General features: G+C 32.6%; 12 protein-coding genes, 2 long non-coding RNA genes and 2 pseudogenes across 49 annotated transcripts; 8 read left to right on the forward strand and 8 right to left on the reverse strand.

Moving 5' to 3' along the window:
* Nucleotides 1-2907: 2907 nt before the first annotated feature.
* Nucleotides 2908-7801, forward strand: LOC149515128 (uncharacterized). 4 transcript variants are annotated; one of them, XR_016327707.1, is made up of 7 exons: nucleotides 2908-3255; nucleotides 3358-3411; nucleotides 3963-4050; nucleotides 4166-5045; nucleotides 5138-5710; nucleotides 5783-7359; nucleotides 7451-7801. It is a non-coding gene; the product is annotated as an uncharacterized LOC149515128 (long non-coding RNA). The 4 variants fall into 4 exon arrangements; XR_016327704.1 differs by having other exon boundaries at nucleotides 3974-4050; XR_016327706.1 differs by having other exon boundaries at nucleotides 3974-4050; nucleotides 5138-5269.
* Nucleotides 7802-15856: 8055 nt separating this feature from the next.
* On the forward strand, nucleotides 15857-16968 carry LOC111294059 (dehydration-responsive element-binding protein 2F-like). Its single transcript, XM_022887227.2, has one exon. The coding sequence runs from the start codon at nucleotides 15969-15971 to the stop codon at nucleotides 16818-16820; it is 852 nt and encodes a 283-aa protein (XP_022742962.2). The 5' UTR covers nucleotides 15857-15968; the 3' UTR covers nucleotides 16821-16968.
* A 771-nt stretch (nucleotides 16969-17739) lies between these two features.
* On the reverse strand, nucleotides 17740-25291 carry LOC111294057 (DNA-binding protein). Of its 2 annotated transcripts, none has more exons than XM_022887223.2 (15): nucleotides 25071-25291; nucleotides 24624-24728; nucleotides 24357-24425; nucleotides 23602-23691; nucleotides 23390-23473; nucleotides 22815-22979; nucleotides 22327-22514; nucleotides 21097-21169; nucleotides 20489-20542; nucleotides 19861-20118; nucleotides 19283-19489; nucleotides 19074-19177; nucleotides 18623-18767; nucleotides 18341-18475; nucleotides 17740-18227 (listed from the first exon to the last, which is right to left on the reverse strand). In XM_022887223.2, exons 1-15 carry the CDS (start codon nucleotides 25155-25157, stop codon nucleotides 18051-18053), a joined length of 1941 nt encoding a protein of 646 aa, XP_022742958.2. In that variant the 5' UTR covers nucleotides 25158-25291; the 3' UTR covers nucleotides 17740-18050. The 2 variants fall into 2 exon arrangements, with proteins under 2 accessions (XP_022742958.2, XP_022742960.2); XM_022887225.2 differs by having other exon boundaries at nucleotides 24357-24421; nucleotides 25071-25285.
* Nucleotides 25292-26056: 765 nt separating this feature from the next.
* LOC111294495 (adenylosuccinate synthetase 2, chloroplastic-like) lies at nucleotides 26057-29792 on the reverse strand. Its single transcript, XM_022887813.2, has 4 exons — nucleotides 29450-29792; nucleotides 27360-28052; nucleotides 26857-27168; nucleotides 26057-26465 (listed from the first exon to the last, which is right to left on the reverse strand). The coding sequence occupies exons 1-4, from the start codon at nucleotides 29741-29743 to the stop codon at nucleotides 26295-26297; spliced, it is 1470 nt and encodes a 489-aa protein (XP_022743548.2). The 5' UTR covers nucleotides 29744-29792; the 3' UTR covers nucleotides 26057-26294.
* Nucleotides 29793-30197: 405 nt separating this feature from the next.
* Nucleotides 30198-32960, reverse strand: LOC111294494 (cation/H(+) antiporter 19-like). The gene is made up of 3 exons (XM_022887812.1): nucleotides 32677-32960; nucleotides 31489-32490; nucleotides 30198-31398 (listed from the first exon to the last, which is right to left on the reverse strand). The coding sequence occupies exons 1-3, from the start codon at nucleotides 32878-32880 to the stop codon at nucleotides 30214-30216; spliced, it is 2391 nt and encodes a 796-aa protein (XP_022743547.1). The 5' UTR covers nucleotides 32881-32960; the 3' UTR covers nucleotides 30198-30213.
* Nucleotides 32961-36700: 3740 nt separating this feature from the next.
* LOC111294992 (1-acyl-sn-glycerol-3-phosphate acyltransferase 2-like) lies at nucleotides 36701-42556 on the forward strand. 2 transcript variants are annotated; one of them, XM_022888313.2, is made up of 11 exons: nucleotides 36701-37138; nucleotides 37694-37816; nucleotides 38530-38569; nucleotides 38695-38768; nucleotides 38946-39005; nucleotides 39863-39940; nucleotides 40120-40278; nucleotides 40736-40861; nucleotides 41459-41551; nucleotides 41773-41859; nucleotides 41997-42556. In XM_022888313.2, exons 1-11 carry the CDS (start codon nucleotides 37058-37060, stop codon nucleotides 42237-42239), a joined length of 1164 nt encoding a protein of 387 aa, XP_022744048.2. In that variant the 5' UTR covers nucleotides 36701-37057; the 3' UTR covers nucleotides 42240-42556. The 2 variants fall into 2 exon arrangements, with proteins under 2 accessions (XP_022744048.2, XP_022744050.2); XM_022888315.2 differs by lacking the exon at nucleotides 38946-39005 and having other exon boundaries at nucleotides 36746-37138.
* Nucleotides 42557-43988: 1432 nt separating this feature from the next.
* On the forward strand, nucleotides 43989-66953 carry LOC111294158 (DNA-directed RNA polymerase I subunit 1-like). The gene is made up of 21 exons (XM_022887352.2): nucleotides 43989-44180; nucleotides 44333-44502; nucleotides 44866-45025; nucleotides 45108-45407; nucleotides 46212-46484; nucleotides 46592-46762; nucleotides 47712-47877; nucleotides 49406-49593; nucleotides 54992-55255; nucleotides 56292-56380; nucleotides 56623-56770; nucleotides 56884-57102; nucleotides 57686-58021; nucleotides 58115-58259; nucleotides 59578-59786; nucleotides 60497-60699; nucleotides 61798-61996; nucleotides 62078-62325; nucleotides 63593-63733; nucleotides 64958-65747; nucleotides 66157-66953. Exons 1-21 carry the CDS (start codon nucleotides 44163-44165, stop codon nucleotides 66745-66747), a joined length of 5028 nt encoding a protein of 1675 aa, XP_022743087.2. The 5' UTR covers nucleotides 43989-44162; the 3' UTR covers nucleotides 66748-66953.
* Nucleotides 66954-67119: 166 nt separating this feature from the next.
* On the reverse strand, nucleotides 67120-70854 carry LOC111294159 (target of rapamycin complex subunit LST8-like). Of its 18 annotated transcripts, none has more exons than XM_089743817.1 (7): nucleotides 70276-70854; nucleotides 69388-69439; nucleotides 68675-68826; nucleotides 67929-68013; nucleotides 67791-67853; nucleotides 67491-67661; nucleotides 67120-67415 (listed from the first exon to the last, which is right to left on the reverse strand). In XM_089743817.1, exons 3-7 carry the CDS (start codon nucleotides 68795-68797, stop codon nucleotides 67150-67152), a joined length of 708 nt encoding a protein of 235 aa, XP_089599943.1. In that variant the 5' UTR covers nucleotides 68798-68826; nucleotides 69388-69439; nucleotides 70276-70854; the 3' UTR covers nucleotides 67120-67149. The 18 variants fall into 18 exon arrangements, with proteins under 18 accessions (XP_089599943.1, XP_089599938.1, XP_089599947.1 ...); XM_089743812.1 differs by adding an exon at nucleotides 68917-68955 and having other exon boundaries at nucleotides 67491-67853; XM_089743821.1 differs by adding an exon at nucleotides 68878-68955 and having other exon boundaries at nucleotides 67491-67853; nucleotides 68675-68754.
* Nucleotides 70855-76578: 5724 nt separating this feature from the next.
* LOC111294512 (uncharacterized) lies at nucleotides 76579-80815 on the forward strand. 2 transcript variants are annotated; one of them, XM_089743829.1, is made up of 3 exons: nucleotides 76579-77402; nucleotides 78372-78836; nucleotides 79142-80815. In XM_089743829.1, the coding sequence occupies exons 1-2, from the start codon at nucleotides 76626-76628 to the stop codon at nucleotides 78807-78809; spliced, it is 1215 nt and encodes a 404-aa protein (XP_089599955.1). In that variant the 5' UTR covers nucleotides 76579-76625; the 3' UTR covers nucleotides 78810-78836; nucleotides 79142-80815. The 2 variants fall into 2 exon arrangements, with proteins under 2 accessions (XP_089599955.1, XP_022743597.1); XM_022887862.2 differs by lacking the exon at nucleotides 79142-80815 and having other exon boundaries at nucleotides 76580-77402; nucleotides 78372-79126.
* A 14341-nt stretch (nucleotides 80816-95156) lies between these two features.
* Nucleotides 95157-96203, reverse strand: LOC149515129 (uncharacterized). Its single transcript, XR_016327249.1, has 2 exons — nucleotides 95969-96203; nucleotides 95157-95530 (listed from the first exon to the last, which is right to left on the reverse strand). It is a non-coding gene; the product is annotated as an uncharacterized LOC149515129 (long non-coding RNA).
* A 2024-nt stretch (nucleotides 96204-98227) lies between these two features.
* Nucleotides 98228-99149, forward strand: LOC111294138 (arabinogalactan protein 23 pseudogene; annotated as a pseudogene).
* Nucleotides 99150-99194: 45 nt separating this feature from the next.
* LOC111294137 (serine/threonine-protein kinase Nek6-like) lies at nucleotides 99195-105286 on the reverse strand (annotated as a pseudogene). The gene is made up of 14 exons (XR_016327708.1): nucleotides 104020-105286; nucleotides 103709-103833; nucleotides 103279-103345; nucleotides 102781-102844; nucleotides 102610-102658; nucleotides 102021-102066; nucleotides 101853-101933; nucleotides 101728-101770; nucleotides 101570-101619; nucleotides 101340-101421; nucleotides 101210-101259; nucleotides 101013-101104; nucleotides 100792-100844; nucleotides 99195-100709 (listed from the first exon to the last, which is right to left on the reverse strand). The product of XR_016327708.1 is annotated as a serine/threonine-protein kinase Nek6-like (transcript).
* A 131-nt stretch (nucleotides 105287-105417) lies between these two features.
* Nucleotides 105418-108305, reverse strand: LOC111295442 (chaperone protein dnaJ 6-like). Of its 3 annotated transcripts, none has more exons than XM_022888936.2 (8): nucleotides 107818-108305; nucleotides 107340-107438; nucleotides 107088-107189; nucleotides 106828-106887; nucleotides 106630-106736; nucleotides 106476-106558; nucleotides 105845-105935; nucleotides 105418-105746 (listed from the first exon to the last, which is right to left on the reverse strand). In XM_022888936.2, the coding sequence occupies exons 1-8, from the start codon at nucleotides 107926-107928 to the stop codon at nucleotides 105542-105544; spliced, it is 858 nt and encodes a 285-aa protein (XP_022744671.2). In that variant the 5' UTR covers nucleotides 107929-108305; the 3' UTR covers nucleotides 105418-105541. The 3 variants fall into 3 exon arrangements, with proteins under 3 accessions (XP_022744671.2, XP_022744670.2, XP_022744672.1); XM_022888935.2 differs by having other exon boundaries at nucleotides 105418-105749; nucleotides 107818-108239; XM_022888937.2 differs by lacking the exon at nucleotides 107340-107438 and having other exon boundaries at nucleotides 105418-105749; nucleotides 107818-108242.
* A 2990-nt stretch (nucleotides 108306-111295) lies between these two features.
* On the forward strand, nucleotides 111296-113697 carry LOC111295028 (zinc finger A20 and AN1 domain-containing stress-associated protein 8-like). 4 transcript variants are annotated; one of them, XM_089743831.1, is made up of 3 exons: nucleotides 111296-111436; nucleotides 111642-111698; nucleotides 112842-113697. In XM_089743831.1, the coding sequence occupies exon 3, from the start codon at nucleotides 112855-112857 to the stop codon at nucleotides 113371-113373; it is 519 nt and encodes a 172-aa protein (XP_089599957.1). In that variant the 5' UTR covers nucleotides 111296-111436; nucleotides 111642-111698; nucleotides 112842-112854; the 3' UTR covers nucleotides 113374-113697. The 4 variants fall into 4 exon arrangements, with proteins under 4 accessions (XP_089599957.1, XP_022744109.2, XP_022744110.2 ...); XM_022888374.2 differs by having other exon boundaries at nucleotides 111642-111681; XM_022888375.2 differs by lacking the exon at nucleotides 111642-111698 and having other exon boundaries at nucleotides 111298-111436.
* Nucleotides 113698-119763: 6066 nt separating this feature from the next.
* Nucleotides 119764-123484, forward strand: LOC111294271 (probably inactive leucine-rich repeat receptor-like protein kinase At5g06940). Its single transcript, XM_022887527.2, has 2 exons — nucleotides 119764-122698; nucleotides 122940-123484. The coding sequence occupies exons 1-2, from the start codon at nucleotides 120265-120267 to the stop codon at nucleotides 123308-123310; spliced, it is 2805 nt and encodes a 934-aa protein (XP_022743262.1). The 5' UTR covers nucleotides 119764-120264; the 3' UTR covers nucleotides 123311-123484.
* Nucleotides 123485-124040: 556 nt separating this feature from the next.
* Nucleotides 124041-130139, reverse strand: LOC111293779 (uncharacterized). Of its 7 annotated transcripts, none has more exons than XM_089743833.1 (9): nucleotides 129983-130139; nucleotides 128156-128229; nucleotides 126970-128042; nucleotides 126588-126879; nucleotides 126233-126442; nucleotides 125977-126150; nucleotides 125082-125282; nucleotides 124856-124969; nucleotides 124041-124629 (listed from the first exon to the last, which is right to left on the reverse strand). In XM_089743833.1, exons 3-9 carry the CDS (start codon nucleotides 128016-128018, stop codon nucleotides 124285-124287), a joined length of 2385 nt encoding a protein of 794 aa, XP_089599959.1. In that variant the 5' UTR covers nucleotides 128019-128042; nucleotides 128156-128229; nucleotides 129983-130139; the 3' UTR covers nucleotides 124041-124284. The 7 variants fall into 7 exon arrangements, with proteins under 7 accessions (XP_089599959.1, XP_089599961.1, XP_089599960.1 ...); XM_089743835.1 differs by lacking the exon at nucleotides 129983-130139 and adding an exon at nucleotides 129744-129810; XM_089743834.1 differs by lacking the exon at nucleotides 129983-130139 and adding an exon at nucleotides 129626-129810.
* Nucleotides 130140-131113: the final 974 nt, after the last annotated feature.

Genomic DNA, 131113 nt, shown 5'->3' on the forward strand with positions numbered 1-131113 from the left:
AAATCCCAGTTGTGGAATCTGAGAATTTTTGTGGTGAAAAAAAAAAGCATTTATAATTGATTCTGAAATCTTAACAGGGAAGATCTGATGCTAGATTTTTACATTTTTATTGCTCAAGGGATGTGGATTCTGCCAAGCTGATCAAACTTTTTAGCAAGGACATTATTCATCAATTCATACAACAAAATTTCATTTAGTTTCATATGGGTGATATTTAGATGCTAACTGTGAAGCTAAACCTCATATGGGTGATGAACTGATGATTTTGTCTTAAAGAGTTATATGTATATATATAATATATTGAAGCAGAGTGGTTTGGGATTAAGAAGTGTACAAAAGTATTAACTATAGTTGTAAGCCTATAAATTAGTTGTTTGAGAAATCATTACAAATTGATGACATTCATTCTCATCTTGTCTGGCTTCTTTATAAGAACTATAAAGTTAAAAGTGAAGTAAAGAGAAAAAAAGTATGGTGAAAATTCTCTTTGCACTCTTTTATTTATTTTACCACTCTGCTTTCTTGAAATAATAGAAAAGTGAAGAAAAATATGAGTGGAGGTGGAGCTTTGCCATCCCTCTTCAACTTTCGGTGCCTTGGTTGCTACATTTTTCTTTAAAAGTTTTCACTAATCAAATTAAACTCCATTTATAATAGAACCAAGTATACAAAAAATGTATCTATAAAGATATAGAAGTAAAGATAAGATAAAATAAAATAATAATTGAGCAAGCAATTAGCAAACAAAGTGGCCAAAATGCTCTTACAATGGGAATTTTACTTTGTAAAATTCTTACATCAAAACTCTTATTTTGGTTTTCTTTAGGGTGGTGTGGAATTAGTGGTTGAGTTGGGTAGGCATTGTGGGGTTTAGTTTAATATAGTAAATGAAAAAATGGTGTCAAAAACTGCCAAATTGGGTAATATAATAAATGTCCTTTATATATATATAAATTATTAATTTGAGATTTGAGATGTATAATATTTAGATAATAATAAATTATTTTAATTTCACAAATGGAATTAAAATAATGACATATGTTTTATTTTTAATTAATTTTTTAAAATATATAAGAGACGTGTCATCATCTTAATTTCGTTTGTGAAGTTAAAAAATTTTACTGTTAATATATTTAATAAATTTTTTAATATTTATATGAATAAAATATTAAATCAAACACTAAGTTTAATAAAATATGAGTTGGAGGTAAAAAAAAAAAATCAGCTGGTGTAACTATTTAAAATTCTTTTATATATAAATATATGCCATATATAGATGTTATTAAGGGGTGTGATATTACATTGGACTGACCCTTTATAAGATTCAGAAAATAAGTTTTGGTGACCAAATAACTATGCTGCGGAGGACAATGTTCATTAGCACAAAATTTCTGAAGGAACCAATGAATTGAAGTACTGGACATCCCCGGGCAGATGAGTGGACGTTCTAAAGGCTAAAGCTGTTACGGTTACTAAAATCAAGAGTACCAATTTTGTAAATTTTGTGTTTTATCAATATAATAATTTTAAATGTTATGAGGTTAATTAATTGTGATTTTCCAAAGATTTTAAATTCAAGACTTTGGAAAATTTTGTTAGGGCAATGGTTCTCTTCAACAGAAACTGGGGAGGAAAAATTTTTTTTTTTTTTGGGTTCCTTTAACGGGTGATTAATCTATTTCAGGAGGGAAGGAAGGCTTTCCCTATTTCCTCAATTTAGATAGAGCAGTTTAGGTTGGTAGCATTTTCAAGGAAGTGATGCTTGTAGTAAAAGACAGTACATAAATTATTAATGACCCATATATATATATCCATAAAATCCCAAGCTTACGAATCTAATTTTGTTTGTATATACTTGTGGGTTGCACTCATTCTATGTTTGATCCATATCTAGGAATTCTATTCTAGGCGTTGCTTGTTTGAAATATGGGATCACCGAATCAGTGAGTTGGGCCAATAGGTAGATCGACTGTGTTCAACTTGAACAGTGCAACGATTTATAGAGACCTAGCTAACGAAAAGTTGGATTAATGCTTTTTTTTGGACCCAAAATCCCAATTGAAGTTTCTGCCAACAAAACAGAAGAAATTCCTGGACGGCCTGTCTCTTGACTCTTTACGAATGGTTTACTTCGCTAACCTATCAACAAAGCCTATAGCCTATTATTATCACTGAACAGTCCAATCTTTCTAGATTTCGAGTAGTGAAACAGAGGAAAGAGTTAGACGAAATTTTTTATGTAAAGTTTATGAAGTTTTTAATTAAAATTTAAAATAGATATATTAAAAAATTTTATTATATAGATTAAATATATAAATTTTAAAAAAATTTAAAAATATATATTTATAAATATTTTTAATAAAAATATTTATAAAATTTTGTTGTTAAATAAATATGATTTAAATTATAAATAATATTTTTAATAAATTTTTATATATTATTATTTTTCATATTAAATTTTATTAATATATTAATTAAAATTTTATTAAATAATATTTAAAATAAATTTTTTCATAAAAATATTGATAAAATTTTTATAATCAAATAAATACAAATCAAATTTAATAAATTTATATATATATTTTATAAATATTTTTAATAAAAATATTGATAAAATTTTTTTGTTAAATAAAAATGATTTAAATTATAAATAATATTTTTAATAAAATTTTTATATATTATTGTTTTTCATATTAAATTTTATTAATATATTAATTTAAATTTTTATTAAATAATTTTTAAAATAATTTTTTTCATAAAAATATTGATAAAATTTTTATAATCAAATAAAATTAAATTTTATTAATCTATCTATTTAAATTTTTTATTAATATTTTTATTAAATGATTTTAAAAAAAAAGAATTTTACAAAACTCCACTCAAACTTCACATAAATTTTCTACAGAAACCAACCGCAAACATCTCCAACAAGTCACGTCCCCAATCTCGTCCCGAGTCATCACCGCCATTCCCAAAAAGTTTCAGTTCTTGCCTCTCTCCTCCAACAAGTCACCGCCTTTCGTATCTCGTCGACCACCCTCCTCATTGCCAGTCCTAAAAAGTTTCACCATTTCAGTTGTCGCATGTCCCCTGACTTCTTCAACAAGCCTCCTCAGTTCCCATCCCAAAACGCTTCATCACTCCAGCTCTCCCCTCCTGATTTCTTTAACGAGTCACCTTTGAATCCCTTGGACCACTCCCGTCTCAAAAACCTTTAGCACTTCAGTTCGCTTCTCCAACAAACGTCGTCCGACAGTAAACCTTCTCAAACGCCTTACTGAATTTAAATTGCTATTCCTCATCATTCTACATTATTTCGAATAAAAACTTGATATTATTTTAATGTTAAATTTGCAGCTTATTCTGGTTTCTTCACAAGTATGTCAAAGATGGGGCTTAGGCCATGAACATGTAACCTAACTTATGTGTAATTTATGCTTCTTATTTCTGTTTTCTTTTTGCCATTTTGGTTTTTGTTTCCTTTCAAACAAAAACATGTTTGAAATAATTATGAGTAAAGATGAACGATATATAGCTTTTGGTTGGTGTACTCGTGCGAGAGCTCGTGGAGTACGTGACGTGAGTACCATGGGTCAGTTTTTGGTTAATGCCAAAAGGACAAATTCTGTATTCTATTTCTCTATGAGTTGCCCTGTGGTGTAGATAATGTATCTATGTTTATGTTTTAGGTGTTTTATTTAGATTAGAGTCATGGTGTTCAAAAAACTTATGCAATCCTTCGCTTGTTGCTTTTACTTTTTTATTTTATTTTTATTTTAACTTCAAAAAAGCCAAAAGTGCGTTTGATTCTAAAACAAACACTTGAGAAATATAATTGTTTTAATAAGAAAATGCATGGTTTTACTATTATGTGGAACCCTTATGTTAGAATCGGTGTTACATTTTATCGATTTGTTTATTTTTAATTAATTGTGAGTTTTCTTACTACCATTTGCTTTTAGCTCTTTATTAGCAACTATTCAGGAATCAAAAAGAAAGTAGCAAAAGGATCAGCCAGACACAGCCTCATAGACGGCATTTTTTGACTCGGTAGAATTGATTTCCTTACCAAAATTTCAATTTGTGACTCAGTCTTGATATTTATTATTTGTATTAGCATTAATTTTTCTTTGTTTCAATGAAATTGTTGAATTCCTTATCCCAGAAAAGAATAAAAATGCAGTACTACACAAATAACTACGATCATCTGAGAGCAAGGATGGTGGTATAGAGATCAGAAAATTTTTCCTCAATTTTTTATGCCTTCTGCTGGGGCATTTTGATTGGAAAATTTTCGAAGGCATAGTGTCAGAATATGGAAAGCAGATATCACATGTTCTTTTATCACTGGTAAGTATGCATGAGGTTCTTGAGGTAATGTTCTTTACTTAAACAAGAGCTGCATATGTCTATTGCACTTTATTGGAAATAAGTGGACTGATTGTACTCAATCTTAGCATTCCATGATTCTCTGGACTTGAGTACTTTTTATGCAATGTTATTATCATTCTGTCTAACATACAATGTCTTAGTTACAATTAGGGATTGTGTCTTAATGTCGACATACTCATACTGTTGTCTGCTATTGGTGCATTTTGGCAAGCTTCACTGCACTGTTGAAGACGTAATAGATGGGGTTGTCTGCATAATCAAGGCCGTTATTTTAAGCCAAATAATCATCTGGAAACAGTCTTACTAACACTAAACAAATGGACGCTGTGGTATCACTGCTGGTTCACCTTCTTCATGAGCAAGATGCTGCAACTAGAGCGATAGTTATGCTCATAGCAGATTACTGTTCCATAAACCTGTAATTTTTCATTCAGTAATTTTTTGGCAGAACCAGTAATTTAATGTCCTCTCTTTGGGGTTGACACCTGACCTAGTTTAATGGTCCGCCAGAAGTGGTTATGGTCATTGTCTTGAAGAAATTCTTAAATGCCTAGCTTCTAGTAATGCTATTCAGAGAAGGAATGGTTTTAATGTAATATCAGAACTGTATCACGTATAACAGATTCATCTCATAAAGCTTATCACTAAAACTGGTATGAGATTGATTTAGCTGCTATACTTTTGTGATTTCTTGAGTTTTTATCGTTTAGTCTCTTCATTGATCTTCTCCCTATTATTATTGCAGGCAAGTTATAGCAAATCACTTACTAGTGTGCCTTGAAGATGAAGAAACTGCAATTGGAGAACAAACACCCAATTTGGTTCCAATGATTGTTTAGTTTTAACCTGATTATAAGGTGATAAGTGTTAAGATGGTGTAAGTATTTTATTGTGTGTGACTTTTATAATTGTAACAATTAGGCAAAAGGTATATGGATTTTCATTCCTTTATTGCAATTCATGGAAACTAGAAGTTCCTGGAAACCATATTATTAAATTCTTTTCTAATGCCATATTTATGTTCTACAAATGGTTTGGGTATAAGCTGCATGTGAAGTCTTGTGGAATTTTTCTTGTGATTAATCATATGCCTTAGTATCTTGAAAAAATGTTCTTTTATTCTTACTTCTATTGAAGATTGATGATTTGAACACAGCTTGCTGTATAACTGAATTATTTCTTTGCCAACGCATAATTTGTGTTGTCTGCATTAGTTCATCTTGTTAGCTGGTCAGATGAAACGATTTGACCAGCAGCTAGTGAAGCCTTCATTGGAATGCTCTAACATCATAACCAGAAAATTGAGGTTTTATACATGGTGCTTGACAGTCTTCGGTATCTTGCTTTCTTTTTTTAACTTTTACCCCAAAAATTCCTCAACTCCTTGCAGCAACCTCAGACAGGGCCTAGCTGATGCAGAAGCTGGAGCATGTATAAGGGAAGGTGTGCTCTTGCTGTTTCCCTTCCTTTCCTTGATATTTAATTTGTTCCCATTCCATTGTTTTAGAACCAAAGTGCTTTGAATGTGGTTTATGGATTGTTTTAACAGTCATTAATCGCTGAAATTAAGTCATTAAGGATGCAATATAAGAGCTGTGAATCTAGTTGTCTAATATTTGTGTGGGTGTCTGTGTATCATGGATTTTGTTGTATTTCTATTTTTAATACTCTGACTGGCAGCTTTGTATTATTTACAACTTCGAGGAAGTGGACTTTGCCATTTTATATGTGCTTATTTTTTATACTTTTTTGTTCGGATTCTGAATGCACAGGGACGTGCGATGTCTCCCTTCTGTTGTTTTTTTTCCCCACTTGTTCTTTGTTTGTTTTTCTGTTAAACTCCTTGTTGATTAAGCGTCATTTATTGAAACTTGTGCATTCTATTTCTTTGCAAGCTTCATTTGTTTCTTTGGACTATGATACTATCTTGGATTCATGATATCTCTTTATACTGTTGTGGTGGGATCAAGTTTAGACTGTGGCAGAGGCTCAGGCTGATCCTAGAATGGTCTAAAACTGTAAGAACTGAGAATGATAATGCTACCCTAAATTAGATGTCTGTTTTGCTATTGTATTTCCCTTTTTGTGATTCATTGAGATAATGTGGTCCATTGAGGAGAAACAGAGACTGGATATGTGAAGTGCTACACTTTAAGGCTATAGGTTTTCTCTAGAAATTATGATTTGAAATTTCAATGAAATATTAACAAATGCATACATAAATTCGTATTTCCTGTTGTACATACATGCATAAATTCATATTTCCTATCTATTATTTACTACTATTACTACCTATATAGATAAAAACATAGTAAATTCTTGTTTCCCAAACAACAAAACGGAAAAAGGAAAGAGGAGATAAAGGGTGAGACAAAAGGAACAATCTTGTTTTCCGAACAATAAAATGGGAAAAACGAAAGAATGGGATACATGCCGACTTCTTTCTTATTTCCCGGTTATCTATTGGAAACCCCCCTTGACTTCTTTCTGATTTCGAAGTATCTGTCGTGTATTCTTCAACATATTTGTGTGCATTCTATTGAATATTGTATCTAAAGGCGTTAAAGTGTTTGTACATCAAGGCTGTGCTGGCGTTTCTTGCGCCATATTAGCAAATGTCTCTTTGTTGTCGTTGTTTTGGCAGAATGTCTGTACAATGAAAAAATTGGTCTTTTAATGCCACTAACATTTTGTTTTCTTTCTCATCTTTACCCTTTTTCTTCCTGACATCATTACTTACTACAATTTTAATTGGAATTGTCGAAACAATTTTCTGGCATAGTTACTTCTTGTAACATATATTATGTCATTATAACATTGAATGTGAAGAGGATGGTATGATGGTATGAAGTCCTAAATTTTGAGGGTCCTATCTCTCTCCCTCTCTCTCTCTTTCTCTCTCTCTCTGACACACACGGACAAGCAACGGACACAAATGCAACCAAAGGTTTATGCGCATGATGATAAGTAAGCTGATATTAGCCCTTAATTAAGAAAGGCTCAAGTTTTGGATGATTAAAATTCCTTTTGACTCTAAAATAGCTTTTCTGCCTTGCAGGTTGTAGAAGATACAGCCATGTACTGGCTGAGTGGAAGAAAACGACGTGTATAATTGACCCAACTTGTTTGAAATGATATCTGATTTGGGTTGGTTGAGCTAGGCTTCATTTGGTTTTAAACGGAGCTCCAGTGCGGCGCAGTTGAGGCACCTTTTTGCCCAATCGTGCGGTAGTTGGTTATTCGGCAAACATTATCAAAGTCCAGTAGTAAGCTTTTGCTTGCATTGAACCTCCGGTGAGAAACTGGAGTATGGAGGGTGCAGTGGCTTACTGGGATGTAAATTGAACAATAATATCCAAACTATTTATTTTTATTTTCTTTTTAACCCTTAAATTTATAACGATAAGACTTAAACATCCCTAATAGATAAAAATATTACATTTTTAATTTATCCAAATAATATTTACAATTATTATAAGTATTATTTCTTCAAATATTAAATATTTTAAAATATTTTTTATAATTTTTAATACTTAAAATCTTAATTGTTATTTGTAATATAAAATAATATGTATTAATAGATCGAATAAAAAATTTAAAATACTAACTAATAGTAAATTTTATAATAAATTAATGTTTTTAATGATTACATATATTTTTTGGTCTTAATACAATCACTGTATTTATATCAAAATAGATATTTTCATTATTAATTTTAATTTCATCGTTATAAAATTTAATTTAATTATTATAATAACTAATTTTATTTCTATCAATATTTTTAATTTTCCCCAAATTTATTTCATTACCTATTGAAACGTATCCCTAGTCAGATTGTTAACACAAATGTGATAGTCAATTACGTTATTCTTCGTTGGTTTGTACCGTAGACAACTTCCATATGATTACTCCCAAAAAAGCCCTTCGAAGTTGATACATTCGTTCCTCATCATATGCATGTATCAATTTGATCTGTTTCTAGTATTTGAATGTTTTAACCTTCTCGTTCTTCTGACATATTTTAGGGTCAAGACTGGAACACATTAACCGGTTCCCTGATTGGCAACATGTTTGCAGAGCCATCAAATACTACTATTCTCAGGTTTGAGTGGCATAAATATTTTACTTTGTTAGTTTGTATTTTTTTTTTTTTTTTGCGGGGGTATTTTGTTTAAAAATATCAAAAATAAAACTAGCTCTTTATTCCCTCATATAATCTAAGTGAAGACAAAAAAAAAAAAATTGAATTGTATTTGGGAGAAAATATGAATGAAAATTTTCCTTTTTTCTTTCTTACTTGTTTAGATTAGAGGCAATCAAAAAGTGTAAGAATAGGAGAAACCTTTCACATGAAAATTATTTTTCCAAACATGTATAGTGGTCCAATGGACAAAGACAGCCAGCCAGCAAAATTGACTCCGTTGAATGTCTATCACTCAAAAAACTTTAATGAGTTTTATAGAATGACTAGGATGTATGCCACGCATTGCCATGGTCGGGTTGAACCTGCGGGTTCTGAATTCGATCTTGGGCTAACGCGTGAATTTTATTTTATTTTTCAATTCAATATAAAAAACTTTTTTTCATTTTTTTTTTCGTTTTAAGTTCTCATTCTAAAAACTCATTCTCTCACTCTAAATTCCCTCAAAACCAATTTATGATGTCAAACCATCATCCTCGTCGCCATCGGCCGTTGGCCATCAATGTTAAAAATCTCTAAAAAATTACCAAAATCTTCTTTTTGAACTCTTCTTTTTACTTCCATAGAATTAGCTTTTACAAATGGGGTGTTTTAAATATATCACCAAAATTCTTTTATACCCTCCAATTTTTTTTTTCAAAAATACCTATATTCCAAATGCTAATTTTAACATTTAGTAAATGACAAAAATATTTTTAATAACTTGTACACTTAAAAATCATCTTGTATTTTTTAGAAATGAATTTTTGAGAGTTATATTGTGTCTTCAAAAAATTTTTTCAGAAAAAATAATATAATTCTTGAAAATAGATTATTGAGAATACAAATTAACTTTCAAAAATCTATTTTTGAGAATATATACAAAAATTTTAAAATATATATTGAATTACAAACTTTTAATAATGAAAATATCGAAGTCTCTAATCTTTGGGATACTAAAAAATATTATTAATAAATTGATAATTCTGATAGTAAGAACTGGTGGTTGAAAAATTAGATATTATTGGATTTGTCAACCTATTGATGATATTGTCAACATCAATGTTTTATAGGGTGTTCAAGTTTAGACTAGCATGCATACACGCATGAGTTATTGATATACCCATTCTTGATCATATGTGCTAAGAGAAAAAATATATTAGTTCTCAAGCATGCATAAGCATAAAAATGGCTTTTGTTCTAAGCCTAGAAAACTATGAACTCCATTTTGCCCATTCAAAACCAGAAAAAATGGTGTTCTCAGTGTTCTAAATGCGTAAGAGAAAGAACAAGTTTATGTTGTGCATGTTGAGAACATTGATTTTAGTTCCATTTGCATACATATTCAAGTAAATATGTTCATAATTACATGATTAAGATTTTTCAGTGATCAAAAGTAAAAATTGAGCTTCTCAAAAATAAATATTCGAAAAATCTCAAATACTCTGTAATATCTATTTTCGAGCATAATTAAGGTTTTTTGGAAATGGATATTCAAGAAATTTTGAGGCTTGTAAGATATTCATTTTCAAAAAGTTTGATTTCATAAAGTGAGGAAAGAAGAAGAGAGGAAGAATAAGAATGGAAAATTAAAAGTAAGGGATGTGATGTATTTAATAGAAATAAGAAATTGAATTTTGAATTTTAGATGTGTATAATATTAAATGGGGTATACATAGAATTCTCTTTAACAAAAAACCCTAAAAATTCAAATTTAGCTTCAAACCCAAAATTGAAAACTTCTTATTTAGGGTCGTTGCAATTGTGGTTGGTAACCAAACTTTCATCATAACCTTGTCTACTATTTTCCTGGGTTTTCATCTTAGATTCTTCTAAATTCAACAAAAAATAAATCTTATATTGAATCTTTAGGAGAGATAAAATCTCTTTTTTTTTTTGTGTAATTTGCTTGATATGTGATTTTTTGTGTATTTTTTATTTAAGTTGATTTATGTGTTTGGTTAAGTATTTTAGGTTCTGATATTATTTAGTATTATTTTTTGTTGTTTGGTCAATTGTGCTTTTAGTCATTTTTTTAATGTTTTTTTTTTGTTGATTTTTAATATTGTGAGCTTTGTCTTGGCCGTTTGTTGTCGGCATTAACTTCACCGATGGCAACCATAGATTTCGGTGAGAAAAAAAAAAATCCTTGTTTTTAATTATAATTTGTATTTTGTTTTTTTATTTCAACTAAAGGGCAAGTATTATTTTTGTAACTTAAACATGTGTAAAAAAAAAAAGAACTCTCTTAAGAGATAATTTAATGCATAGTTATTGATTTTTGATTTTTGATTTTTTTTGTGGCTTAGTTCAGATGACAATGACAAATACAAATTCTAACATAGCACGTTTATTCTCATACCTTGACAAAACACTATCAAGTATAGCAATTTCAGCTAAACCTTTTCTTTTATCGAGTGTAATTTTGGGAAAAAAATTTCACTTTTTCTATTGAAAATATAGAGTAAAATGTTTTAAGTACTTCTTTTTGTTATTCAAAACACATGAAAGATAGACAAATCGAAAGTATATACTGCAAAAAAAAAATTAATCTCAACGCTCAACTTTATTAGAGTTGTAAATGAAATGAATATGAATGGATAAATATAAGTTTTTGATTTATTTATTTTATTTTTAAAGGTGTTTAGATTTGATTTGCGTTTGATAAAATAATTATTCTACTCATTCTAGCTAGATTTGTTTAAATTATAAGATATTTGTGTTCGAGTTGTATTCAATTCGATTAAGTTAAATAAATTTTTTCGTGAGTATTAAACGAATATTTTAATGAATATTAATAAATAAATATATTAATAAATAATAAATAAATTATAATAAAATAAATTTGAACAAACTCTAAACGAATATAAACTAATATTAAAATTAGATTAATGTAAAAGATAAAAATATAAATTTGTTATTATTATTATAAATAAACAATAAATGAAAGAATTTTAAAAAAATCATAAACTAGTTTGTTTGTAAAAATAAATGAATTAAATATATTTCTATTGATATTTAATTCGTTTAATAAATATATATAAAAATATTATTTAAAAAGATTTTTATTTTGAAGATTTAATTTTGATAATATGCATATAGCAATCATCAAACAAAATAAAAGAAGAAACACTTATTTTTTGACGGACAAAAAAAAAAAAAAAACATCGAAACAACAGCTTGCACCACTTTATGTGTTGTGGTATGGTAATTTTAAACTATCATTTATTGGATAAAAGAGTAAGGGATCTATTTAGAAATTTTTGTTTTGGAAGGTAACATAAATAATAAACCGAAACATTTAATACTATCATGATATTTTGGGTATTCTACCCAAAAAACAGAAAAAAAAGGTACACCTCAAATCCAATACAAAGGAGAATTAATGAAGGCAAAAAAAATGTAGGAATTGTTTTCTTTAATAAATACATTGACTTATAAAATTAAATATTTAATTCCATGGCACCCAATAAAATAATAAATAGAAATATAATTAAGAATTCATCTCCCAAATTATTAAAAGGAAAACAGTTGCTATCCATAAATTCCACATACAACTACTGTGTCTCTCTAGATTCATCTTTTTTACTTTAAAGTAGAAACAAAACGAAAGAAAATTTTGAAAGACAAAAAAACCAATCAAGAAAGAGCAAAGCAAAGCAAATGCTGCAACTGTTGTTCGCGCTGGCTTTCTCGTCGGTGCCATTGATTCTTTACGTGCCGCCGATTCGGAACCTGAATCTATTCGTGGAGAAAATCGAGGATATTCTCCGACAGACAACCTTTTACTCACTTAGGGCTTATTCTCGTATCCGCCTCGGTTTTTCTAGGATCTTTCACTCCTTTTTTCACTTGTCTAGGTAGATTTTTTCAAAAAGAAATTCCTTTTTTTTTTTCTTCTTGTTATGAATTTGGGATGTTTTTAGAGATGGGGATGATAGAGGTTTGGTATACATGACTATATGTAAATAACCTTTGATTATTTACCATTTGTAATTTGGGTTTCTCTTAAAACTCAAAATTTTCTGATAAATTTGTTATCTTTTTTTCTTGGGTTTTGTATTTTTGTTTGTTTCTTATGTTGTTGATCCATGAATGAAACAACTCATTTTATTTTGGGTTAATTTAATTACAATTATATTTTATCATGAATTTTGATTATATTTTTGTAAGTAATTATTGCATTAGTTATGGTTTATGAAAGGCAGAAACATTTTCCAATTAATCTGATATTGTTTCTTATTGTTGGAAAAAAATTATGCCATTGCTGCATTTGCTATTGTTGTTCAGAAAATTCCTTCTTTTTTTTTTTTTCCTGCTTTTGGCTTTTTCAATGGATTTGCCAGAGAAATTCAAGGTTTATTGGTGATTATTGTACAAAAAGTGAAGGTTTATTGGTGATTGGCCTTGTCTTTTATCTAACTTCGAGTAAATTAAAAAAACCTCATTGTGTGGATAAGAAGTCTAATTAAGGACAAAATAAACATTCCATATGGTTTAAAAAGTGATATTGATTGAGCTTCTTTTCACTAAAAAAGTCTTTGATTCATGAAATTTTAGATTCATGAAGGTAAAATTATTTACTTTGCCTCTCGACACCGGCCTACGTGGCCGGCCGACCCCTCCCCTCCCTCGCTATGACTCCCTCCCTTTCCTTTTCTGTGATCGTCGCCTGGCATTTAAAGGCTCTTTTTTCTCCAAAATGTTCATTTATGCCGTATCATTAATCCACTGTATATTATTTTATGTGCTGTCATATCATGCAGGATGTCAATTGTACGGTTGTATTTCAGTTTTTTTTTTTTTTTTTCTAATTTACCTTTTTTTTCTTTGTGGCATCGAGTAATTGGTTTTTGTGACAAGGAACTTGTTAGTTATTAATATCCAAACAGTTAAACTGAATCAAACAATTTCGACCCCAATTGAGTGTTGACTCAGAATCGTAATAAACATAGTTTCGATGAAATTAAAAATAATAACGATAGTGAGGTTAATTATTATAATTAAAATTTTAAATATTATAATAATGATATAAAAATTAATGATAAAATGTATATTTAAATGTAAATGTAATGATATTAGTAAAATTAAATATAATAAAAAATAATTATTTAAAATATTAAATTTAAAATTATATATAATAAAATTTATATTATATATTACATATTATAAAATTAATAAATTATTAAAAATTATTAAAATTAATTATATATATTAAATAATATTTTTAAAAATAAATATTAATAAATAATTAAAAATTATTATTTTAGCACTAATTGTTTTTACACAAAGCAAGTGCACAGACCAATATTGATTAATTATTTATTTGGATTTCATCGTACTTTTGGTATAATACAATTAAATTTATTGTATCACCAGTTGAATCTAAATGTTAATTCAAATGAGATTCATTTAACACAAATTTTTCATTGAATTTTTTTAATCATAGCTACAATAATTATTATTATTATTTTTAATTTTATCATCTAGGGTATTTATTCGGTCGGTCTGGTTAATTTCAAACCGAATTATCCTAAATTAAATTAATCGAGTTATATTATTTTATTTTCGTTAATCGAACTAAATTTATGAATTTAAAAAATTAAGCGATTGAATTTAATTTTGTCAGTTTGGTTAATTTTTTGGTTAACCAAATAATAAATGTATTTAAGTTAAATTATATTTTAAACTCTTAATTTCTCATATTTTAAATAAACTAACTAAAATTATTCAATAAAATATTCAAATATTAAAGTATTATGTTAAAAATTCTAACAAATTATAAAATTAAGCAATTCATTTCTTGTATTTTTTATTTTATATTTGGATTAGATTATATTTCTGTTAAAATTTTAGTTAATTTAATTTTCAAACAAAATTAACCGAAAATCGAAATTTTTCTAAAATCATTTTTGTTAGCCAATCGAAATTAATTTGATGATCGATTGATTAATCAAATTAAACTAGTTTGATCTATTAATTTGATTAAAATCGAATTATGAACACCCCTATTACCATCTATCCAAGCTATACACCCTTTTAATAGATGTGTCAAATGGTTTAAATATTAATTCATGTATTTAACATATTATTTTGGCATGGTTTGTGAAAGTTAAAAGTATGATTCAACAAAATACATGACCCAAAATCTTTATAGATCATGTCATGCTTAGTAGAGTATTATTCTTTGTATCTAATTGGATTAAAAACGGTCAATTAATAATTTTTCAAAATTTTAGGATTAGTTTAGCTTTAAAAGTTTAACCCTTTCTCAGTTTCTCTTCCTTAAAAAAAAAAAACCCTTGATACATTTACAACAAGTGGTTGAGTATTACTAAACTTATATATGGTTGAAATATATTTATGAACAAAGTGATACTAACAGAATTCCAATGGATTAAAAATTAGGGTTTGAAATTTGCATATGAAAGCTGGATGTTAATTGGGTAAAGCAGACACTTTGTTTCTTCAACAGCTTAATATTCATCCTGGCTCTTGAGCTTGTAGTTAGCACAAGAGTTAGTTCATGGTACCCCATTTTTGCAAATTAGAATAACATAACCAACTTTTGGTCTTTATTCTTAACTCCTTTCTTCTAAGTATGATCAAAAGATAAGCAATTTAGAATCTTTACTTAAATCTCATCCTACTCTTACCACTTATGTATTTTTTTTGTCTTGATTTCAAGAAAGTACTTGGAATTAAATACCAAATATATACTTATTAGTATTTTCAATGGGAATTATTTACATATGATTAACCATTAATCATTTAATAAGAGCAATGAATTAGTGGTCATGCTATTTCATCATCTACATGTGACATGGTTAAGGAATATGGAAATCTAAGGAGACAATAGAGGAGGGAGCAAGGCATGGGAAAAAAGTGAAGGGAGTCTCGGGAATCAGGTCGTGAATGGCAGGGCAGGACAACATGTGAAATAGTGGTGGCTCGTGAAAGTGAAAAATGTTGAGGTGGATTTCCTCTATGCAATGGTAAAATTCAGTTCATGTCAGAGCGGTACTAGAAAACAATCCTTGCAGAATCCGAGGGAGATTGTCAGGCCAAGAACAATCACTGCATTTTCTTACTCAAATCAGTAAAGCAGCATTCACTGCATTGTATTATAATACACTCACTCTGATCATTCCATGTTTTATATAATGTTAAAATTACTAAAAAGATATAAATCATTGCGTTCGAAAATTTATCTAACACTCGCCAACGGTCGAATGAAAGATTTTCATGAAACGTGAAAACATTTAAACCAAACTACATTTCCCTTCCCTACATATCCCGCGCCTTTCAACCCACTTCTCTTCACTCCCATAGTTCCAGCTTCACTCACTCTCCTCACTTCCCACTCAGCTACCTCTTTTCTCTTAGTGAAACTCCCATGGAAAGTTACAGAAGATCGCCATTGAAGCCATGGAAGAAAGGTCCAACTCGAGGCAAAGGCGGCCCCCAGAATGCTTCTTGTCAATACCGTGGAGTCAGGCAGAGAACATGGGGCAAATGGGTGGCTGAAATAAGAGAACCCAAGAAGAGAACAAGACTCTGGTTGGGTTCTTTTGCCACGGCGGAAGAAGCTGCCATGGCGTATGATGAGGCTGCGAGGAGATTGTATGGGCCGGATGCTTATCTTAATCTTCCACACCTTCAACCAATCTCCAATTCTCCAAACAAACCGCAAAAGTTCAAATGGATTCCTTCCAAGAACTTCATCTCTATGTTTCCTTCTTGTGGTTTGCTTAATATAAATGCCCAACCTAGTGTTCATGTTATTCATCAGAGGCTCCAAGAACTTAAGAAGAATGGGGTTTCAAGTCACATCGGTTCTTCTAGCTCTTCTTCGTGTGAATCAAAAGCCGAGATTCAGATTATTGATGATAAAACCCCTGCAGAAGACCCTCAAACGAGGGAGAAGGATTTTGACATTTCATCAGATAAAATGGCGGGAGCTTATGAGGATAAACCACAGATTGATTTGCATGAGTTCCTTCAGCAGCTGGGAATACTGAGAGAAGAAAAGCAGTCTGAAGGAGCTGATGCTGCAGAAATTTTAACAGCAACAGATTCTTCAATAAAAGATTATGATGAATTAGCTGTCTTTGAAGAGAATAGCTTCAATTGGGATGCTATGATTGAGATGCGTGGAGTTGCTGATTACCCAGGAGCAGAAGCCAACTTCCAAGTTCATGATCCTCAAGAAGAGCTAACTTTTTCAACTTCTATTTGGAACTTCTAAGAGTAGTGGTCAATCTTGGAAGAAAAGAGATGGCTTCGACTTTTCCTATAGGCTGTCAAACTTTTTCAGTTCGCATTTGAGCTAGGATATAAATTTGACGCTACTTCTAAACATGTTCTGAAGTTATAGATTGTAATGATGTAGAAAAGTAGCATTTCTATCCATTGCTGGCAGAAGCGAACATACAAGAAAATAGTTTGGACTTTGACAATCAAGAGAGGCTATAGTAGATTTTAGTGGCAAAAGAATTTTTGGGAGCCGAAGGTAGGTAAAAGTTATTTCCAACCAACCAATGTGTGTGATCGGAACAGATTAAATGTTAACTTGAGTCACTTTTACTTCATTGGAGTAGTTTGCATTTCTGCAATTTTCCATCTCAGTAGCTGATTCTCAGAGAGACGACAAGAGAATACCACCCTAGCGTAACATGATTAGTAGAAGAAAATTAAGTTGATCAAACAATCGTGTTGGAGGGGGCTCTTTTACAGGATCAAACCAAGTAAAAGAACTGCAAATCGGTGGTTAAAAGCAATACGAATAAATAATCCAAGACACGAAGAGAATACCTGAAAACAAGTTAGTACTCGTCTAACAAAACAGCAGCTAAAAAGTCTGCCAAATTATTACACTCAATAATAAGTAATGAATAAATAGCTCAGGAATATGCGATGCAGGTAAAACAGTGTTTTGAAAATGTGAAGCTTTATGATGATGAAGTTTGTGAGAGGCTTTAGACATTTCTGTCATCAATGATGAAAACCAACTTTTGTTTTTGTTTTTCTCCATGTATTAATGAGGAGGTTCAAGCGCCATCTATATAATCTTCTCTGGAATCCAAGTTGCTGGCTTGTCACACCATTTGATATTGCCATATACTTCCCGTGACAATATAGGTTTGTATATATATATCCACCCAATCTAGACCATTAAAATTAATTTGTTATAATCTATCAAAATTCTGATGTTCATATAACAGTCATGCAACCCAAACCTAAACGCTACTTGTTCAATACCAGCATGGGATAGAAACACGGATGATCAGGATCCGTCAGGTCACTTTCCATTTGCTTTTGCAAATATAACAAAAATAGACAAGATAAAATGTATAAAACATAAGGATATCAATTTTGCTCAGCTCCAAACACAAGAGGTCCAAGGAATACCCCAAAGCCAACAGATTAAAATACCTCATAATGTGATCAAGAATATTATCCTCTTTGGATCTTCACTTTATTCATTTCTGTACTCAGAGGCACTTAGATACTCACCATGCTCCTCAAAATACTCAACCAGCCGCTTTAAGAATCCATCGCTGGTAACTGTTTCAGTGTCACATACAAGACAACACTGTCTTCTTGCTCGTGTCACAGCCACATTCATTCGTCTATGGTCACTTAAAAACCCAACCTGAAATGATTTGAGAATGATACGAAGCCCAACAACATAATCTTAACGCTGAGATTTCTACCATATATTCTGTAGGAATCTAGTAACAATGGTGACAGAGATGCTTAGAATACCTCTTTCTTTGAGTTCGATCGAACCATTGAAATAATAATTGCTTCCTTCTCCCGACCTTGGAAACCATCAACGGTTGAGATTTCCATATCCTTTAGCTTATCTCCATTGCTTTTCAACATCTTCAGTAAGACCACCTGCAAAATCATCCATGGATTTATGAGTTTATGCATAGATATAGAGGGTATAGTTTCAGTAGTGTTTCAGTTTTTCAATGTTTTAATCAATTTGTAAAGCCCACACAAATGAGACAATTGACCACTTCACTGTGAACTCTTTTATACCTGTGCAGCATAAGGGGTAATAATTCCGATATCAGAAGCATGGACTCCATCCTGAACAAGTTTCTTGGCATGTGAAATAGCAACCTCAGCTTCACCCTCATTCAACGTGCTCTCTTCCTCATCCTTCTTCTCTTCCATATCACACCTGTAGCAAATTCAAGTCGAGTCACACAGGGCCTCCCATGACATTTATTGTGGTAGATTCAAATAGATTTCTCATTTTCACACATTTATCTTAAAATTCTACCAAATTTGGTCTTACTTTTGCTTTAAGAAACAAAATAGTCAATATATTTCACTACAAGCTAGGTTAAATAACAATCGAAATGAAAGGGAATGAATCCATTTTATGAGGTTTCCTAAACATGAAGAAGAAGAAGAAGAAGAAGAAGGGAAGGCCAAATGTAAAACATGCCTACTGCTGACCCAATTTCAGTAATAAACTGCTTACCCAGCTATGTCTATGAGAAGAAGTGTTGGTTCTGTTGAAGATGACCTCTTAACATTCTCAAGATCAAAGAGCATGTGTGCAGCAACACTTGGATGGGCTTTGATCTGCAGTAATTATGCAGCTTCCATCAACATAACAAACCAAAACCAAATTATTTTTTTAACCAACAACCTAAATATGAAGCAAGCATAAAGCTAGAATCATAGCACCTTGCTGTCGTAAAGCTCTTTGGATGACCAGTTCATAATAAGCTCATGCATGCGGTACTGGACAGTGAGCATGGACATGACTTCGTCTCCATAAAGATCTGCAAGGCGTTCAAAGAGGGTTCTTCCTAACCCTTTCCTCTCAGCTTCAACACTCTGGATAGTTGGAGGAAGCTGCAGATGGTCCCCAGCAAGTATACATCTTGAACCCTGAAATAATGATAGTGGATCCTTAGGTGGGATTGCACTTTGTTATTGCTCTACATGCTATCTTGAACTGTATTAGGTTGATACCCAGCCAATGAATCTTATTAGTAAAATATCAAATTTCATTTAGAAACATTAAAGAATAAGCATGCATCCTGGAGCCTGGAAGAAGGCATATTTTACAATCATAAATCTTCAAGAACCATATTTACTAGATGGGATGGCAGAATAACCATGTAAAATGGGGGGGGGGGGGGGGGGGGGGTTTCCAGTTTGTAAAAACATTTTTCAGTGTCTCTAAACTGTATAAAATGTTACTTCATATCTGTTTTCCTTTTTATATGAACACACTTTTATTTTCAACACATTATTACCTTTAGTAGAGCCATCCAGCAGGCTATTTCAAGTGCCTGAGCAGCTTCATCAATAATAACCAAATCAAATGTAGTGTTGTCTAGTTTGCGAGAAAATGCACCAGTCAAAGTTGTCAATATGACATCAGCATCCTTAATTACATCGGTCACTGCAAGCTGCTGCCTTTTACGCTCTTCTTTGGAAAGAGTCCTAAGCTCCTTCTGGATATCTCTCCTTGTATTTCTGTCTTTGGTTTTCAACAATTTCCCATTTAGTGCCTGAAGCAATGAACTACAGTAAGCTGAAGAACAGACTAAAAGTAAAATTCCTTTGTTTATGTAACAATGAAACAATCTCTTGCCTTCCATATCAAAAAGATAAGCTTGCAATGTCTAAAATGATTTCAGTATGCAAGTATTTTTTGTAAAAAAGAATGCAAATGTCAATACTCAGTCACTTATTCAAATATAATATATTACCATTAGAGACCATTTTAGGATGAAAAAACTTAATATCTAAACAAATTTCTGAAGTAGCATCATTCTTCAGTGGATTAGTTTTACCATTAGCAAACTGACACTTAAATCAATTTTTTCTTCTTTTGGGTACAGTACAACTGAGACTTCAAATTATAGCATAAACTTGTACCTTCATTTCTTTTCGAATGTCATTTGCAAGAGAGCTATTATCTCCTCGTAGAACCTAACAGCAAAAACAACCAAATATATAAGCGCACTCTATGATTTATACAAGAGATAACCTCAAACCTAATAAAACATGCAAAAAACAAAAGTTGCATCCACTTCAAAAGATAAAAGTTTTAGAGTACAAGAGAAATATTCATTCTCACGACCATATTCAGAAGCAGATGACATCAAAACAAAGTTTCATCACTTTGTGAATAGCCACTCAAATAAAGTGATGATACATGATCAGGATCCATTTCAGTAAATAGAAAATGGGCAGGATATTTCTTCCCCAGGAAAACGAAGAATAACAAAATGATAAAAGATAATTATCTTCATTTTTCCAGAAGCATTCATGACATCCTTTCAACGGATGAGCAAGAGCATAGAAACATAATAAAAAGATTATCATAAATATGTAAATCATTGGACTGCGATAACTTTCAAATATGTGCCTGAAGCTAAAACCAACTATAATTAAGACAAATTTTCTAGTCTTCTTATTTTAAAATATACATTCAAATTTCATCGTTCAGTTCTGTTTCTTTTCAGAAAAAACTAAAGGCTTACCTTTGCATCAAGTGCACTGTCCAAAACTTGAGGTAGTAAACGTGCAGGATGCCCCAATCTCACCAGCTTTACTCTGATGAAAGAAACAGAGATAAAAGTGAGTAATCACATTTCATGTCAAAAACATCTTACATATTAACTGTCAACAGTAATCACATGGAAAGAACAGGGAGAAAAACCTAGGAAGTGAATAACTGTTATATGGCCAAAAATAATAATAATTAACTGGTATATCAAACAGCAATTCGAATCCGAGAAGTTCATACAGCCACCCTTAAGAGGTGGCATCTAGCAGGTATGGAGTTCAAATCCCAGTATCTGCTATCCCTTCTCCTATCCCCAGGCTACAGTCTCCTATGTTAAAAAAAAAAATAGCAATTCAAGTCAAAATATCTCCATAAAATCTTACATGCTAATACAACAACCTAGCTACAATTCCCTGTGAAAGATAAAATCGTAACTGTTAACAGCTTGAGGGTCTAACAAAGACTAGTTCTAAGTTGAAAATATCCATGGTTATTATCATTTTAAATAAGAACCTTTATCAAACACTCTAACTGAAGATGCTTTGAACTAATTTAATTAAATAAACAGCCAATACAATTTGGGCATGTATATATATTTGACAATGCTTTATTAGATGGAGACTACCTCCCTGCAACGGATAAGTTAAACCACGTTTCAATGCTGACTACCTCTCTATTATATTCAGTACACTGACAAAATTTTATTCAACCATAGACAAATCAGAACAGAAATTTCCTCTTGTAAATTCTGCATTTCAGTTAAACAAATCCCACCAAGTGAAAATTTATGGAAAACGAAAGATGCTAAAAACCGCAAACTTCAACAGAACCACATATTGCATTGAAAAAAGGGTAGGTTAAAGCCTTTGGGTTTGTATCTGTTCAAAAAATCATTAGTCCTATTCCATGAATAAGGTCACTAGAACAAGGGGATAGTCCAGTTGGTAAGGGTAAGAGTTCCATTTCCTTATCAATCAAGGTTCAATCCCTATAAGGAGCACTTCAGGAGTAAAATCTTGAATGCACCAAGTCAATGTGGGAGAGTGTGCCCTTAGAATCGTCTGGGGAGGGCATTAGGCCCAAGCAAAGCTTAAAATAAAGAGGTCCCCAAAACAGAAAAAGATCCAAGCAAAAGTAAATCAGAAAAGACTTCTTTACTAGCTCAGCCAGAAGAATCACTTCCCAACATATTGGACCAGTGTACCTGTGAGGAGCAAGTCGCTCAACAATGTTGTCAACAGCAATATTTGAAGCAGCACAAGCAAGGATCTTTGATCCTCGCTTCACTTCTTGTAAGATAATTTCCACAACTGTTGTCGTTTTTCCAGTTCCAGGAGGCCCATGCAGCAGAAATATATCCTTTGATGACAGTGCCTTTAAGATGGCATCTTTCTTGATCCCAAAAAGAAGGTTAATAAATAAATTAGGGCACGGAGAAAGATCCTCAGTTTGTAGAGATGTAGCATGCATAAAGCCGATAAATTGGATATACTAAGACACTTATTGGATAAGAATGTGGGTCTATAAGCATGGTGATGACCACAATACCATATAGCAGTCCATTAAAATTTAACATAATATCATCACCATTCCCTTTCCAACTAGAAAGAGAGAAGAAAACAAAAGAAACACAATGAAGAGAAATAAAAAAACTATTTGAAAAGCCAAACACTATGAATCCATACAACGCACCTGAGAACGATCAAGGTTGGAGTTAAAGGGGGTGAATGTAATACCCTTCTTTGATACTGTTGGTGGTCTCTCTCCAAACAATACAGGAACTAGATCTACAGCTGGTCCCTTCAGCACACCTTTACTCAATTGTATCAAGGCATCCTTCATTCTTCGATATGTCACCTGCAAAGGAAAATAAATCTATGATGCTCTTTTTCTTATAAGCTTAAGCCTACAACACATTGACAGTATCAACTCTAGAATATCTTGTAAATTGCCATGTATTTGATACTATTTCCACAGTTTTCAATCTACTTTAGGCCTTGTATATATGATTAGACGTTAATGGTCAAATGAATACTACAACATTAAATTTGAACTTCTATATGATTTCCTAAGGTCAACCACAACAAACTTTTTGACAAACATAAAAAAACTGAAAAATACATAACTGAAAAGCAATTTGAAATGCAAAGGGGAAAGTTTGAGTCCACATAAATACTTATAAAAAAAGAAAACTATTGTCTAGGCAGTGTAACAGAAGAAGCCAATATAAAAAACCTGGAAGCAACTGAAAATTTTGAATAGCAAACCTCATTTGCCACTTTTTCTAGACGCAAGGGACTGTTTAAACCATCTTCTGGGATGTCATCAAAAGCAACAATGATTGAGGAATCCTGTTCAATGCGTACACCAATCAGTGGCACAAGAATTTAAGGGAAGGATCATACATGACATGAAACAACAAAACCAATAAAGAAATGACCCAACGCCAACGCTTTATTTCTAATAAAGTCACAATTACCTTCAACCGGTAAACTACACCTTGTCCAAGACCAGGAGAACCTAAATCAGCCTTGTTTGGTTTTAGAACAACTACATCATGGGTTCCAAACTGCATAGCAGGGAGGAGAAAAACATAAGCTCATATAAAGAAGGGAACATTCATTTCAAAATAAGATAAAAGTTGTCCCTTCATTGTCATTTGATGGACATTTATTACTACTCATTTTTCAATAGCAATAGCTTATGGATAATTTATGCAGGTTTCTCATAACTGGAACAAGGAAATAAGCTAGATTTCCTGACAGGTTTTACTTTTTGTTGGAAGTTTAATCAATTGTTAGTCAATGCAATTGAATCTATGTCATTTCTTATTTACATCAATTAGTTATTTCATTATTTCTAAGTAAATAAATTAGAACATTTGGACCCCAAGTCATGTTTTCAAGCAACATTACTCCAATAGTGAAGTAAGCCAAATTTTGGCCAAAAAATAAGTCAAATAACTATTGGAATCCAGCATTTGTAGTATCCAAAGAAAATAGAAACGTGTCATGCATATAATAGAAATGTTTTGAAAAAAAACATAACAGTTGTTGCAATTAAGCAAAGTACTAAGAAAATCTTACACTGAAAATCAAAGAATAATTAAATACAAAACATTCTTTCTTCATTACAATTTAAAATGTATTCTAGAGTACATCAGTATTAAGGACGAACAAATATAGCATCAAAAATCTCAAAATTTGCCAGCTCTACCACTTCAAGAATCCTCACCTTGTGAGCGGGGAGAACATCCCCTTTGGTGGATTGGAACTCAAGTAGTGTTTTCCCCATTAGCCCTGTCTATTTGCAAAATCAAAAGCAGAAGGAATAATAAGAAACCCAAGCCATTTCTATTACGTCATTTTTAGCATGTTCCCTTTAACAAACCCAAAAACATGGTTCCCTTTTTTTTCCTTGCCTTCTATTTTCTGAACTACCAAACGATGCAAATTAAAAGAAGCACAAAAACCACACAAAAAGCTAAGACAATAATACAACCTGAGCATCAACACACTTCAAATTTAGTATTGTGGAGCCCCTCTTTTGAGCAGTGTCCAAATTTCTCGATGCTCCTGAACTGATAGAAGCTGATATCTCCGCGTTCTGAGAAAAAAAGTTTTGTAAAAACAAACAACCAACCAATAGAAATATCCAAAAATATTATCTTTTACACCTAAAATCATCAATAAAGTTTCAGACTTCAAGAATTCTGGAAGAGCTGTCACATAAGAAAAATTTCTTCACTTTGGTGCTATTTGATGAATTGAAAAGTGATTTAGAGAAACACCCATTTCTGGGTTAGTAATAATAATGCCATACAATTGATATCAGATGCATTCAATACAAAAATCATTTTAGAATCAATGGAAGAATGCAAAGAAAATGATTATATGTGTATATATATATATATATATAAAAATACAGAGAAAGAATCAAAGAAAGAACCTTCTCCAAATCAATTAAAGGGGTCATAGTGGAGATGAATTGTTGGAGAGAGATTGGAGATGATTTCTTCTTCTTTTGTCCCTCCATTGCCGTTGCTACTTCTCAGATATAGCTACCGTTCAAGAGAACTGTGAAGTTTAGTAGAGAAACTGGACTTCGGACTACCGAGAGGTTTGCCGATTTTTTTTTGGTTTTTTTGTGGTAGGTTTGTTGTTGTTATCTTATTGGAATAAAAATTTATAGTAATTTAAAAGATAAATGTTATTTTATCCACAAACAACCTAAGTAAATTGGAAATTTATTTCTTTTTTTGTCAATTTTATATTTTAAATTGCACTTTCATTGTGTAAATAAATGAAATTACAAGTTTATTTTAAATACCCATTATTATACATACTACTTGATAAAAAGATTGGAGAGTTCTGCATACAGAAAGATTTAAATACGTAATATTTTTATAAATTAAATAAATAAAAATTAAATATTAAAAATGTATTAAAAATTAAAAAAATAATTATATTACATTTAGCGAAAAATTCTTTTGTAAATGTGACCTTGAATATGATTCCTAATTAATTAATTATGCATTTGCACACCTAACATATTTTTAATAAACTACTATAAGAATTTTCTTTTTTAAAAAGAAAAAGCTATTAAAAGATTTGGATTTTATTTTAAATAAAATCCATAACACATTTTTTTATTTCAATTCATTTTCGCTGGTTTATGAATAGAATAAAAGACTTTCATACATTCTCATTAAATATTTTCAAAATCTTTCTTTCACCAATATCAGACAACAATTTTATTATTATTATTATTATTATTATTATTATTATTATTATCTGAACATACCCAAATTTTACAAATGATCGAAACTACATTTTCAACTGATGAATTGAATAGAAGAGAAAATAGAGATCAAAGCTTTCATTATCAAAATATATTCAGAGAGACTTCTAAGCACAATATGCTGCTAAACCAAATTTCCTAAAGCAGATTGAAAACGTCCACATTCATTTATCCCCAATGCGAGTAACCAGAACAGGTGAAGATATTTGTTATTTTATGACAACAAATTTTATGTATTTCCCTACTTTCATCCCAAAAATTTCCCCATCATAAGGGGATTAACACTTTTCCATCACAAATAGTATTATTTATTTATTTTTGCGTTAGTGCAAGAAAATCAACTAGTAATAATATGATTGAAAACTGGTCAAATCATTTGAGAATGAGAGCATCACGGCTAGGTCCGACTCCAATATAATGGACAGGCACACCAACAAGCTCCTCTATCCTCTCAACATATTGTTGTGCAGCCTTTGGAAGATCTGAATAGTTTCTGATGGAAGAAATGTCACACTTCCATCCAGGCAAAACTTCATATTCAACCTAAAAATGAGTTAACAAGAGTGCTTTAACAACTGCTAGAATAATATCAAATGCGAACAACCTAGTATTTGCTAATGCATCAAATATCCATTGTTACCATTCTGAGGTGCGTAAAGTGCTCCCGCTATGCACAGGGTATGGGGAAAGGTCTATTATTTGCTTTCAACATTGCACACATTAAAGGAAAGCTCAAAGAAGAAAAAGCAATCAACATATGGTGTTCTCCTACATGGTGCCTATTTTTCAAAGGACTTCCAGTTGGGTCTTAATTTAAACTTAGAATGCAGTATCAATAAGACAACTGAATAAGTTAGATTTGTATAGTGAAAAGGGAAAAAAATAAAAATAAAAGATCTGATGAGTGTCAATTATGTTAGAAAAGTTGACTAACCTTCAACTGCTCAAGAAGACGAAGATCAGATGGGTATGATTGGACTGGTGTACCATCAACTTGTTTATAAGTAACACCCAATCTAATTTCAGGAAGATCCGACAAAACATCCAGTTTGGTGAGATTTAGAGAAGAAAAGCCATTAATCTGACAGCAGAACTTAAGAGCAACTATATCAAGCCAACCGCAACGACGAGGGCGGCCAGTAGTTGTGCCAAACTCTTGCCCAGCAAACCTAAGGATGTCACCCCTTTGACCCAGGATTTCAGTTGGGAAAGGACCAGAACCAACTCTTGTGGTATATGCTTTTACCTGCGGAGTATTTAAGAGAGAGGAAAATGATTGAAGTTAAACATATTTTATGCATTAAGAAAAACATCTACATTTATAACAGAACCATTTGATTTTGTATCGCTTCTCTAATTCATACCACCAACCATGCAACAAATCAATTATCTGATGAAGAAACCAAGAAAAGTAGACAAAACAAATCATTCACTTACAACTCCAATTAGATCACCCACAACTCTTGGAGCAATACCAAGCCCGGTGCAGATTCCACCAGCTGATGGACTTGAGGAAGTTACAAAGGGATAAGTACCGAAATCAATGTCTAGCATAGTAGCCTGGCCACCTTCAACCAATATCCTCTTGTTCTGTTCAATTGATTCATTCATCACATGCACAGTATCAGCAATGAAAGGCTCCAACCTCTCAGCAAATCTCTTGTAATTTTCAACCTCTTCCCTGAGTATTTCTGGGGTATAGTTAAAACCAGGAAACCTTGAAGCTGCATCTGATAATAAAATATCAAGCTTCTGAGGGAAAGTATCCATGTGCCTCAAGTCACTTACTCTAATGCCATTCCTGATCATCTTGTTTGAGTAACAAGGTCCAATTCCTCTTCTAGTTGTGCCAATCAATGACTTAGCAAGCTCAGCTTCCCTAAGTCCATCAACTACTTGATGAAAATCAAATAGCAAGTGAGCACGGTCAGATACCAATATCCTTCCTTTGCAGGAGACCCCATTAGCTTCCAACCCATCAATTTCTTTGAATAGGCCTGGCAAATGTACCACTACTCCATTTCCAATAACACATACAGTCTCCTCATTAAGGATGCCAGAAGGTACAAGGTGAAGGGCAAACTTCTTTCCCTCTGAATTATAGATGGTATGTCCAGCATTAGCTCCACCCTGAAATCATAAAATTTTCCAATACTAAGAAGGATGCTACTTGCAGTGACTAATTAGAAACCACAAATTCAAGCTGGCTAATTAAACTCTTATAACAACAAATTCAAGCTAGCTAATTAAACTCTTAAATTATCATTATAAAATGTAGTCGCACTCTGTCCAAATAAGACATTTCTGCATGTGCTTATATAGAACTAGCAGTGCACAATGAATAGTTTGTTATAACCATTCAACATTTTTTATTTCCCTTTTCCTTTTCAGAAAGAAGCAGTAGATAGACCCTATTATTATATGAACAACCAAACTCATATGCAAGGGCAAGTCATATCACGTTACTTATGATCTGTAAAAGTTCCTAAAATTACCTGTAGTATGAAGAAAAAGGGCCATTATACTGCAATAGATAACTTAAAGGTCCAGTCCGGGAGAAAAGTCTTTAAATAAGAATTAAGTTCCAAATGCAAATTGATTAAAGTTGTGGGTTAATCACATTTCCATGGTTAACATTCTGTCCACATGACATCACAAACACTCTCCCAGGCACAAATCACCAATCACAAAATCAATTATAAATAATTTAAAGTTAAAAGAAACTGTGAAATGAAAGGTTAAACCTTACTACTTGTACTTCTACTAAAGAACCATAGGTTGAAACTTGAAAGTCTAAGCCCTTGCTAATTCAGTTAAACAAACTTTCCTACCATGATTTCAGATTTAAGGTCTCTTAAATCCAAATATGATAAGAGGTGTAAAACTATCTATGCTACCTTTGGTTGTTAGTTTTGCTACATTTTTGTTAACTTCCTGAAAAGTTGCTAAGAAGCAAAAGCAAATACTATAGAACCCAGAGTTTAGCGTTGGTTCATGTAGCCATTCAGGTGGCATTCAGCACACAACCCCTTCCCTTGTTCCTAGGCTGCGGCCTTCTTTGCAACAAAAACAAATACTAGTAAAAAGAACACATTCAAACATAATTGTTAGACATAAACGTAAAATCATATATTTGTTCCTTAAAAATTTTTAATTTTTGATAATTCAAAAAAATCTGCTTTTGCATTCAAACGTACTTTAACACCAAAAAAAATTACACCTTAAGTCAATCAAGCTTGACTTTTAACCTCATTTTTCAAGCAATTTTCCTATGTATCAAATTGCAAAGAATCACACCAATAATTTCACATTTTTTAAAGAAGAGATCAATTTTAATCAATTGTAAGTCCAATTGAAAATAGATTAATCTAAGGCTCCGTTCGTCTCATCACTATTCATTTTATTTATTTTAAGAAATTTATCATTTGTTTTTATAGTATCCAAAAGAAGTACCTTTTGCTTATGAAACCAAAAAGAAACAGAAGAAAAAGAAAATACGTGTAAAAATAAGCGTATAAGAGTGGTACCTGGCAGCGAGCGACGATGTCGAAGTGCTCAGCCAAGATATCAACTAGCTTGCCTTTGCCTTCATCACCCCACTGAGACCCCAACACGCCAGATACCTGACTCAGCGACCTGATTCGACTCAGCGATTCACTGGTCGCCGACTCAGCCACACTCAAAGAAGAGGAGGCGGCGGGCTTCAAGGAGCAAACAACGAAGTTACAGCGGTGGTGTTGAAAGTGGCGACTGGGCCTCTGGTGGGCCCATCCTGAGGTTGCGACTGCGCTCGGGTCGAGAGCGAGAGATGATAAGTACATGGTCAAAAAAATAGAAGACAAAACAAAGAGGGAAGAAAACAGTCTAGACAAGGAGACCTGTTATAAAACGAGGGTTTTTGAAGGGAGTGAAGTGATCAAGTTATCAAAGAGAACTAGTGAAAGATTGACACGTGGATTTAAATTGGGTTTACGGGGGGGTTTTTACATCTTTTTTAATGAGGGACTCAACTCGTGTGGTCGTGTTATTTGAAAAAAAAAATGCATGGCTTTAATTCATATTCTTATTCTAAATTGAATTAATGAACTAATGTAAACTATTTTGACGTTTTGGAGATGAATATTTGATTATTGGAGCACAATCCCATATTTCATTGGACAAATGGAGAAGCTACAGTTCACTTATTACATTGTAATATCATCCAACATACAAAATGATCTCCTACATCTTATGCACCCATGCAATGCAAAGAAAAATAGCGTATATCTCTTCTCGTCTCTCTCTCTTTCCCTCACACACTACTTGGCTCTGCTGCATTTGAAACCCCATTGCTGTCATATAGGAGTTTTTCCATGGCATTTTTGGAAGGATCATATTGTTGGATCACCAAAACGGATGAAGTGGTGGAGAAGTCAGACGAGGCTAAATAGCTTCCAACAAGGCCTAGTTCAGGACAGTCAGTACCCCTTTCCGTCAATGGCATTGTTGGTGACATTCGTCCTACCAGAAACAGGCTAGCGTTGCTCATTGAGCTCAAAGCAGCAATTATGTCTTCTTTGCTGCTCATTGTTTTCTCTTCATGTATTACTGACTCGTTGTTCTTGCTTAAATTAATGGACTCGGACAAAATTTCATTGTCCATGTCTGATTCAGTTTCAACATCAGCTTTAGGATCTAGTGACATTCCAGTTTTGGGTGTAAACTTAAGGACCGTTAGCTTGATTCCAGGGTGCTCAGCCATCCTCATTCCATATGCAAGTGCTTCACGATCGTCTTGACCCCCAAAGAAAGGTACCACCATCGAGTAAGACACTTCACTAGCAACAACTTGGGTGGTGCCTCCCAGGCCACGGTCTACAAGAATTCCCACAGAGCAAGGGGCATGTCGGAGGACACGTTGGTTGACTAGATGGAATGAGTGTCCCAAAGACTCCATTGATCCATCTAGTCTTTGGTGCTTGTGGAATGGCATTAGAATTAGGGCAGCTCGCTTTCGATCAGCACTAGTGCAAATATCTTCATGGATACTATTCAAAGCTGAGATTGCAGTCATGGGGCGGACAGTGACGCTTCTTAGCTGCTGATATGCCTCAAATGCAATAACCATTTGGTCTTGATCCTCACGTTTCTTGTTCCAAAAGGGTAGACCATTTTTTCGGGCTTTGTGAATCATTGAAATGGCTGATGATCGTTCAGAGAGTTCCATAAGATGCATAGCATATACACAGAGGTGTCCCCTTTTCCGAATCCCCCGAGAGGCCTCTATCAGATTGATCAGGGTAGGAATGTTACGAGTACTATGGAAACAAGACAGGATTCGAAGCTCTGTATCAAGGTCTTTGCGCTGAATCCTTCGATGCTTGTAAGGCTTTCCCTTTCTGGTAGGCTTGTAAATAGCCATCACAATTGGGGTTGTGATGAAGGTAGTAAATAATGCCATTAGAACTAAGATAGCAAAAGATTGGTCGTTTAGCACCTGCAATGAACAGTGCTCACGGTTGGGTTGCATTTCAATTAAATACCAAGTTGTGCATTTCAAGAGATAGTAAATTAAAAAAATATATACCTTGCGGTCCTTGCCTATATTAAGGACGATGAGTTCCACCAGGCCTTTCGTGTTCATAAGGAACCCAAGTGTCAGAGCTTCCATGAAAGGCACCTTGAACAACATTGATAGACCAATTGTGCCAGCAATCTTCCCAAAACAAGCATTGAATATAACAAGCACTAGCAACCCCCACGATTGGGCCCCTTTGATACTTGCAACATTGGTTTTCAATCCACTAGATGCAAAGTAAAGCGGCAAGAAAAGCCCTGAAACTAGATCTTCTATCTTCTCTATCAACACGCCGGCGAAAGGACCGTCTTTGGGTACTAATATCCCCACCACAAAAGCCCCAAAGAGTGCATGAATGCCAATGGTATCCGTGACAAAACCTGCAGCCAGTACCAGTGATAGTGTAATACAAATATAGAGCTCCTTCACTGGCTCACCGTCAGGAGAACGCCTAGCCATGAATGCAAGTATTGGTTTCAATACCAAAATGGCAAATAAAATGAAAACTGCTCCACAAAGCAGCACCCACACAGAGACGAGAGGAGAATGGTTGGATCCAGTGAGTGCAATTGCGAGTGCGAGAAGTACCCAGGCAACAACATCGTTGACAGCTGCAGCAGACATTGCTATGCGGCCAACATCGGTTGTTAGGAGTTTTAGCTCAGCGAGAATACGAGCAAGGACAGGAAAGGCCGTTATAGAGAGAGCTACCCCCATGAAAACAAGGAAAGATATCTGATTAACTCCTTTGTTGATGGTAGAACGAAGAACAAGTGATGTACCAATGCCAAGAACAAATGGAAGACTGATCCCAGCAGCTGCTATTACTAAAGCCTTTTTGCCTGTGCGACGAATTGCTCGAATGTCGAGCTCAAGACCCACCAAAAACAAGAAGTAGAGCAGACCAATGTTGGCCAGGGTGTCCAACACAGTCATGCTTCTTTTTGGGAAAAATGTGTTCAACAACTTCTCGCTTCTTCCCAAGGCAGAAGGACCAAGCAAAATTCCTCCCTGGTTTAAAAAAAGGATCATATCATCACTGAGTGAAACAATTATATATAACATTTAAATTCAATTTGTCTAAATAAGAATTTACCCTTTTAATTGTTCTAGTTATATATATATAGTCAGACATTGTTCCTCCTTATCTTGTTAAAAGAAACAACAGGCTGAAATGAAGATAAAAGTAGAACTTACAATGATCTCTGCAATGACTCTAGGTTGCCTTAAAGGCCGAAGAATGATAGCGAGGATTCTGGTAAAAGAGACCACCAAAATTATCTGAACAATCAGCAATGGAAGAGCAAAATCGAGTGGATTTTCATTCTGGAAAGCTCCATTGGACGTAGCCTTCATTGGTGCAGGGCAAACAGGCGCAGAAATGCCATTGTTGGTAGCCATTTTTGGACCATGCAAAAAACAACTTGGCTAACAAAGACAAGGAGAAAGTAGTTAATCTTTAATCATATAATATCATTAACTTTGCATGCATGAAATTCAAGTTTGTTTGCCAACAAAATCGAACTGTAAAAGAAAACTGAAAAACAAAAAAAAAGTTAAGTTGCACTAAATTAAGACATGGGAAAACCAGATGAACCGGCAATGTAAAGGAGATTGTTAAGGAGATTAAACACTTTAACGAAGTTTTTGCCTGGGAAAAACGACTCCTTCGCCTACTTTTTTCCATACAAACTCAGATAAATATGGAAAAGAATTGCTACTTTGAACGGTGCTAATTACTATTTATAGTAGTATTATTTTTTCTCAGTCAAAGCCTGTAAACAATTTCCAGAGTTTCTTCTTAATTTTTCCTTCTTAATTGACCATGAAAAAATAAGCATCCCAATTTGTTTTATTTATTTATTTATTTAGTTTTGATAGCATGAAACTCACTAGGCTGCTTAGAGTTTGAATTTATGCAATAATATCAAACATTGCTAATTTTAGCTCCAATTTTTTAATTATGATAGTAGATGTGTTCCGTCCAAAATGGGAATGGACTACGGTTATGAATTTATAATCTAAATGATCAAATTGATTCCATGATTATAAGTTTATTCTATACCAAACCAGATCAAAATAGGGCTATATATATTTTCATTATGAGAAATGATTATTAAAGCATATCTGACCATTGATATGAATCCTTTCAAAATGAATTTCCAATTCTTAATTAATAAGATTCATACTCCACTCTAAATGATTGTTTTGCTGAATTTGAGCTGCTTATGGTTTCTCTTTGAGTAAACATCTTTGCAATGCATTCAACCCGTAAAACTGTTGCTTGTGTGGAAAGAAATCTAAAATTAATATAGAGAGTGCATCGTTTTTGAGAATGTAAGAAGAAAAGGGGAAAAGCCAAAGGACATGAAAACTGCTTTCAGTCAAATTTGTTGGCATTCTAATATATTAGACCACAATTCATAATGTTTGTGTGGACAAAAATTAACTTGATCTTACAAATAATACAAAAAAAGAAGAAAAAAAAGGTTTCAACTTCCACATCTCTTTTCTAAAATGCACTTGGTATGTTCCCTCCTCAGTTCCTCTAACAATTTTCCTTTTTTAATTATCTTCAACACTCTTTAAAAACTTGTATCAATCCATAACAAAATCCTGTAACCTGCATCTGCTTCTGTTTGGTTAAGAATCTTGCATCAATGGACATATCTTGGGATATCCGGCTTTGTTGTCGATATCCAGTTGGTCGGCTATTACACACTTCTCTGAAACTCAACTCTTTTCAAGGAGATAAAAATGTTGATTCATGTCCATTGGTTTTGGCCACTTTAGCTCTTCAACTGCAGCATGTTATTAGTTCATAGCTCTTCACTTGGCTCTTATCAAACATTCTGGTGGTAATCCATAGTCCTTTTCAAGGTGAGCAAGTTGCCGCCTCCAAGGGTCATTATGTAACTTTGTAGTCCAAAGTCTAGTTAAAACAATAAAAAGAGGTTAGCATGATGTTCATACATACAAAAAAAAAAAAAACACTAAACCAGAGGTCATGAAGTGCAAATTGAGAGCACATTCAACACATCAAAACATACATAAAAGAAATGCATCGTTGGTTCTCTGGTGGTCAAATTGAATATTCAAGCTTCAGAGAAAACAAAACACTGCAAAGAGGTAATTGGCATGCCCATGCAATGACACAAGATATCGTCTCTGAAGAGTTTCCCCACATATTTTGAACCCTAAACCCCCACCAAACACTTCAAATTCCACATTATACATAAGAAAAATTGGTTCTAGAATTCCAAATAAACAGATCTGATTATTATTGAACATTCCACAGGAATCCACAACCCTTCACAAACGAGAGAGAAGTTTATGCTGCTGTAAGACTTAAGTCTGAAGGATAATTTTGGTTGACCATGCAAACTTATGAGCGTCAAGGGGACGAAATACTACAAACTTGAAGAGGAAGAGAGAGAGCTTTTGCTCTTTTGAACTTTAATCGGAAAAAAGCTACAGAATTGTCTAATCTCTATTTGTTTAGATACACAGCAACTAGTTAGAAAGAAAATATAGCGGGTTTAAAATGCAGGGAAAATAACAGTGCCATCAGAGATATAAAATGAGAAGTTTAATATGTTATCAGATGAGTAAATTTTCAGTCGGCTTGTGACAATGACAACCCTTGTTAATAGATATTACTAAAAGCTTATATGAATTCTAAACTTCACTCACATCATAGCAGTTCATTTCTTAAAACAGCCAAAATAAATTTTGTACTTCCAAGTTATCTAGTGTCTGGATAAACCTTTTATAAATGGCTAAGAGCAACCTTTAGTGCTTAATATAAATAGTTAACCGCATTAATATAACCATTGATATAATTTTAATAAATTTTTATATAATTTTAATTTTGGTAATTTTTAATATAATTTAATAACATTTGATACAATTTGATAATTTTTTTTATATAATTTTTTTATATAATTTTGATAACTTTTGTTATAATTGATACTGAATATATTTGATATAACTTAATAATCATTGTTAGAAGTCTGATAATTTTTGGTATAATTTTAATAATCATTGATACAATTTTAGTAACTTTTGATAAATTTTAGCAATATATTGATATAATTTTGTTAATCAGTGATAGTTGGTAACCTTTGGTTTTTCATAATTTTTTATATAATTTTGGTAACATTTGGTATAATTTTCATAATTTTTATATAATTTAGTAATATTTGTTAAAAATTTGACAACTTTTGGTGACTTTGATATAATTTTAATAACTTATAATATAATTTTGATAATTTTTATACAATTTTAATAATCTTAATTATAATTTTAATTATGTAATATATATATTTTCATTTTATAAATTTTACTCTTCCCATCTTAAAATTAGAATTCAAAATTTAGTTATAGTCTTAAATTCTAATCAATAACATACTTTAAAATGAGTTATTATTAATTACATCTAATAATACCATTTTTTTATACAATTATAATACTAATTCCTATTTTCTTTGATGTTTGATAACACATGATGTTTAAGAAGAAAATAAAATCTTAATTTAGGGATTTAGGCATACCATCTTACCAAGGCTAAGTCATGATTTCTGATTAATAACAACAAATTACTCAAATCCCACACGCCATTGCCCATCATATGTTGGCTTCAAATCAAGTTTACTTGAGATAATTTGGGTTGAAAAGATTTGCTAAAAGGATTAAGCGTGAAGATATTGATCTCTGTTTTAAAGTTAAGAAAAAAAATTAGTGGTAAAAATTTTAATTTTGATTTGAAAGATTGGTGCATGTTTTTTTTATGATATATTAAGAAAATTAATTTTGTTGTATAAAATTACTCAATTAATCTATAATGCCACGTCTACATTTAATGCTACATTCGTGTCACAAGCATTAATGCAACATTAAAATAAATTTATTTAAATTTAATTTTAATATATTTAAAAATGTATTAAAATAAAATTTAATATTATTTTAAATAATAAATAGATCTAATTGGGCTCGAATGAATAGGCTTGGGCAAGCTGTAAGTGTCGAACCCATGGACACTTTTACCTTAATGTCAACAAAATTATTTGAGGAAAAGGCAAAATATTTTATTTAATATGATTTAATATGAAATATCATTTTATTAATAAAATATTTTATTTAATTAATTTAAATATTAATTTAAAATAATTTTTATATTTTGAACGATATTTTTAAAGGATTGAGCTTGGGCAAGCGAACCGAACTTAGCATTTAAAAACCCAACCCGCGAGACACTTGTCATAGTAAATGAATTACTATTAAAATCCCAATAAATGAGATATTGTTGCAGCGGTCCTCCAACGTCTCCATTCATAATAATTTTTCCCCTTAAAACGGGAAAACTGCTTTTAAAGCCTTTTCTATTTCCATCGTTTTTTTCGGAGTTTGTCATTTTCTGCGCTTCTATCTCGTCGCTCACTTGCACAACACAATTAATTCAAAATTTTTTTTTAATTCTCACAATATTGAATTAAAAAAAAAAGGGAAAAGGAAAGATTTACTATAATCTTCTCTTTTTAAAAATAAATCTAAAATCGCACTAGTGGTGGTGGTGTCAATGGTGATTGCAGCGGCAGCTGTCATCGTCCCATTGGGCCTTCTCTTCTTCATCTCCGGCCTCGTTGTTAATCTTATTCAGGTTCCTTTTTTTTTAGCTTTAATTTTATAGATTTGGTTTTGTTTTAACTTCTTAAGGGATTTGTTTTGTCTTTCGATTTGATTAAGTGGTTTTTTGTTTATTTTCTTCGGTAATTTTTGCTTGCTGGGATTCTATTTTTCTCTTGTGGATGCATTAAAAGTAAATGCTGATAGGTTTATTTTTATTTGTTTTTGAACTGATATTATTAATCAGCTTGCATGTACAGATGGGTTTTGAATCTGCTTTACGTCTGAGCTAAATAAAATTTAGGAAAAGAAAATTAAATTGGAATCTTTGGTTTGAGCATGATACAACCATCTGCTTTTGTTGCCATATTTGCTTTCATATTTAGCGATGCCATTTTCATGCTAAAAATGGGATTTAAGTCAGTATTTTTGTTCCTTTGTTTTTGTAGCAATCAGAATTTACTGTGTTAGACAAGTTGATTCAGTTTGATTCATTGGCTGTTGTTTTTCTCTATCTCTTTGTCAATCACCATTTTTCATGTTGTGGAATTGTATGCTTTTTTTTTTTTTTTTTTTTTTTTTTTTTCAGGCAGTTTGCTTTGTTCTCATTCGGCCACTGTCCAAGAACACTTATAGAAAGATCAATAGGGTGGTTGCAGAGTTGTTGTGGCTGGAACTCGTATGGCTTGTTGATTGGTGGGCGGGAGTTAAGGTGTTAATTGGTTCCTTTATTCCATTGTTTAAATTATATGTTTCGAATCACCAATTATTAACTTTTTTGGGAATTTTGAGGATAGTTTTCTCTAATGCTGAACCCTTCCTGAGATGGCAGTTTATGATGATCAAGTGCCTAAATGCTTTATACTTCCATTTCCAACTATAATTGTAAAAAGTTGGTGTCAAAAATAATCTTCACATGCTAAGCACCAAGATATAAAGCCCGCTCAAAGCTTTTCACTGCCTTCTTTGTGATTCTGAATGTGGAAATACTTTTGGTTAATGAACGTGAATGGAATTTTCGTAATCTTAACTGGAGATAGGATGTCACTGAGACAAAGGTATTGGAAAATGAGATTGTTGTGCAGTGTCAAAATTTACATGCTTCCAGTGACCAGCTATTACATTTGCTGGTAGGCTTTAGTTAGATGAAGGCTTTTTGTCCAACTAGTATTTTTGTGTCCATAGGCTTCAAGATTGGTGCATTGTCAATTCGTCTGCATAATTATGCAAATATGAGTTGAACTATTGTTTTGAAGTTTTCTATCATCTCTAAGAGCTGATGGATGTTATATGAATTAGGTGTTAATTATTGGCTGTTAGCAAGCCAACTTTGTTAATGTGGGAAAAGAACTGCTACCATGGATGCCATACCTTAAGTAGTCTCCTAAAAATTAGCTTTTGATCTTTGAGACATTTTATTTGCAGATTAAAGTGTTTGCAGATCATGAAAGCTTCAATTTAATGGGTAATGTCAATCTCCTATACTAAGAAACTTAGTTCTTGGTCTTAGAGTTACATGGATAATGGGTATTGTTCTATCCTAAATATTTTGAACGGTTTCTTGTCATTTGATATTGTAAAATTTTTCAGGTAAGGAACATGCCCTTGTTGTATCCAATCACAGAAGTGATATCGATTGGTTAGTTGGATGGGTTTTGGCTCAGGTATGTAATTAATGTATTCCAACTCAGAATTTTTTTGCATACTGTTTGCTTGACATGTGCAATCAAAAAAATATTTGGCACTAATTGGAAATTGGCTATTTAACAGTCTAACTTCATTTGTTTTCTCTCTTAAAATGTTTTCTGCGGCTAAGATACAATTAAATTTGCATCTGACAGCGATCAGGTTGTCTTGGGAGTACATTAGCAGTGATGAAGAAATCATCAAAATTCCTTCCAGTATGTGTTTGTGTTATTCATTTGAAGTTTCAACTTTCAATAGCGAGATTATGTTCATTTCCAATTCTTTTAGTTTCAGATGATATTTTATATTTTATTCTTCAATTTTGAATGATAATAGCTGATGATGATGCTGTTTACATGGTATTTTCATGCACATTTGCATATGCTCGAGTACACATGTTCATGTATGTAAACGTGTGAAATGTGATTAGCTCAGTAGGTAATTAATGAGATAAGTAAATGAGCAGCAAGTAAACTTAAATACTATTTTCCTTTTTGGAAAAAAGAAGAAAATTAAGACTAGTGAGAAACTCTGGTCGAAATTTCTCGGTTTTATTTTATGTTACATTAGCTTCTGCTTTTAAAACTGGAGTAGGATTGTTCACTTGAAAATCTGCTTTCTTAGTCAGAGTTCAAAGTTTAGCTTGTGTATCATACGTGAAGTGAGTGTGCCTGAAGTAGGGAGCGATGATCTTAGTATTTTTCATGAAGATAGTCATATTTATTCCTGAAGTTAGTCTAGGTGAGAAGCAGGTCTCGTGTTGGAGTAGTAGTTTTTTTTTTTCCCTTTTTTTTTTCTTCTCTTAACTTCTTTTGCTCACCTGGCTCAATTTCTGATTATTAACTCTTGGATCCTACTTTCTTTTACCTGAATTGGAACATTATGAAGCAAATGCTATTATGAGCTTGCTACGATTATTAGCACTTGTATCCTACTTTCTTTTATCTGGGCATATCACTCTGTTTTGTTTTTACTGCATACTAGTGAATGCCATTTTTTCTTTATTAAAGAAGAATATATGGTTTTACTTTTGCAAAGTTATGAAGAATTAATTCATGTCTGATATGTGCAGGTCATAGGCTGGTCAATGTGGTTTTCTGAGTATCTGTTTTTGGAACGAAGCTGGGCCAAGGATGAAAATACGTTAAAGGTAAATGTTTTCTTTTAATTTTGTCGATGCATGGGTATCAAGAATTTCTTATGCTCTCTATATGGTATACACATATACATGACCATAAGTGTTGCTTTTTTTACTTGTGTGATAGTGCATACTTGTTTCTAAACTACCTTATTGATCTTAGTTAAAATCTAGTGGAGTTATAATTGCAGGCAGGCCTTCAACGTTTAAAGGACTTCCCACGGCCCTTTTGGTTGGCACTTTTTGTAGAAGGAACTCGCTTTACGCAAGCAAAACTTCTAGCAGCTCAAGAATATGCGACCTCACAAGGATTGCCTATTCCTAGAAATGTTTTAATTCCTCGTACAAAGGTGAGATTCTTACTGCTCCAGTTTTCTTGAATTCCATGTCGTTTTTTGTATATATGGATGTCTATGTACGTGAATTTAGATTGTGGTACTCAAGTTGATAGCATTCTTTCAGTGTAAGATTAATAATATTTCAGCTTTAATTTATCTTATTTTGTTTAGTTATTTGCAGATATCGTTGCAACCTCTGCCAAAAACTAACTTTTCAAGTTTCTTGACCCTTTGGCAAAGTGGTTCAATGCTTAGCCAGCCTCAGCATTGATACAACTGTGCACCCTCACATCTATACCCAGTCCTCTAGTTGAGAATTAATCATGTTGGACATAGTTTTACTTCTCTCCTTTGTAATACTGGAGTTCTTTATTTTGTTCAGGGCCACTTATCTTATAGGCCCTTGCTAATCCTAATTCCATATAAAAAACATATGGCCAAAATATCAACATTATTTGTGTTTCTTCAGGGCTTTGTTTCAGCTGTAAGTCATATGCGTTCATTTGTCCCAGCCATTTATGATGTGACAGTGGCTATTCCAAAAAGCTCACCTTCACCTACAATGCTTAGACTTTTCAAGGGGCAATCTTCTGTGGTAAGTTAGATTTCAAGCCAACTGTGTAAAGCTAGTTAAATATCTTTGCATAATTATGTCTGGATTTGAAGATTAACATTGCTTTCCCTATATTTCACATTGATATGTCCTTGGAGAATTTGCTGCAGGTCTCCTTAAGGATTTCACTTCTAAATTCCGCATTATCATGAAATTCGTTCTGAGTGTAAAGGCATAATCTGCTGTCAAATATCTCTAATGGGCATTCTTCATAATTTGTTCACATCTTTTATCAGATCTTTTAGAATCCCTGGAGTGAAGGCCAACGAGTTTGTTGGTCATGGGCTTTTCAGGAATTAGTTAATTTGTTGTAGTTACTTTATGGCAACATGGAATTGGTTGAGTTGCTAGGTTTAATTATGGAAACAACTCACTGAGAATGTAGTCTTAGGCCATGCTGGAAAAGTATTTGCTTTTCCTTCTGCTTCTCCTATGGTTGAATCATGTATGTCATTCGTAAGTTCTGATTATTAAACCTACAAGTGCCATTGATCTTAAACATCTTAGTTGATTGTTGAATGACTTGCAGTTCTATTGGGTTTATTCAGTTGATTAAGATATTGTTTCACTCGCTTGCAGGTGCATGTACACATTAAGAGGCATCTCATGAAGGAACTGCCTGACACGGACGAAGCTGTTGCACAGTGGTGTAAAGATATCTTTGTGGAGAAGGTGAGTATTCTTCATCTAGTGCATAGCAGGGTGCTGTTCTAGGTGGTCTTCCATGCATGTCTGAAATAATTATATGCTTGAAAATGAAAGGAAGGATTGTAACCTTGACAAGGTTGTTTATCTTTGTGATTTATGTTTAATCATGTTTATTCTTGTGCTTGCAGTAGTTCATGCACTAGTTTCCTACTTATGGTTTTGTTTCTGTTTGATTTCTCATATAGGACAAGTTGTTGGACAAACACATAGCTGAGGACACTTTCAGTGACCAACCATTGCAGGATGTTGGTAGGCCGATCAAGTCTCTTTTGGTGAGATTCTTTGTGTCAAATTAGCCAATCTTCATTTTGATTTTCTTCAGCTGGTGTGGCATTGTCTTGTTTTTCTGGTGTTGTAAGAGTTGCTTCTTGAGCTTAATATGATGAACAATATTCTTATTCCTGGTCAGGTTGTTACCTCTTGGGCATGTCTTGTGGCTTATGGGGCTCTCAAGTTTCTGCAATGGTCGTCACTTTTATCCTCATGGAAGGGCATTGCATTGTCAGCATTTGGCTTGGCCATTGTTACCATCCTCATGCAAATCTTAATCCTCTTCTCTCAGTCAGAGCGTTCAACTCCTGCCAAGATAGCTCCAGCCAAGCCCAAGAATGGCGGGGAGAGTTCAGAGGCAAGACGGGACAAACAGCAGTAGATAGATCTTCCTCCCAAGAAATCCGCATGGCAGGAACCTCATCTACAATCATATTTTCAGAAACCTAAACCATGTGTAGTGTCTGTATCACTTTCACTTACCTCGGTTTGTCTTCATTTTAGACTTTCAAGCATATTGTCTTATGGTCATCAGATGACACAAGTTTGTCTGCATTGTCAATTCTTTGTTTTCTGTTAAAATGGCTTTGTAGCAGCGATGTTTTACATTAGGCTAGCCCCATTCTTACATTTCGATATCTCTTCAGTCGATACAGGAGTCTTAAAAATTTATTCACATGCCTTAATTGTTGTCTGCCATTTTTTTCACTAAGCTTTCATTCTTTGTTCCAAATATTTTTACGTCAGCGGAGGAAGTTGCTGCTGGCTGAAACCATTTCCTGAAATTCAAAACTACACTTTCTTAGGGGTATTGTGTGTTTTATGTTTTTAAAAATTTTGTTTTGTTTTATTTTCGTTTTATTTTTAATTTATTGAATTTGAAAATAGGTTTGGATAAAATGTTTTTGTTTTAAAAATATGAAAATAAAAACAAGTAAAAGAAAGTGATTAAAGTTTTTAGACTTCATTTGCTATTAATAATATATTATTTATAAATAAATATAATAATATTTATTAATATAATATTTATATAATAAAAATATTATTTTATTAATATATTATTTGTAATATCACTGTAATGGTTTCATTGTAATTTTTATGACTAGTAGGTAACAATGCCAAATTATTTTCTAAAAATTGAAAACATAATTTTTCTATTTTAACAATTTTCGAAATTTTTAAAAATGTTATCTTCAGTTTTCAAAAATAATCTACTGAACATGTTTTTGTTTTTAATTTTCAAAAAAATTGAAAAAAAAAAAAAACAAAAACAAACGACCGCTTAAGTTTCGTTTGGTTTTGAGAAAATGTTTTTTATTTTTACTTTTTAAAAAATAATTTTTAATTTTTAATTTCTTAAAAAATGTATTTAGCAAGCGAAAATAAAAATTATTTTCAAAAAATGTAAAAAATAAATAAAATAAATAAAATATTCAATGATATTATTATTAATATCATCTAATGATAAATATAATATATATTTTATTAGTTAATGATATTAAAAATGTTCTAATATGGTAACTTGCAAAATATAAAAAAAAAAAATTGTACAGTTATTATTTTCATAATTAAAAATATATATTTTTTGTTATCATATTTCAATCTATTTTTATTTTTGTTTTCCAAAAATTTATTTTCATTTTTAATTAAAAACACTTTTTCATTTATATTTTTTATTTTTTAAAAATAAAAAAAAAAAAAACTCTATTTTTTGAAATCAAACACTACTTAAAATAAGTTCTTATTTATTTGCAAAAAAAAATCACATGTCAGGCTGATAATTACTTTCTTCACTTGACATTTACTTTTTTCTTTTTTTTTTTACTTTGATACTGCTATTTGTACTTGTCATTCATTTTAAGTAATTTTTTTTTTATTTGATACAACAAATGATTATGAGTGATGGATTAATGTTTATTTTCTTAAATTTTTTGTTATAATAATCTAATGAACATTTGATAACTTTATAAATTAATTTTTTATTGGGTGTTGGATTAAGGGAGCGTGTCTTAGACAGTTGAGCCCATTGTATTCCTGTGCCGGGCCTTACTTACTTGGCCTATAGCCAACCCGATCCGACCCAACCAACATCAAGTAGATTAATTCGCATTTTTTTCCCCTCGTCCTCGTTGCAGTTGTCTGGCCAGACTATAAATAAGAGTGGAAGGGTTCTTAAACCTCAACAGAACCCCCTCCTCTCGACTCTTTCTCCGCCGCCGACTAGCGTCAATTTTCTCACCGCCGGCCATTTTATCATCTTCCACTTCCGTCACCCTTTCATTTTCTCTCACCGCTGACAGCCACCATGGCCCAAGTTATGGAGGTCTTTTGCTCTCCCTTAATCTTTGTTCTTCAAAATTTTGACAGTAAATAAGATTTCCTTAACTATTTTTATTATTAAGTATGTATTATTTTTGAACCTGAAAGTTCAAAGTTTTCTCAAGTGGGAGCATTTTTTCTGAATGAATTTTGTAGGGCGCAACGGATTCAGTAGAGGCGGTGTGGTTCAATTTCATGACAACCGAACAGGTTCGAAAACACAGCGTTTTGAAAGTTACCAACGCCAATTTGCTTGACTTCATGGATCGCCCTGTGCCTGGCGGATTATACGACCCCGTTTTAGGACCTCTTGAGGATCGAACCCCGTATGTTCTTTGTTTTGTTTTTCAACTTTTCCTTTCTGCTACGTATTTCTTTGCCTCATAAAAAGTTGCTATAAAGAGAAACCAAATGATAGGCAGAAAAAAATTTAATAGATTAAAAATGGAAAAAGACAAGAAAATGTAAAACTTGTAAAACCTTAACACCAATTCTAACATAATTATTCTATAAAAATGTAAAATCATGCTTCTTTATATTCATTGTTAATTCCTTAAAAATATTGTTTGCATTTTACAAAGGCAGCTGTGCGTCTGGCAATAACTAAATGCTACTTAAAAAATTTTAATGAACTATAGATAAAGGACTATTTGTTTTATAGAGTTACATTATTTTGACTTTTATTGCAGTTGTAAAAGCTGTGGCCTCTTGAAATTACATTGCCCAGGTCACTGTGGTCACATTGACTTTGTGTCTCCGATTTATAATCCCCTGCTGTTCAATTTTCTTCATACCGTTCTTCAAAAGACCTGTTTCTTTTGTTACCATTTTAGGGCAGAAAGGACTGAGGTAAATTATTTTTCAATTTTTTTATCTTGGATTTTTTTGTTACTTATCTAATATCTCTTTATTGTGTTTGCATTTATTTAAGGTTGACAGATGCGTTTCTCAGTTGAAACTCATTGGGAAAGGTGATATTGTCGGTGCCAAAAGGTTAGATGCAGACTCCAGAGATCCATCATCATATCCAGAGTATATTGAAGGGAGCCAAGAATTAGGTTCTATATTACATAATTCTCAAGCTGTAAACCCTAAAGAATGGACATCTCTTCAACTTACGGAAGCAATGTCAGTTTTAAATAGCTTTCTGAAACTGAAATACAAAAAGTGCAAGAACTGTGATGCGAAAAATCCTGCTATCACAAAGCCCACTTTTGGTTGGTTTCACACGGTATATCTCTTCTTTCTCATCTTTTTTCTTCAAATCTCTATCCTTATGTTTCTACACTGTGATTCACTTAAAAGATTTTCTGCTAGCTTTTATCCAGTGGGCCATATGTGGCTCTAATTTTAGATTATAAACAATATTAAAAAATGGCATATTGGAAGAAGGATAATACTTCGGGAAGTGGTGGAGGGTGAGAACCAGCCTTTCAACAATTGCTGATGCATAGTCTGTTTTGTGATCATTCCTGTATGGTTTTAAATTGATACCAAGACATAACAAACGTTTAACACATTAGACAGTTGATAATCTGAAAAAGATAATGATCCATTTAGTTGTTGAAATGTTTCCATTTATCATCTTCATTCTACGTTATATATGATCAATGAATTAAGTTTAGTAACTAGATTGAATAGATGACCTTCAGAAGAGACTTAAAAATTCCACATACTTTTCTGTTTGCATAGCTTACCATGAGGATATTTAAAAAACAAAACCAAACTAAGTCATTTCTTTCTATGTGGGCATCGTACCACAAGGATATGTGTGTGTAAGTGATTGATTTTTCTTTTATATCATATCGCAAGATTTGTTCAAGTACACTTAGAATGTCATGCCTATAAATATTGCATTTTGTCTTTAGAGTTTTCAATGATTATTTTTTCCATTTGGATGGATCTGCACAGTGATTCAGTAGTGGTTTCGTTTAATTTCTGTAATTAAGTTAGTCACCGTAATCTTCTTTTCCAACTTGGAAAACTTCAGGGCTTTAATGGTTCAATTCTTAAATGTCCTGGTTGCTAACTGCAGAGTGGCATGTCTGGTGCCCAAATGAGGGAAAATGTTATCAGAGGATGCAAAATGTTAGACAAATTTTCTGGGGAAGCTAGATCTGGGATAGAAGATGCGAGTGATGCATCTAGCTCTGAAAATGGTGTTGATATAGCTGAAATGGATACTCCTAAAACTGGCTTCATAGGAGCTGAAGAAACTAGTGCAAAGGCTCGTAAAAAGAAGGCCGAAGTGCCTCTTGAGTTCATTAAGCAGAAGAATTTGTTTTCAGGACCTCTCTTGCCATCAGAGGTATGATTCTTGGTTATGCCAACGTTTCTAGCATTGTATTCATGTTTACCTTTGTTTACTGTTATTTTGAGTGGAATATTCATTTTAGAATTCTTATTCTGCCACAGGTTAAAAAAATTATAAAACTTTTGTGGGAAAATGAGTTTGAACTTTGCCTGTTGATCAGTGATATCCAGCAGCAAGGATTTGGAGAGAAAGTGGGCTACTCTATGTTCTTCCTAGAGACCATTCTTGTACCTCCTATTAAGTTTCGCGCCCCAACCAAGGGAGGTGATTCTGTAAGTACCAACATTCAATAGTTCCTTGTTTCTTTTCAAGAGGGTGGGAGGGATGTTGAATAAGTTTGTTCAGCTCACCCCTGTTACATGTTGAGAGATGATGGATGGTTTCATATGTTATAAATGCTACTCATGTGTATACAGGGATTCAAGAATTGGGATGGTTTGTTGGACATACATAAGTTGGAGATGGGGTTGAAATTTATTTTGTGATAGTATGTGGACTGGGGAGGAGTCTCTGATGCCTGATGTATTATGTATGATGATAGAAAAGAATCTAAGCGGTGGGGGGGGGGGGGGGAGATTATGCACCTTACCAACTATGGACATGGCTTTTATATTTTTCTTGGTTTCCATTATTTTTTTGCATTTTCTACTTCCTTTTCACTTTAAGCTTTTAAAACTTGTCTTTATACTTATTGAAAACCTCGTGATACTCTGACCTTGCTGCAATGGCAATAATATGATTTGATTATTCGAGAACAACATAACTAGTTAATTTTTTCGGCCCATATTTTGGCTCGCTATTTTTTTCCTTAGAGCAAATTAAGCATGGGATGATGATGCATATGCTGTTTTTCTCTTAAACTAATATCTTGATTGAGGGCCAACTCTTAATTAATGTATGTGAACTTTTTTTCCCTCCCATATTGTCACTGTACTTGCTTTAGGTGAAAACTTTTCTATTTGTGGTGGATTTTATGATTTAATGTGAGGTTTAATTTAGCATTTTGAGAGTCATATAAATGACTTTTTGTCACTTTCAGTTAACTTTGGTTGTTCAATTTTTGAGAATTGAATGTCAGAATTTAGATTGCCCAGCTTTTCTTTTTAATTTTCTGTTTCTTTGCTATTGCTGCTGCATATGGACTAGTCATTTTCTTTTAGGAATGAATCTCTTCTAACATCATTTTCAATTTTCTTTCCTTTTTTTTTTTTTTTCTTGTAGGTGATGGAGCATCCTCAAACTGTTTTGCTAAGTAAGGTGTTGCAGGCCAATATATCACTAGGAAATGCTTATACTAACAATTTGCAGAGTTCAAAGGTTGTAGTTAGACTATGGATGGATCTTCAGCAATCAGTAAATTTGTTGTTTGATGGCAAAACTGCAATAAGTATGGTTTCTTTCTATTTCTCATGATGCACTGTGTTGGTGAGAAATCCATGTAAATTGCTATCTGTTTGACCAGAGATAAAAGTTCCACTGCAGTGCAGGGGCATAACAACATGTATATTTAGCATGTTGTGATAGATAAAATTTGTTGGTTTGTATTTTGCGCTAGACTGAGCTAGAGAGAACATGGCATACTTGCCCTTTAATTCTTGTTCTTGACTTGTATTACAAATCTTGCTTCTTGTCGAATTTTTATATGTCATGTCATATGCACATTGGAGTGTACTAGTTTTAGTTATTGATGGGTGACAGCATGTGATTTGAAACTTCCAAATTCTTGTTCAATCTTTCCGTTCCCAAAAATGAGTTTATTTGGAATTAACATTCAATGCTCTTCAGATTTGTTTGTTAGAAAAATAAAAAGGAAGAATTCTCCTTTTTTAAATTGGTGTTTTTCCCTGATTTGTGTTAAAATGTGTTTGCATGAATGGTTGACTTTCTAGTAGAGGAAATTGATATTATGAAATTCCTTGAGAAACATCACATAACTTTTGTCTGAAATCTATGTTCACAATAGTTTTGAACTGAAAGGGAAGCTTGTGAATGAGTTAACACTATTAATTTCACAAGTTTGGAAATGAGAGAATGATATTTGAAAACAAACTCGCTACTTGTATTTCTTTATACCAGATGTATTGTCTAGTGGTTTAATAAAATTCCAGTGAAGTTTAAGGGGAAATTTTACATGATGACTGGGCAACTAAGTGTTAACGTACTAGGGGATTGCGGTTGAGATGGCAATACTACAATGAATTTTGTGGGCATAAAAGAGAAAATATGATTAGGAGTGAATGCAAAAGAAAAAGGGTGGGGATTATATCCATTGGACAAAATGAGGAAAGCGTTAAGGTTGTTTGGGCACATAAACAGGAGACCTACAAAGTGCCAATGCCCCTATGAAAAGATGTGAATTAATGGAGAATGCTCATGTAGTCATGTCAAGAGAGAGGGAGAGGAAGACCAAAGATAATATAGACTGAAATGATCTAATAGGCCCTCGCTTTTACTCAGCCTATTGAGGATATGGTTGTAATTAGATCAAAAGTGCTACTTGATCCTTATAGTGACCTCCTGCCATGCAGAAAGTGCTTGGTTTGTTGTGCTAATATGGAAAAGGGAAAAAAAAGAGGGAAAACTTTAATTTGTTGAAAGCTAATTTAAATAGTGAATTTGTATCATCTCCCCAACTGGATGCTGCAATAGAAGACAGGGGAGTACACTCTCCTTTTGTTTCTGTTACTCTATCTTTCATGTGTGCATATCTGTGGGTGAGGATGGATAGGAAGAGTGGCAATCCGGCTGCTGCTCAATTATGCATGCGATGTTTAAATACTTTGCTTGCATGTTTGGCTCTTTGCTTTAGACTAATTATAATGCTGTTGGATTGAGATCTTTCCAATAATTATGATGTTGTTAATTAAGCATTTGATATGCCAGTTAAGCAGTGAACTCTTTATTCTTAATGGCAGGTCAAAGGAGAGATGCGAGTTCAGGAATATGTCAGTTGCTGGAAAAGAAGGAAGGCATGTTCCGCCAAAAAATGATGGGGAAAAGAGTTAATTTTGCATGCCGATCCGTTATATCTCCTGATCCTTATTTAGCTGTTAATGAGATTGGAATTCCACCTTATTTTGCATTAAGGTTAACCTATCCTGAGGTAAGCAGTTTGTAATGATGTTTTTTTTGTAGCTATAAAGCATCATTCCTTTTTAGTCCATCTTGTCGATTAATGTATTTTTAGGAAGTTATTTGAACATCTTTATGATCTTCTAGCATTTCTCTCAAATATTGAAATGGAGTTTAATGAGTGCAATTTAGATTATTACTTTCTCTTATTTGTATTATTTTGCTTGGTCTTGACTCTTGAGATTGGCTTGCTGCTTGATAAGATTGTTGTCGGCCTTCTAAGGAAATTATTTTTTTGGTCCCTTAGTTATGCAGTCTTTCCCAATAATGAGTGCTTCTGGTTACCTTTACTTGTAACCATTTGCCTATTGTTTAGTACAAGCCTTCATATCTTTATTCGATAGGAGAATTCTTTGTAATCTAAGGATTTTCTTTTGGTTGGGGGTGATGGAAGGGGGAATTTGGTTTCCCAACTAGAATGATTCATGACGCCAAACCAGTTACAGAAACTAGAATTCTGGTTTGCATCATTAATGTGGAGTTGGCATTTGTGAAAGGATTATTGGCAGTAGATCTGTGAGGCCATAACAACAAGGCTTAATTAGGACAAGACACCAAGTTGATGGGTGGCTTGCTACCCATGCATGCTTACATATATTTTTGGTCTGAGAATAGGATTAATGCTGGTTAAGTCTGTGTGAAGTTTGGAAGTTGCTGTAAACAGAAAAGAGTATTTATTTCTAAACACCTTTAAGACTTGGTAAGTTTCAAGGTGCAGATAACCAGTCAAACCCCTTTTGTTGATTTAAAGTTGAAGAAATCTCTTGAATAAAACTATTTTATTTTTCTATATATATTTATTTTATTACAATGCTAGAATTGCAAGAAAATATATAGGCTAAAGACTGAATATTCTCAGCCTTAAAACCCAAGATTTTCGTGCATTAAAAACAGCTAATCAAAGGAGAAATTTACTCTCTACACATAATGGTAAAATATTTAATGGATTTGGTGTAATTACCCGAATCACTACTTATTCTAAAAATAAGAGACTTAACTAAAATAGACAAAGTCAATTAATCAAGTGATAATGAAGATTAGATTTCCTCACTCCCCCTCAAGTTAGGTGATAGATTTCAATCATGCTCAGCTTGGACTTCAGATTCTCGAAGTTGTTTCGAGAGAGAGCTTTAGTAAGTATGTATGCAGTTTAGAGGCATGTGGGAGTATAAACTAATCCAACAATCCCTTCCTCTATCTTCTTTTTGGTGAAGTGACGATCAATCTCCACATTTTTAGTCCTATCATGATGAACGGGATTCTTTGCTATACTTATGGTGGCTTTGTTGTTGCAAAATATCTTCATGGATTCTTCTGCAGAGACCTTTAACTCCTCTAGCAACCTATTCAGCCATATTCCCTCACATATGCCATGAAACGTAGATCTAAATTTAGCTTCCGTGCTATTTCTAGCCACCATAGATTGCTTCTTGCTTTGCCAAGTAACCAAATTTCCCCACACATAGGTATAATAATCGGTAGTTGATCTTAGTCAGTAATGAGTCCAGCCCAATCAGCATCAGTGTAACTTTCAGCATTTCAGCGTGATGTCTTTTTAAAAAATAACCCTTTGCCAAGACTCTTCTTTAGGTACTATAAGATTTGATACACAACCCTCAAGTGTTCCTTGGTTGGGTTGTTCATGAATCTGCTTACCATGCTAATCGAAAAACTGATATTTGGTCTTGTATGAGAGAGGTAGATGAGTTTCCCTACAAGTCTTTGATATCTGTCCTTATCTGTTGGTAGACTTACTTCTTCCATTCCTACCTTATTCATTGTGTCCATAGGGGTGTCAGCACGTTTGCATCCAAGCACTCCAGTTTCTTTTAGTAAGTCTAGGACATACTTATGCCGTGAAACAGAGATGCCATTCCTTGAGTGAGCTACCTCAATGCCCAAAAAATATTTGAGTTGTCCCAAATCTTTGATTTCAAATTCTTTAGCTAGTAGGTTCTTTAGGTTGCTAATTTCTTCCACATAGTCTCCAATAAGAATAATGTCATCCACATAGACAATAAGAATGGCTATATTTCCTTCAGGTGAATGTTTGACAAACATGGTGTGATCGGTCTGGCATTGTGAAAAACCATACTTCTTTACCAGTTTTGTTAGTCTATCAAACCATGCACGTGGGGATTGTTTGAGACCATATAAAGACTTTTGAAGTTTACATACCTTGCCAAAATTGTTTTGGTTTTTGAATCTTGGAGGGATTTCCATGTAAAATTCTTTTTCTAGGTCGCCATTAAGAAATGCATTTTTGACATCTAGTTGGTGGAGTGGCCAATCTAGATTTGTTACCAATGATAATAACACCCGGATTGAATTAAGTTTAGCAACCGGAGCAAATGTCTCCTCACAGTCAACACTATAAGATTGAGTAAATCCTTTTGCAACAAGACGAGCTTTGAATTTGTTGATACTTCCATTTGTATTGTGCTTGACAGTAAAAATCCATTTGCACCCAATTGGATTTTTCCCTTTGGGTAGCTTTGAAATCTCCCTTGTTTTGTTCTTTTTTAGGGCTTTGATTTGTTCTAAAAGAGTCATATTCCATTTTGGTTGTATAAGTGCTTTATGAATGTTATTGGGAATCTGCATATTGTTTAGTGTGGTAACAAAAGCTCGATAACTAGACGATAAACCTTCATAAGAAACTACATTACAGATTGGGTATTGATTACATGATCTCACACCTTTCCTTAGAGCAATTGGTTGATCAAGATCATCAATAGATTCAATTGAATCAGATTCAGTAAGAGTGTTCCCTGTGTTGGTTTCAAGTATCTCTGAAATCAGTTTAGATTCTTTGTTTTGCTTTGAAGGTGTACATTCTCCTAAATCCTTATGAGTTTTATGTTTTCTTGAATAGACAATCAATTCTTTGTTTGTTTTCTCTTGTGTGGACTTCGGGCTTGAAGGATTTGGTTGGATGTTTTGGACTTGAAAGGGAGTTAGAGGATCTGGTTGGATGTTTTGGACGTGAAAGGGAGTTTGAGAAGTGTTTGGTGGTTAGGTAATAGGATCTTCCCAAAGCTGATATTCCCGTCTGATTGGATTCTCCCCATTAATGGTAGTTTTGGGAAAGTAAGGTTGATTTTCAAAAAAGGTAACATTCATGGAATGGTAGAATTTCTTTGTTACTAGTGAGTAATACTTGTATCTTTTTTTATTCGAGGAGTATATATGCATTTGATGGATTTGGGATCTAGTTTGCTTTGGTTTTGTTGGCTAGTAAGAACAAATGCAGCGCATCCAAACACTTTAATGGGAATAGACGATGATTTGAAGGTGAGGATAGAAACCAAGAAGGGATTGGCAAGGTGTTTGAAATTTCAGGACTCGAGAAGGCATTCTGTTTATAAGATATGTAGCGGTAAGAACAGCCTTACCCTAAAAATGCTAAGGTACATGGGCAGCCTTCATGAGGGATCTTGCAACTTCCAAAAAATGTCTGTTCTTTCTTTTAGCAACCCCATGCTGTTGAGGAGTATTGACACATGAGCTTTGATGAATTATACCATACTTCATTAGATATGATCCAAGGATTGAATTGTAGTATTCTCTCTAATTGTTGGTTCTTAACACTTGGATTTTGGTTTTGAATTGAGTTTGTATCATATTGTTGAAGTTTTGGAATAGCTGGCCCACTTCTGATTTTTCCTTCATAAGGAATACCCGAGTAACCCTGGTGTGAGCATCAATAAATGTGACAAACCATTTGGAGCTAGTAATGTTATTTACTCTGGAGTGACGCCAAATGTCACTGTGTATCATGGAAAAAGGATGGGATGATTTGTAAGGCTGATTAAGATATGTGGGTACGGGTATGTTTGGATAGTTGGTAGACTTCACACTGAAAGCTGTTAGGATTTTTATTGAATAATGAAGGAAACAATCTTTTGAGGTGCAAAAAATTTGGATGACCTAACCGATAGTGCCACAATATGATAGTATTATCTTTATTATTACTGAAGCATGAAGCCACACAAGAGGCATTCTGATATTATCTTTTAGAATCATTAGCTCTAAGGATATACAGTCTTACACACATCTTAGCATTGCCAATCATTTTTCCCGAATCCAAATCTTGAAATTCACACATATTTGGAAGAACTTTAGTAACACACTTAAGGTCTCTTGTAAGTTTGCTTAGAGATAGTAGATTGCAACTTAGATTTGGGATAAATAGAACAAAATTAAGTGTTATCTCTTTGGAAATAATAACAGAACTTGTATTGGTTACTTTTGAAAGTGAGCCATAAGTAATTCGAACTGTGAAGTTTTCATGACATGAGTTGTATTTACTAAATACAAATGCATCCCCAATCATATGGTCTGAAGCTCCTAAATCCATAGTCCATGAATTTTATTTCTCTAGTATTATGCTCAAGGTACTTAGAAAATTACCTTTTTGTGCTAAAGAACCTGTTCGAATAGGAGTGGTAATGTTTTGCAGTGATTGGGAAACACTAGCTCTAGTGTTAGAGGTAACCTCCGGCGTCAGGCTCTCCCTTTCGCTAGCCATGCTGGACTCCGAGTGAAACTTTTCAAAGGTTCAAATCGTGCTTTGATACCATGAAAAAATCTCGAGTAAAACTTATTTTATTCTTCTGTATATATTTTATTACAATGCTAGAATTGCATGAAAATATATAGGTTAAAGACTGAATATTATTAGTCTTAAAACCCAAGATTTTCATGCATTAAAAACACCTAATCAAAGGAGTAATTTACTCTCTACGCATAATGAGAAAATATCTAACGGATTTGGTGTAATTACCCAAATCACTCCTTATTCTAAAAATAAGAGACTTAACTAAAATAGACAAGTCAATTAATCAAGTAATAATAAAGATTAGATTTCCACAAAAGTCAATAGACAAGCAATATATCTTTCCCCCTAGACTTGTATACAACATCACATGATCAATATCTATCATTATTGCTGATATATGAAACATATATACTGGTGAAAGTATTTCCTGTTATCCTTTTTAAAATACATAAAAGGAAGTCTAAGGGGGAGAGCAGATTCCCACCTTACACCTCAATCCTCTCAGGGCTAAAGAGATTTTACATTTTTTAGTGTAAACATATTTTAAACCTTTGCTACCATTTAAGATGTGTAGTTGAAGTATGCCTAGAATTTCCTATAAGTAATCAAGTTGCCAAATTAAATTTGCAAGGTACTCTGTTAGAATAGTTAAATTTATTTTGATAATGCTCCTCATTTGCAAATATATATGAAATTTCTCTGTACTAAATTTCCATTTTTAGGAAACAAATCCTCTTAGAAGTGCAGTTGAAAACCATTGTCTTCTGATTTTTGTTGCGCTTTTTTTTCACTGTTGATGTCTTTGCAGAGAGTGACTCCTTGGAATATTGTAAAGTTGAGGGAAGCTATTGTAAATGGCTCTGAGATTCATCCGGGGGCTACACACTATGTTGATAAGTTGTCCACTCAAAGACTGCCACCAAACAGAAAGTCACGTATTTCCATATCAAGAAAATTACCTTCATCAAGAGGTGCTATCACACAATATGGAAAGAATTTTGACTATGAATTTGAAGGAAAAATTGTTCTCCGGCACTTACAAGACGGAGATGTTGTGCTAGTCAACCGACAGGTACTTAGACCTTATCAATTAATTGCAGTGCTGATCTATGCAAGTTGTCAGCTGTCTTAAAAATGTGGAAACCTGCTTGGTTAGGTGAAAATGCAGGAAAGTCTATGCATAATAGTAGGGCTTATATTTAAGTTTTTTTTTTTATTTATCTCTAAATGCATGTGAAAAAAAATGAAGAGAAAGAAATTAGTAATTCCCATTTATAAATAATGGCTATCACCTGTTGGGGCAAAGTTAATGGTGTAATAGACTCAAATGCAGCTTGATCTGGTTTGTTACAGGAGAATTGGCTATGTTGCTGTCTAACCACTCATGCAGTCCATCTTATTATGTCCAAGCACTTTTACTTTTTTCATTTGATTATCTCATTCTTAACGTACATGTGGTTAAAGGATAATAGAAAGTTTTTGGCAAGAATTCTAGATATTAGCTTTTAAAATTATTATTTTGCTTGGAAGGTTCTTAATCCTATTTCTTATTATTTCTTGTTGGAACAGTAAAGCTTCACAAACTTGTTTGTGGTTACTGTCTATTTCTCCAAATTTACTGGCTGTGGGTGTAGGTGCTAATGAGTGTGCGTCCATTGTTATTCTTTTTCCATTTTCTTTCCTTTTACATTCTACATGAAGCCATTGCCAACACTGTTTTGTTGGGATAGTGGTGCTACTATTTGTTGGTATTATACTCTGTAAAGAAATGAAATAAGACCTTTTATGTTGTAGAAGGTAATAGAAATGCTGTTGAGCCAATGAATTGTGGTATTTATTTATTCCATAGCATATTAGTTTTATTCTAATGTGTCAAACATCTTTTTAATCTCTTTCGAAGGTTTATGTTTTAGTACAATTCATTCACGGAAATCATGAAAAAGATTATCAATGTTTGCTAAAAATGGAAAGTACTTGCACTTTTATTGAATGAAAGCTTTGACCTTTCTTTGTGGTTTTCCATATGGTGTGAATCACATTTCTGATTAAATATTATCATTCATTTCATTGTTGTTTCTAGAGTTTGATTCAAACTTTTTGTCTGGCAGCCTACGCTTCACAAGCCAAGTATAATGGCACATGTAGTTCGTGTGTTGAAAGGGGAGAAGACAATTCGTATGCACTATGCAAATTGCAGGTTGATATTGTATGAAATATGAAAAATACATGCATACATAGGTGAGACCTAGAATAGATAAGCGCACGCATGCAGTACTGTAAAAATATGTGAGGTTTGTAGATATTGCACCCTCCTGTACATTACATACATGCATATAATTAGTTATTAATGGTTAGTTTTGAGACGTGTAATCGCACTTTGTAAGCATTATCGATTCTGATATCTTTTTTCTTTGTTTTTTTTTTTTGTTCTGGTTTCAGTACGTACAATGCTGATTTTGATGGTGATGAAATAAATGTACATTTCCCACAAGATGAAATTTCACGTGCTGAAGCATACAACATTGTTAATGCAAATAACCAATATGTCAGACCTTCGAATGGTGAACCAATTAGAGCTTTAATTCAGGTTTTGAATGCATTATAGTGATTTTGCATGACAATGACTTCCTTTCTCCCTCCACTTCTCGATATAACTGGTAACTCTATTTGCAATCTTCTACTTTTACTGTAAATTTTCAGGATCATATTGTAAGTGCAGTACTTCTCACAAAGAGGGATACTTTCTTAAGCCGTGATGAGTTTAATCAGCTTTTGTATAGCTCTAGTGTTTTCAGTTTAGCCCAAAGTTCTATCTCTGGTAAACCTGGTCAGAAAGTATTCATATCAAGTTCTGAAGAAGGGATGCTGTCCATTCTACCTGCAATATTGAAACCAAAACCTCTTTGGACAGGGAAGCAGGTAAGTAATTGATACGCTTGGAAGCTTTTTGTGTGTTATCCACCCATGTTTACTTTTTCGTGTACAGTAACTTCTAGTTGTGCCAAAGTATTGCAGTGGTTTGTATCTCTCACCTTTGCCCCAGCAGCAAGGTTTTGACTTGTGGATATAAATTATGCTTATATACCTGCATTTTGAAAGAGTCAAAGTATATGTAACCAACCAGGAGAAGAAAAACTAAAATACTGTAGAAGAAATAGATATTGAATTCTGTATTGAAAAAGATAGAAATTACAACCTAGTTTTATAGGTTAAGATAAGACCTCAGCCCCTTTATTTTAGGAACAAAATAAACTAAGCCAAAGGATAGAATCAAGGAAATCCAATCCTGTTTACAGCAAGCTAATCAAAATGAAAAACTTTCCAAAAAATAAATTTAGTTGACAACCGGATATCTCTAATAAAGGGATGTCTGATATCTTCTACAATATATATATATATATATATATAAAATAAATATCTTACCCTTGTTATACAGTATCAATATTTGGTAATCAATTACTGATTTTTTTTTTTTTTTAAATTTCTCCTTCCATGTTTCTAGGTCATCACTGCTGTGCTAAATCATATTACCAGGGGTCGCCCACCATTTACGGTGGAAAAAACTGGGAAAATACCACATGATTTTTTTAAGAACAAATCAAATGAAAATAAACCAAAGAATGATGGTCAAGAAAGCAAGGATGCTGAAAAAAACTCAAAGAAAGAACCTGATGAAGAAAATGTATTGATTTACAGAAATGACTTGGTGCGTGGTGTGATTGATAAGGCTCAATTTGCTGACTATGGTCTAGTTCATACCGTTCAGGAGCTATATGGCTCAAACACTGCAGGCTTTTTGCTGTCAGTATTCAGTCGTCTTTTTACAGTTTTCTTGCAGGTCAGCTAGCTTCAATTGCTAAAATTCAATTCTTAATTTTGCAGCATTTGGAATTTGATTTTCAAACTTGCTTGTATATTATTCATGATGCAGATGCATGGTTTCACGTGTGGAGTAGATGACCTTTTGATAATGAAAGATAAAGACATTGAAAGGAAGAAGCAACTAGAAGAATTTGAAGAGAAAGTTACAGAAGCACACTATGAGTTTTGTGGAGTCAAGGCGGATACTGAAATAGGTATGTTAAAATTTTGAATGCTTCTTAGAATATCCTGTTTCTATTGCAAATTAATGTCAAGTTTGTGCTAATTATATAAAAACTTATATTTTTTATTCATATGAAGAAAATGGCACAGAATAAATACGTTCATGTCTCTGCCATATTGACTTTGGGTCTTTTCCAAATAATCTATATCTTCTTTTTATGGTCGGTTGATGTAGCATATTGGTGCTACATCGTATCTTACAGCAGTAATTTTTTGGAAAAAGATGTGGCTTGACCTATATAGGTTTTATTAGAAGACTTATGTAGAGTTAGTTTGCTATTAATAGTACCATATTTTCCTGACTATGTGAATTATACATTTTTCCATTTTAAGTTTTTAGATTTACTGAAGAGCACATTCAAGAAATATTATACTGGTTCCTCAATTCGTTAGTTAATATACTAGATTACTTAGAATGCTTCTAAATTTGTTGCATTGTATGGTATGTTCTGAAGCCTGCAACTGCCTCTTCCACTTGCTGAATTAGAGTCAATGATGTTAGAGGAGAGAGATCTGCTTTCCTACAAGAAAGGTAAAGCGGAAGTGAAAGAAAAGGGAAAAGAAACAGTAACGAATAAATAGGATCATTGTCCTTGTCAATTGTTTTTCTGGTGACACCATACTTGGTGGAGAGGACATGTAAAATGAGATCTGGAGAGTGGACAGCAAAGAAAACAGGGAAACAAGGAGAAACTAGAAAAAGCCAAAAAAAAAAAAAAAAGGAAAAAACAATCCAATGTTGGTTTTTCCCATAAAGGGTAATGACATGAGGGTGTTATTAGATTCTACTCTTTGATTTGCGATATCAGAGCAGAGTGAGCATTTTGATAGCAGTTGGCTAACCAGTTTAACCATCCAAGAAAAGATTGTAGATCTTTTTTCTTTTGAAATAAGAGTGGGGAAAGTTTAATTTTGGTGTGGGTTGTTGTTTATGGTTAACTAAATATAAAAATTATGCTCCTTGAAATTTGTTACTATAAGTCCTTTAGGAAGGAAACTAAAATTTATTAAATGTGTGCGCTATTTGATCTATTTTCATTTAAGACTGATATCTTGCTAAGCTATGCAAGCTTATACAAGCCTGTGCAGTCCTATTGCATTTCTTTGATAGAATAATGGTTCGTTCTCTTTCATTTTCTTCATATAAGAGTGAACAACATTCAAGGAGAAGTCATTGTCTCTTTCACAACATTTGCAGTTGGACACCTTGTTTGTTTGCCAGCAGTTGCCTATGCTTACTATTATGTACAAAACATTGTAACACAAATGTAATGGCTTGATCTGTTTCAGCTCCGACAGAATTGCAATTGAAAATTGAGAGAACCATACGTAGAGATGGAGAGGCTGCACTGACAGCCTTGGATAGGAAGATGATTACTGTGCTTAACAAAAACACAAGCCAAGGTGTTCTTACCGAGCTGTTGTCTGAGGGTTTAGTAAAATCTATGGGAAAGAACTGTATATCCCTTATGACTACATCTGGGGCTAAAGGTAGTAAGGTAATTTTCTGCTTTTTGTCATGGTTATAGTAGCACAATTTGGTGTTGTACTTATATGTGTTTGTGTGTGCGTTTATCTCTTTAACAAGAGCTTCTTCATAGGAACAATTTACTGGTGTCTGTTGCAAATAGGAGACTTTCTTCAAGTTAATAGTCTAATCGTTGGCTATTCCTCTGAATCCTTTACTTGCTTTGGTTGTTTTAGAGTGTGTGCTGTGTGCATGAGTGCAGATGGTTCTATTTTTTTATTCATTTTCTATAAAATTGTTCTGGTTTTAGTTTTACATTTGTGAATATTGAAAATGTCAGATTTGGATCTTAGGACCTTCAGACTGTTTCTGGAGCTACAACACATAGAGGGAATATTGGGTAGATTATGTGTCTGTCTGTACCTTCATTAGTTTTGATTGTTGCAAGTTGCAAAAAGTCAGTTTGAAGTTTCCTTCTAGAGTGTACATCTGGGAGTAATCTCTTCTTGCAATGGAACCTCTTCCTCCAGCTTTTCATCACAAGAGTAAAGTCGTGAAGATTTTAGAATTCCTGGCTTATGATAAGGTTTTTACTGATTATACAAGAATTCATTATGTGATCGGGTGTCCAAAGTTCATTGCTGTTAAGCAAACATAGCGTTTAATGATGCTATTGCCTCGATGGGGTCTTTGAAGAGGCTGATTGGTTGGTTCTAACTATTTGCTTTCTGCTTCAAACAGGTTAATTTTCAGCAAATTTCTTCTTTCCTGGGTCAACAAGAATTAGAAGGGAAACGAGTTCCTCGAATGGTTTCTGGTAAAACATTACCTTGTTTCCATCCTTGGGATTGGGCAGCTAGAGCTGGTGGTTTCATCAACGATCGGTTTCTTAGTGGTCTTCGGCCACAAGAATATTATTTCCATTGTATGGCTGGACGTGAAGGGTAAATCAAACTTAATCTTCAGCTTCTCTTGGTTTCTTCTAATTGGAATGCTTTCTCTTGAAGCTTTATGTACAATTTAACCAATATTACTACTTTTTGCTTGTTTTTATGGCTTTTCACGTTATACTTGTAGTAGGACCTATGTTATGGAGAATCTCCATATGCTTTTATAGATGGGAAGGAGTATAATTACTGGGCATTTTTTCCTGATGTTATCTAGTTTTGTATTCTTTTCTTCAAGCCAGAATCTGCTCTAGCCCTCCACTTGACAGGTGTTTTTGGGTACTGTTGGGTGGGTTGCTAATTTCTATCCAGAATATACGAGTCTAGGGTTTTATTTTATGTTATATTGGAGCTGGTTGATATGAATAGTAACGCTGGGCTCTAGATGTGTTTGCTTGAAATGCTTTTGATTTTTAGGTGGGTAGGATGACTAACTGCAAGATGTAGGATGGGGCTTATGGGAGATTAATTCATGGATTTAGATATTGAAGAAAAAATTGTTTCTTATTAGTTGTGTTGTCATGGTTCTGCAAAATTTTTGAAGTTGAAGCTGATGCAAGAGGAGAATGAGGTGATGTATCTATCCAGCCTTATTATTAAATTATTTCCTACAAAATCTGAATGAATTTATTAGTTAAGACATCTGGGATTTATAACCTGACATCTTAAAATTTAGGTTTTGCTCTTTTATGGAAGTGTCGTAGGAGGAAAATTTTGGAGTTATCTAAGCTAGAGGGATAGAGGTATAGATGGAAACCCTATTATAACAGCTCCATCTGGTTTATGAGGAGCCCGACTGGTTCTGGAATTTTTTGATTTAATGCATTAAAGTTTTCTTTTTATGGACCAAAATGCATTTTCCTCCTTGTTTACCCTTTTGTTCATATACTTCTTTTTATGGTATGCTTTGTTAACACATTAAAGTGCTGCTTCAATGCTGAATTATGTCATTCTGACATGAAATTATTATTTTGGATAGCTTTATGGTTATAAAATTGTTTGGAATTTTCAATTGTTCTTCCATGTATGAGGACGTATTTTATTTCAGCATTTGTGTTCCTGTTCTTTGTATAACTTTTATCTTCTGTTTTACAGTCTAGTTGATACAGCTGTCAAAACATCACGCAGTGGATACCTGCAGAGATGCCTTATAAAGAATCTGGAGTGTTTGAAAATCAGTTATGATCTAACTGTTCGTGATGCTGATGGCTCCATTGTTCAATTTAACTATGGGGAAGATGGAATCGATGTCCATCAAACCAGTTTTATTGCAAAATTCGAAGCACTGGCACTAGTGAGAACTTCTTCCTGAATTTTTGAGTTTGAATTGTAATGAAAACTAGTTTCTTAGTGTTTTTCTCTCTGCTTGTTTTAGAATCGAGATATGATGTCAGAAAAGCTTAGTTCTCAGCTTGGGGAACCTGATGACACCAGAAAAATATTGCCCAATGGTCTTAGGGACAAAGCTGTGCAGTTTATAAAGAACAACCTGCACCATAAAATAAAGCCAAAAGACTTCTTAGAATTATTAAAGCTTAAATTTCTTTCAAGTCTTGCACAGCCAGGAGAACCCATTGGTGTGCTTGCCGCTCAATCTGTCGGAGAACCTTCAACACAGATGACGTAAGATGCCCTTTACTTTCAGAAAAAAAAAAAAAAAAGTGAACTGTTCTATTTGACATGATGGAGTATTAATGAATTTTATGCTCAATATGATAGTCAAGCAATCGATATGTTTTAGGATTTAGAGTGTAATGCTTTTGTGTTTCTGAAAATCATTGTTGATTGGTAAGATTTACTGGTATTCCAAAGTTTGTGCCCAAGCTACAAGTCATCATCATTGTCATTATCATCATCTTCCCCTCCTATCTCTCAAAATATCATCTGAAAAGAACATTTTGGAATCTTACTTGTATGTGATGAAAACTTCGTCATTTTCCTTGCATTTTAACCTTAAAACAGTCTCTGATACTAGTTCTTGGTCTTCCTGAAGTTCTTTCTATTAGAGTCTTTTGTTTAATAACATGATTTTTGTGAAGCCCAACTACTTTACCTTGTTAGAATTTAGTCTTACCATTTCTTTTGGACATATGGATGCATATGTTTATTTTTAACAGAGTTATTTAATGGGACTTGAAAACAGAATAATTGAAATGTTAGGAATGAATTGAAACTTCACTTGAAGTTTCAGGACAAACAGCTGCATTGTACCCTATCTAGGGTTGACATATTGTGTATCTGTGATCTTTGGTGGCATGCATTTGTTTATTTTTAGCTTGTTTAAGAAAATTGTATGTGCCACGTCAGGGGATGCTAGAGGGAAATTTTGCGTCGAAGTATTGGATTTTAAACAGGTAGAACCCAACTACGATTTCTACTTCCTTTTTCCAATTAGTGAAGTTTGTTTTTATTGAGGCTTAGAAAATTAATATACTGGAAGGGTGTATCTGTGAAAGATTTAGCTTCCAATGTTTCTAGTTAATCATTTACGTGAGAAATATTCTGGAAACAAATTCTTTTTTTTTTTTTAAGTTTTTCTCATGTATGAGCTTGCTGGGTAACCAATTTTAATTATGGGTCTGTACTTTTTGTGACCCTGCTTATGAAGACTCAATGGTCTCAACTGATTAACCGCTTTAGTTTAAACAGCAAGTTCCCTTGTTTACTTATCCAGGCTCCAGACAGTACATTCTTGTGTTCATATTTCATATGTTATTGTCTATATCCTTACGTGCTACTTTCTTCCTTGATGTGAGGATGCAAATGTTACTCACACAATAATATGTATTTTACTCATATATGTAATTTTTTTTAAGCATGCATTAAATTCTATTTCTATGGATTTGCCTTTTCTTTCTTTGTCAATTTCATTTGGATGTTCTGTTCTCAGGCTGAATACTTTCCATCTTGCGGGGCGAGGTGAAATGAATGTTACACTTGGTATTCCACGTTTGCAAGAGATCTTAATGACTGCTTCAATTGATATCAGGACTCCTGTTATGACGTGCCCCTTGCATAAGGGGAAAACAAAGTAAGTTGCTGTCACTTGTCGGTTGAGCCTCTCTTGATCATTATTTATAAATTGCTAATCAGTTGAGCCTCCCTTTATCAATATTAAAGTAGGATATGAAAGGAAGTTAATATTTTAGTTAACCTACATTTTTATCCTTTTTACCCAACTTTCAAGTCCAAAACTTTGAGCAAAAGGCGATTCAGATATTAACGTTCTACATTTCAGCTGGACTAAAACATTAACTTTTACTAAACCACCTTTTAGAATGGTGTTTGGACCAAAATATTACTTCCTCTCTCAAACTCAAGTTGTAATGAAAACAAAAGCCCAAATCAATGCCTTATTTTTTTCCCTTCTTTTTCACCATTTGCCTCTCAACTGCAACATCTCATTTTCTTTTGTCAGCCCAGACGTAGTAATGGACACTTGAATTCCTTTCCACCCACCCTCCATTTCTCTCTTCTTCTTTGCCATAGCTGATTCGTCTAGCCAAAGGGTGAAGAGTCTGCATGTGTACTATCGATGCTGTGTTAGACATATATATTCCCACTTGTATCCATCCATGTGGTAGTGACACTGGTATGGTGACCTCAGATGGCAAGTCCATGTAAAAAGATGACAGTTTTTAAGGATGATTTTTAATTGAAAACTAGTCAACATGCCTTCTTTGATAGAGTGATCAGAGGTAGGCTTCTTTGTAAAGTCCCCAATAAATTGACTTAGATCAAATGCAAAGTTTCTTTTTGTTATCTTTAAGCAGGGTCACATTACATACTTTGTTTGGTTGAAGAGCAGTAAGAGAAGGAACATAACTGCATAAATACTTAAAGAGAAATATTAAAAAGAAATATTAAAGGAAATTTTCTTTGTACATCTGAAAGGTAATGATAATAATGAGGAATCGTTCCTCTTCAAATTGCTGCAATTAAAGAGTATAAATATTGGGGGATTTTGATGGTTTCTGAGGGGTATGTGCATCCCTCCAAGTTTCTACTCCCAAATGAAAATGTTTTCCAAATGAGGGAGATTCTACCTTTCTCCCTCCTTTCCCTTCCACAAACGAATAAAACCTTATCCCTTTACTGTAGTATTGTACAATAAGTCTTTGCCAGGTAATCTGAACTTCTGAATTGGCTGCCAAGCGGTGCAGCTTTAGACATTTAGATGATTTGATTCTTTTAATATTAGTTTAATGTTTGGCTTTTCCTTTAATAACTACTTTAATGTATTTTGCTTGTGTAGGGAGGATGCCTTGTGTCTCGCTGATAAGATGAAGAAAATCACAATAGCAGATATATTAGAGAGTATGCAAGTATCTATCACGCCATATGCTGTTCACGATGGTGATATTTGCAGTATCTATAAACTCAAAATGAGGCTTGGCAAACCTGGCTGGAATTTTAAGAACAGTGATATAACAGTAGAAGACTGTCAGCATATCTTAGAGATAGTGTTTCTGAGGGAGTTAGAGGATGCCATACAGAACCATCTGGTTTTGCTCTCCAAAATTAGTGGCATAAAGAATTTTATGCCTGATTCACGACCAAATACTTCAAATGATATGGATGAAAATGTTTCTGAAAGCAGATCTCGTGAAATGGAGAATGATGATGATACTGATGATGAGGAAAGAGGTGAGGATCTTGGTCTAGATGCACAAAAACAGAAACAGCAAACAACAGATGAGATGGACTATGAAGATGGTTCGGAAGAGGAACAAAATGAAGGGGCATCATTGACTGGGTTGGAAAGTGAAATTGATATATCTGAGGATGAGAATGGAACTATTGAAAATAATGTGATTGGATCAGATAATGATAAGGATGAGATTTTTCATAGTTCACCAAACCTAGAAACCAGATCTAAGCCTAAGTCAAGGGAGAAAAACATCAGATCAGAACCCAAAAGAAAAAAGATGAGGGGAAAGTTTTTTAGGAAGGAGACTGATAGAGCAATATTTAATTCTACCAAAGGATTGCGCTTTGAGGTCCATTTTAAGTTGGTAAATGAACCTCACATTTTACTGGCTCAGGTACTTGCTCTCTTTTTCTGGTCATTTATCATTGCATTGTTTCATATGTATCTAATTTATTTTAAGACCACTGCCTCCCTTTTTCTGTGAAATAAATTGAAAATGAAACCAATAATAACAAGGAACACTTTCTTATTCTGTTGCAATAATTAAATTTTCATTGAAGCTTTTGCTTTCCCGCCTTTACCTGTGGAACAGGGATGTGAAAAGGTTGAAATATGCTGATATTTTGGTTAAATGTTCTCATTTCCTCCCTTTTTTTGTCTTTGCCTTTTGAAATTTGCTTCTGGATGGATGTTTACATTTGAATTTGAAGGTAGTTATAAAAAGAACCGATGGGCCTTTCTTGCTTTGAATTTTTAGTTAGCTAATGCACAGTTTCGGTCTTTTCTGGTCTAATCTTCTGCAGATTGCTGAGAAGACGGCAAAGAAGGTTTACATCCAGAGCTTTGGAAAGATTGACCAATGTCGAGTGACGGACTGTAGTGAGAATCAGGTGTTTTACTACGGAGAAGATCCCAAAAAAAGGAAGAGTCCATCTGACAAGGAAAACATACCAGCACTGCACACAGCTGGAGTGGATTTTGGTGCTTTTTGGAAGATGGAAGATCACCTTGATGTTAGGTATTTATATTCCAATAGCATTCATGCAATGCTCAATACATATGGAGTGGAAGCTGCCAGAGAAACCATCATTAGCGAGATCAGTCACGTTTTCTCATCTTACGGGATAGCTGTCAATATCCGCCACCTGACACTTATTGCTGATTTTATGACCCATTCTGGAAGGTATCGACCTATGAGCCGGCTTGGTGGTATAGCAGATTCTATATCACCTTTCAGCAAAATGTCTTTTGAGACAGCCTCTAAATTCATTGTTGAGGCAGCAAAACATGGGCTGGTGGACAACTTGGAAACACCATCCTCTAGAATCTGCCTTGGATTGCCAGTGAAAATGGGCACTGGTTCTTTTGATTTGATGCAGAAATTGGAGATCTGATCTTATATTTAACCATTCACTAGCTTTGAAATCTTGTAGAGTGGAGTCCATCCATGGATATGATATACTAAAAGCGAGAAAAATTCGTGTGCCAAGTGAGTTTGTTAAATAGGGCTGTAAGTTTTACAGGACTCATTCTCCCTCTTCAATATGGATTATAAACATTTCAATTTCAGGTGAAATGCATTAACAATCATTTGAACAAATGATTTTGTCGATTTCTTTTTTTAATGGTTATTCATTTAAGCCCCGATGATGGGAAATCTTTAACGTAAATGAAAAAAATAAATTGCTGATTATTCTTTGATTAATGGATAAAGTTATGCTGATTATTCTTTGATTAATGGATAAAGTTTTTCTTTTACGCCTGATAAACAAAGCGAGCAAGTTCTATTTGTTGATCTAACGATTGTAATACAACATGAAACAGCTCGTTTTGAAAGTAGGCATTGCAAACGCTAAGCTCACTGTACAAACTTGTATAAATGGATAACAATGGAATTGCACATTATTCTTGAAGTAAAGCAAGAAATTGAACCTAACTTTAACATGGAGAAAGGCTCCATCATGTAGTGAACAGCAAACAGTTGCTTTATGATGTCCTTGATATGTCTTAATCTCTTCACCAGTTGACATGGACCAAAGCTTGGCTGTTGTATCAGAAGAGGCTGCATGGTAAAGGAAACGTATTTCGTTAAAATGGGTCAAATCTATGAGGAGTAACACATTTTCTAGAAAATTACTCGGGATATTGGAACCATTTTCTTTAAGTGGAGGAAGAAAGAGAATCTTTACATGATAAGCTGGCAAGCATGCGGCAAGAGACAGATAAACTTCAGTATTATATGGGGAGAGAGATGCCTTCATATTTTGCGTCGTTAGCATCTGATAGTCATACCAAAATCTGTTTGATTCTGAGCATATATTTTGAGGAATACCAGCCTGAGTGAGATGTGTGAATGGCATAAACGTAGTGAGGGCACCCAAATGGTTAGGAAAACTGGTGCGCATGATTTGGGCATGCAATATTAAAGCCAAAATACCTGTTATAAGATAGGCATCGTCGTCCACTGAGAAAAGACAGTCCATTACCCAGCGCTGATGTCCTGATACGTAGTAACACAGAAACCTTTCAAAATCAATTTACAGTCGGCTTAATATTTCTGTGGTCAAAATGATACCTTGGCTTAAAAGTTGAGACTTTAGCGGATACCTATTAAATTCCATATCTTGACAGTGTAGTGAGAAGATGCAGTGGCCAAATATCTGAAAGATATGTTAACAGGCATCTCAATGCAGGCACATAAAATTAATTGGTTTCTGTGAGAAGTAAATAAAGAGATTTAATCTTAAGCAGTAGAACCTGAGGGGTTCACAAAACTCAGGGCACATAAAATTAATTGGTGCCTGCTTCATAATATAGGGATGACCTCTTTCACGTTCTAAATCAACCTAACACAAGATCTAAACAACTTGTGAGGTATTATCCATCGTTTTCAGTAGCACATCGTTAATATTCTCAGAGCTGGCTCTGATACCGTTTGTTAGGATTTGAGACTTAAGCTCTAGACTTGCACAACTTCAAAATACGGAGATAGCTTCTTCTGCATTTTAAGTTAACCTAACACAAAGTCTACAGCAACTTGTAATATATTGTCCGTTTCGTCCCATTAGACCTCATGATTTTGATCCCACAAAAAATGCTTCACAAAGAAAAATTGATGTGAACACTTATATTTCAAGATCAATTCTAGCATAAAGCCAATGTATGACTCATTCTTCCTCTTTGGTGACACTTGCAACTTGTGAAGTGGCTCAAAGTTTGTTATATATAATTGCAAGAGAAAATAATGCCTCATCAGGCAAAACATGATAAATTGATAAAAGGCAATTGATAACAAAACTAAATCGGAGATAAAACTGTAACCTGGCTTCCTCTTAATAGGCGCCAAACATAACATGTCCCATGATTATTTGCAGCAACTACCAGGCTTCCGTCCCACGTGACTGTTAGGGCACGAAGTTCATGTTGATGCAAGAGACATCTCATGCATATGTTCTTAATTAAAAACAGCAAATCTAAGACGAAGAAAATAAAAAAAATGAGGATAGAAGAAAAAAAAAGAATACCAATTCACAGCCGCAAGAGTTAGCTGTCAAATCCCATACACGAATGTTACTATTTTAGTCACCGGATATCAACTCAGTCTACAAAATCATGGACATCCAATCAAGAAAACTTGTCTAAGGTGAGAGAAAATTAATAAAAGCGACAACAAAAACTACTTGTAAATATTCGTCACCAGGTAAATGCTGTTCAAGAAATAGTAAAGATGAACATTAAAATGTTTAAGTTTGCCAAGCACAATTTCACATACTTGTCCAATAAAATTTGTTCTTTTTTGATTCGTAACAACCAATACATTCTTCTTTTACAGTGCCATTCTCAGAACCAGAATACATCAAGTTTCTATCACATTGAAATCCTACAACCATAACATTATTTGTATGGGAATCATAGAGAACAATAAGACTAATTGTAAGAGAACAAAGTCCATGACAATCATGCAGAAATTTGTGGAAGACATACAGGCTGAGGGGTGGTGGAATTAATATCGAAAAAACGAATGCAAGGATTACCAGCTGCAGCGAGGTAGCGCTTGTCTGGGGTTATCTCAAGCCAATTAACTAGCTGCAGGCATCAAATGGCAAAATTAAATCTCATGCAAAACATTTACAGCAAAATTTAAGAATTTTGGGTTCAAAAAGTAAGGGATCAAAAACATCTAGATTTTGCACATCAGAAAACTAAGTTGCTACATTTCACTTCTAGATTCTGCACATCAAGAAACTCACGGCTACAGAAACACATAACTAAACTAAGTTGGATAAAAAACTTCATTTACTCAGTTTCTTAGAAGCACATTTTAATTATGATTTGAACATAAAAGAATGAAAATTTGCCATCAGCCATGCAACTCAGCTCAACTAGCTAGAGTTGGCAACATGAATGTTCTTCCTCCAATTTTACCAGCCTAACATCATCCCTATGTAAAGATATCCAGTAGGTCAGCCGCAGATCATTCATCTTTTTCCTTCGTGATCATCACAAACCAATCATTCATCTTCAATGCAGGGACCTCTTTTTCTAGTTTTCTATAATTAAATTGCAGAAAAAAGGTTGTTCAAGTCAAGGCCTTAAATTTGCACAACAAAATTATAATGCACGAAATAGGTCCAATAACATGCCCCCGTTGCATCCCACCACAGGATTACATCATTGGTCCCATAAAAGCTTATCAAATTTTCAAATATATATAAAAAAACAAAAGAAAAGTAGAAATAAATAAATTTATAATATTATAACAATTAGAATCACATAAAAATCATAATCGATGGTCAATATTCATTTATTTGGTTTCATAAGTAGAGCTTCTAATGAAAAAAAATATTAGTTCCTTAAAAAATTAAGATTTTACAATTAACATAAAATAAAAAATAGAGTTAAAAAAAAAAAAAAGAACTGACCGAATCAGGGTATTGACCAGTACGGTAAGAGCGGCTGCTTTTCGCCTCCCAAAAGCGAATAGTATGATCATAGCTAGTGGTTGCTAGTATTACCGACGGTTGTCATCTTAATCTACCGCTAATGACCATTAATTAACGGTTAATCATGATTAATATTTTTTGTTAAATGAAGAGATGGAGGAATAAGTGATTATGAACTTAATTGCCACTGGATCATTGAAAGAAAAAATTGAAACAAAAATTTGGGAAATTGAGGATAAACGAGACTCTTTTTAGGGTTTTGAAGGGTTTTTGAGAGAGAGAAAGGATGTGTGACAGAGAGAACAAGCAAAATTTTTGTTTTTGGTTTTTTTTTTTTTTTTTGGCTCAGATGTTTTTGACTTCTTTGTTTATGTTTGGTCAAGTTTAAGATTCAGCTCGGCCCAACAATGCTGCTATTTTTCGGCTTGACTTTATTTTTTTCTTCCATTTTGTTTTATTATTTTTAAATGAAAAACATTTTGTTTTCATCTCCTTTTCTATCTACTTGTTAACACTCTCTCTGTAACTCACTCCATCTCCCCTAGTTCTTCTCCTCCTTTTCTTTCATAGCGGTTTAGATTTCTCCAACAACCTCTGACAAAACGTAATCCTAAAATCTAACATATCGCCGCCTTTTTCTTGCCGGAAAACCCTTTTTCCGCAGTCAATGATCCTTGAAAACGGCCTAGGAAGCCGAACAGCCTTGTTTTTTTTATTTTTTTTTATTTTCTATGTTGATTTAATTTGGTTGCTGATTTTTGCTTTTATGAAATTGTGTTGATTTTTTGACGATTGTGTGGTGGCCGTTGGTTGTTGTCTGTGGTGGTTGTTATGAAACCAGGACTAGTAGTGCTTGGGTGCTAAGAATGACGTGGCTTAGGCAGTGGCCTGAGGGTGCCGGAGACTAGCTGCTGAGCTTCGATTGTCTTTGTGGCTGGTGCTGGGACTGGGACTGGCACTGCCTTGTTTCAATAGGTAGCTGCCAGGTGTGTTGAATGCTTGAGAGAATAACCATTAACCACATCATTTTTGCTGATATGAAAAACAAAAACAAACAAAAAAGATAAAAACATTGAAGAATGCTTGAGAATATTTAATGGAGAAAAAAAAAAGGGGAAAGGAAGGTAAATGGCCGAAAACCAGAGTTTGTGGAAGAGATTTATTGAGGAAATTAATTTTGTTTTTGAAAATTACTGTTTAAAGCAATTTTTTTTACCACGAAAATTAACATCAAATTCAAGGTCAAGCAATTTCTTCAAGTTCTAAGATAAACTAACAGTCAAATTCAAGGATTAATTTGGAGTTAAGGGAATAATCAATATCAAGTTCTAACTTTCAGGCCTTCTATTTTGGCGTTATGAACCTTAATGAGAATAGACATGTATTAGCTCAACGTCGAATCAGAAGCCATTAAAACTGTTCCCAAAATGTCGGTCTGAATTCAGATCTGTTGATCGAAACACAAACCTGAATGACAATCATGCTGAGCTGATGTCATTTTCTTCCATCAACAGTGCCCTTCAATTATTATCTTCTTGTATTATTCTTTTATTAGTCCTATTCTTCTTTGTACCATTTGCTCACGCATTATCATTCAATTCACAGCAGTGTACAAATCTTCCGAATAAATGCCTTCCCTTTTTTTTTTTTTCTTCTTCTTTCTTTTTCAGTTGAAAAACTTGTCTCTCCTATTCACCGTTTTATATATTGAATTGAATTAAACAACATCCTTAACATCCTTTAGTTTGAATGTTGATTAATCAACTTTTACTTTGTTTGATCGAATTGTATTATTGAAATTTTGCCACTTTCCTCCTTAAATGACAAAAGGTAGTATCTGTGGGTTCAATATCCGCTTGAGGTCACCGATGCGGCTCCCAGATGTACCCCTTAGTCGATTTAGTAATTTGGTACGGAACTAAAAAACCAATACTTCAATTAATCCTTCACCTCAACATCAATAATTTTGAATTCGAGCAAGAAAAATTATTTTTTAATATTTATATATCTTAATCCCTTGATTCAAATAATTTTATTTATATCAAATTTTTATAATTTAAAAAAAAAAAGATGCTTTATTCGTATTCAATTTGTTGAATTGATATCAAATGGAATTGGCATCGACAAGTCAAAATTTGATTTTACAAAAACATAGAGCAATTCCTTTATATATGCGACATGGTTAATGTCATTAGTCATGAATTTAACATTGCCAACGCCAAAAGGTGATTAGAGCATTTTTTATCAACGACTTTTTTGTATTTTTGTCCTCTCTCTAGATCGGTGATAATTTTTTTTCAAAAAAAAAAAGAATATATATATATAGGCTCAAAATAAACTAAAAATAGAATGGCTATTCGGTATTAGGGAAAATTATAAGGATGTTGTAGTAATTTAATTAGCTCTTAATATTAAGAATTTTGTGATGTCCTAAATACCCAAACATCGATTAAAAAAAAAATCGAAATATATGTACTTTCTCCCCTCATATATTTAAAAAAATAAGAATTTGATGGTGACATTTGGGGATTTGCAATAAGGGCAGAGCTGTTGGTAAATGTAAAACCATGACGAGACACAGACATGGAAACACAAAGTGTTCGTCGGTAACATCTTACTTACATTAATGCAATAACCACACTCACTCGTGCTGTCTTGGAAAGATAAATAAAAAGATAATCAGCATGGGGGGGATTAATCTTTGTTTATTAATATTTGAGAGGATTATAAATTACGTTCCCAGATGCTTATAGTGCTTCCCCCACCTCCATGCACGGTTTCCATCTACTCAAAATATGCGTACTTGTTTATTCATTTTCCTCCTGTTTCCTAACCACCACCCCCCCCCCAAAAAAAAAAAAGAAGGGAAGTTTAAATTTACAACCCTAGCTAGCTAGGGACTTGGATTACGTGAAGAAAATTTTACTTTTCTTCCATACCAGAAACTGTGTCCATAGTAAAATTTTACAACCCTAGCTAGCAAGTGGTATTTGATTAATTTTTGGCATTTAGATTGGTTCAATTCAAAAGTTAGTTCTTTTCCACGTATAAATTAAAGTATTTGGATGATTTGAGTATGCCATAATTTGAGGGGGGAAGTAATTTGTCTGTTTCTATTTTTTTTTTTTATGAAAAAAAAAAAGGTGTGAATGATATTTATCCAGTAGAGTGAAAATGAGAGAATCTGAATTTTGCAAGCTGAAAAATGTCAACATGGGATTTTGGTAACTGGATATATAGTTAATGAGGTGATTAATTAGATAGTGAAAGGCCATTATCTTCAAATTAAAGCTAAATCCCCTTTATGCTTTAAGGAAAAGGAGAAAGTGGAATCCATTTGTCTTAGCTTTTATCAGTGCTCAACAACCACAGTAACAAGTAAAACTAGGTGGTGAACATATATACATATAATAGCCACAAAAATTTTAGATTTATGCCCACAAACACCCAATATATGCAGCAAAAATATCTCCTCTGCCAGCCTGCCGTCTTACCATTTCAATTCACCCCATTCGATAATTTTGACCAAATATGACAAATAGGGTATCCCATCACTTTTTTTTTTCTACAATCAATCTCTCCCTCTTATAATTTGTCTTTAAATAATTCCTCTCTTGTAGGGCTAGGCTTAACCAAGTACCATGGCTGCCAGTTTTTCAGCTACATTGTAGCCACCCAGTATTTAATTCTATTGAATGTTCTTGCTTTCTGGCCAGCGGTTTACCTGAAAAAAAAATCAAAAAATTATGTGACTTGTCGATAAAATATTTAGTTTTTAATTTTAATAATTAGGGTTTAATTTTGATAACTTTAAATATAAAAAAAAAAGGTTTATTGCAGTTATGGTGCTAATTAACTTAAAGTTAAATGAAAGAAATCAAATTAATGTTCTCGAGAGAGAGAGAGAGAGAGAGGGAAGTGAGAACCGTGAGCTAGATAAGGAAAAATAAAGTATAAGAAGAATGGAGCAGTGGGCAAAACACAGTGATAGGGATTGGGACAATCCTATAAGCTCTGAAAACATTTGGGCAAGCACGAGCCGACCAGCGCCCGCACATCAATGGAAATGTTGGAATGGACTGAAAATAGTTGCCTCTTCTCCATGTGGTTTGGCCTTCAATCATATTATATTATTATATTAAATATTTTCTAGATTTCAAAAGAAAATTAATATGTATATAAGGTTAAAAACACATTCAACGACAAACTTGGTTGGGATGGGAGCCAAATCTTCCGTTGAATTTTCTTATTATATCTTTCTATTTGGTTTTTCTACTGACAAACGTCGTCTGAGAAATATATATTATAAAGGTAACATTAAATACTTTAATATAAACTGTAAATGTCATGTGTACTGATGAAATATGCATGATGTTTATTTGATTCGACATTGACGATGACATGAAACGTATATTTCAATTTTCCATTTCAAATAAATTACAGATCGCTCTATGTTATTATTGCTTGTGTAAGCATAATACATGAGAAGTAGCTCTTTTCACTCTAACTGTAGCTTTTACCTTATCTTTTTATTCACCCTCAAATTCTCTCGGTTACCATTGCTCGCGAACATGAGCTGCTTGAGTCCTACTATAGCTGTGGCCTAATTCATTTGTCAGCCATGAAAGGTTTTATTCTTTAATATTTTAAAATTGAGTTACACCGTAAAAAATAAAACATTCTGATCATTACATGAACCCTAGCATTTTCTCCTTAAAAAATGGAAACCAAATAACTTTTTTTAATTTGAGAGTCTCAAATTTTAATTATTGAAAGGTAAAAGCTGAAGATTTGTCAAAGCTAAAAAAAATAAAAATAATGTTATTTGATTATGATTGTAATTTTTTTCTATTTACAATTAATTTCTATAAGACATGCAGCCCATTTTTTTTTCTCCATGATTATCTTAGTCAGTTTACCATGAAAAGATTGCTTTATTAAATGGGCAAATAGGCAGAAGGAATTTTTTTTTTTTTGGTAAAAAAAATTAAAATAAATAAATTATTCAATCTTTTATATCAAAATAAATAATTATAAATTATATATTTAAAATAATTTTAATAAATTATCATCGATAAAATTTAAATTTAAAATTTTTTTATTAAAAAAAATAAATTATAACCAATTGAATCAATTATCGATAAAAAAATCTTTGATTTTTTGTTCTATCGCATATATATATATGACTGATAATTAAATTTCATCGTGTTTGCTTTGTGCGCCACATCAAAAATTGTGCGCATTACATGACAAAAATTCATGATGTAGGAATGTGAATATCAGTTGAAGAAAAGAAAACTAGTACATATTTATTGAATAAACAAACCATTTACTCCATGGGTTTTTTCAAAAAGAAAAAATAATTAAAGATATTAATAAAAAAAAGGGTTTTACAAAAGTTAAATAATCTAAAAGTACTAGTTGAAATTACTTTTAAAATCATTGCAATATTTATAATGATTTTATTGTCATAATGATTTCATCATTATCAACGTAAGCTTAGCACTGTTACATGCTGTTATTCAAAATATTTTTGAAAGCTTAAGCTTTCGTGAAAGAGTCCAAGTTTTATTTTAAAGTTCATAGTTACATTCATTTTTAGTATGCATGCATGCTATATACAATAATTCTTTAATTTTATTGCTTCGGGATGTAAAACCCCTTCACTTACTGGATTAAATAACATTTTCAAGTTACAAAATAACATGAAAAAACATATTCATTTTAAATTTATTGTAATATATTTTTAAAAATACATTTAAAAAATCACAAAACGATGAATAAATATATGAATATCTAACTTAAAATTTTTTCATGGGAATCTTTTTTTACTTAAAATGATCGTAAATTAAATACTAATCATTAAAAATTTAATGGATAATTTTTCTTATGTCATCATCTTAATGCTAGGAGAAAAAAAATAAACCTAGTTAGTGCTCCGCAGTAAGCCAAGTCCAGCACAATCTTGTCCAAAGCAGCATCATCAAGATTTAAAGCCCGGCCCTGTAGGTAATTTGGAAAGAATATGAAGGGTGTTTCAGTCATTATAGTTGAACAAATAGGTAATAAGTAGCAAAAGGAATTTACTGTTGGTTAACTGGAATCCCAAGTTTTACCATAAAACGCTCATTAACGGTATTTTCCTAGATTCTCTTCATACTTTTAAGTCTTTAACCAAAAAAAAAAAAAAAATTGTTTTTCTAATTAATAATCAAAGAGTTAAGACTTCTTTTTGGTCCTCATTTTGGTGATTATAACTTTCCCCTTTGCTTTATTTTAAATATTTTTTTGTTAAGCACTGTAATCACTCTCTCTTCTTCAGTCAGCTTATGCACTCTCTTGCCTTCTATCTATCTATAAAAGCAAATCAATCAAGTCTAAACTGTTCTGAATTTCTATCCCTTAAAAAAAACCCTTTTTTTTCAACCATGGCTGACTACCCTTACTCCAATTTCTTCTCAGGTTGGTTCAAGTTCAACCCTCTTCAACATTACTCATCTCCAGACACTCCTCCCCAGCAACAACCTAATTTCTATACCCAAAACTTATATAGCAACACCAACTTCGTGAGAAATGAAACCAGCAATTTTAACCCCCTTTTCCATTACCAAACCACCTGCTCATCATCATCGTCAGCTCCTTCCCCTCCTGTTAGAGAAGCCTTACCACTATTGAGCTTGAGTCCCACAAGGCATGACAAAGAGGACCAGGAACAGGATGATGAAGAACAAGATCAAGATCAAGAGCTATATGCTTGCACTGCCATGGATGTAGACAAGAGAAAAGGGAAAGAGGAAGTGCGGAGGCTGCTCTTGAGTAATTACAACAGTGGTGCTGCTGCAGCAGCAGCTGTTGAAGATGAAACTGTTACTGTTGCACTGCATATAGGGTTACCAAGCCCTAGTGCTTCAGAGTTGGCTTCAGTTTTATCATCTTCCTCAGAGATCACAGACAAAGATGGGGATGGTGATGATTCTGGTTACCCATTTAACAGACTCAACAAGGGACAATATTGGATCCCTACCCCTTCTCAGATTCTTATTGGCCCTACACAGTTCTCTTGTCCTGTTTGCTGCAAGACCTTCAATAGATACAACAACATGCAAGTAAGTTTCCATTTCTTGAATTATTGCCTCTATTTTTTGCCCTTTTTTTCCAACTTAAAAGAGGGTAAGTTGAAAAAACAAATACATCCGAATTCTTTTCTTCTTATGACTTTTCGCCTGATGGAATCTTAAGCTTTTTTTTATTTTTCTTTCCCAAGCTTGGATTTTAGAGAAGAAATAAAAGCTGATTTATCCAATGGGTATTTCCTTTTTCTTTTCTAACACATTTTCTGGATACCTATATCTTGTGCTTCTTTTTATTATTATTTTTTATTTTTTTGCATGGCTTGTGGGTTTTGTGGTTTGAATAAATCGTTCTGATCCAAACTGAGTCTCGGATCAGTACCTTCTTTTTTGTGATTGAACCACACAGGCAATGTTCTTTATGCCTTTGGTACTTTGAAGTTTGTGCTTTACTCATGCCAGGCAGCGTACAACTGAAATTTTTGCAGTTTTTCAGAACTTGGATGTTCCTATCAAAGCAACAAATTAATCTGTTTGAACCTTCAGTTTACCACAAAGTATTGCAGACATGATCAAAATCCCATACCTGGGAGATATCGTTTCTCAATCTTCTAAACCAGTCGAAACTTATCCAACTCAATTTCGCTCCTCAATATAGGGATGGGCTCCACAATTGGGGTTGAGCTGGGGAATTTATTTTGCTTTATGAAGAAAAATTATTTCCTTTTTAACAAGACAATTATCATGAGATTGTCTTTTGGAAACATATCAACAATTGTATTCAAGATAAATATTGTCACTCAATTTATATAGTAGATTTCTATGAGGAAAAAAAACTCACTTTTTCAAAGACACCCAAAATTGTATGGAGGTTCTAATTTGTTTTTTTTAGGTACAAATATATACTCAAGATTTTGGTCTTGGCGTGTCTGCAGATAACTTTTGCTGTTTTAATTTTGTTGGCTTCTACTGATTTTTTTTTTTCTTTGACTCAATTCTGTGCAGATGCATATGTGGGGGCATGGATCTCAGTATAGGAAAGGGCCTGAATCACTAAGAGGAACACAACCAACAGGAATGCTAAGGCTTCCTTGCTATTGTTGTGCACCAGGGTGCAGGAACAACATTGATCATCCAAGAGCAAAGCCACTCAAAGACTTCAGAACCTTGCAAACACATTACAAGAGGAAGCATGGGATCAAGCCATTCATGTGCAGAAAATGTGGCAAGGCATTTGCTGTGAGAGGAGACTGGAGAACCCATGAGAAGAACTGTGGAAGGCTCTGGTATTGCATTTGCGGCTCCGATTTCAAGCACAAGAGATCTCTTAAGGACCACATAAAGGCTTTTGGGAATGGCCATGCAGCTTATGGCATCGATGGCTTGGAAGAAGATGATGATCCTGCATCTGAAGTGGAACAAGATAATGATTCCATGCATTAATTGAATAAATGGAAAAAAAATTAAAAGGTTATGAAGGAATGGTTAATTAATTCTCTAATTATAAAGCTTTGTTTGCCAGGCTTCCAAAGTAGGAACTATATATATATATATATATATATATATATATATATCTATATCTATATCTATATATATATATATATATATATATATATTATATATCAATTTACATGGGGAAACCTGCTTTTTCCTCCTTTTTTTTCTTTTTGGTTTCCTTAATAATGTAGGGACCTTAACATCCAAGTTAGGCTAAGTTCTTGTATATCCATTTTCCTTTCAAACTGATCATTTCAGTGGTTTCTTTCTCTTTGCAGTGTGCTTTTCAATCTTCCTCAGAATAGGCATGGTGAATAATCTCATATTGCTTAAACTATTACTCACCAAAATGGAAAACAGAAGCTGAAACTAAAGACCCTTGTTGGTAAAGCATATTATTGATGCTGCATTAGACGATAATTATGATATACTCATTGAAAAATAATACAATGAAAAATCTATATTTTTTTTTATATAATGGTGAAATGTTTCACAAGGAAAAGTGCAGTTATTTTTTCTGAGCACTGTCAAATATTGTTTAAAGCAAATTTATTCTTCTTTAGTTATAAGTTTCATGAATAATGAAAAGGATTTATGGGGGTTTTTTGTATAATGCCAAAGATCATTCTTTCCGTGGAAATTAATCATTCTTCTTCTGTTTACAGCCACTTTAAACCATGGAAAATCCTATGATTTAAGAAAGTTGAGATACAAAGGCATCCACCATATTTATGCACATACATATAAATACAAATACGTGTGCGTATATTTATGTGAGTGGGAGAGGGCTGAATTATGAGAAGATAGCAAATTACATGATGAAAGGAAACTGTCACTGATGTCATGGCTTAGCTACTTGGAAAGATCAAGTGATAGACCTTTGACAAATCATGGATGATGGATGGATATATATTGTTTGGGTTCAGTTTTCTGTAATTGTTTGCAGTGAAGCTTTTTGGAAATAAGAGATGACCACTTCCGCTAATTCTAACTTTTAGGGGATGAAAATGAAGATATACATGCATGGATGATCAGTGTGGGGTTTTCGTTTCTGACTTGTTAGCTTTAATAATTCAATTTTCCTTCTTAAGATCCTCATACGAGTCTTCGCCACTCCCACAAGTCTCACAAATTGGATAGCGAAGGGATGTGCATAAAGCAAGCTGACCACTGGATAACAAGACAGGTGAGTATATTTTGTTCCAAATGTAGTTGAAATATACTTTTCATCCTGCAAACAAATCAGCTTTTTGGTGCATATGATGCCCTTTCGCTTTGATTAGTGGAGAGATGTGTTTGTTGATGGATGGAACATATACCATTCGAGAGATTCACTATTATTACCTGCAAAATTCAAAGCAAATGATTAGCTTTTGGCAGAGAGAGAGGGGGTAAAAATATGATTTTGGAAATTTGGAACGGGGGAGGACACCATAGAAAGATGGGTATATAGCTAGGAGCAATATAGTACTACTAGTAGTCTATATAAGATGTTAATAAGATTGGGAGGGATGGGAGTTGAATGGATCTTGTTGGCAGCTTTCTTTAGAGAGAGAAAGGCATGGGCAAAGGGGTCAGTCAGGGCCAAAAACTGAAACAGCGTGGAGCCCAAGCTCCGTTGGTTGGGCAAATCTGCAGCATACACTGACGCGCCTTACAGTGCATACACACCCACTTCTGATGGATAAACTGTAGCATGAAACGACATTTCAATCAGTCTTTGACCATCTCTCTCTCTCTCACACAAACAGCTTTCAAAAATTCAGCCCTGCAATTTGCTGTTGTAGTGATTGCAAGGCATGTATGCAATATTTGCGAGTGTTCCCAAGAACTATAATGATGATGAGGAATACTATGAGAAGAAAAATAGGGGACAAAATTTAGTGATTTTCCCTCTCTAAGAAACACCGCAGAGTTTTAGCAGGCCACATGTGTCAGTTGATGGCCCCCGGGGCATACCAATTTCTATGTGTACTGTTCTATATCACTCTCCAGATCAACCAACAGTATTAACTGAGAAAAAATCAGAACCAATTCGCATTTATTGACATTTAAACTTACCCTTTAGCTGGGAAGACCCCCCCCCCCCCTGGGGCCATTGTTCTTCCCATTAAGCAACTGACCTTTCTGGCTATCTTTTACATACATATCAGTGTTATCACCTTTTTTTATTTTTCTTTTCTGCAAAATTGCCATGGCTTTGAAAATTACTATCTTTTAAAACAAATAAATTACCCCAAGTACTTATATACGTATTAACTCAAGCATTCATGTACGTGCATGATCTGTCAAGAATCCTCTTAATTACAAAATGAGAAGTTTTATGGGTCTAACTCCAAGATAATTCTTCAAGATCTTTGAATTTCTTTAATAGAGGAAAGAAAAGGTTCAACATGCAGATTAACAGAAGCTCATTATTCTTCTTCTTTTTTTCCTGTCTAAAAGTTGAAGACAGCCTTTACTACTTAAAATCCCAAGGCAACCTACCTTAGTGTATTTTTTTTCTGATATTTTCCCATTATCTAAGTTGTTTTTTCAACATCAGTTTTATAAATTATACTGCATTTTCCCATGGCCTTGTCAAGGAGACCAAGCATCCTACGAGAGAATATATATAGTATAAATAATTTTTTTTTTTATTTTGCCTCGTATTGATATTCCAATACACAAAGGAGACAGCTTTGTCTCCCCATGGGCTCGAATCACGACCTTTTTTCTACAAATTCTTAATAAATAGGGACACCAATCCCCTCCACTCAATATTTTAGAAAGATTTTTTTTTCTCTTCTTTTCGTGAAATTCAAGGTATATTACGACAAGAATACCATGTTTTCTTATGAAATTAACGTAAAATCCAGGGAACTTTCACCTAATTTGCAGATCCACATATCATTTTTAAGTGGTCCATTTAAATTTTTTCAGTAAGTGCTGATGCACTTCAAACAAAAAACTTTTACTCTGGTAAGTTAAAACTTCATTATTTTCTTATCAACAAAAAAAAAAAAAAAAACAAAATTGAATATCATTATTAGATAAAGCACAAATTTGATCACTTTAGCCAAAAAAAATCTTGAAAGGAATACCAAAAAAAAAAAAAAACCAATTAAAGTACTTTTTTTAACAATTATTATTCAAATCTAATGCTAGTATAAATCATGGTGAATTGTGGATGGTGACGCATGTCATTATATATTAAAAAAAAAAAAAAAAAGGTATGGACACCAAAGAGCTAATGAAATTCACTTATTTTTCAGTGAAATGATGAGCAATGTCTTCCATGTACACATAAATACTACATGACCCAAAAAAAATATATGAACCAAACTGCAAGAAAGGGAATTTTGAGGTAGGTCTAACCCTCAAAGTTACGAGACAACTTTGTTTGAGAGGCCCCAACAAGCAAAAGGAAAAGGGGAAAAAGGTTGAAGAAATAATCTTGTCTCATGTAATCTTGTCTCATAATCACACTCACCTTTGAAAAAGGAAAAAATAAAATGAGATAAAATTATTTTTTAAAAAAAGGAAAAAAATTATAACAAGGGGAAACAAAAAAAATCCAATTCATTTGGACTATACCATCTAGAGATATATGATCTCTTTTTGCCACGATCATCATTATCCATGACCAATTTGCTTTTCTTTGATTCAATTTCTTTTTTTATGCTAAAGTTTAGTTGCTTTGGGTGCTAGGAGATTCTCCAAGTAGTAGGTATTTTGCATTTTGGTAGCTATCATTAGAATAGGGGAATATATAGCAAAAAACTTGAGGGAGAAGAAATGGGTGATCAGCATATACTTATAAACTTAAATAAAACATAGAAAACAGCATAAGAAAAGGAGAGAAAGGAAGGCGATTTAAAGAGAGCAAAGAAAGGGGCATATCAAGGCTTTTGTTTCTGCTCATCAAGGACAGCAGAAAAAGTTAAGTTTGAAGTTCATGGCAATCAAATCAAAATGAATGGGGCATAATCCACTTTGTTTTAATATTTTAAAAATACTATTTTAATCAGGCAAGTAATCCAATTTAAGGGTGAAGTTGTTCCAGTTGTTGTATATATATTTATTACTAATAATGAATGTTTTCTAAAGTATTTTAAGTCTTTTTATAGTATTCAAAGAATGATATTTGGTTATTGATTAATAGCTTCTTTATTTGGAATTTAAATAATATGAACATTGGATATGTTGCTTCATTTCAAAAGTAATGATTCTTCATCAAAATCATGTATGTTCATTCAGAAATATTTTAAACAAAAAGTGATAATTTTTCGTTCAAGTTATGTACGTTTATGGAAAGATATTTTAAATATCTTTTAAGGCTTATAAATATTTCCAAATAGTTTATTTTAAGATACTTCTACAATCTTTCAAGAATCAAATCATTCTCTCTCATTCTCATTTTCTAATTTATGGTTCACATGTATTTAAGAGATTCCTGAAGTGTAATCTTGATTTTTTTTTTTTTTTCGTTTAGACATTAAATCCTAGATACGTTTTCCAGGGTTTCTTAACACTTTGGCCAATAAATTATATTATTCTAAAGAAGTTTCTTAAAATGTCTTATCATTTTTTTTTTCCTTTCATTGATTACATTAGTCCAATTCCAGGTACCATCATAGTTGCAAAGAGAACCTAATAATATACATATGCAAATCTTAAGTTAAATAAAACCCAGAATTATGGACATTGAATAATAGTTTATTTCTTTTCATTTTTCTTAAATCCAAAGTATGCTCTCTGTATTTTTAACAAATGATGGGTTATGTGTGTGTGTGTGTGTGTGTATATATATATATATATATATATACCTCTAACAAATGATCAAGTGTAATTTATTTGAATGACATTATTAGACATCTTTATATTAATTAATTATATAGTAAAAAATTGTGATGGATTGATGGTTAATTGTTATAACTCTTAGTAATCTAATCAGATCAATGGCTAGGTCTGAATGCTTTGGGGGAACCATGATTAAAATCGTAGGACCCATGAAAAAAAAAAACTTATAATTACCATGATAATTTTATAATTTTTTTCTCAAAACAATTAATAGATCAGCAAAATGTAAAGAGGAAACTTTTCTTTCAAAAAAGAGCACTTTCACCAGCTTCCTAGAAGGATGGCTATCCTATCCTTTCGAATGAATTCGTATATCAAAAAGGAAAAAGGAAAGGTTGGAAAGAAAAATGAGAAATTTCCTCATTCTGTTGTAGTAAGCCTAAATCCTAAAGTGATATAACCTATCATTCGTTAACCATATGATAAATCCTAATGTTATTCTTCTTGGCAGTTTTTAATTATTTAAGAGATTGTCCTTTAAATCAATTGACATTTCATTGAAATTAGTACTTAAAGTTTACGAGTTCGATAGAACTTACGAGCGTAATGTCATCCTCACTTAGATAAGTAGTAGGATAAAAAGGTTTAAGGTTGACTAAAATTTTAATATATATATATATATATATTATATTACAACATATAATGTTAAATGATAAAAATAGCTTATGTAGATACTTAGGTGAATAATCTCTTTTAATGACACATAGGATAATATTTATATTATTTTATTTATCAAATAAATTTTTTAATAAATTATTTAAATTGAAATCAAAATCTATCTGAAATTAAAATTTTTGTATAAATTTTGAATTTAAATATATTAAATCATAATTTATTTTTTCTTTTTAAATTTAATGAAAGTTCCAAATATATATACTTAATAAAATTTTATTTTCTGTCAAATCATTCTATTCAATAAATTATTTAAATTTAATAATTTTTAGATAATTATTTAAATTCAAATCAAAATATATCAAAAATTAAAAATTATTTAATAGATTATTTAAATTTAATACATTTAGATAAGCTAATAAATTATTGACTAGAAAGCATGTATTTTTAAAATATTAAGAGCTTGCATCTTTATATGAAAATATGAGACATTTGACTATTGATAAAAAAAATTAGATAAAAATATGCTTTTGTTTTGAAAACAAATATAATGTTTTATTTATGTTCTAATTCAAATATTTTTATATTATATATTTGGTTAATTTATTTGTTTCTCCTTAGTCCATAACTTTTTTAAATTTTGTTTAGATTGATTATAATTAACGTTTTATATTATATTTATTTTTTGTTTTATTCATTTCCCCAATATTTTTATTCTCTATTAATTTATTAACATATTTCTTCTTATTATTGTATACCTTTAATCTTGATAAATTAATACGTAAACTTATATTCTCTGTTTCCTTTTACTATATTTTTTATTATTGAATTTATTTGTCTACAATGGATTGTATGAGAAGAATAATAATCACTACCATATCTAACCCACAAAAAATGCTATCAATTATATTAAAAATAATTTAAAATAAAAAAATATTTCAAAAAAAAGGTTTTTAAGCATAACATAAAGAATTATTGTTTCCCTTTTATCTAAAAAATAACTTTATTTTGTTGACATATATAGAAATAATTGTTAGCTCAATATATTTGTGTAATAATTACTTGAAGTATGTCAAAAATAAGAACTAATAAAAAACAAATAGTTATGACCAAATTAATAATTGCATTTTGTTGTTCAATCAAATATATACATACATTAAATCAACATTATGATAAAAACAATTATTAATCTTAACTATTTGAATATTAATTCTTGATTTTTTGTCAAACAAGAAAAAAGCAATAGTAAAATTTTTAGTATTTAACAAATGAATGAAGAAAATAATTTTTTACAAAAAAAAGATTTTTATAATTTTTGAAAATTTACAAAAGTTTTAAGCTTTTTTTTATAAGGACAGTATCATTTATAATATATTATGTATAAATTATCATTTAATTGTAACTTAACATTTATAAATGTATGATTATATATTAGATCAATAATTAAAAAATAAATTTAAAATTTAAAAATTTTAATAAAAAATATCGTGCATCATACAGGTTAAAAAAGCTCGTTATATATATATATATATATATATATATATATATATATATATATATATATATATATATATATAAGAGGGACTAGGGGTATAATCAATCAAATTCAAGTAGATATAGTATTAAGTTCAAGTTCGAGCTCGATTTGAAATTCAAAATTTGAAACTCGGTTCGAACTCGTTTTTCTTTTCAAGTTCGACTAGAAATAGAAATTGAGTTACTTAAGCTCGCTCGATTAGGCTCGATTAATATGTAAAAATAAGATTGATTCTTATATTCAACAAAAACTTGATTATTTGTACTCGAATTTGAGATATTTTATTAATTAAAATAATAAAAATATATTTAAATATAAAGACTCGATTAGGCTCATAAACTACTTAAATCGAGTATAAGAATGCTCGAACTTGACTCGATCGATGAGTCAAGCTATTCAAGCTTAAGTTCGACTTGATAATAATCGAATCGAATTCAAGTTTTATTATAATCGAATCTAAGTAGCGTACGAGTATTAATGTATCATTTATATTTCTAAAAGGGACTGGACAAAAGCTAACTACTGGACTAGTCCATTTACAGACTTGCCCAAAAAATCATCACATAGGCCCATGCTTATTCAATGTGAGGCCTAATTGTTGTGTTTTCCTTTTTTCTCTTTTTATTTTTTTTTTGGGGGGGGGGGGGGAGGGGTTTGGGGTGGGGGTCTGGTTGATATTATTCTTTCACTGTGAGTGCATGTTGGGGTATTTTCAGGGATTAATCAATACTTATTAGGTCTGATGATGCATCTAACAAACAGTCCCTCTTCCCAATAAAGCATAAGAGTCATTAAATTATTTTTTTTTCTAGCAAATGTCTTTAGGTCAGCCACACATGGACTGTCATGGGGCACCTAAAGTAAAGATTAGGAAGCCAAAGTTCTCCAATGTTTGTACTGTTTTCTTCTTCATACCAAGCAGCCGTTAGACAAGGACAATGTTGTCCTCTTCCATTTTCTTTTATGTGGAAGATTTGAGATTGAAACACTGCTCTGCTTTAGGTGATGGCATCTTTATCTACCTTTCCCATACCCCCTTTTCCCTACAACTTTGGGACATCCAATGAAAACCTCACCTTTTTGCTAAGAAGGAAAGATTACCGCAAACAGGCTTTAGAACCAACAAGAAAATCTTTGTGAATTAATGTTCCAACAGTATGACGTGTTTGGGGATTGTAAAACCTTTCAAGTCTAGTCCACATAAAATAGCCTTTTCTTTTCTTTTCCATGTTGAAAAAATTCTCTAGTTATTTATGTGAATAAGACTCCAGTTTCAATCACAATCTAAACAGAACTGAATTTATGCATTTTCATTACCAATTCTTCATGCCTCTTGAAAAAAAAAAATAGTATACTTTTTCTAGCCTTGTGAGGGTAGGCAGGCAGTCATTGAGGGGTATGTTTTCCTAAATTTCAGTTACATTTCGATAGATTTTAAGATGTCACATGAAATGTAGGAAAAAAAACATCATTGCATTTCCAGTTTCTTGATAGGAAAATTTCTTAGTACTAGATTTTATTAAGCAAATAAGCTGTGTGCCATTGCTCCTTTTATTATGAACCTGGTGTATATTTGAGTTTGAACTTCTGAACTAATCTGGCTACTCAAAGCAAATACTATTGCTTGACATTGAAATTGAATGATTTCAGGTTGTCACCGGATGAAGAACATAAGATATGCAAGCAATTGGATTTGATTCAAAGCTCTTGTATTTCAATTTGTAATCTCTCTTATCAACATTATCCATATTATATTCATGTTAACTCTTTCAAGGTGCATTTTTTTTTCTTTCAAAAGGGTTTTCGAGTTACATAATAAGAGATAATCTTTTCTCGCTCATAAATCTTATTCTGTCAATCTCAAGATTTGAACAAAATAACCAAAAGAACTAAGAACTTGAAACTAACTATATAAAAAGCTCAAAAAAGTTGACTTTTAATCAGAAGAGCTTCATAAATGATAACATATCACCTACAATTATTGTAGTGTAATTGATCAATCATAATGTAGCATTTATTTTTAAGTGATGGATCCCTATAAAATTATTATAAAAAAAATTGTAAATGAAATGCTACGTCGATAAATTTCCTTGTTCATTTCTAGCAGGATACGTTTCTGGGTTATATAAAAATTGGGCCTCAAGCCTTATGAAGCAAATTGGGCCTGAACATATGACTGCACTGCTTTCTAGGACTGTCTTAAAGTCATACATCCATTGGACAGGGTTGGGTTGGAAAAAACAATTTGTTAGGTTTTTTTTTTTTTTGTTAATCGTATGAAAAGAAAAGGGATTAAATTTAATTTCTATTTCATGTTCAATATTTGGTATTATAGTAAGTGTATTGGACTTTTATACATGGTCCTAAAAATTTTTAGTAAGATAAATTTTTTTTTCAAGAATTGAATGTTTTAAGAAGAAATATATTTATTTGATTAGTTAATCTTGAAAATGGCTCTTCTGCTTGAAGGTCAAACTACCTTATGAATTAAGTAGGCCTTCACCAATATCCAGTACTGTCATCCCTCATAGAACCCCAGATGACCGTCTAACAAAGACTGGTTTTGTGAAGCTTTCAGCATTGTCACAGGTAGTAATTGATTAACTTTTTTTTTTCTTTCACGCAAAAGTGATTGTGAAAGAAACGGTCTGGATTTGCGGAACAACCCGGTGATTTTCCACTCCTATTTTTGTCGTTGAATATTTTTTTTTAATTTGATGAAATTTCTGTCCTTAAATTTCTTGTCTCAAATCATTGTGCTGGGAGGTCTTGTGAAAGCTTTGTTTTTAGTTTTTCGCCATTAATACATGCTATAGCTTAATCTAATTTGATCCATGAAATAAATCTTTGACAATCTAAAATATAACATATTGACATGATACGAATATGAGATGAATAAATGATACAAAAATAATAATTTAAAATTTTAATAATATCTATATATAAATTTAAAAAAAACATATTTTAATTTTTATATTAAATTATAACATATAATATTTATATAATATATTATGAATATGCGAATTTTAATATTTTACGTTACTAATATATATGAATTGCTGTAATAAGACTATTGATTGCCTTAGTCTTGTCCCCTAACCCATATGTTATGAACTATTGGAAATGGTCTGATGCTTTTCTGGATAATAGTCTTACACTCATAATAGTAGAACCAACACATATCATAAGCCTTTACTAACTGCACAAAACTTGAAATTGAACACGGTTCATATATACCAATAAAATTATTTATAAAAAATAAACAATAGTCAATACAAAATTTTATTAATAATCACAATAACAATAAATTTAATACAATGCACAACCACTCAAAAAAATGATGAAAACCAATGTAACTCACTGCTTCATAAGAGCAAGAAGAGAGATAATAAGAGATAATGTAACAGCAACACTGGAAACCGGCTGAGAGAAGGCAGCTCCGGTGTCCATTGACGGGGCAGGCGCCGTTGCACTGTCCTGAGCTGATACAGTACTGGTGGCTACTGAGAGGACAACGGCAACAAAAATGATCATAATGGCCTTAGAGAAGCAAACTTTTGCCATTTCTGAAAACTAAATGAAGAAATGATTAAAATTAACGAAAGAAGTGAGAAAGTTACTCAAATTTCTTACTGTTAGACAATATTGAAGGCAATACAACATTTCAGGGTGTGGGGGGGTATATATAGGAATGTGGGGTATGGTGGACCAACGAAGAAATGAAGTGGAACCAGCTTGGAGACTTGTTCACAAAGGCCCTTTGAACAGCTCAAATTGCGGGTGGTTGGTCTTTGATTGGTTCTCAGAATGGACAACGGCCAGTTGGAACAAGACACGTTGCAAACGTTAGTTGTTGTTTCAAGATTTATAGGTGATGTGGGTTGGAATTTTCTCATGCAAGAATGGGAAACCTTACCCAACACCATGTGCCGTGTGCAGCTACAACAAGGCGACTCGGTCTCTAACAACCACTTTTTTGTTTGATCATTAAACATATCCTCATAAATGAATTATCCTTGAAAAGAAGAAACCTTTCTCTATAGGTTACAAATACAATTCCTTCAAGATTAATGGAAAGCTCTGCATTACAAAACCATGAAGTAATAAAAAGAGAAAACGACTGAAAACCTGAATGAATGCAAATAGAAAGGCCTAGAAAGTCCTAAATTGCTCCTAGAAACTTTGGCTTTTTAGCTTTGTCTTATTTTCCAGGAAAACATTTTCCTTGGAAACTAAGGATGTAAGTAGTCAAAGTCATTATGCTTTTGTTATTATCTATGAATTATTGCACCATTAAGAAAATACTTTCATTTGGCTTTCTTCCTACTCTAAGCTAAGCATAAATAAATGAAGGGAACAATTTTTTTTTTTTTTTTTGAGATTTGTAAGACATTGTATTCAAGAGAAAGAATTATATAAAACAATTATGTAATGTCAACATATATTTTTTTACATTTAAATTATGTTACATAATTATATTATTGAAAAATTTTAATTATTTATTATAAAATAATTAATTAACTTATTTAAATTAATATTCACCATTTAATTCTCATAAGACTTGTAATAAATGATTGATTTTTTCAATAATATAATTACATGACATGATTTAAATATATAATAATTATTTTATACAAACCTTTCTCGTGTTCAAAGCATTATTATTTGTCCTATATTAATTATCCTAAGGAGATATAATAACATGAGAAATTATTGCATTTAGTGGAGTTTTCAAACTCCAAGTTAATAAGATAATATATAATTTTTAAGCTATGATAAAAAAATAAAAATAAAAACGATATATGCTCGATTATAAAATTAAAAAACATTATAAAATTACACTGACAACAGGACTTGTAAATTATAATAGCTGATTTCAAACAAAAGATGATGTATATTTTCTTAAATACTCTAGATTGCACAACTAATTTATCTTGCCTATTCTTCTTTTTAGTTGATACATGGAATTTGATTTACAAAAGGAAATAGATGTTGTACTCCCAATTTTTTCTCAGTTTGTAACTCAATTTTAAAATCTTCGAATTGTTTGTGACCTTGTCGAGGTGTAGTTTAAAGATATTTTTACACATGAAAATTATATAATTAATTATTAAAATGAAATAATCATAAACTAGAGCTATTAATGGGTCGAAATCAAGTTCATGGGCGTAGCCCAATTCCGAACAAGTCCAACACATGACTTTGAGAGTCAAGTCAAGCCAAGCCTAATCCGAATAATAATTAATAAAGGATTTCATTTTAATTTTAAATATTGGTATAAATATTTTTAATATTTTAATAATAAATAGAATTTGAACTGACGGGTCAAGATTTAAGAGATGTAAACCATGGATGCCTGTAATTCATTACACAAAAGGAATATAATTACTCCCAAAAAATAAAAAATTCACACTAGAAGCACTTTATTCGAAGAATCACCTTCATTACAATGGTCTAATGAAGTAACAAAGAATGAAATCGGGAAAAAAAAAAAAAAACCAATAGAGAAGAGCCAAACAAGCTCTTTAATTTAATGCTTCAAGAAAGCAAGAAGAGAAACGATCAAAGAGAAGCCAACAGTTGCGCTAGAAACGCCCACAGAGAAAGCGGCTCCAGCGTCTGGGGCTTGTGACGGCGCCTCGCTAACCTGCGCCGAGGCGGCGGTTAAGAATGCCATGACCAAAGCCACCAAAAGAGCCTTCAACACGCTAACTTGCGCCATTTCAAAAAGAGAGAAGCAGAGAAATTTTTATTTTCTACTTTTGCTCTGAAATTGTAAGAGAATTTTCTTTGTATGAATTTGGGGTTGGGGAAGGGAAAGGGTGGTATTTATAGGGGGAGTGAACGCCGCGTGGGGCCTACGGAGGGGAGAGTGACAGCTGGGTAACGTTCACATAACAGCTATTAAATAAATTGAGTGAACAGAAGTTACAGCATAGAGGAGATTTGTGAACTGCGCAGTTAGAATCGAAAAGATTGTGCTGTTGTGGTCGGAAGCCAATTGGAGGTTGACACGTTTGTCTGAAAGTTGGACGGATGAATCTATGTCGGTGAACGACATTGCAACCTGGAAGCCCCGTGGGGTTGATGAAGTTTGGGAACGTGATAATTAATTCATGCTATGTTATAACATATACTATATGATCATTTTTGTTGATACAACTACTATAATCATTTTGGACATGTTACTATGGCATAAACATGTCAATGTACTCGATTGGTTCAAAAATTTAAAATTTCAATTTAAAATTTTGAATTCAAATTTTATAACGAGCAAAATAAAATAATTTATACAATGAACCTAATATGATTTAAAAGAAATAGGACCACTCTCCTTTTATTTATTTATGTATGACAGCCAATCACAGCAATTATATTACAAAATTAAATATACAATTATGGATTTTGATATTTAATTTTAAAAGAATCGATTAAAATTATTTTTTTATTTATTATATTATTTGAATTCAAGAATAAATATTAAATACCTACTCATTTTTAAAATTTTTTTCATATATTTAAATTATCTTACTTTCATAATCACGTTTATCACAAATGTATTGAATATTAATGTTTCAAAAAAATATAAAAAATTCAAATAATTTACATAATTTATTTGGAATTTTATGAAAAAAATTTTAAAACAATCATAAAGTGTAAAAAATAAGTATTGATTAAATACAATTATATTGAATATATATATATATATATATAATTTATTTGAGGATTCAAGGCTCCGCTTATGGCCATTACAAATATATATCACTAATTTTGTAACACAACAATGATATCAAAACATTTGGAAACAAATTAAAAAAAAAAAATGACAGCACCCAATAATATTAATTATCTCATGGCAGAATAGAGGTCTCCCCTCATGAAACCTTCACCAATGAGTGAAAAGTGGCATCCCATAACTCTTGAAACTTTGAATTCAATGCAACATCAAAGCAATCAAAGATACCAATACGGAGGAATTAGGGACGGCAATCAAGCCCGTCTCCGATGGGTTTTGGTCCGACCCGATCTTATAGGGTCGGGTTTTTATTTTTTAATTTCGAGTTTCGGGTCGAGGTCGGGTCGGGTAAATTTAGGTAATAGTCGGTGTCGGATCGGGTTCGAGTTCGGGTATGCCTAAAACCCGATCCTACCCGACCGATATTATTAAAAAATTATTTTTTTAATTAATTAATTATTTATATATATATATATTTATATAATGATATTTTTAAATATTTATATTAAAAAAATAATATTTTATATTAAAAAATAATATTTTATTAATTTCGGGTCGGATCGGATCGGATACTGTTTACATATTGTCGGGTCGGGTTTGATGAGCAAAAAAATCGGGTCGGGTTCGGGGCGAGCAAAACCTGCCCTGAACCCGACCCGATGCCATCTCTAAGAGGAACACACCACCACACCGGAAACCGGCAAAGTAAACCCCGATCACGTGTCCATTGCTGGAGAAGGAGCGATATCTTGTGCCATGTTTCCGGATACGTAAAACAGTGCCACAACAAACATTGCCATCACAATCTGAGTTGCAGAGATCCCAAACCCTGCCATTGACGCTTAACACAAAATGTAGAGACGACGAGAGAGGGGAAATTAATTGAGGTTAGAATTGTTTGGTTTTTGTATGAATTGTGCAAATGTACTAAGCCTAGAATTTATAGGTATGATGTGAAATTTCCTTCAAATTTCGGATCCACAAATGTGAAAACTTATAATAACGATTTCATTTTCATGCCTTTTAGGTCACGGCTTGCATGTGGAAACCCAGAAAACGCTTTATTTGACTGATATAAACTTGGGAGATATTTATGTAGCCTTTTGTTGAATTTTTCTGTAGCATTTTAACTTTAAATATTAATATAAATATTTTTAATATTTTAATAATAAATAGAATTTGAACTGACTGGTCAAGATTTTAGAGATGTAAACCATGGATGCCTCCAATTCAGTACACAAAAGGAATATAATTACACCCCAAGAAAAAAAAATCACACTAGAAGCACTTTATTCGAAGAATCAACTTCATTACAATGGTCTAATGAAGTAACAAAGAATGAAAGAATGAAAAAAAAAAACAGAAAAGAAAAGAAAAAACAAAACCAATAGAGGAGCCAAACAAGCCCTTTAATTTAAGGCTTCAAGAAAGCAAGAAGAGAAGCGATCAAAGAGAAGCCAACAGCTGCGCTAGAAACGCCAACAGAGAAAGCAGCTCCAGCGTCTGGGGCAGGTGACGGCCCCTCGCTAACCTGCGCCGAGGCAGCGGTTAAGAATGCCATGACCAAAGCCACCAAAAAAGCCTTCAACACGCTAACTTGAGCCATTTCAAGAAGAGAGAAGCTGAGAAATTTTTATTTCCCTTTTTGGTTCTGAAAGAGAATTTTGTTTGTTTGGAATTGGGGTTGGGGAAGGGAAAGTATGGTATTTATATGGGGAGTGAACGGCGCGTGGGGCCTACAGAGGGGAGGTGACAGCTGGGCAACGTTCACATAACAGCTAATAAATAAATTGAGTTATTGGACAGAGGAGATTTGTGTCGTACACAGCTAAAATTGAAAAGATTTTGCTGTTGTGGTCGGAAGCCAATTGGAGGCTGACACGTTTGTCTGAAATTGGACAGATGAATCTACGTCGGTGAACGACGTTGGAACTTTGAAGCCCTGCGGGGTTGACGAAGTTTGGCAGGGTGATAATTAATTCATGTTGTGTTATAAAATATACTAGATGATAACTTTTGTTGATACAACTACTATAACCATTTTGGACATGGTTACTATGGCATAAACATGCCAATGTACTCTATTGGTTCGAAAACTTAAAATTTCAATTTGAAAATTTTGAATTCAAATTTTATAACGAGCAAAATAAAATAATTTATATAATAAACTTAATATGATTAAAAAAAAATAGGACCATTCCCCTTTTATTTATGTATGATAGCCAATCATAGCAATTATATTACAAAATTAAATATAGAGTGATGAATTTTGACATTTAATTTAAACAAAAATCAATTAAAATTAATATATAATTTATTTATTATGTTATTTGAATTTGAGATTAAATGTCATATATGAATATATATTTAATACGAATGTTTATTTTTTTAAAATTTTTTCTTTAAAATTTTTTCATATAATTGAATTATCTGATCTCCGTACTTAACATTTATCATAAATATATTGAATATGAATATTTCAATAAAAATGAAAAATTCAAACAATTAATATAATTTATTCAAGATTTTATTAAAATAAATTAAAACCAATCATAAAGTATGAGTGTTTGGTTAAATATAAATATATAACAAATAGATATTTAATTTATTTGAGGTTTCAAGGCTCCGCTTACGGTCTGGCCATTGCGAATGTATATCACTAATATTGTAACATAACAAAGATATCTAAAAATTTGGAAACAAATTTTAAAAAAAAAATGATAGCACCCAATATTATCTCTTAGCAGAATAAAGGTCTCCCCTCATGATATCATCACCAGTGAGTTTTCAGGTGGCATGTCATAGTCTTGAAACTTTGAATTCGCTGCAACAACAGATCAACCAAAGATACCAATATGGAAGAACACACCGACACTGCGGAAACCAGCAAAGTAAACCCTTCTCCGGCGTCCATTACTGGAGAAGGAGCGATATCTTGTGCTATGTTTCCGGACACGTAAAACAGTGCCACAATTAGAGATGTCAAACGGGTTGGGTCGGGTGAGTTTTTGCTCACCCCGAAATCGACCCGATTTTAAACATACAAAATATGAATTTGATTCGATCCGATAATTTTTTTATTATTTTTATACACAAATCCAATCTGATCCGATATTGTATAAAATCATATCTTATCTGAAATTAATAAAATATTATTTTCAATATAAATATAAAAATAAATATATATATAAATAATTATAAAATTAAATAAATATTTAAAAATTATTTTTATATATATCATATCAGATTTACTTAAAACTCAACTTCGACCCGACCTCGATTTTTTTTTATGCCACCCAACCCGATACTCATTTAAAAAAAAAATTGACTCTAAAAAATCAGCTCGGATCAAAACTCATCGATTTCAGGTTTTTTTGCCTTCTCTAGCCACAACAAACGTTGCCATCGCAATCTGAGCTGCAGAGATCCCAAACACTGCCATTGACGCTTAACACAAAATGTAGAGACGACGAGAGTAGGGAAATTAATTGAGGTTAGAATTGTTTGGTTTTTGTATGAATTGTGCAAATGTACAAAGCAAGCTTAGAATTTATAGGTGTGATGTGAAATTTCCTTCAAATTTCGGATCCACAAATGTGAAAACTTATACTAACAATTTCATTTCCTTGCCTTTTAGGTCACGGCTTTCATGTGGACACCCACAAACGCTTTATATCACTGATATAAACTTAGAGATGTTTTTGTAGCCTTTTGTTGAATTTTTCTGTAGCATTTTAACTTGATCAATGGACTAAGCAATTGGGGGAACACAGGTTTCTAGTTAAATTTAAAAATTTATATATATTTGCATCATATAAAATATTGATAATTCATATATTTTTGTTATATTTACACAAAAATTATAAATTATAATTCGTATTGATACAAAAATATAAAATATTTTTTAATTTTTACTAAAATTGTAAATTATTTCACATTCATATCTTTTTATATAATTTTTATGTCATATTATCATATATCATATTTTGTATTATCACACCTAATTATAATATACTTTCGAATAATTTTTTTTTTAAGTATGTTTTCATACCGGTGCGAACTCCCTTTTGGCCAGCTAAATTTGTCGTGGAGAAAAAAAATTTGCTGAGCTTTCACTATGATACTTGGGGACACAAGAAGTTTTTGGACCCCGACTCCTTTCTTCTACATTATTGGTGGGAAATTAAACATCAAATCCATAAACAAAACCACAAGTTATTAAAAGAATTTCTATTCATCCTACATGGAAATGTTATATCCAAACTACTAATTGTGTGAAATTATGGAATCTAACACAACTTAGGATAATCCACTGATTTTAATACAATATTTACGAATAATGTATAAAATCATTGAATTTGTTATATAATTGTTTAAAATTTTATATTTAATTTATTATCAATATATAAATTTTATATATTATCAGTAAATAAAATGATAATATCTTATTAATGAAGTAAATCAAATAATATCATTTTAATAATGAATAAATTTTTAAAAAATATTAATTTTTGTATATTAATAATATAGCATAATTTAATTTACTGATAATTTATAAAATCTATACATCAATAATATATCAAATATAAATTTATTATTTAATTTGAATAATAAATATAAGATTCCAATTAAAGTATTTAGAAAAGTTGACTTTCTCTGAGTTTCATTCATCAATCTCTTCAACTTGAGGAAAATGGTGTGTCCTTTTCATTGCAATGGTGTCTTTGAGTGATTGATTGATTATTATAACCACAGGCAGCCATTGTTAATATATTAATGGAAAGTAACAAAGGTGAGAGGTCTTTGCTTTAATTGTGTTCATTATGGAATTAGGTGCGTACCCAAAAAAGAAGGTAAGCTGCCATTGTTGAAGAGCCGGGTTGGAAAAATATTGTTGGGGAAAACTAGCCGTTGAGTTCCATCGATCTGTTTTGTGGACCTTGTGTTTGTCTGGACTGTTCATTTTTCTGTCAAATCTAAAAAGAGAATAACCCTATCCACCTGTTAAAGGTTATTTTTGAACCAAAGGATAAATTAATTTTTTTATTAGAAAATGTCAATAAATAATTAAAAAAAATTTTAACTTTTAAATCAGCACATATAATAATACGTTAATTCAGTAATGTAATTATCTTATCTCATAGATTATTCATTTTTTGTTTATAAATAAAATTATCTCGATATTATTTAATTCAATTTAATTCTCCCTTTTACTTTTTTACTTGTTTTTTTCATTCGATCTACTCTAATCGATTTTTAATTTGAGTATTAAAGCACAAGCATAAAAAATATTTTTTATCTTTGCTCTTTATCACTTTTTTTTTTATGATTTTTTTATCTTTATCTTTAATTCGAAGCTCGACACAAATACTACCTTACCAAAAATAACGATTAGTTAATAAAATATTTAGTTTTAATGGTAATATTAATTAAGGCTTAAATATTTATTAGAAAAAATATAGTATTTTTTATCAATATAATATGAATATTATCAAATTGACTTAAAACTTTACGACTATGATAAATACGAGTAAACTATTAAATTCAAAGAATTATTTGTTGAAATATTAATTGTACAAAAAATTATATGAAAGTGTAATAATTTGTAAATTTATATATTAGTATAATTTCATAGCTCCTCTTCAGAGAGATCCACTTGGACTTTATAAAATAATATTGTCTTTCCATTTTAATGAGAAATGCAAAATTTAAGGGGCAAGTTGTTAAAGTAGGTTTTGACAAAGGTTTGCACCACAAATTCATCTTTGCAAACTATCCCAAAATTTGGGGCCAATCTCAGTCCTCAAACCTTGCAAAACCAAGCATGTAAAACCGTCTTTGAGCTGAAAAAATCCGTTTCTTCCTAAAAATAGCCATGGATTTTACCTTTAAAATCCCCTTAGCACCTCATTCTCCCTTTGACCTGCAAAAAAGAATAAAGTAAAAACACCAACAAAATCACAAAATAAAAATTTTCATCACCAAATAAAGGCAGGTCTCTCTGTGCGCTTTTTCTTCTCCATCATGGACATGCAGAAGATCTTTTGCGTCGTCATTGTCGCTGCCGCCTCCATGAGCGCAGTCATGGCCTCCACTGACGCCCCAGCCGCTGCTCCAGGCCCATCCACAGCCTCCAGCGCTGTATCCTCAACTTTGCCTGTTCTTGGCTCCTTGGTTGGGGCCTCCCTCGTTTCTTTCTTTGCTTACTACCTGCAGTAAGCCAATAAATTTATGAAAAAAATATGTATTGAAGAAGAAAATGAAGAATTATTAATGTAAACTAATTAGTAGGCTCAAATTTGATTACTTGGGTTCAACTAATTGAAGATTATTTTCTTCACTTCATTTGTTTATGACAATTTGAGTTTCTTAATAATTTGCAATAAAAAGTTACTTGTATGTAGTATATTTCTGAAACTTGAGCGAATTCCATGTAGGTTGGACTTAAAAGAAAATCATGTCATTCATAGATTCCCTGGACTAGTCTGGAATTTGACCAGTTGCTTTAATCATATTAAAACCTGAAGCCATTTTTATGAGGTGGAAAGAAATTCAAAACAATGAACTTGTCACTGCATATTGGAATGGTTTGAGATAATTGGTACTTCTGAGTTCATTATAGTTTCTAAATTGAATTTTAATAATTATTATTTTTGGATTTGGATGTATTGAGTTCATTATAGCAGCCTTCTAATCAAATGCACGTGTTTGATCTGGTAACACTAAAAAGGGTGTTAAGAATATCTTCATTATTTCCATCAAAACCAACCGTGAGTCAAAAATCTGCAAATTATGTTTGTTTCTAGAGTTTCTTCTCTTCAAGCAAACCACTCGGAATAAACACTTTATGTCAACAGATTAACAAAAAAAAAAAAAAGATTTTCTAACAATAATGAATAAATTAATGCCAGGCGCATAATGAAAATCAGGTTCTTCCCACGAACTTTTGGGGGGACATGAGGCTCTTTGTTAACCAAATTGCTGTTTCTCTAGATGAGACAGCGTCTTCCACAAAAGGTCGTAGCACCAGCAAGCTCATCGATTTTGTCTTGCTTAAGAAGCCTAGCACATAGCTCAAGCAGAGACTCCAGAGCATCAGCTCTTTGCTGACTTGGATTCTCCCACACACTCTTAATTTCATCAGCACGCAAGGCTGTAAGTCTACTCAGTAACGACACATCATTTGATGTCAAGTGAATTGGTCGGGCACCATCTTTCTCTGTTAGAAAGGAGCTAGAATCATATTCTGATGTTGCTTCTGCATCATTTTTACATGGAAGTACAGCTACTTTCTAATGACAAGTAGCTCGTGTCACCACCTTCTGTTTTTGCATTAGGACTACTTGTTTTATTTGAAGAGCATCTTCGATCTACATCAGTCTCATAAACAGTAGATGATGAACTCCATCGTCAGAGTACCCATCTTTATCATCACATCTTATACTCGAGATTGTCATTCTATTGGAATTCCCTGATCTACCAAGAACCTGCACATCAAGAAACTCTTTTGCTGCTTCAAGAACCTGCATGTCACAAAAAGTCTCATCTTTTTTACTTATAGACTTTATATCAGCTTCTGGCAAGCTTTGAGTGTGCTCAGAAATGGGTTCTTCTTGTTGTGCAGAAGTGGGTTCTCGTTCATCACGCTGAGAATTGAATGCTATCTCTGAAGTTGACTCCACTTCAGCATCCTTTTGAGGAATGCTCTTAAACTGAGCCTGTTTGTCTCCATTGCTAACACTCACTTCAGAATCAGTGGACTTGTCTTTGGAATCACTGATAGAATTAGATATTTTGACAACGCAGCTAGTAGGATCAACCCTCTTAGTGACAAGGTTGTCTTCTGTACTGGCTGTGGATGTTGGCTTCTCACAACTAGGAGAACTGCTTAGGTGTATATCAGCCATTGTCCGAAATGCATGTATATTTTCTTGTCCATTTGATACTCCAGTATCTTGAACCCCCCTGCCCTTTTCAATCCCAGGTTTGCTGTACAATGATTTTCTAGGTGACTTCTCCTTTGGGCTGTTTCTGGGCTTCATCGGAAGATAAACAGAAGATGGGTTTCTGCAGCGAAGGAGATGAGGCTGCAAATGGGGTACCTTAAGAGTTCAGCAGCCTAAAATATTAGAATGCTCTGGGATCAGTATGGATTGAGTGTTTAAAACTAGAAAACTAAACACAGGTTCCCTTCCACTCACAGTTGGTCTGTGTTCTGCGTTCTTCCTTAGCATACTCTTTGATTATTTGTTTCCTAAAACATGATGTCATTTCATTTTCTACGTGAATTAGACTTTTTAAAAGGAAATAAAATAACATTGATTAATGATGTTATGTAAATATGTCCAAGAATGATAATATGGATTAGACTAATCATCAAGAAACAGCTAATATTTATAATCAGTTGGAAGAAGATGCTTACAGATTGAAGGAATACAAAATTGGGAGAGGAGAAATGGAGGATTTGTTGATTTTGTTAATGAGTCCAGCCATATCCGGTTGAGTTGTCAATGACTTTAGTTTACTATAGAGTCTATAGCAAATCAAATTATAGACAACTTAATGGTAGTTTAAAACAATACTGAGGCAATGTTCATATGGCTCATCTTAAAAACTCACAGGAGCTCTAAATGCTGGTTGATGTGCAGCAATCTCAAACATACAGCAACCTGGAATAATAAATTTATGTCATTGCTTGTTAAAAGTATAACAGATTTTGTATCTCAGAAGCATGCTTTGAACTTCTTACCAAGTGACCATATATCAGATTTATAGCCATAAGTTATATCCGCCAGGAGCTCAGGACACATATATTTGGGTGTGCCAACAACCTATTAAGAAAATGCAGATCATAGAAAAGAATTGGAGTGAATCCCTAAAACCTGGTTTTGACAAATTCTATAGCCAAAAGCTTGTTACATCGAAGGAGTTCTAGGACAGCCTCAGTTTGAGGAGTAAAAGGTTAGCACAAGTCCATACCGGGGAAGCAAGGTCTTCTGTGTTAAGTAATTTTGCAAGTCCAAAGTCACCTGTTAAGTCCACATAAGACATACTATCTTAGAAGACATCAAAAAGGGAGGCCAAACCTAACAAAGAACAGGAGTCCTACTTTTACAGTAATTCTTTTGCCTTCATACCAAGCCAGATTTCATTGTCCTTCATAAGATATATGTTGGAACACTGAGATTAAATAGAAGTTAGAGTGTAGCATCAGTATTTATGAGCTTTTCTATCACTATAGGGATGAAGATAGAAGCAGTACCTTCAGATCCCTATGAAGAACACAGTTTGAGTGCAGATAGTCCACAGCCAACAACAATTGAATCATCCATTTACAGATTTTCTAGGGAACCAAACAGAACAATAAGAGGGTGAATACCATCTTTGACAGGTGCATATGAGTAGTTCAATTGCAGTAATATTGTATTACCTCCTCAGGAAAGTGCACACCTCTGGCCTTCTTAATAAGCTCAGCCCTGATTCCAACAAAAATTTTAAGTCCCCTGATTAGTCATTCATAAGCATCAGATAGAATTTGCTTTTTTTTATTGATGGAATTCCAATCGCTATTTAGGTACATTACAATCCAATTAAAGGTGATGACAAATAATGCATAGAATACAGCTGATACAAAAATCCCACTCATTAACTTTAGTGGTGAGAAATTTATTCTTTTCATCATTGGCTGTTTCAGTTGAAAGATTAAAAAAGGTTGAAGATAAGCATATGCAGTTTTTAATCACTTCTTAACCCAACTGACAAGATAAATTATGTTACTTACATCTCCAGTTGATCATAAAATCTTACTCATTAACTTTAGCGACGAGAAATAATGTCACTTCTCATAACATAAGGAAGTTTTTCCACGCACATAAAAAGATCGAAATTTATGCAAATACAGTCATATGAGCATAAAAATTCCCAAGATTGTGCTTAGGACCAGTAAAGCACTTGAATATTCCATCAAAATCTGATCCTAAAAACCAAAAAAAGACAATTCTTTTATGGTGGTAACTTACATGTCTCCTCCTTCACAATAGCCAGTTACAATGCATATGCTGTTTCCCTAAGAAGCATAAAGACAAATGAACAAATTACTGAAGAGTCAGTCATGGTATAAATTATAATATTGTGCAGCAACTCTGTCATATCCAATCTAAATCTAAAATAGTGATATAATCCTTCCATCTGGTCAACCCAAGCATCTTTGTGCTCGACAACATATGGATTATTCAATTTTGCAATCAATTCCAGCTGCAATGTAACAAAAGTACATATTGAGAGACACATTAGCAAACACGGACTTAGAGATGAATTAAGGTGTTCTTGGTTTGATATATGAGAAAAATTACTAGATGTCAAAGAATGAGCTATATAGACATCTTTGGTATCTTATTTGGCATCAATTGTACTAGTAATTTTGAGGGTCTTCCATATTAAGTGAAGGCATTTTTGTCCCTAACTTTATAATAAATCCTTCCTCAATCAACTAGGAATCTTTGAACCCAAAATGTTCAAGTGACAAGGCTATTCCCAACTTTAGAAGAGATATATTAGATTGCTATATAGGAGATTACTGGTTATTTGAGAATTACATTCGAACCATGGAATAATCTATGCAACTTTCACCACAACTCCATGTTAATGAATCAAAACAAGCATGAGGAGTTTTTTTTTAAGAACGTGACCTCTTGATGCACCGTTTGCTTAAACTTCACTGTTTGCTTGGCTAGGCGAATCTTCTTCAACACATACCTGATAGAATATGAAAAATAAAAGATATCATACTAACTGATAGCTCAAGTCAGCAATTGCTAAAAGACGAGGAACCCAACTACAATGATGAAATTAAGGCCACTTATTCAGAATGTAGTCTTTGTTGCTTAACCAGTCATAGAAATCCTGATTTTTTTTGCATTTCAGAAATTCATTACTAAGATAACAAAACAAAGAACAATCTAAACATCAGCAAACCCATGGAAATTTAAACTATCATTTCTTTGGGGGGAAAATGAAACTTTATATCATTCATTTCCTTGAAGTTTTCTATTGTATGTTTCTCTAAGATCAAACTTTAAGTTAATTGAGAAAAAAAAAAAAAAAGGAGAAAATACTTACTTCTTTTTCTCAAGTTTATGGAGAATAAGAAAAGAAGCTCCAAAAGCTTCTCTTCCAATCTGTTCTATAACTTCATAGTCTTCCATCTTGGACTTGCCATCACCGTTATCACTCTCCATGGAGACCTTCAAAAGACCAAAGATAAAGATTCAATCTTTTATTCATCAACAAAAAACACCCATTTCAGAAATCTCAGCTAAAACAAGTTAATGAGCAAAGAAATCCCAAATTTGGTGCAAAAGTAAAGAAGGAACAGAAAGAGGAGTTGCAGAAAAGGCAAAAAAAATTGAAGAGAGAGAGAAGTTAAGTACAGAGTAAAATTGTTGAAAAAGATCAAACCTTTGAGACCATTGAAACTCCCCAAAAAAGGACTTAAAAAAGAATTTCATAATGTACACCTTTAACATATGAAAATATGAATCATTCATTTTGTTTTTGAGTCTTTTGATGGGATGGAAATAGAATCGCCAATCAATCCAGCAAGAGTTTCTCTTTGTTTGGGGCTTATACAGCATATTTTTTGTTGCTGAATTTAATTGACAATACAAATTCACGTAACATAAATGCGAAATGTCTCATTTTAATTTAGTTTTTTCCGTCAAAATAATGAGTAAGATGTTACTTATAGATTAGGACTATGCCTCATTATGCCAATTTTTTTTTCCCACATAATCTAGATCCAGTTAAAGAATGTTCTTCCTCTCTCTCTCTCTCTCTCTCTCTTTCTTTTTTTTTTTTTTCCGTTTAGAGGAAAAAAGTTCAAATAATAAATATACTCATGCTTCAAAGTTCAAATAGAAAAATAAATCATTAAACACATGAGCTTGACATATATGATACATCCAAACATTATGTCAGGGAGGAAACATGTGTTATGCTCATTAACAATGACAAGGTAAGATTAAACATTGTTCTGTCCTGAGATACCAACTGAACACCAAATGCAAAATTTGACCCTAAAATCTGCATTAAAAAGACTCCAAAGGGATAGCTTAATCCACTCTAGAACCTATAAAATTTTTGAAAAGTAGACCAAATGATCCATCTCTCTACTACTTTCAATGAAGCATTTTTGCCATTCTAAGCTAAAGCAATTTCCCCAGCACCTAGCTATCACACTTTAAACTTTGTATTGCTATGGATTAACATTTCACAAGTCATTCCTTGCTCTTTCGAGTGGACAACTTGCAGCAATTTTTGAAGCCTTGTTCCACACGTTTTGAACTTGGGGCAACATGCAGATCTTTCGGCTTTTGGCAATTAAACGTTTCAAATTCATGGTGCCATTGTTTGGCCGTTGAAGAATCTGCCAGTTGCTCCTTCTACATGCCTTGTAGTATATCTTTCAATTACTTTGAAATAGCACTCTTTAACAGTTTGTTCCATTAAGATTAACAGACAGGAAAGATCCCAAGCTTAAGTCAAAATGATATAATTTATATCCTTTCCTTTTGATAAGCTCAAGCTGCTTCCATCTTGCTAAGCAAGACATTTCCTAACCACATGCTTTTGTCAAATAGCACTTATTAATCATCGTCACCCAACCAGCCATTGCCTGTTGTAGCACATGATAATGCTGGTGGGGAGTAGGCTTTATCATAATTCACCAACTGGATACCGGATAGTTTACTTAACAACTGGTTGTGTTTTGTAGTCAGAGTAGGCAAAATAGAACTGCCTCCAAAATCTTTCATCAAAAAGTAGATAACTCGAGACAAAAGCAACATTGCATGTTTCTTGGAGCAGATAAAGCAATTAAGACAAAGTTGCATATAGCATAATTCTCACTAAATCCAACTTTTTACAGGAACAATCCTAGAATAAGACCTAATGTCACTTCCGCTTTGATTTGTTGGAAGCCTTTCGGCTTTCAACTTTCCTCCGTGCAGCTTCAAATTCTTCTTCAGTGGGTTCAGCATCTGCGTTACCCCCATATTTGGACACCAGTGATGAAAACATGGAGTCAAACCGGTCTTTCCTCTCACTTCGGCGCTGAGATATACTTGCGAATAGATCTGATTCTGACTGTTTAATTGATCTGCTATACGACCAAAAAAAGGGCAAATAATTTTACATTATAATAAGCTGAGGTAAATATCTTTAAAATGTATAAAAAAGAACCAGTACAAGACTCACTTCCCTTTCCTCCTCAAGGGACTGGTAGGTGGCTTCATTTGAGATACTTTCTTTGCCCATTTCCGGTAGACTTTGGTTCCTTTCAATTCTCCTACATGGAAAAGAAACAAATAAAAAAGAAAGAGCTCATATCATGGAAAAATCATACACCAAGAAAAAGCTGTAAGAATTTAATAGGCCTAAGAATTATGCGCATCATAGTTTTGGTAATTTGAGACACTACAGTGGAATAATCAATTAGCTCATCAATTTTCAAACTGCAAAGTACCTATAAAGTGGATTCCAGTTGATGTAAGAATTTAATAGACTTCGGAATTATCCATAATCCTGATTTTAACAATATAAAAAACTAGTGGGATAATCAATGTGGCTATGAATTGGAATCCATGTTTTACTTATCATTTCTAGAAAAAGGAAAAAAAGAATTGCTTGGCAGCGCCATTATAAACACAGAAAGGAATAGGCATTAAGGTCTCACCATAAAGGATCCAGAATTTATCAAATTGGCTTTCGGTCATCCAATTTTAAATTGAAAACCAGGTAAGAACTGGATGCAAGACTTTAATTGTACTTCTAGAACAGAACTTTTCTAAGCTGGCTTGTGTAAATAAAAGCTGGAAGAAAACCTCACCAGCAGCTATTGCCTCATCAAGCATATCCTTGAAACGGTGTGAATCAAGCTTAGGATCTGAACAAAGCATTGAACAGAAGAGCCTGTCGTGGGGGCAAAAAATCAGAACTAAACTGAAAGCCCAAAGGAAAGAAAAACATATCACCTCTCTTACTTATTCATATTGCCCTTGAAATCCTTATAAAGATCAATCAAATCTTTCTTCTCTGAATCAGATCCCCTATAGTTTGCTTCAAACTCTTCAATGTCAGCCTCAGTGACCTGAAATTGGTTCAACCATTGTGAATGAAATGGAATGTAAAGCCAAAGTTCCAATGACATCAAGGGAATAGGAGTCAACAAATGTCATAACCTTTTTGTACATAGCCCTGAAAAAGTTTTTCAAATTCGCAACAACATCCCCAGCCAGGTCCTAATCAACAAAATAAAGAGAAACAAGTAAGATAATGTCAAGTCGTAAGGGAAAAATTTGACAAATGGACCAATTCAATTGAATTGCTTGTATAACAACAAGAAATCTAAGAGATGCATTTTTCACATCAAAAGGTGAAAAGAAACAGAATATTTCCATATCCAAGGGGCTTTGCATAGCCCTGAACTATATTTACTCACAGCATCATCAACACAACCAGTTTGGTCATAGATTGCCCTTTTCTCCTCATCACCAAGAATGGATATCACCTTTTGCAATTGCTGAAATTTCTCTTTAGCTTCCTGTATAAGTAATATGATGTGTCACAAATAGATGAAAGGAACCAAAATTTACCCTCATATTCTTCCACGAATAATCCCACACACAAACAGAAATTGAAAATAAAGTCGACAGACAAATTAGTCGACAGACAAATTAACTTCAGCTCTTACCACATCACCAGGATTTTTATCAGGATGAAATCTGAGGGCCAACTTATAATATGCTTTCTTAATCTCTTGCTGAGATACCGTCTTTTCAACACCAAGAACCTACAGGCAATCAGTCGTTATTGGGCATCCGTTGCTTAAATTTCCAATGGAAATGTCAATGGATAAAAAAAACCCAAGAACCTTAACATTCTCTTCGAATGTAACAATGAAAATATTTAGAGAAGTTGTCACATTGAACCCACAAAGCAAAAGTGAAATTTCAATTTAAATCCATTATATATATTTAACCATTTCATTTCATCTCTGTGTTTTCTAACTTCCAATATGAACCCAAACCAGTGTTAATTTAAAATTTGTTTTTCTATAAAAGAAAAAATTTAAATTCTTCACAATCACAGGTAAAAACAACCCATAAACCCTAATTTCCAAATCAAAATAAATAAAAAAAACAAATATCAAACAGAAAAAATATAAATACCTCATATAAGCTCCTTTCATATGAAGAAGAGTGATTTTCCCCTTCTTCTTGCACCACTTCTTCTTCCTCTTCTTCATCACGTGAAACCCTAAATTTCTTTCTCTTACCCATCTTGACCCAAATTAATCAAACTAACAAGTTTTCTGATTTTTTTTTTTTTTTCAATTCAATAAATTAGATTTTCAATTTATTTCTATTGGCAGAGTACAGAAGGAATTTTGAGAGGGGAAATTTCGGTTTCTTTAATTATAGATTAGGGTTTTCCTTCCCGCCATTTCTGTCTTTGCTTTGCCCATTTTCCCACCGGTTGAGGATCCGCTGTGAACCGATCTACGATAAAAGCTTCGAAGCACTAACACTGTGTTTGGTAAAAAAAATATAAACAAAGGAAGGGAATAAAATGAAGAAAAAGAAAAAGAGAAAGTTATTTTGGAAGATTTATCAAATTATTTATATAGCATTCAACATTTTTAAAATTTGTCATTTCAATTTTGATTATTTTTCATAATTTATTCAATAATTATTTTCTTTTTGATTGGTTTATTCTATAAATTATAAATATTTTCTTTTCATAAAACTCTTTTTCTACATGACAAATTTAATTTAATTTGGATTGAACTGTAAAAAATTAAATTAAATCGAATTTTATATTTTTATTAATTTTTATATTTTTTATTTTTTTTAAATAAAATAATTATCTTATATCTAAATTTATTTAAATATATCAAAATTTTATCTTAAAATAATATATAAAAATAAAATTAATAATATTTAAAAATTAATAAATCAAATTAATAAATTTTAAATTTATATAAGATAAAGATAAACAGAAAAGGAACTTTCAAATATGACCCCACATATGTGATTATTTTTTATTGTAAGTCGGGGTTTTTCATCTAATCTAGACGGGGCTCACTGAAGCCCGCAAATCTATTTCGACTCCCATAAAGATTAATGTTTTAAATTAAGCTTGGAAAGACTAAAGATGATACTTATTATTTATTTTTAACTTTTACTTCATATATTAATGTAAATAAAATTTAATATTTTATAACAAAATATTATAAAACTTAGCTTATCAGGTGATTGGTGACTAAGTTCAAATTGAATTCACTCGATTCATAAACTATTTTAATTTAATTATCGATTTGATTGTTTTTTAAGATGAACGATTAAAATGATATTTTATTAATAATGATATTTGGTTTGAATTGGATTTAATTTGATTTTTTAAAACATTATATAAACACTTTTCAAGCTAAGAAAAAAAAAAGACTAAGAATAAAATATTTTTTTTCTCTTCTTTTAATATTTTTAACTTGCCGACAATGATTTCTGATTTTTTTTTTTTTGCGACTTTTGTTTGGGGTTTTTTATTTCTTTTTCAATTCTGTTGATGGGTTTTCTCTATTTTTAGATTATTTAGGTTTAACTTTTTAGTTTATTTGAATTTTTAATTTTGAACACACGAAATTACAATTTTTTTTCAAATTTGATTTAATTTATTTTTTTTTTTTATATTCGAGTTTAATTTATTAATTTTAAAGATCAAAATTTTTTAAACATTTAAAATTTATTAAATAATCTAATATATATTATATAACAAAATATATATACAAATTTACCATATACATGTTTATGTGGACAACTTTCTTAAATGACAAATAACATTATTTTTTAAAAAAATAAAATAAAATTTTAATTATAAATTAGATAATTTTAAATTTATTCAAATATAAAAATTATTCAAATCATAATTGAAAATCAAATCAAATTATAAATATATTTTTCAAAATAAAAAATATGAAATATGTATTTTTATTTTTATTTTTTAATAAATAATTTTAGTTGTTTATAAAATAAACTTATTTTAAAAAATTATTTAATTATCAAAATCTTTCAAACATGTTTAAAAATTATAAAGATTAAATTTATTCAAATCTTTTAACAATCTTTTTTACTTTGATTTAAAAAATTATCTTTTTAAAAAATCTACATAAGACATTAAAAATTCAAATAATTTTATGTAAGATTTTGAAAATTCAAAAAATTTTCATTTTAAATTTTTAAATAATAAGATCATCAAAACTATTATATCCATTTGAATTATAATTATCAAATTTACAATTCAAATAAATGTAAAAAATTTAATATTATCTTTATCACTTATTTTATCTATTTTTTATTTTAAAAAATTAATTTAAAAATTATCTATTTAATTTTAATTACCACTAAAGAATTATTCTACAATTTTAAATTACAAATGTAATGTGTTATACATCAAATTTTTTATTTTTTCATTAACTTTTTTTTCAAAGTATATTTTATTACTATTGCAATTTATTTATTTTTTATTTTTGCTTATAACTTTTTTTCAAGATACATTTTATTGTTATTACAGTTTCATTCTTTTGAAAAATAATTTTTTTTCAATTTATTTTTTTCACATATTTTTTAATGTTTTTCAGATTTTGTATAATAATTTAGTCAATATTACTAAAGTGAAAGTATGTTAATATTTTTTTATTATTTAATTTATCATTTAATAATATATTTTTATTTAAAAAAACATAATTTATTTTTATTTGATATAATCATATAGGTGTATAAATATTATTATAAACAAAAATATAAAAAAGGACAATTTTTTTGTTGTTTTCAAAAATTTTATTTTTTAATTATAAATCAATATATATAAATTTTATATATATTATGAGTTTAAAACTTTGAATATAATTTGAAAAGAAATTAATTTGTATATTTATATATATATATTTATATTAAATAAATAAAATTATTTAATGTATCATACGGATTATAATTGAATTATATAATATAATTTAATTATATAATATGTTATATATATAAATAAAATGACAGTCTGACATGTTATATGCACAAAAAAATATATATCGGCAGCTTATGAAATCACGTTATTTAATGTGCATATTATTTTCTTTCACCAAAAGATTCTTATTTTTGTAAATTTGAAAATATTTATTTTTATTTGAATCAAATTAAATATTATATTATTAATTAAGAATTGATCAAAACGTTATATTTTAAATTGATTATTGCATTTTTAATTATAATTAACTACTTGTTGTTTATATTTAATATGAATATATTAAATAAAAAAAATTTGTTGTGATTTCTGACCGTGAATAGAAATGAAATAATTAAAAATAAAAATGTTGACATATATTTTTAATATTTTTATTAAAAAAAAATTCTCGTAAAATTTCTAACAAATATTATTAAATCCGCTATATGTAGAAAAAATAAAAGTTTTATAAATTAAATTTACTAATTATTTCTTAAAACTTAATAAACAAGTTTTCCTTAAGACTCTCTTTCTTCCTAAACCAATAAATAATAGCCACGTAATATACAATGAATGGCAGAGCAGTAATTAGAAGCTTTTCCAAGGGCAGTGAATCAAGAATCACCGACTCAGTGGAAAGCGTTCGTTGGCAGCAAAAAAGTGGTAGTCTTTTAAATAAATGAAAAGAAAGAGAAAAAAAATTAAATCCGAAAAAAAAATTCATACGAACCAAAATTCTATCTTTCTCGTCTAGATTTCTTCAATTATTATCATACGTAAATCTTTTCGATTAAGGTAAGGGTTCTTTTCTGTTTTTTTTTTTTTTTAATCTTTTGTTACGCTTTTTGTCTCTTTTGATGATATGATTTTACCGGTTTCTTAATTTTCTCTTTATTTTTTCGTTTGGTTGAAATTAGATATGATTAAAGGATTAGTTTTTTTTTTAATTTTTATTTTTAAAAATTGAATTTTGTGGGTGTGTTTAATTTGCATGAGACAGGAACCGCCTGGTTCGATCTGGTCAGACAAGATAATTTAAGGTAAGGGGTTTTCTTGGGTAAGGGTTTTCTCCCAATTGTTTTTGCTCCCTCTTTTTTAAATTTAGATCTTCAATTAGTTTTTTATTTTGATAATTTGAGTTGCTTTTGGTCTGATTGTAATTAATTTGTGCTAGGAAAGTTTTGGGTCAATTGGGTGTTTAGGGTTTTTGCTAAATATTTTGAACCTTTTTTTCTTCTTTTTTGATTTTTGAAGAGAAAATATGATACTGTAATTGTATGCTGTTGCTGTTGGCTTGTTAAGAATTTTTAGTGTCAAGTATGATCATTTTAGAGTGCATCGCGGGTTGATTATATGCTTACTTCTGAGGCTAAAATTCATTAAAAATGATGAATTTTATGAGAAATGTTTACTAGGGAATATATAGGGGAAGAGCCCTAGCTTAATTCTGCATGAAGTGAACTAATTTTTCTATTGTAATTGGGCAATTATTGCTTTAAAACGACGGCAAAGATGTTTTGTTCTATGATTGGGTGGGATTGAGAGCCAACCCACACCCAAACCCAATCCACTGAGGATGTGGGTTTGGGGCTTTATTTTGGTGCTTATGGTCAATGGGGAAGCATGTGTTCCCTGCAATACTGGCATGTTATCCTGCTTGACTGATATAAGGATGCTGCATATAAGACGCATGTATGTGTTATTGGTATTGGCAGCCTCATGATGTTCTCTCACATTCCCGCCCCTTAGCTTCTTGGAATATTGAACTGCACACATCCTTTGCTCTCCATGTTCTTTTCATCTTCTTTGCCCTTGATTGGTATTATTGTCTGCTGAATCAAAATTGTCTCCTTAAGTTCTCCGTTGTAGGTGAACTAGTTATCTTCATCACCTAAGACCCCTACAATTAGCAATGATATTTATGCCATGGTGTCTGATGTAATGTTGATTCATGGATCATGATGGAGATAATCAGTCCTAGGTACTAGTTCTTTTTGAGCAATTGATTGTTTACATGCTTAGCATGTGTGCATGTCCTCTAGGTCTATAAATTGGCATGTTTATTTCCATCTGACATTTATTGATATCTGTCTTGAGGAGCTGAATCAGTTGTGGTCCTTCCTCTCTTTCTTTTTCTCTGCTTAATTTTTGGGTTCCTCCTTTATCTGGGGTTATTTATAGTAAGGTGGCTTCCTTGCAGGAGATTAGGGAAGATGGAGTCTCATGATGAGACAGGGTGCCAAGCTCCAGAAGGCCCCATCCTGTGTGTCAACAACTGTGGCTTCTTTGGAAGTGCAGCTACCATGTATATGTGTTCGAAGTGTCACAAGGCAATGATCCTGAAGCAGGAACAGGCACTTCTCGCAGCATCATCCATTGGAAGCATTGTAAATGGCAGCTCAAGTGGGAATGGTAAGGAACCAGCTCTGGTTGCTGCTTTGGATGTACAATCTGGAAATGTTGAGTCAAAGATCATGTTAGCAGAACCATCCATTGATCCATCCAAAATGGCTTTTGGTGGGATGAAGACGAAAGAGGGTCCAAATAGGTGTACCAAATGCGGTAAGCGTGTTGGTTTGACAGGATTCAATTGCAGGTGTGGAAACCTCTTCTGTGCAGGTCATCGTTACTCTGACAAGCACAATTGTCCTTTTGATTATCGGACTGCTGCTCGTAATGCTATTGCTAAAGCCAACCCTGTCGTCAGGGCTGAGAAGCTCGATAAAATCTAAGAGTTGAGGATGAAAGTGAAGATTTGTGTAGTGAAATATGATGCGTCTCCTTCTATCCGTGTTTTCAGCTGATGATAGTGAAGGTTTACGTAAGGTGGCTGCTTGTCTCATTAGGTGTCTCCTTGATTTATATACGTGTTCGAGTCCATGATAGGGAGGACATCATTGCAGTGTAAGGGAAGTCTAAATTCCTTGTCGATTGGCTGGCATTACTACGTTCGCCCCAGTTTGTAGGTCTTTATTTGTGCTGGTATGATGGACATCAATTTGATCGCCCTGTAATGCTTCTTTTGGTATGCATTTCTTTCTAGTAGCACGGATAAATGGAGTGTTAAAAGTTTTCTCGTTTCTAAATTTCCATAGCAAAAATTTGACTAGGAAAATATTCCGTAGCAAAAACTTTTGAAAATACGTAAATTTTTTCGTTTGATAGATTTTCTAGAACTTGCTAATCTTTTTTTTTTTTAAACCTTCAAAAATTTTAAGTTTGAAGTTAAAATGTTGAAGTATCCTGTGGGAAAAATTTTTAAATATAAAAGACAATTACAAATTATTGAATAAATGGGGGTTAGTACAGGCATAACTTTTTTATACTTTATATCATTTTTATTTTTAAGATTTTTCAAAATTATGCCTCTTTTTATTTTTAAAAATTAATACTTTTTAGTTTTTATAGTATTAATTTTTTATAGCTTTTCGATTTCTTTAGCTATGCTGTTCTTTTTTAAGTTTATAAAAAGTTTTATGAACTATAATATAAATTGTACTAAATTAAAAAAAAAAGTTTCTTTGATTTAAAAATGACAGTGAAAAACGTTAAGTATGAAGGCATAGTGAAAAAACAGTTAGTATGAAGGCAGTCTGTCGGTACATTTCAGACATGATTGAGGCCAGTTTGAATTAGTTCAATCCATAAAAGTTTAAAGTACTGGGCTAGGAGAGCAAGAGTCCATATCAGTCATATAATCCCATTTAGGAATTATTTGAATGGAAGGAGAAATTAGTTCTAATAAGATAAAAAATTATTATTATTATTATTATAGTTGTAATTAAAAAAAATTATTTTAGTTATGATTGAAAAAAATTTTTTAAAAAAATATTTTTTTTTTAAATTTTTATTAAATAAATTTTATTAAAATTAATATTTAAATATAACTGATGAAATAATTAATTCAATTGTATTAACGATGTGATAGAATTCAAATTTCAACCTAGATTAGACGTGACATCTTAGCATAGATTTTTTTTTTAATTTTTAATTGTGTCTTAAGGTTTAATCCCTTTCCCATCTAACCGACATCAACTCGCTGCATTAAATTAAAAATTTTAATTTCAAAATGCTCTTCACAAGTGTAAACTCTAGGGAGTGTAAAATTAAACTCTTTAAATACAGAGTACATGTATGCTTTGATAACAGAGTTATTGTTATGGATTTCATAATTTAGATCCTTATATTTTCTTTGTCAATTATTAAAATTTTTTATTGTGATTGATTAATAATATGATTATAATAAAAAAAATTCGCTTCCATTTATTTAGTCGTCTCATTGGATGCTCTCCTGTACTACTATTACACAGCCCTTTGGTTAAACAAATGCAACCTTTTTCCCTGGAAAAAGTTTGTGTTTTTTGTGGCCTCACGAGTTGAATTTTCTTGGGGGTTTGTGATTGCACCCCAAGTAAGAAAAGGGTAACAAATATAAGCTGCATGAAACTGTGCAGCAAATCATTTTGTTTGGAGGCAAATATTTGTGAAATGATTAGCTATGATGCTTTGAGCTTCAAATTGCTTGCTTAATGTTTCTTCAAGATTATGCCTTTTTGCCCTCGTATGGTAGAAAAAAGTAAACTAATTTGGCTATCGAATCATGTTTTCACAGGTAAAGTTATAGTTTTTTTATGGGGTAATTGAAAATTACAGTCCCTTTGTACCTTGCGGAGATTGTAAAAGTAAGTGGAAAAATGAAATGAAGCAATGGCTTGAAGTGGACAGCAACCTACTCTATGGATATAATACCCTTATTCGTTTGGGTGACATCATACCCTGCTCTTACTTCGAAGAAAGATTGAGGATTGCAACTAATTTTTATAGGTAAACGAATGCTGGTATCGTCAAGCAAGAAAAAGTTCTAGTATATGAAGGGCCTTCGTTTGACAAATTAACCATGGGAAAAGTAAAAGCAAAAGGTTGAACATGGTGGCATGATGGAAAAACAAATCAAATCAACAAAGAAATGTCCCACCGTCCACCACCTTCTGCTGAAAGCAATGTTGGTAATTGAAAGTGTATGCATCCTTGTTGCCATAGCTTTCTTCAATGCAATAAGTAGAAATTGATAACATGACCACCACCACCACCACCACCACCACCACCACCCACCGCATAACATTAATGTTTTAATCACAGACAAAAAGGGTTCTCTTAAAATCTTTTGTTGGGACTTGGAGGACTACTTATCTTGGGAATATTGCAACCAAACCAAAGCAGATACACCCAACTCTCTCCCTAATGTTAATTTATTATTCATAAAATATAATAATCTTTTTGCCCTTGGATGCTTCTGTCTTTTCTTACCACTTTTCCTGCTTAAAGACGTTGACCCTTGAAATTGGAGATAATGCTAGGGACAGCAATCGATCGGGTAGGTGTGGTTTTGTTCACCCTAAGATCGATTCGATTTTATAAGTGTAATATTTAAATTTTATCCGATTTGATGATTTTTTTATTTTTTATAATGTAATATTCAAAATTTATCCGATTTGATGATATTTTTTTTTTATTTTTTATATTTAAATTCAATTTGATTTAATATTATATAAAATTTATTTTATTTTATTTGAAATTAATAAAATATTTTAAAAAATATAAAATATTATTTTTAATATAAATATAAAATATAACATTAAATAATATAAATATAAAATTAAATATATATAAAATATATATAAAAATAAAATTAATTAATTAATTAAAAAATAATATATTTCGAAACAAATCGAGATGGATTTATATAAAATCAAACCCCGATTCAATTTCGACTTTATTTTATAGTTGTCTGATTCAAAATTTGATTTTAAAAAAAATTTTAAAAAATTATATATATTAAAACTCGTAAAAAATGAATTGAACTATCATCCTTAAATAATGCATGTAATCTTTTTTTTCTAAATTAATTTATGCTTCATATATATAATTTAAAATTAGGTTTTGATTAGTGAAACAATGGAATGATCCATTAACCCATATTCATGCCAACATAATTATGAATTTTGGTTCTATCCAAATATTATAATTTTAACTTAAAAAATTTATTAGTATTAAAATTTTAAATTCTTGTTATAGATTAGAGTTTTTATAAATAAATATAATGATTTATATATTTATATTGTATAAAACATAAAAATTTATATATTTATATTATATTTTATATAAAAATATATATCATTGACATATAAATATAAAATATAATTTTTATTTTATTAGATTTACATATAATTATTATTATAATTTTAAATTATATATTTTTTATATTATATTTTTATTGGCGTTTTAAATTGATATAGCTACCTACAAAAGCTGGAACCTTCAAAGCTAAGCTGATAACGAAGTTTCTTGGGATGCGTTTGTGGTGGGCCCTAATAATTACTGTCCTTTTAGCTTTCCACTTTTGTTTAAAAGAGTCAAAACTTTTAATCAAAAGTCAACTTAGAAATAATAATAAAATTATTTCTATTGACATTGTCACATTGTACATTCTATTGGTGGCAATGGACTACAGCAGGCCATTGGTTTCAACATCTCACCGACCATTTACACTTTTTGTGTCCAACAGCCACTTGATTTTTTCAACACCAAATGTTCCAAAATTTTCTTAAATTTCATGAATCTTGAGTGTTTGAGCAATATTTTGATACTATTTGCCAAAGTTGGAATAAAAAAATTAGGAGTAAAAAAAAAAAATCTAAATCTAATGTTGAAAAATCAAACCATTACCAATTTGTTAGTGATTAGCCCATCTTCTAAATAAATTGTCTTTTACAAAAAAAAAAAAAAAAATTATGATATTCATGAGTATGATGAAAACGGATCAAGTCGTAATAATTTTTTTAATTTTAAATTTAATTCAATTTTATAAAATAAATATCAAATTTTGATTTGATATTAAAATATTATTTTTTAATATTTAATTTGATTCAATTTATATATATAAAATAATAATTATTTTGATCTAAAATAAATAAAATATTATTTTTAAATAAAAATATTATTTTAAATATAAATATAAAATTAAAAATATAATAAATATATAAATATAATATTAAATAAAAAATAAAAAATATTATATGTATAAAAATCAAAATAAATTTATTTAAAATTTGATCTCAACTTATAAAAAAAATTAATCTTATATAATTAAATCAAATCAAAACTCACGAATTTAGATTAGATTATCAACTTTATTTATGAGCGATGAATTAAATCGATCTAATTCATTAGTCATCAATAGCTTTGTGTTTTGGAAAGAACATACAAGTGATATTATTACATTTTGTTACATTTTACCATGATTTTTTTTTTTTTTTTTTTTTGCAGTTTGAATGATAAAATCTCATGGTATATTCCCTGAAATCTGATGAATTGGTAACCACACTTAATCGGAATATATCAGCGGCGAAACCGGGTGTCGCTTTCCTCGACAATTGTCCTTATCTTACACCTTCATCATATTATATTTATGGCACGCAAAGTTGTTCATGGATGGCGACAACACACTAAATTTTTCTTTCCTTTTTATTTTTTCCTTTCTTTCCTATTTAGAATGATTTGTAGTAAGAACAAACGAAAACTATGTACGCATGGAAGTCCATTGTTGGACTTTTTGTCTGGTCTTTCTTGCTCACTCACGGGAGACCACGTTTGGTTCCATGAACAACAGTTCCTCATTCAAGGTCAATTATTTGTCAAATGGAATAGCATAATTTAACTATTTTATATTTATTTCCTGAAATGGCCGTCTGTCACGGGTCGAAACTCAAGCTCCGAACCCGCGCGACTCCGGGATCCAGGCATTCATCCTTCCGACGTTTCAGATCAGCCTTCCTGCCACGGTTCACACCCTTATGAGTTATTGTCCGCTCTGACCCCCTGACCTCACGGTTTTGTCCTACAAAAGGCGCCTCACAAGGCGGAGATGGTGTGAACCCTTTTATACCCCAGTGACCTTCCTATTATGTTCGATGTGGGATTCAGGACTCCCCCTTAGGTCCGTGACATTCTCCCGCACCCAACCTCGTGACGTCCTCGTCACGGAGGCCGACCACCCTGCCTACCTCTCTCGAGACGCTCGACGTGGATCGAACGGTTTAGGGCTGGCTCTGATACCACTTGTCATGGGTCGAGACTCAAGCTCCGAACCCGCGCGGCTTCGGGACCCGGGCATTCACCCTTCTGGCGTCTCAGATCAGCCTTCCTGTCACGGTTCACACCCTTGTGAGGTATTGTCCGCTCTGGCCCCCCTGGTCTCACGGTTTTGTCCTACAAAAGGCGTCTCACAAGGCGAAGATGGTGTGAACCCTTTTATACCCCAGTGACCTTCCTATTATGTTTGTTATGGGATTCAGGACTCCCCCTTGGATCCGTGACACGTCGACATGGCTACACGGGTTCGTCGGTTAGATGTGTTCCTGAAATTAAATCTTATAATTTATAATATTATGTCATATTTTATATCAAATATAATTTTAAATAAAATAAAAAAAATTAAGATAAACATGATCTGAATATATGAATGATACAAATAATTTAAATATAAACATAATACATTTATTATATGTATTATATGCAATACGATATAATTAATATATTTAAAATTAATTTACATCTAACTAACATAACACAATTAATATTATTATATATTCGAATAATATGACACGATATGACATGATCAATACGATTATATATAAATAATATGATTATATACGATTAATTAATTAATTTAAATAAAAATTTAATTTAATTTAATATTTAAATAAAAATTATTTAAAAATTAAAAATTTATAATTTATATAAACATTAAAATGATATGATAAATTCATTTATTAATTTATTTTTAAATAAATTAAAATAATTTTAAAATTTTTATGTTAGGAATAATATTTTATGTAAACAAATTATTATTATTATTTAATATAAATAAAATATAAATAACATTATATTTTAATCATATCAAAATAATTAAAATATAAAATTTTATTATATTTAATTTATACATAATTTTTTTGTATTATTATTATTATTATGTCGAATGTAAAGTGATTATGTCTACCTAAATTCAGCCCAAGGCAAGACCAGAAATGACATTATAGGAGAGAGTAAATATTAAATAGTATGTGAGGGTGCGCTTGGTGTTGGTTCCCATTAGGGTTCAGTGAGGTTGGTGAAGGGTCAAAATCCTAATAACTGTGGATTTCACTGGGAAAAGCAATCAAGGCTTCTCTTCCGTTCGCAAAAGTAAGTAAAAGTGTGTTTTCTTTTTGTTTGTAGTGTCAGATTTGTAGTGTCAGATAAAGTGTCTCGACTTTCCTTTTGGATCTTTAATTCAATTTTTTTTTTCCTGCTAAGAATGGTAAACATAATTTAGTGGTAGCTGACTCCTAAGGTTACTGCAGTAATTTTCTTTCACATTCTTTGAGTTGTAAATAGTGTGGTAATAAATGAGTTTGAGAAAGTCCAAAAGAATAAATCAGTCAGTTTCATAATGTATTAATTAATTTTTCAGAAACTTTACAAAAAATTGGAAAAATTTCCAAAAGAAAGCCCCATTTTCCCTTTGCAGTACATCAAAAGAAAAAGAAAAGTAGTATTGTGTAATAGAATGGCAAAGAATTCACATGACCTATGATGAGTTCTTTTCAACTTTGCATAGATATCCACGAGCCTATCAGCATCTTAGCAATCCATTTCTCTATACTCGCTCTCACTACACAGATTATAAAGGGAACACTGAAAACAGCCAAACCAAGCTCTTTCAGTCCCCTCCAATGGCTACAGCCTACATGTGCCCTTTTCTTCTCTCCCTCAGCTTCACATGCTTCATTTTTATCTCGGCTTCAACTGAAGCTGATGTCCTTCTTAATTTTAAGGCTTTCATTGATGACCCAAAGCACTCTCTTTCCAGTTGGTCAAATACTTCAGGTGTTCATCACTGTAACTGGACTGGTATTACTTGCATTCCTACTCCTTCTCTCTATGTATCTTCCATTAACCTTCAAAGCCTGAATCTTTCTGGTCAAATACCATCTACAATATGTGAACTACCATATTTGTCTCATCTTAACCTTGCTGATAACCTTTTTAATCAGCCTATCCCACTACACCTCTCTCAGTGTAGTTCTTTGGAGACTTTGAATCTCAGTAACAATCTCATTTGGGGTACCATCCCAGATCAGATTTCTCAGTTCGATGCCTTGAAGGTTCTTGACTTGAGCAAAAATCATATTGAAGGGAAGATTCCTGAGGCTATTGGGTCGTTGGTGCATCTTCAGGTGCTCAACTTGGGAAGTAACTTGCTTTCAGGTAGTGTTCCTTTTGTTTTTGGCAATTTTAGTGAGCTAGCTGTACTTGATTTGTCTCAAAATGCCTACTTGGTGAGTGAGATTCCTACTGAAATTGGGAAGCTTGAGAAGCTTGAGCAGCTCTTTTTGCAAAGGTCTGGTTTTCTTGGTGAAATCCCTGAATCTTTTGTGGGTTTACAAAATCTGACCACCTTGGACCTTTCTCAGAACAATCTGACTGGTAAGCTTCCACAAAAGCTGGGCTCTTCTCTGAAGAACGTGGTGTCTTTTGACATTTCGGAGAACAAGCTCTTTGGGTCATTTCCAAGTGGTATTTGTGATGGCAAAGGCCTTAAATTCCTCAGTCTCCAAACAAATTTCTTCAGTGGTTCAATATCTAACTCCGTTTCTGAGTGCTTGAACCTTGAGGTTTTTCAAGTTCAAAACAATGGGTTTTCTGGTGATTTCCCTAATGGATTATGGTCTTTACCAAAAGTTATGCTCGTCAGAGCTGAAAACAATAGGTTCAGTGGGGAATTGCCAGATTCGATATCAATGGCTGTTCACTTGGAGCAAGTCCAGATAGATAATAACAGCTTTACTGGTAAAATCCCTCATGGTCTTGGCCTGGTAAGGAGCTTATACAGGTTTTCTGCTTCCCTTAATGGCTTCTCTGGTGAACTTCCCCCAAACTTTTGTGACTCTCCTGTTATGAGTATAATAAATCTTTCCCATAATACCTTGTTTGGTCAGATTCCAGAGTTGAAGAAATGTAGGAAACTAGTTTCCTTGTCTTTAGCAGATAACAGTCTTACTGGAGAAATCCCTCCCTCCCTTGCTGAATTACCAGTGCTAACTTACCTTGATCTATCTCATAACCGTCTCAGTGGTTCTATTCCGCAGGAGCTTCAAAACCTGAAGCTAGCTCTTTTCAACGTATCCTTCAACCAACTCTCTGGTAGGGTCCCATTATCTCTAATATCAGGTCTCCCAGCTTCATTTTTGGAAGGAAACCCTGGACTCTGCGGCCCTGGATTGCCAAATTCGTGCTCTGATGAACAGCCAAAACATCACTCTTCTGGTCTGACAACATTGACATGTGCCCTGATATCTATAGCATTTGCTATTGGAACTGTGGTTGTTGCTGCTGCTGTTTTTGTGTTTCATCGATATTCCAAGAGGAAGTCTCAAATGGGCGTTTGGCGGTCAGTATTCTTCTACCCTCTTAGAGTCACCGAGCATAATTTGATAATGGGAATGGATGAGAAAAGTGCTATAGGAAGTGGTGGCCCTTTTGGCAGGATGTATACCATAAGTCTACCGAGTGGTGAGCTAGTTGCCATAAAGAAACTGGTTAATTTTGGGAGCCAATCTTCCAAAGCTATGAAGGCAGAAGTCAAGACATTAGCCAAGATCAGGCATAAGAACATTGTTAAAGTTCTGGGGTTTTGCCATTCAGATGAATCAATCTTTCTTATTTATGAATTCTTACAGAAGGGGAGTTTAGGGGATTTGATTTGCAGACCAGATTTTCAGTTGCAATGGAGTGTTAGACTGAGGATTGCAATTGGGGTTGCGCAAGGATTGGCATACCTTCACAAGGATTATATTCCACATTTGCTTCACAGAAATCTCAAGTCAAGAAACATTCTTCTTGATGCAGATTATGAACCAAAGCTTACAGATTTTGCACTTGATAGGATACTTGGAGAAGCTCCATTTCAGTCAACTATGGCTTCAGAATTTGCACACTCCTGCTATAACGCACCAGGTAACGGATCCCACAGAAACTCTATATTGGAGCAATATAACGTTCATTAATGCATTGTTACATTGATCTATTATCTGTTGAAATTTAGCCCAAATGGATGCTTTCAAGTACGCAGATGGAATTTGATGGATGGTTACTATCACATCATATTGCTAAAAAGAATTCGACTCAAACTCTGTTTTGCCTCACCTATAAAATTTGATGTGTTAAATTGCTCACCATGTCAGTTGATTGATTGCAGAATATGGATACAGTAAGAAAGCAACTGAACAGATGGATGTTTATAGCTTTGGTGTGGTGCTGTTAGAGCTCATAACTGGCCAACAAGCTGAGGACATTGAATCCATGGACTCTCTTGATATTGTGAAGTGGGTTCGTAGAAAAGTTAATATTACCAATGGCGCATTACAAGTTCTTGACCCTCAGATATCAAATTCTTCACAAAAAGAGATGCTAGGAGCTCTTGAAATCGCCCTGCGTTGCACTGCTGTTATGCCAGAAAAACGGCCATCAATGTTTGAAGTGGTGAGAACACTTGAGTCCCTTGATACAAGGTCTTGCCTTCCAAATCTGGAGCTCTCTACTTCTGAGGAGCAATCACATCCTGTTTGAATATTAAAGTAAAAGACGCTCCATTTTCGTTCATGTCTTGTATGTAATCATCTCATTTTGACTTCTTACTGGAAAATGAATGTTTGGGCTGGCATGGCGTTCCTATTTCTCCACCAGAATTTGTTTCGGAAGTTCATTAATAGTAATACGAGGTTTTTACCAAGGTATTACTAATCACAAGTGCATACATGCAGCATTGCAGGTATTACTGTCATATTCTGAAACCTATTTTAGACTTACCCAAATTCATCATTACATGTCAATATCCACAACATGCGATGAAAAAGTTAAGTATAAAATATTAATATATTCCTTTTGTGGTCACGATAAGTTTAAGACAGAATAGGTTATCACATCTTTAAGTCAAGGTTAAGACAAACCGTCAATTTATAGGATAAATTACTACCACTCTAATATCAGGATAAGTCGTGAATTTTTTGAAATTTTTTTAACTTACAGATCCTTTATCAACACGAGATTGTGAGGATTTGCATCTGGATTCTTTGCATCAGGCCTTAAACCTTAATATATTCATTTATTGAATCTTTGCACTTCGATGGTGAAGTGAAAACTAATCCAATTTGATAGGTAAACATACTTTTTAACGGGAAAACAGATGAAGGAAAGTGTTTTCTTGAATGCAAAAATGGGGAAAATATTAACATTTCTGTTTTCATCCTTCCAATGACTGATTTAACCATAAAACAATACATATTCAGGGGGGGAAAAAGAAACAAATAACAATTTATTCTATATATTAAAATCATAATGGTAGTTGATTTCAAGCTCTCTCAACATTTAGCGAAAACAAATCATGTTCTTTCCACTGTATATTCCAAGCCATTAGGAGCATGTTTCAGAATTCCAAAAACTTTGAATCATTTAAACTTTTCCCCTTCTGTTTTCACCTTCACATTCACTTTTCCTTGGCTACGAAACATGAGAAATATACATACACAAACTAACTTTAACACTCACGCAGACCATACCTCACTAAGGAGTTCATATCTTGCATTTCTACCACCATAGACTTCATGCTCATGTTTTCCATTTACTCTTCCGTTGGCAACAATTGTTGGAGATAACGGCAATCTATCAATTATTGATGCAAGTGGAGAATTCAATTCCTCCAGTTCCTCGTCACTGGTATATCCCTTTCTCTGTATCACTGATGCATTCCTAGACAGCTGTGATTTCCCTCCTGACTCTGCAACTTTTTCTGCCACATCTGCTGAGGATGGAGGAGTATAGACAACGGGGGCAGCTGTATAAGGGAAACTTCTAGTCGACTCCCCTGATACTCTCCGCTCAACAATAGTCTAACAAATGAAAGAATCATAAATAAAAACCATTTGTCATCAACCGTAGGGACTTGTTAGCAAGGTAACCGGAAAGCCAAAAACCAGAATGGAGAAAGTTGTGAGATGGGTTAGATAAGGATACAAGCAGTTTCAACAACTACATATCTAGAAAAAGTTCTTTAATAGTTAGTGAAAAGTCTGCCAAACAAATGTCTAGAACAAGAGAATCCCGAACTAGTCATACCTCAGCATTCAGGGCTTCCAATACAGCCCCTGGAACAGGATCGGGACAAAATTCATCTGGAGTGAAGTTGCAGAGAATGCGTTTAATCAATGGAAGACCTATTGATGGGCACACCTGAAAAGATGAAAAAAAAATTCAAAAATGTTAGAAGGAACCATCATAATGAGACAGAAGAAGTAATCTACTAATAGGTTCATGATACGCATGGCTTTAATTAGAACTCGACCTCCTTTCTGATTGACTGGTCCATTAGCATGTCCTTTGGAAGCATTAGAAGATCACTCAGGGCATTAATAAAAAGGAAGGATTTAGGTTCTCCATCTCCATTTTGTCCGAAATCATCTTGACTGTTATGCTGGTCTTCTTTTATAAAAACATCACTATCCATGCCAAACATATCAGTTAGACATCTAGACCAATTACCAACCTGCAAAATAAGCATCCCTCCTTAAGAACTTGCATCTAGTTTTTCCATATAAAACCACTAGTACATGGGTTACATCATTTTGGAGAGGTACGGAAACCCCCAATTATTTTATTCATCTCTGATTGCAATCAAGCAGCAGACTGAAACCATTCCAATAGATAGTATTGCTTCACAAAAAAAGTACATAGTGGTACCATATATAGCATAAATTGAGGACTTTCTATAAAGAACGTGAGAAGTCATTTCATATAGCATCTTAGATCTTTCCATTGGCAACATATTTCTCAGTATACATAAAATGCCTTTTTATATATTTTCTCAGCTGCATAGACCTTTCCATTAGTAATGCGTTTGCCATATCATGTCCTGTTGGAAAATAAACTAGGTAAACATTTACCTAAAAAGGATTACAATATTTCTACACCATAGTTTTCCAGAGAATGAAGTGTAATTTATCACAACAACAGCTAACCAATAGCAGTATATCAGAGGACTACCACCAACAGGTCGATGTAAATTTTCTCTAAGGCAATGTTCCAATGAAACATGAATTTAATATAAGGAGTGCAGGAATTATTGAGATTCACAATAACAATTGCCTATTGTGACATAAGAGGTGTAGTGAAAGGACTAGCCCCCAACTGGATATTCCATAGAAATCAAGGAAAAAAAAGTTCACTGACATAATACATACAGAATTTTTTAGCTGTGCACCAGATCCAAAGCTAAGATCACCAGCTGGAATAGGCAGAACTTTTGAATCTACAATAGGATCAGATACAGGATCTGTTGGGATCTCATGGGCTGACTCCCGCAGAATAGCATTGAACATTGCTACATCTAGTCTTGCAACACACTGTTCCATAACCTAATAAAAGTAGATACATCAATAAAACTATGATACATAGTGCTACTGCTTAAAATTTACAGAGGGCTATTTAAGTACATACCATTCTTGCAATAACACGTAAGCAACCACACTCATGACCTCCTGCTCTAACAGGACAAAGTCGTTGAAAAGCATCTTGGAAAGCATTTTTCCATAGGTCGATAGAAAAACTTCCTTGCTGTTGATCACAAAAGGCTGGCCCCAACAACTTTCCAATTGTTTTGCCAGCAGATGAACTCTCAAGAGAAGATTGCATATATGGAGTAAGAGCCTGAAATAAGGAACACACATGAAATTCCTTCTCTCTTATTTGTACTTTAGAGACCCCAAACCAAAATGTATCAATTAGATCCCCTACATGTTTTAAATAACAGTGTCCCTTTATTAATAAAAATTTGACAAGTTCAACCATGTACCTGCCACCATACTGACTCAACTATTCGAGAGAATATCCAAGATTCCACTTTTTCTAGTGCAGATGTGAAGGTTCCTGTCTCTTGCCAATCATCAACAAGCTGCACAAAACCATTTACTTGTTTACTACCAGCACCACCTTTCCATTTTAGAGTTGTAGACTTTACTTCACTCTTTCTGTTACTGCCATTTAACTCAGGAAGCCATGTAAGTGGACTTGAGTTGCATGAATTGCCAAATGCTTGACACATGATCTCCCTCAGCACTATAGTGTTTGATAACCAGAAGGTTAACCTTAAATATAAAAGCAGAACATTATTCAGCTGTCAACAGTAAATGGCATTCCAAAGCACTCTAAAAAATAATATCTGATAATCTACATACCTCGAAACATCATTACCACAAGATTTTGCAATCAAAATGAGCCCAGACACTGTGTTTTTAGCAATTGTGGCTCGCTTGTTTTGAGTCCAATGCTTGCAAGCATGTACGTAGAGTCTAGAAAGGCGTCGAGCAGGTGTGTGCACTTTATGTGCAGAGCTCCCATGCTCTGGAACAACAGAATAAAGAGAGATTTCCATGGCAGCTACTTCTCTCAGCTCTGCTTCAAGTTTCTCAATTCTTGCCTCCATCTCTTCTATCTTTTCATTTAAAGCTGCCTTATCCTCAACTTGAAATTTGTCTTGAGCATCAACAGGCTCATTGTCACTTCCGAAACTTTGAGTCCCATTTGATGTCTCATCCAAACTATCAACTTCTTTTACCTCTTCACCATCCTTGTCATTAGATCCTTCTGAAGACTCGGATGAAGGTTTGGAAGAAACTTTCAAGGTTTTGGAATTATTTTCTAACGAACTCTCGGTAACAGCCTTAGGAGTATTATTCAATGCCTTTGAGTGTAATTTATTAGTTTCATGCTCAGATCCCATTCTCAAACCATGGGAAGAGCTATATGAGAGGTTGTTATTGGAAATTCTGGAAACACTCTCTTCTTTCTCATCCTCAACTGTCAAGGAATCACCCTGAGAAGATGCTGAATCTTTTATCATCTCAGAATCTGATTCTTCTTCCTTTCCCTGACTTGTTTCTCCCTCCATATCACTGGAGCAATCATCTAAAATTTCATCCTTTTTTATTTTAGTGGTCATTGCATTAGCTTTTGGATCTTGAGATGTTTCTTCAGACCTGTTAACATCATCCACATAATGTATAACCACGTTTTCATAAACTTCAGTGGGCTCAGAGCCTGCATTTGCATCACTTACTAAAGAACTAGTGTCTGGTCTAGCTTTTAAAGCTTTGGATTCAGTTTCTCTCGCCTTCAAAGTTTTGCCACCATTCTCTTGATGTGGTTTATTGTTTCTCCTATCAGTTCTTCCAGGGAGCTTTGATTGGACATTAGCTGAATTTCTCCTCTTCCCAGTGTCTTTCATACTTGAAGTTGATTATCTGCTTAACTACAATAAAGGAAGAAGCTGTAACAATGGAGAGAATAGCAACTGATATTCCTCCCAAAACTCGTTAGTTGACTGTCAACAGTGGATGTAAAACGGCATGTAGTTGCACCTACTTATCATGAAGTGACCTACTCCTCACTTGAGGGCAGAACAATCTTCTTCTGGCCTTTTTGTCACTTGAGTGTCTCTGCACAAGAGAGAAGCCAGGATCATCACTATACACTGATATGTCACTTGATATTAACTAAAATCAGCTGCAATTCACCAAACAGAAAATCTATACGTGCTTTATTTATTCATGGTAGTGGACACCAAAAAAATGCAGACTGCTCTAAAACCATACAGGAAGCAACAGATAATAAAATTATGAAACTACGAATATTAATTCAAAATAGACTCACAGACACAGCCCTCCATCCAATTAGAGCTTAAGTTAAAAAACACAGGAGGCACGAGCAGGGAGAAGAAAGGAAAGCAACAGAAAAGAAAGCAAATAACAGAGGGCAGAAGCATCCAATTCATTCAACAACACAAGACCTACAGCATGGGCCAAAATTTTTAGAGTTGTACGTTCCCTAGAGTTCAAATTACAGGGCGTGACTAAAAGGCCACAAGGATTTGAGAAAATGCTCTGACTTGAATGGAAGACACAATTACAAGTTTCTTATCAACCATGAAACAGCAGCAGCGCAAATGGTAGCAAAAAATAAACTTTATCACTGGACCAAATTATCTTCTTAAAATCACAACTAAGCCTAAATTATGGCGGCAGGTACGACCAGTAAAATTTTAGGCAGAAGAATTTAGGACTATCCTCAAGGGAAACAACCGGTAAAAGTTAAGTTAATTTTAGCAACCTCAAACAAAGAAAGATTCGTTTAAATCTCCTTTTTGAAACCTTGAAGACTATCTAGGATGTCCTTTTCGCAACAAATATCAATGATAAGAACTTACAGCTAGAAGATTAATGGTTAAACTCACCATCGCATAACTGTTGATGAAAAAAAAGAAAACATAACAGTGGTCCATCAACAATTCTAAAAAGTAATATCCCCTGCTCTCTGGCACTCAAAAATGCCTAAATCGGAACAAATTATGCATTTTCCATTTCCTCTTTACTTTGAAACCCATATTCTCCCTTTCAAAGTTAATGCTGCATCAATCCCAAAATTCAGATCAAAGAATAAAAACACCTTGACGCTCGAATAAGATATCTTGCAATCTATTTCCAGAAGTACAACAAAGTTAAACCCTTTTTACCATCAAAATCACGATTACGAATGACCCAAAAGAAATTCAAAAAGGTTTAACGCAGCTGAACAACTAAGCTAACATTAACTTTTAGTCGCAATCTCTCTTTCCAGAACCATGGTGAAGAGCTTTTTTTTTTTTTTGTCTACTAGTGAAAAGCCTCAATCTCCATGATTAAAACGACATAGTTTTTACTACTGTCATAGATCTTAATCAACAACGAATATAGAAACCAAACCAAACAAAAGTTGACTGAAATTCAGCACCACACTTTTTTTTTCTCAGCCACCATTTGAAACAAATAATTCAAACATATACTAAGAAAAACAAACCTGCTTTTGGAACTGAAACGGAGCAAACCACAAATAAAAACACTGCAGATTAGAAAGTGAAAAAAAATATGGACAATGAAATATCAAACAGAAAAAGACAAGATCGAAGTATTCAGACCATTTCTGGACGCAAAGGAAATGCAGTTTTCGACTTTAACGTGTTGTCAATTTTCTCAGCTATTAACAGAAAAAAAGACGTCGAAGAACAAGTGATAACAAAACGACAAACAAAAAGGTACAAAACGTCAACCCAAAAAGCTTGAGCTGTAATGCAAAACGTACAAAGAACAAGAAACGAAGGAAAAAGAACAGTAAAAAAAAAAAAGAAAAACAACCCTTTCTCTTTTACGAACTTACCAAAGCTCTATTTTGGGATCTTCAAAGACAAAGTAAAAAAGTAAGTTTCGGGCAACAATCAGTGAATCCCCTGGGGATTTTAACCTTTTTCTAAGCTTTTCTGGGCTTCGAGTTTCGTGCTGTGAAATGAAACGAGCCCTCTGATGCAGAGTCTGAGTACGGGAAGTAAGGGAGGAGGGCGCATTTTAAAAGGCCAGTGTCCGCTCTGTTTGAACTGTACGGATGAACGAGAGGCGAAGGGGGCGTTGTCGGTGGGGGGAAGAGTGACCGGGAATTGCCGGTCGACGGTTTTTTAACGGATTTATTTTATATTTTACAGTATTTAGTAATCTTTTTTTGTAAGATTTATTGGTGTACCTAAACTGCCATCAGTATCACGAGTTGAGTCCATAAATTTACTTTGATTTTGTTCGTGCAAAACCAAAATTTTCGATTTTTTACTTCTTATTCCCTTAACAAAAACAAAAAATAAAATAAAAAGTTATAAAAAATAAAAACCGTTAAGAGAGAAAGAGAGCGGATTAGATTAGATTTGACTGGAGACGGACCGTCCATCTACCACTTCTTCTTGGGACCTAATCAAGATGTAAACGCACCACCTTATTTTTCTTATACACCAACAATTCCCAACAGATACTGTTGTCTATTTTAAAATAAAAGAAAACACTAAAAGATTATTTCAAAATTGGAGCATTTAATCGATAATTATATATTTTATTAGTAAAATATTAATTTTTAATTTTAATGGTCAATATTTAATGTTAAATATACATTTAAATATAAAATAACTTCAAAACAAAAGAAATTAAAATTTAATATTTATAATTCATTTTTTTATTATTAATTTGCGATCTTTTATGTAAAAAAAAAAAATACATATATCCCTCTTTCGAAGCATATAGTTCTAATTTCTCATTCTTAAATTAAAAAAGGTTAGGAAGACATTTGATATTTGATGAACACAATGGATTATCGATGAGACACAAACATATGCTTAAATCCTAGGATCATGAACCATTGAGCTCTTCCACACACAGTACACTATGTTCCCATGATATAGAAGGGAAACAGTCAAACAGCTCATCCAAAAATTTTTAATTCATTTTATAATTCAAAATTGTAGTAAAATCT

This window comes from Durio zibethinus, chromosome 14 (genome assembly GCF_047325235.1).
Source record: "Durio zibethinus cultivar Kanyao isolate XHJ-2024 chromosome 14, ASM4732523v1, whole genome shotgun sequence".
Lineage (NCBI taxonomy): Eukaryota > Viridiplantae > Streptophyta > Magnoliopsida > Malvales > Malvaceae > Durio > Durio zibethinus.

Excerpts from the sequence above, each read along its gene's own strand:
- LOC111294271 (XM_022887527.2), top strand. The coding sequence starts at position 120,265 with ATGACCTATGATGAGTTCTTTTCAACTTTGCATAGATATCCACGAGCC. Across the intron at positions 122,699-122,939 it reads CTCCTGCTATAACGCACCAG|AATATGGATACAGTAAGAAA; the intron begins GTAACGGATCCC and ends GATTGATTGCAG.
- LOC111295028 (XM_022888373.2), top strand. The coding sequence starts at position 112,600 with ATGATGGAGATAATCAGTCCTAG. Across the intron at positions 112,623-112,841 it reads ATGGAGATAATCAGTCCTAG|GAGATTAGGGAAGATGGAGT; the intron begins GTACTAGTTCTT and ends GCTTCCTTGCAG.
- LOC111294158 (XM_022887352.2), top strand. Across the intron at positions 45,408-46,211 it reads CTTTTGGTTGGTTTCACACG|AGTGGCATGTCTGGTGCCCA; the intron begins GTATATCTCTTC and ends TGCTAACTGCAG. Across the intron at positions 55,256-56,291 it reads TTGTGCTAGTCAACCGACAG|CCTACGCTTCACAAGCCAAG; the intron begins GTACTTAGACCT and ends TTTGTCTGGCAG.
- LOC111294159 (XM_089743813.1), bottom strand. The coding sequence starts at position 68,797 with ATGAGATGTCTCTTGCATCAACATGAACTTCGTGCCCTAACAGTCACG. Across the intron at positions 67,854-67,928 it reads GTCTCAACTTTTAAGCCAAG|GACATCAGCGCTGGGTAATG; the intron begins GTATCATTTTGA and ends ACTACGTATCAG. Across the intron at positions 67,416-67,490 it reads AAATGGTTCCAATATCCCGA|CCTCTTCTGATACAACAGCC; the intron begins GTAATTTTCTAG and ends TTTACCATGCAG.
- LOC111294494 (XM_022887812.1), bottom strand. The coding sequence starts at position 32,880 with ATGGCTACCAACAATGGCATTTCTGCGCCTGTTTGCCCTGCACCAATG. Across the intron at positions 32,491-32,676 it reads GAGTCATTGCAGAGATCATT|GGAGGAATTTTGCTTGGTCC; the intron begins GTAAGTTCTACT and ends TTTTTAAACCAG. Across the intron at positions 31,399-31,488 it reads ATATAGGCAAGGACCGCAAG|GTGCTAAACGACCAATCTTT; the intron begins GTATATATTTTT and ends TGTTCATTGCAG.
- LOC111294057 (XM_022887223.2), bottom strand. The coding sequence starts at position 25,157 with ATGGAGGGACAAAAGAAGAAGAAATCATCTCCAATCTCTCTCCAACAA. Across the intron at positions 20,543-21,096 it reads ACAGTGCACTTGATGCAAAG|GTTCTACGAGGAGATAATAG; the intron begins GTAAGCCTTTAG and ends TTTTGCTGTTAG. Across the intron at positions 19,178-19,282 it reads AAGAGCTTTACGACAGCAAG|ATCAAAGCCCATCCAAGTGT; the intron begins GTGCTATGATTC and ends TAATTACTGCAG.
- LOC111293779 (XM_089743833.1), bottom strand. The coding sequence starts at position 128,018 with ATGAAAGACACTGGGAAGAGGAGAAATTCAGCTAATGTCCAATCAAAG. Across the intron at positions 126,880-126,969 it reads TGTGGTAATGATGTTTCGAG|GTTAACCTTCTGGTTATCAA; the intron begins GTATGTAGATTA and ends TTTATATTTAAG. Across the intron at positions 126,151-126,232 it reads TACGTGTTATTGCAAGAATG|GTTATGGAACAGTGTGTTGC; the intron begins GTATGTACTTAA and ends TACTTTTATTAG.
- LOC111294059 (XM_022887227.2), top strand. The coding sequence starts at position 15,969 with ATGGAAAGTTACAGAAGATCGCCATTGAAGCCATGGAAGAAAGGTCCA.
- LOC111294992 (XM_022888313.2), top strand. The coding sequence starts at position 37,058 with ATGGTGATTGCAGCGGCAGCTGTCATCGTCCCATTGGGCCTTCTCTTC. Across the intron at positions 40,862-41,458 it reads TCAAGGGGCAATCTTCTGTG|GTGCATGTACACATTAAGAG; the intron begins GTAAGTTAGATT and ends ACTCGCTTGCAG. Across the intron at positions 41,860-41,996 it reads GGCCGATCAAGTCTCTTTTG|GTTGTTACCTCTTGGGCATG; the intron begins GTGAGATTCTTT and ends ATTCCTGGTCAG.
- LOC111294512 (XM_089743829.1), top strand. The coding sequence starts at position 76,626 with ATGCACTCTCTTGCCTTCTATCTATCTATAAAAGCAAATCAATCAAGT. Across the intron at positions 77,403-78,371 it reads ATAGATACAACAACATGCAA|ATGCATATGTGGGGGCATGG; the intron begins GTAAGTTTCCAT and ends AATTCTGTGCAG.
- LOC111294495 (XM_022887813.2), bottom strand. The coding sequence starts at position 29,743 with ATGTACTTATCATCTCTCGCTCTCGACCCGAGCGCAGTCGCAACCTCA. Across the intron at positions 27,169-27,359 it reads TGGGTGATCTAATTGGAGTT|GTAAAAGCATATACCACAAG; the intron begins GTAAGTGAATGA and ends AATACTCCGCAG. Across the intron at positions 26,466-26,856 it reads GTCTTCTTGAGCAGTTGAAG|GTTGAATATGAAGTTTTGCC; the intron begins GTTAGTCAACTT and ends ACTCATTTTTAG.
- LOC111295442 (XM_022888935.2), bottom strand. The coding sequence starts at position 107,928 with ATGGGTAAGAGAAAGAAATTTAGGGTTTCACGTGATGAAGAAGAGGAA. Across the intron at positions 106,888-107,087 it reads CTGGTTGTGTTGATGATGCT|GACCTGGCTGGGGATGTTGT; the intron begins GTGAGTAAATAT and ends TTTGTTGATTAG. Across the intron at positions 106,559-106,629 it reads TTCAAGGGCAATATGAATAA|GCTCTTCTGTTCAATGCTTT; the intron begins GTAAGAGAGGTG and ends CCCCCACGACAG.